The sequence below is a fragment of the Bubalus bubalis genome, chromosome 16 (genome assembly GCF_019923935.1).
Source record: "Bubalus bubalis isolate 160015118507 breed Murrah chromosome 16, NDDB_SH_1, whole genome shotgun sequence".
NCBI classification, from domain to species: Eukaryota; Metazoa; Chordata; class Mammalia; order Artiodactyla; family Bovidae; genus Bubalus; species Bubalus bubalis.
Genome location: NC_059172.1, coordinates 56,336,343 through 56,466,552, shown reverse-complemented (window position 1 = coordinate 56,466,552; position 130,210 = coordinate 56,336,343). Strand labels below are relative to the sequence as shown.

General features: G+C 41.9%; 6 protein-coding genes across 11 annotated transcripts; 4 read left to right on the top strand and 2 right to left on the bottom strand.

Moving 5' to 3' along the window:
* Positions 1-37,733: 37,733 nt before the first annotated feature.
* Positions 37,734-51,887, top strand: CD3E (CD3e molecule). Of its 3 annotated transcripts, XM_006044703.3 has the most exons (10): positions 37,735-37,887; positions 41,129-41,308; positions 41,421-41,529; positions 43,624-43,641; positions 48,397-48,414; positions 48,840-49,061; positions 49,912-50,079; positions 50,423-50,469; positions 51,217-51,304; positions 51,800-51,887. In XM_006044703.3, exons 3-9 carry the CDS (start codon positions 41,481-41,483, stop codon positions 51,271-51,273), a joined length of 579 nt encoding a protein of 192 aa, XP_006044765.1. In that variant the 5' UTR covers positions 37,735-37,887; positions 41,129-41,308; positions 41,421-41,480; the 3' UTR covers positions 51,274-51,304; positions 51,800-51,887. The 3 variants fall into 3 exon arrangements, with proteins under 3 accessions (XP_006044766.1, XP_006044765.1, XP_006044764.1); XM_006044704.4 differs by having other exon boundaries at positions 37,734-37,887; positions 41,424-41,529; positions 51,217-51,887; XM_006044702.4 differs by having other exon boundaries at positions 51,217-51,887.
* Positions 51,888-56,501: 4,614 nt separating this feature from the next.
* On the bottom strand, positions 56,502-60,503 carry CD3D (CD3d molecule). The gene is made up of 5 exons (XM_006044701.3): positions 60,346-60,503; positions 58,383-58,592; positions 57,831-57,962; positions 57,517-57,560; positions 56,502-57,257 (listed from the first exon to the last, which is right to left on the bottom strand). The coding sequence occupies exons 1-5, from the start codon at positions 60,398-60,400 to the stop codon at positions 57,192-57,194; spliced, it is 507 nt and encodes a 168-aa protein (XP_006044763.1). The 5' UTR covers positions 60,401-60,503; the 3' UTR covers positions 56,502-57,191.
* Positions 60,504-62,362: 1,859 nt separating this feature from the next.
* On the top strand, positions 62,363-74,409 carry CD3G (CD3g molecule). 3 transcript variants are annotated; one of them, XM_006044698.3, is made up of 7 exons: positions 62,363-62,522; positions 65,955-65,978; positions 66,709-66,924; positions 67,476-67,607; positions 68,724-68,767; positions 69,551-69,619; positions 70,474-71,135. In XM_006044698.3, the coding sequence occupies exons 1-6, from the start codon at positions 62,462-62,464 to the stop codon at positions 69,599-69,601; spliced, it is 528 nt and encodes a 175-aa protein (XP_006044760.1). In that variant the 5' UTR covers positions 62,363-62,461; the 3' UTR covers positions 69,602-69,619; positions 70,474-71,135. The 3 variants fall into 3 exon arrangements, with proteins under 3 accessions (XP_006044760.1, XP_006044759.1, XP_006044758.1); XM_006044697.4 differs by lacking the exon at positions 70,474-71,135 and adding an exon at positions 73,440-74,409 and having other exon boundaries at positions 62,364-62,522; positions 69,551-69,615; XM_006044696.4 differs by lacking the exon at positions 70,474-71,135 and adding an exon at positions 73,440-74,409 and having other exon boundaries at positions 62,364-62,522.
* A 2,154-nt stretch (positions 74,410-76,563) lies between these two features.
* Positions 76,564-119,174, top strand: UBE4A (ubiquitination factor E4A). 2 transcript variants are annotated; one of them, XM_025266809.3, is made up of 21 exons: positions 76,616-76,717; positions 84,246-84,411; positions 85,160-85,321; positions 89,640-89,813; positions 90,415-90,527; positions 91,978-92,130; positions 92,625-92,784; positions 93,004-93,206; positions 94,660-94,851; positions 95,785-96,118; positions 97,170-97,290; positions 99,065-99,369; positions 100,937-101,069; positions 102,397-102,584; positions 104,748-104,848; positions 104,958-105,071; positions 108,028-108,202; positions 112,493-112,673; positions 113,146-113,293; positions 114,373-114,530; positions 116,156-119,174. In XM_025266809.3, exons 3-21 carry the CDS (start codon positions 85,201-85,203, stop codon positions 116,283-116,285), a joined length of 3,204 nt encoding a protein of 1,067 aa, XP_025122594.1. In that variant the 5' UTR covers positions 76,616-76,717; positions 84,246-84,411; positions 85,160-85,200; the 3' UTR covers positions 116,286-119,174. The 2 variants fall into 2 exon arrangements, with proteins under 2 accessions (XP_006044757.1, XP_025122594.1); XM_006044695.4 differs by lacking the exon at positions 84,246-84,411 and having other exon boundaries at positions 76,564-76,717.
* LOC102415835 (histone acetyltransferase type B catalytic subunit-like) lies at positions 106,126-107,572 on the bottom strand. Its single transcript, XM_025266810.3, is given in 4 exon segments — positions 106,126-106,609; positions 106,612-107,184; positions 107,187-107,471; positions 107,525-107,572. Coding segments are annotated over 4 exon segments (1,242 nt in total). The 5' UTR covers positions 107,532-107,572; the 3' UTR covers positions 106,126-106,232.
* A 2,036-nt stretch (positions 119,175-121,210) lies between the features above and the next one.
* ATP5MG (ATP synthase membrane subunit g) lies at positions 121,211-129,216 on the top strand. Its single transcript, XM_025266812.2, has 3 exons — positions 121,211-121,366; positions 127,414-127,574; positions 129,014-129,216. The coding sequence occupies exons 1-3, from the start codon at positions 121,315-121,317 to the stop codon at positions 129,110-129,112; spliced, it is 312 nt and encodes a 103-aa protein (XP_025122597.1). The 5' UTR covers positions 121,211-121,314; the 3' UTR covers positions 129,113-129,216.
* Positions 129,217-130,210: the final 994 nt, after the last annotated feature.

Here is a 130,210-nt window from a genome sequence, read left to right as displayed (position 1 = left end):
GGGTTTTCTATGTAAAGGATCATGTCATCTGCAAACAGTGAGAGTTTTACTTCTTCTTTTCCAATTTGGATTCCTTTTATTTCTTTTTCTGCTCTGATTGCTGTGGCCAAAACTTCCAAAACTATGTTGAATAGTAGTGGTGAAAGTGGGCACCCTTGTCTTGTTCCTGACTTTAGGGGAAAAGCTTTCAATTTTTCACCATTGAAGATAATGTTTGCTGTGGGTTTGTCATATATAGCTTTTATTATGTTGAGGTATGTTCCTTCTATTCCTGCTTTCTGGAGAGTTTCTATCATAAATGGATGTTGAATTTTGTCAAAAGCTTTCTCTGCACCTATTGAGATAATCATATGGCTTTTATTTTTCAATTTGTTAATGTGGTGTATTACATTGATTGATTTGCAGATATTGAAGAATCCTTGCATCCCTGGGATAAAGCCCACTTGGTCATGGTGTATGATCTTTTTAATGTGTTGTTGGATTGTGATTGCTAGAATTTTGTTAAGGATTTTTGCATCTATGTTCATCAGTGATATTGGCCTGTAGTTTTCTTTTTGTGTGTGTGGCATCTTTGTCAGGTTTTGGTATTAGGGTGATGGTGGCCTCATAGAATGAGTTTGGAAGTTTACCTTCCTCTGCAATTTTCTGGAAGAGTTTGAGTAGGATAGGTGTTAGCTCTTCTCTAAATTTTTGGTAGAATTCAGCTGTGAAGCCATCTGGACCTGGGCTTTTGTTTGCTGGAAGATTTCTGATTACAGTTTCAATTTCTGTGCTTGTGATGGGTCTGTTAAGATTTTCTATTTCTTCCTGGTTCAGTTTTGGAAAGTTGCACTTTTCTAAGAATTTGTCCATTTATTCCACATTGTCCATTTTATTGGCATATAATTGCTCATAGTAGTCTCTTATGATCCTTTGTATTTCTGTGTTGTCTGTTGTGATCTCTCCATTTTCATTCTTAATTTTATTGATTTGATTTTTCTCCCTTTGTTTGTTGATGAGTCTGGCTAATGGTTTGTCAATTTTATTTATCCTTTCAAAGAATCAGCTTTTGGCTTTGTTGATTTTTTCTATGGTCTCTTTTGTTTCTTTTGCATTTATTTCTGCCCTAATTTTTAAGATTTCTTTCCTTCTACTAACCCTGGGGTTCTTCATTTCTTCCTTTTCCAGTTGCTTTAAGTGTAGAGTTAGGTTATTTATTTGACTTTTTTCTTGTTTCTTGAGGTATGCCTGTATTGCTATGAACTTTCCCCTTAGTGCTGCTTTTACAGTGTCCCACAGGTTTTGGGTTGTTGTGTTTTCATTTTCATTCATTTCTATACATATTTTGATTTATTTTTTGATTTCTTCTGTGATTTGTTGGTTATTCAGCAGCGTGTTGTTCAGCCTCCATATGTTGGCATTTTTAATAGTTTTTCTCCTGTAATTGAGATATAATCTTACTGCATTGTGGTCAGAAAAGATGTTTGGAATGATTTCAATTTTTTTGAATTTACCAAGGCTAGATTTATGGCCCAGGATGTGGTCTATCCTGGTGAAGGTTCCATGTGCACTTGAGAAAAAGGTGAAATTCATTGTTTTGGGGTGAAATGTCCTATAGATATCAATTAGGTCTAACTGGTCTATTGTATCATTTAAAGTTTGTGTTTCCTTTTTAATTTTCTGTTTAGTTGATCTATCCATAGGTGTGAGTGGGGTATTAAAGTCTCCCACTATTACTGTGTTATTGTTAATTTCCCCTTTCATACTTGTTAGCATTTGTCTTACATATTGCAGTGCTCCTATGTTGGGTGCATATATATTTATAATTGTTATCTCTTCTTCTTGGATTGATCCTTTGATCATTATGTAGTGTCCTTCTTTGTCTCTTTTCACAGCCTTTGTTTTAAAGTCTATTTGATCTGATATGAGTATTGCTACTCCTGCTTTCTTTTGGTCTCTATTTGCATGGAATATCTTTTTCCAGCTCTTCATTTTCAGTCTATATGTGTCCCCTGTTTTGAGGTGGGTCTCTTGTAGACAACATATGTAGGGGTCTTGTTTTTGTATCCATTCAGCCAGTCTTTGTCTTTTGGTTGGGACATTCAACCCATTTACATTTAAGGTAATTATTGATAAGTATGATCCCGTTGCCATTTACTTTATTGTTTTGGGTTCGAGTTTATACACCCTTTTTGTGTTTCCTGTCTAGGGAATCTCCTTTAGCATTTGTTGGAGAGCTGGTTTGGTGGTGCTGAATTCTCTCAGCTTTTGCTTGTCTGTAAACCTTTTGATTTCTCCTTCATATATGAATGAGATCCTTGCTGGGTACAATAATCTGGGCTGTAGGTTATTTTCTTTCATCACTTTGCATATGTCTTACCATTCCCTCCTGGCCTGAAGAGTTTCTATTGAAAGATCAGCTGTTATCCTTATGGGAATCCCCTTGTGTGTTATTTGTTGTTTTTCCCTTGCCGCTGTTAATATTTGTTCTTTGTGTTTGATCTTTGTTAATTTGATTAATATGTGTCTTGGGGTGTTTCGCCTTGGGTTTATCCTGTTTGGGACTCTCTGGGTTTATTGGACTTGGGTGATTATTTCCTTCCCCATTTTAGGGAAGTTTTCAATGATTATCTCCTCAAGTATTTTCTCATGGTCTTTCTTCTTGTCTTCTTCTGGGACTCCTGTGATTCGAATGCTGGGGCATTTACCATGTCCTGGAGGTCTCTGAGATTGTCCTTACTTCCTTTAATTCGTTTTTCTTTTTCCCTCTCTGATTCATTTATTTCTACCATTCTAGCTTCTAATTCACTAATCCTATCTTCTGCCTCTGTTATTCTACTATTTGTTGCCTCCAGAGTGTTTTTGATCTCATTTATTGCATTATTCATTATATATTGACTCTTTTTTATTTCTTTTGGTCCTTGTTAAACCTTTCTTGCATCTTCTCAATCCTTGTCTCCAGGCTATATATCTGTGATTCCATTTTGATTTCAGGATTTTGGGTCATTTTCACTGTCATTATTCGGAATTCTTTATCAGGTAGATTCCCTATCTCTTCCTCTTTTGTTTGGTTTGGTGGGTATTTATCCTGTTCCTTTACCTACTGGGTATTCCTCTGTCTCTTCATCTTGTTTATATTGCTGAGTTTGGGGTGTCCTTTCTGTATTCTGGCAGTTTGTGGATTTCTCTTTATTGTGGAGTTTCCTCGCTGTGGGTGGGGTTGTACAGGTGGCTTGTCAAGGTTTCTTGGTTAGGGAAGCTTGTGTCGGTGTTCTGGTGGGTGGAGCTGGATTTCTTCTCTCTGGAGTGCAATGAAGCGTCCAGTAATGAGTTATGAGATGTCAATGGTTTTGAAGTAACTTTGGGCAGCCTGTATACTGGATCTCAGGGCTGTGTTCCTGTGCTGCTGGAGAATTTGCATAGTATGTCTTGCTCTGGAACTTGTTGGCCCTTGGGTGGTGCTTGGTTTCAGTGTAGGTATGGAGGCGTTTGATGGGCTCCTGTCAATTAATGTTCCCTGGAGTCAGGAGTTCGCTGGTGTTCTCAGGGTTTGGACTTAAGCCTCCTGCTTCTGGTTTTTGGTCTTATTTTTACAGTAGTCTCAAGACTTCTCCTTCTATACAGCACCATTGATAAAACATCTAGGTTAAAGATGAAAAGTTTCTCCACAGTGAGGGACACCCAGAGAGGTTCACAGAGTTACATGGAGAAGAGAAGAGGGAGGAGGGAGTTAGAGGTGACCCGAATGAGATGAGGTGGAATCAGTAGAGAACAAGCTAGCCAGTAATCACTTCCTTATGTGCACTCCACAACTGGACCATTCAGAGATGTTCATGGAGTTATACAGAGAAGAGAAGAGGGAGGAAGGAGACAGAGGTGGCCAGGAGGATAAAAGGGGGGAATCAAAAGGAGAGAGACAGATCCAGCCAGTAATCAGTTCCCTAAGTGTACTTCACCGTCTGCAACACACAGAGATTCACAGAGGTGGGTAGAGAAGAGAGGGAGTAGGGAGGAGACAGAGGCGACCTGGTGGAGAAAAGGAGAGCCCCAAGGTGGAGAGAGCAGTCAAGCCAGTAATCTCTCTCCCAAGTAAAATTGGGTACTGAAGATTGGGTTCTTAAGGGTACAAAATTGATAAGAAATACCAAAAAGCACAGATTAAAAATCTAGAGTAGAGTTTGGAATTTCAAAAATACAATATTAAAGAAAAGAAGAAAAAAAAAAAAGAAAGAGGAAAAAAAAGTCACAAAAATTGTGTAAAATATGTATATATGAAGTTTGCTTTTAAAAAATAGGGTCTTTTTTTTTTTTGCAAAGTAATAGTAGGTTATAAAAGTGAAAATTAAAGGAGTAATAGAGGACTTAAAATTAAAAATTAAAAAAAGAATGATCGTAAAAATAGTAAAAATATATCTAGGACTTTCTCTGGTGGTGTTGTGGGTATTGTGGGGTCAGTTCATTTTCGGATAGTTCCTTGGTCCGGCTTATATTTCTCAAGATCTATAGGCCCCTTCCCATGTAGTCAGTACTAACGACAGGGTTTTAATCTATTGCACCTGTCACTTTCAAGGCGGTTCCCTCTGTTTTAGCTTCTTCTGTTTGCTGGTCTCTTCAGTGTCTGATTTCCACCCTGACACAAAGTGGGCTGTGGTGGACACTTTCTTTTAGGCTCACTTGTTCAGTGCTGCAAACAAATAACACTGGCATGTGCTTGCAATGCCTCAGCCACACTGGGCCTGCCCCCACTCACGGCACGTGTGCCCTCCCTGTCCACACTGCTCAGGCTCTAGGTTGCTCTGCTGGGAACCATCCGAGGCCGGCCCTGGGCTGCATGCACCTCCCAGGTCTAAGCTGCTCAGGTTCAGGCACTCGGGTAGTCCTCAGAGGTGCAGACTCGGTTGGGCCTGCGTTTTGTGCCCTTCCAGGTGCGAGCAGCTCAGGTGATGAGGTGTTTGGAGAGCGTGATCGCTGTGACTTATCGCCTCCCCCATCCCTGCCGCTCAGTTTTCTGGGTGTACAACCGGCGCAACTTCTCAGGTGGATGTTGACTGTCCAGAACCCCAAGAAGTCTTAGTTAGCAAAGAAGCCTGCTTGCAGTTTGGTAGATAATGTCTCTCTGGGGCTGCGATTGCCCCCTTCTGGCTCTGGCTGCATGTCACTGGAGGGGGATGGTCTGCAGCCAGCTATCTCTCTTTGTTCTGTGTGCGGGCCTGGCAGTGTCTTAGGTTAGGGCTGGCTTTGCTCGTGGTAGCTATCCAGCAGTCTGGTTTGCTGCTGCTGCTGCTCAGTCTGGTTTGGTAGCCCAAGTTAATTCCCTCAGATTGCCCTCGGGGCATTCAGGCCCAGTCCTTACTCTAAACAATGCAGCCCTTGCCTCCCTGCCCAGCCCCCGCTTGCTAGTGGAGGGTGCAGGCATCTGCACTGCTTCTCTGCTGGGGGAGTTACCGTTGGGCTTGTAATCTGTGGGGTTTAATTATTTATTTATTTTTCCTCCCTGTTATGTTGCCCTCTGTGCTTCCAAGGCTCACCACAGACTCGGCAGTGAGAGTGTTTCCTGGTGTTGGGAAACCTCTCTTTTTAAGACTCCCTTCCCGGGATGGAGCTCCGTCCCTACCTCTTTTGTCTCTATTTTTTGTCTTTTATATTTTTTCCTACCCCCTTTCAAAGACAAAGGGCTGCTTTTCTGGGTGCCTGATGTCCTCTGCCAGCATTCAAAAGTTGTTTTGTGGAATTTACTCAGCGTTTAAATGTTCTTTTGATGAATTTGTGGGGGAGAAAGTAGTCTCCCCGTCCTATTCCTCTGCCATCTTAGGACCACCTCTCTATGTTCTGCATCTTGATATGGGTTTGGGTTACACAGGCTTTGAATTTGCCAAAGTTATTTGAATGTATATGCTTAAGTCTTGTGTGTTACATTGTATTCAAATTTTATTTCAGTATATTCTTAAAAAGAATTGTAAACAAATATTGAACTCTCACTAATGCTGAAATATATAGGGAGATGTGTCTCTCTGTCTGCAATTTTATTTTTTTAATTAATTAATTAATTTTAATTGAAAGCTAACTACTTTACAATATTGTGGTGGTTTTTGCCATACATCGACATGTATCAGCCACTGGTGTACATGTGTCCCCCCAACCTGAACCCCTCTCCCACCTCCCTTGTCTGCAATTTTAAAATGCATCAAAAAAATAAATAAATAACATATTAATGGATAGGTGGATAAAAGGATGAAAAAAGGATTGAATAGATATATAATAAGCATGTACACAGTAAAATGTTAACTGAAGAACCTAGGTAGGGAATATAGGTGTTCATTATAAAGTTCTTCCAACTTTTCTGCATGTTTGAAAATTTTCATAATAAAATGTTGGCAAAAATCTGCTTCCTCATTTACCAAGTTTCCTTAGCATTAAGTATTGAATAGGGGTTTCTCTGGTGGCTCAGTGGTAAACCAGTCTTCTTGCTTTGTACCTCCTGCATAGCTCTCAGATCCTAACTTCTCTCCATTCCCTCTGCCACTGTTTCAGTTCCGGTCAAATCATCTGTCTGGATTACTGTTCCCAGAAGCAGCTTCTTGCTTCCGGCCTTGTTTCACTCCATTGTCTTTCTCCAAATTGTATTGTGTGCTCTTTTATTTATTATTATTTTTTAAAAATACTTATTTATTTTCTTTATCTGGTTGGGCTAGATCCTCTTTGTGGCCTGTGGGATCTCATTCCCTAACCAGGGATTGAACCTGGGCCCCCTGCATTGAAAGCATAGCATCTTAGCCACTGGAGCACCAGGGAAATCCCTGTGCTCTTTTAATTACATAAATCTGATCAGGTCCCTTTCCCCTGAAAAGTTTTCAATGTTGTCCCATTGCCCTCTAGATAAAGTCCACACTCTTTAACCCTTATCAAGGATCTTTAGGGTCTGGACCCTGATTAGAGTTTCAATCCCATCCCTGGTCATTCACTCTCCTTTTTCCCTTTTTCTCTCCACTAGGTATTAGAATGAATAGTCAATAGGTATTAGAATGAATGAGTTTCTTTGTGCCTCAATTTTCTCATCTATAAGATGGAGACATCTACTTCTCTTGCAATTATGATAATCAGAAATAATATCTGTGACATGCCTGCTGCATTGCTGGGTGCATAGTAGGCCCTTGATAAATGGTAATTTTTAAACTAATGGTAACTTTTGTTAAAATATGACCAATATTCTAAGAAATGATGTCTAAACTCAAGTGATGTAAAATAATGATTCAAACATTGTATTTCTAAGTTTGGTCCTGTCATTTATTGAATACTTTTTTTTCATATTTATTTATTTAGTTTGGCTGTGCTGGGTCCTCATTGCTGTGGGCAGGCTTTCTCTGGTTGCAGTGAGTCGGGGCTACTCTCTAGTTGCAGTATGTGGGCTCAGTAGTTGTGATGCACGGGCTTAGTTGTCCTGAGGCATGTGGGATCTTCCCTGACCAGTGATTGAACCCATGTTCCCTTTTCCCTGGGAAGCCCATAGTTGGAAGGGAGAAAGAAGTTTTTTAGTTTTGGGTTCATTTGTTGGTTTTAAGAAGGTAAAATATTAGTATGTTAAAATGAGCCAGTAAACAGGAAAAAGTGTACCTCCCTCATTATTAACAAGAGGTTAAGAATGTTTGGAATGCTCAGGACAGCCCTGGTTTATACCTGCTGTGCCATTTTAATGGTTAACAGTACCTCTTTCACACTTCACACTGTGACAATGTGGGAGATAACTTTTATGGTCAACCTAGACAAGGGGGAAGCCCAGGATGGGTCCAGATTTGGCTAATGTTGAAAGTGAAAGAGTTGGGCCCAAAAAATGAAAAAAGTTTTCATCTGTGTGTGTGTAGTTTTGTTTTTTTTTTTTACCCCTCCTGAGAGAGTTCTCATCTAGTGGTTTCTACTTCCTTTGTGTATTAGGGAAGGACTGTCCCAGTCCTAGGGAGATGTGAAATCATTTATCTCAGATAGGGACTCAAGCCCAGCCAAAACCCAGTTTAGGACTTGAACCCAGTAGCTGGGACTCAAACTCAGCCAAAACCCTGATTGGGACTTGAACCCAGCCAAAACCCATGGTACCTGGTTTTAGGGCCTAATAAAGCTCAGGTTCTTGATGTCTCATCACAGAAAGAATTCAGTAAGAGACAAAGTGGTAGGCAAGAAATTGATTTATTCAGACTTAGAGAGAAGCACACTCCACAGACAGAGTGTGGGCAATCACAGAGGGCAAGTGCAGCCATGTGGCCTGGTTAGTTTTTATAGGCTGGGTAATTTCATATGCTAATGAGTGGGAGGATTATTCCAACTGTTTTGGGGAAAAGGAGATTTCCAGGATTTGGGCCACTGCCCACCCCTTGGTCTTTTGACAGTTCGTGGAACTGTCAAGGCACCTCTGGGTCTGTCATTTCACTTGTTGATTGACGATCAAGGTCTGGTCTTGTCTGCCATCTTGGTCCCATTTGGTTCTAACTGGCCTATGTTGTGTCCTTCAGTTCACCCAGTTGTGTCCAACTCTTTGTGACCCAATGGACTGCAGCACCCCAGGCTTCCCTGTCCATCACCAACTTCTGGAGCTTGCTTAAACTCATGTCCATCGAGGTGCCATCCAACCATCTCATTCTCTGTCATCCCCTTCTCCTGCCCTCAATCTTTCCCAGCATCAGGGTCTTTTCTAATGAGTCAGTTCTTTGCATCAGGTGGTCAAAGTATTGGAGCTTCAGCTTCAGCGTCAGTCCTTCCAATGAATATTCAGGACTAATTTCCTTTAACACTGACTGGTTTTGACCACCTTGCAGTCCAAGGGACTCTCAAGAGTCTATTCCAACACTACAGTTCAAAAGCATCAATTCTTTGGCACTCAGCTTTCTTTATGGTCCAACTCTCATATCCATACATGACTACTGGAAAAACCATAGCTTTGACTAGATGGACCTTTGTCGGCAAAGTAATGTCTCTGCTTTTTAATATGCTGTCTAGGTTGGTTGTAGCTTTTCTTTCAAGGAACGTCTTTTAATTTCATGGCTGCAATCACCATCTGCAGTGATTTTGGAGCCCAAGAAAATAAAGTCTCTCACTGTTTCCATTGTTTCCCCATCTATTTACCATGAAGTGATGGACTATGTCATTCTTTCAAAAACTGTGCCCTGCCCCTTTCCCTGCTGTTACAGATGGAGAAGAAGCCAGAAAGAGAGACGGATTCGGACAGTTTATGACAGGAATGAGAGGAGAAACTGGCCAAAGTCAAGTGGCATCTCTAAGGTCACCAACCTGGTGGCATGGTCAGAATTCAAAACCAGGCCTGCCCAGCTCTCAAGTCAACTCCAGAGATAATTTGCACTCTTTCTACAATACCAGTCTCCCGTCCTCATTAGAATGTATCTATCGTGTCTACTGTCAGCCCTCTATTGTATGTTCAGGCCACTCTCTGAGCAGGGGTGCCTTTTTCCTCTCCCCATCACAACCATCACCACCATTCTGGAAGACTTTCCAAGCACAAGTAAATGAAATAAACGTTAGGCATCTCCTTGGCGTCTCTCCTAAAAGAAAAGATTTGGTGGGAAATTACTTGGAAATTTTGTCGAAAATGCAGTTTGGATTATGCCAAAATATCACCATGTTGTTCGTTCTGTGTCTTGTTACTCATTTGTTTGTTGTTGGTGTTTTCTTTTTATTCTTCTTCTTTTTTTTTTTTTTTTTAATAGTTTTGAGCAACTACCAGGTGTCAGGCACTGTCCTCAGGAACTCAGGAACAAAAAAAAAGATAAGATCCTAGCCCTCAAGGCATGATCAGGCTAATAACAACAAAAAAGGTAATCACAATACAGGCTGAGAAGCAATGCAGAAGTACATACCAGATACCAGTGATAACACAAGAATAAGGATAAACTCTGCTTGGGAGCACTAGGGAACCTTCTCTGAAAGGGTTAAATATACAAGGCATCCTGAAAAAGGAAGACCAGTTGACAAACGAGGAGGGCACTCTGGGCCAAGGCCTTGAGTTAGGGGTGGACCAGCATGGCTTGTGTAGGAACTCCAAGTAGGATGCTGGAGCTTGCTCATAGTACTAATAATAACCACCATCTGTTACATAACTTAGTATATTCACATCCACAACAACCCTAGAAAGTACTTCATTAATCTCCCCATTATACAGATGAAGAAAATGAGTCTGGGAGATTAGTAAGTTGCCCAAAATCATGTAGCTAGGAAACAGTATCAGCTGGCCTTGAACTCTGGACTCTAGTATTGTTCCTCTATAAAACAAGTTCAGAAAAATAAGAGGGAGAATAGCGGGAAAGGAGCTATTTGAAGATGAGATTCTTTCATCTGCATTGCATTACAAGGGTTTTCAGTTAAACTCTAATAAAGTAAGGGAAATTCTAATGAGTAATGAAACTTTTAAAAGAGTAAGGCAATGGCAACGTGACAGTATGCTAAAGAGGTTTTACTTTTTTCTAAAGGTAAAGATATTAAAGGGTTTTACACACATTTATGGAGAAAGCAATGGCACCCCACTCCAGTACTTTTGCCTGGAAAATCCCACGGATGGAGGAGCCTGGGGGGCTGCAGTCCATGGGGTCACAAAGAGTCACACACGACTGAGCGACTTCACTTTCACGTTTCACTTTCATGCATTGGAGAAGGAAATGGCAACCCACTCCAGTGTTCTTGCCTGGAGAATCCCAGGGACAGGGGAGCCTGGTGGGCGGCCGTCTATGGGGTCGTACAGAGTCAGACACGACTAAAGTGACTTAGCGATTAGCGACACACATTTAAGGATTTAAGCATAAATAATCAAAAGTAATGGACTTCCCTGGTGATCCAGTGGACAAGAATCTGCCTGCCAATGCAGAAGAAGTCAATGCAGGGAACACGGGTTCTATCCTTGGTCCAGGATGATTCCACATACAGTGGAGCAACTAAGCCCGTGTGCCACAACTACTGAAGCCTGTTCACTCTAAAGCCTCTGCTCTACAATAAAAGAAGCCACCACAATGAGAAGCCCATACACCACAATGAAGAGTAGCACCTTCCCGCCACAAAAGAAAGAGAAAGCCCTTGCTCAGCAAGGAAGACCCAGCACCACCATAATAAAGTAGTTGCATCAAGCATTCCATGAAGTATAACAGTAAGTGGGAGGGAGAATAATATGTTAGTTAATGAAAAGATGGAGAGAATGTAGAGAAAAGGGAACCCTCTTGCACTGTTTTTGGGAATGTAAATTGACAGAGCCACTATGGAAAACAGTATGGAGATTCCTTTAAAAACTAGGAATAAAACCACCATATGACCCAAGAATCCCACTACTGGGCATATACCCTGAGGAAACCACAGTTGAAAAGGACATATGTACCCCCAGTGTTCATTGCAGCACTATTTACAATAGCTAGAACATGGAAGCAGCCTAGATTTCCATTGACAGATTGAATGGATAAAGAAGTTGTGGTACATATACACAATGGGATATGACTCAGCCATAAAAAGGAACATATTTGAGTCAGTTCTATTGCGGTGGATGAACCTAGAGCCTACTTACTTCACAGAGTGAAGTAAGTCAGAAAGAGAAAAACAAATATCATATACTAAAACATATATATGGAACCTAGAAAGATGGTACTGATGAAATTATTTGCAGGGAGACACAGACATAGAGAACAGACTTATGGACACAGCAGTGGGGAAAAGGAAGGAGAGGGTGGGATGTATGGAGAGAGTAACATGGAAATTTACATTACCCTATGTAAAATAGATAGCCAATAGAAATTTGCTGTATGACTCAGGGAACTCAAACTGGGGCTCTGTAGCAACCTAGAGGGGTGGGAGGTGGGAGGGAGGTTCAAGGAGGGGACATATACATACTATGGCTGACTCATGTTGATGCTTGGCAGAAACCAACACAATTCTGTAAAACATTTATCCTTCAATTAAAAATTAATTAATTTTTTTAAAGTAGTTGCATCAAGCATTCAGTGAATTATAACAGTAAGAGAATAATCTGTTAGTTCACTAAAAGATGGAGTCTCCACATGTGCAACACTGTGCCAGGTAGGATGGGAAAAAGCTTCACCTTTTCCAACACCTTCATATATTTTGCTCCATAACTATCACTGAGACTGTGCACTTACCTTTAGAGAGACTTAGCTTCTTGGAGGAAGCTGACCTTGCAATTACCCTGCTTACAGAATAACAGCAAGTAGAAGCTGACTAAAGAAACATGCAACTTTTGATTTTAAGTGACTTATAATCCAAATCATCAATTCTGTTCCCTAGTCTCAGTATCAATAACTTTTTTTTTCCTCTCTAGGGTTTTTGGTTGTTGTTTTTTTAATTGAAATATAGTTGATATACGGGCTTCCCTGGTGGCTCAGTGATAAAAAATCCACCTGCCAATGCAGGAGATGCGAGTTGGATCCCTGGGTGGGTCAGAAAGATCCCCTAGAGAAGGAGATGGCAACCCATTGCAGTATTATTGCCTGGGAAATCCCATGGGCAGAGGAGCCTAGTGGATTACAGTCCATGGGGTCTCAAAGAGTCGGATACAACTTAGCGACTGAAAAAAAAAAGTTGATTGTTTTTAAAATAGTGTTGTGTTAGTTTCTGCTGTACAGCAAAGTGATTCAGTTATACATACATATATATATATATATATTTATATATATACATACACACACACACACATTCTTTTTTATATTCTTTGCCATTATGGTTTATCATAGGATTTTGATTATAGTTTTCTGTGCTATATAGTAGGACCTTATTGTTTAGCGCTAGCAATTTTCTGTCCAGAGTCCTTGATATATTGTAACACCACCTCTTGCTCTTTACTCTTTTTACAGCAAACATCTCAGAGAAAAAGAGGAGTTGCAGTCACACTAGGTTTGTGGTGATGTCATAAGCAGGAAAAGTTTGGAATCTGTAACTGAGGCAATAGGAAGGAGTGGTCTGATCCTAGGGTTAAAGGTAGAGGAGAAGAGAGCACAGGATCAAAGGTCAAATTCTAAGCACTGCAAGAAGTCTGGAGACCTGTTACACTATGCACACATGCATGTAGTCACTCTGTCGTGTCTGACTCTTTGTGACCCCATGGACTGTAGCCTTCCAGGCTCCTCTATTCACGGAGTTTTCCAGGCAAAAGTGCTGGAGTGGGTTGCCATTTCCTTCTGTACAGTATCTTCCCAACCCAGGAATCGAACCCACGTCTCCCACATCTCCCTCATTGGCAGGTTGATTCTTTACCACTGAGCCACATGCCCCTTAACTGGCATTCAGACAAAGACCACTCCCCAAGATACTGAGTAGGTACTGAATGAAAAGATTCTGTACTCATGGGGAAATGCTCAGTTAAACTAAACAGATACTGGTTTATTTTTGTTTTTCGCTACAATATTTCTCAGGGCTTTTAAAATGCTAGCATGAAGCCAGTTTTCTTACACATCATCTGTTAATCTTTCTAGAACTCTGTTCACTGAAAAACTTGGGGACAGTGCTTCTCAAACTGCAATCTGCAGAATCGCCTAAACTCTCACAGATCCTCCAGGAGATAAACAAGCAAACAAACAAAAACCAGAGACAACGTTCAAAGCTATTATAAGTAATCTGATTGCCACAATATCCAAGGCCATGATCAGAGGGCTTGTTGTATAGGGTACAGAACAATGTGGGTGTTGCAGGTTGCAGGGCAGGAGGCATAGGGTGTTAGCCTTGTCCTAGTCACGTGCAGCAGAATCACATATAGATTGCACAGCAGAGTTTGCTGATCACTGGTTTAAGAAACACTGATGAGCCCAATCTCTGTTGTACACACTGGGTGTTGACGCCCAGAGACTTTAATAAAGTGACTTGTTCAAGGTCATGAAGGTCAGTAGCAAAGGGCTGACTCTAAAGATTGCCCACCAGGGGAGCCAGATGGAAGGAAAAATTAAAAATAGAAGAAAAATGTCACTTGAAAATGATTTCATGACAATGGTTCTGATTTTTAAGTGGCATTTATCTAGCAGGTCTCCATGCAGCCCCTCCCAGGATCCCTACAAAGAAAATGAAAATTCAGTCAGCTAGACAAAGCTGAAATCTGCTAAGAACCTCCATGATAAGCAGGACTGAGGAAATTCAGTCTTGAAATAGTTCATACCTGGAAACAGTGGGAGAACAGGGTGTAGCTCCTTCCTTTGTCTGGCATTGACCCAGACTCAGGAGTAGGCAGGTAACAAATGAGTGGAGCTGGCCAAGCGAGAGGTAGGAGGCAGTGAGCAGGGACTGCGGCCAACCAGAGAGAAGGTGACCTTGTCCACAGGCACCCCTGCTCCTCAGCTCTAGCCAGCTGCCACCATGAGAAATGCAGGCCTAGCATTGTTACATCTTTTTTAATATATTATTTTCACCTTTGACTTTTTGTTTTGAGATACTTACAGATGCACAGGTAGCTGTAAGAAGTGTTACCCACCAGGGTTCTTGGCCTCCTTGATCAATAGAAATTGATAGGAGGCCAGATAAGAAATTCAGACAAGGCTTTACAGGGACCCCTGCTCAGCAGGAGGGAGCCAAAACAAATAACTGTTTTCCTTGTTCACTCCCTAAGGAGGGGCAAGCTGGTTCCTTATATGGGTAAGGGTAAGGGTGGGTCCAGGGGTGGGGCCTGAGGGGGTGGCTCAGGTCAGGTGGTTTGCCTTGGTGGTGTTATGTGGGTTTTGGGTCTTTTTGTATCTTGTTCATAATTTGCCCCAACTGCACATGCAGTTGTTTTTAATCCCTTATAGTTTCTTTGTATTCTGTTGTTGAGATGTTTGTCCAGGTGCAAAGCACTGCAGCAAAGGGTCCCAGGTCCCAGTCTGTCTCAGAAGCAATACACATAGCTGTAGCAGCACTGTTTGCAATAGCCACTGCTTGGAAGCAACCTAAGTCCATCGATAGATGCATGTTCTATATAGATGTTATGAAAGAAAATGTAACTTAGGAGAATAAATAAAAAGAACTCTGCTGTACCAGATTCATTCCTATGTTCATCTTTATACCTTTTCCAAACTGTTTCTTTCCTCTAACATTCCTTCTTCATTGCTTCTCACCTATTCACACCCTTTCTTCTCTTTTAGGGTGGATATGAGTGATCATATAATTTATTGTCCAAACTGGAACCGTTTTGAGAGTGAAACTGGCATGGTTGATATTTTTGCTGGAAAAACAGGCATAAAACAGGACTTTTCCAGGGACACTGAAACATGGTATTACCCTGTTTTACACTCCCATGTCCTCAGTTTCCACCTTAATAAAATGAGGGTTTTGGAACAAGTGACTTTTAAGGACTCTTCCAGTCTCCTCTTCCTTTTCTTGGCTGCCTCAGGTCTTAGTTGCAGCATTCAGGATCTCGTTTCCTGACCAGGGGTTAAACCCCAGCCCCCTGCATTGGAAGTCTAGAGTCTTGGCCACTAGACCACCAGGGAAGTCCTGACCCTTCCAGTCTTAACCTTCGAAGAGTCTACTGTTCTGATTTAAAGTGCTTCATCCATGAAATTCAGTCTTACTCAGAAAACCTCAGATGTCACAAGGTCTCAGAACCACTCTTTCCCTTCACAGATCCGCTGAATGCTGAGAAGCGGCCAAGGTGCTGAGTTAGCGAAGGCAGTTCAGCCTCTCTGCCCTCCCCTCCACTTCCCATGGAGGTCTGATGCCTGCAAGGGAACGGACAGGTTGGACTCGTCTGCTCAGAAGCATTTCTGGGTAAAAAGGGCAGACCCGCTGCTTGTCCAGGCAAACAGGATATGAGTCTTTCCTGCTAAGTAAGAGACTAAGAGAGAAAGCATACCTGCCCAGTGCCTTGGGGGACTCCCCGGCCCCCATCCCAACCCCAGCTTCCCTCAGAAGACTGGAGAAAAGTCTCAGCAACGTTGATGTTTTTTTCTTCCCCAAAGCCCCTGTGTTTATAGTCTCTCAGTGTCAGTTGGAGAAGGAAATGACAACCCACTCTTGCCCGGAAAACCCCATGGACAGAGGAGCCTAATAGGGTACAGTCCATGGGGTCGCAAAGAGTCGGACACGACTGAGCGACTAAACTAAACCAGTGTGAGCGCCTGCTGAGTTATTGTAGCAGGAACCAGAGGAAACGAGATTTTCAAAGAAAAACAGCAAAAAATTACCGTTTAAAACTGTCAAGTGCAAGCTCTTACTCTAAGGATGCTAACATTATTCCAAACCTTTCTAGAATGATTCTTAGCATCTTAAACCACAATTTTTTTAGATCCTTAATAATGGCAAATCATCACACTTTTGAGAGCTAGTTTGATTCTCTGACACATGAATCAAATCTTAAAATCATGAGAAAGTGAGCAACCAAATGCCGCTAATTATAAAACTGGGAGAATGAAGATCCTGTGAAGTGTATGTGCTCCCTAAGGATGCTTTCAAAGACAAAAAACTCTGGAACCATTTTGTGCAGAACTATGATGAGGAGATAATCTCTCCTAGAGTTTAACATTGCCCCTACAGTTACTGAGCTGAACAAAGACCATAAGGGGGAGGACTTTCCTGGCGGTGCAGTGGTTAGAACTCCACCCTTCAAATAGAGGCGCTGCAGGTTTGATCCCTGGTTGGGCAATTAGGATCCCACATGCTGCATGCACAAGGCCTAAAAATTAAAAAAAAAAATGCCAAGGGGCGCTTCCCTTTTCACAGAATAAGGCCTTTTATGATCTGGCCCCACCAACTATCCAGCCCCACCTCCCCACTTTCCAGGTTCCTTGAAACTTATTCTTGGCCATGGCAAACTAATTATATGTGTGTTCTTACCTTCATGTGTATATATCTGTGGGCTTCCCTGGTGGCTCAGGCAGTAAAGAATCTGCAATGCAAGAGACAGAAGTTCAATCTCTGGGTAGAGAAGATCTCCTGAAGAAGGAAATGGCAACCCACTCCAGTGTTCTTGCTTGGAAAACCCCATGAACAGAGGAGCCTGGCTATTCCCCCGCTGGGATATAGTCTATGGGGTTGCAAAGAGTTGGACACACTAAGCGACTAACACACGCACACACATGTATCTGTACTTGCTATTCTGTCTACTTTGTCCACCTGATGAATTCTTACTTGCCTTTCAAATTTAATCTCACATTCTATGAAGCCTTCCCTAACTTCTGGAGCCAGAATTAATAGTTCCTTACACCTTGTAATATCTTTATTATAGCCCTTGCTGCACTGTGCCATCATTTCTTGTTTACATGTCCGTCTCCACTCTAGTCTGAGTCCCTTGAGGACAGGTCCAGGTCTTTTCACCTCTGTATCCTCAGCACCTACAACTTCTAGGCACATGGTAGAAGCTGAATGTACATTTGCTAAAGGGGTGACTGCATACTTACAGGATAGGTTCCTGTGGGCTCCACATCTCAGCAAAGGCATGCAGTATGGAGCGCCCTCTGGTGGAACCCAAAGAAGTTCCAGGGTAAAGACCTAAAACTGAGTTCCAGTTTTAATTTTGCTTATTTTTGTATCTCAGTCAAGATCCCAGGTGGCGCTAAAGAACCCGACTGTCAATGCAGGAGATGCAAGAGATGCGGTTCAATCCCTGGATCGGGAAGATCCCCTGGAGAAGTAAATAGCAACCCACTCCAGTATTCTTGCCTGGAGAATCCCATGGACAGAGGAACCTGGTGGGCTACAGTCCATAGGGTCTCAAAGAGTCAGACACCACTGAAGCGACTTAGCACACAAAGATCCCTGGATCGGGAAGATCCCCTGGAGAAGTGGCAACCCGCTCCAGTTTTCTTGCCTGGAAAATCTCATAGACAGAGGAGCCTGATGGGCTACAGGCCATAGAGTCCAAAGAGTGGAACACAGCTGAGCACACATCCACACAAAGATCGTTCATGACTGAACGCTACACACTGATCAGCAGTTTTCCTCCTTACACTGTTTTCAGCCTAGGAGCGATCATGAAAGGAGGGGAGCAAATATAGTCTATAATATATAGTAGATTCTATTTGAAAATGGATAATGTAATATATTAAATTATAATTGTCAGGATATGTCTCCTACTTTTATTCAGTCATTCTAGGTCTTAATTATTGAATGAATGATTCAACCTAGAGTTCTGAAACAGAATCTGGAACATACTCTTTCACTCATTTATTTAATAAATAATGATTTGATTAAAGAAATTGAGTCTACGCTTAAGGATCACCTGATATATGTCCCACACTGTGCTGAAGAAACATTAGAAGATGCCTTAGCCGGCTTTAAGAAATTCACAGATAGTTGATACTAGAACCTTCCATCTGCAAAGCACTGTGCAAAGCATTTGAAGACATTGCATCCTTTAATTCTCAATATTCTTTTTAACAGAAGAAAATGAGAACGGTGATATGAAGTGATTTGCCTCACTATCCAGCTCAGTCCCCCTATAAAGTATGTGGAAGAATCAGGGCCCAGTCTGGGAATTCTGTATTTAAATCCAAAACTTTTCCCATGGGTTTTTCACAAAGCACCACACAGTCAAAGGCAATTTCTTGTCTAGCTTTTTACTATAGAGAATTTCAAACACATACAACAGTATACAAAATGGTATAATGACCCCTAAGTACCTATCACCCAGCTCCAATTATAAGCAACCCTCAGTCAACTTTTTCACATTTATACCTTGACCTACCCATCCAATCTTATTATGAACAAATTGAAGAAATCATACAATTTCACCCATAAATGTAATTTCAATGCCACTGTCACACATAAAAAAATGAACATTTCCTAAATATTAAATATCTAGTGTTAAAATTTCCAATTATATCATAAATGTTTTAAATGTTTTTACAACTTATCATTTTTTTTTTGGCTGTGCCACACGGTTTGTGGGATCTTAATTCCCCATCCCGGGATCGAACCTGCCCCTCAAGTGAAAGTGCAGAGTCTTAACCACCAGGGGAGTCCCTTCAGTTTATATATTTGAATTAGGATCCAAATAATGTGCAAAATTTGCAATTGATCTATATATTTCCTAAGTCTGTTTTAATCTATATGTTCCTCTTCATCCCTTTTTTTATTTCCTTGAAAATTACATTTAAAGAAACTGGGTCACTTGTCTCTGGATTTTTCCACAGTCTGAATTTTTGGCTTGCGTTGCTAGGATGCTATATAATATATTCCTCTGTATTTCCTATAAATTGCTATCGGATTTAGAGCAATGATTCTCAGTCTTTAGTGGGCATCAGAGTCTCTTCTGAATGGTTTGTCAAAACAGCTTGCTGGACCTCACCTTGAGAGTTTCTGTTTCTGGTCTGAGGCAAGTCCTGAAATTTTACATTTCTAACAGGTTGTCAGCTGATGCTGACTACACCTAAGAGTCATGCTGTAGACTTGACCAAGCCTCAGTCAGATTCAGAGTTGATTATACCTTGTAGGTGATATGGTGTTCTTCCTGTCTTTTTTTGGTGATGTTAGCAGTCTTTGATACTCAGAACTACTCCTTCATTAGGTGTTACAAAACAATGAGTTCTAATTCTATCATTCCTGCTTCATTTACTAGCCTGGCTACTTCTAGGAAGAGAATGTCCCTCATCTACAAAATGGTTACGCAGCTAGTTCACTGCTGCTGCTAAGTCGCTTCAGTCGTGTCCAACTCTGTGCGACCCCACAGATGGCAGCCCACCAGGCTCCCCCGTCCCTGGGATTCTCCAGGCAAGACCACCGGAGTGGGTTGCCATTTCCTTCTCCAATGCATGAAAGTGAAAAGTGAAAGTGAAGTCGTTCACTCCTGCCCGACCCCTAGCGACCCCATGGACTGCAGCCCACCAGGCTCCTCCGTCCATGGGATTCTCCAGGCAAGAGTAATGGAGTGGGTTGCCATTGCCTTCTCCACAGCTAGTTCACTAGTATCATCCAATGGTTACCACTTAGAGATTTTTTGTGTATGTGTTTGTTTGTAGGTCATTATAAATTCATGGCGTTAAACGTATTCGGTGCATTGCAAACATCATTCCCAGGTGGCACTAGTGATAAAGAACCCGCCAGCCAGTGCAGGAGACATAAGAGACAGGGGTTTGATCCCTGGGTCAGGAAGATCCCCTGGAGGCAGGCACAGAAACCCACTCCGGTATTCTTGTCTGGAGAATCCCATGGACAGAGGAGACTGACGAGCTACAGTCCATAGGGTCACAAAGAGTCAGAAATGACCCAAGCGACTTAGCATGGACGTACAAACATCAACAACCTCAGAAATGCAGATGATACCACTCCAATGGCAGAAAGTGAAGAGGAACTAAAGAACCTCTTGATGAGGGTGAAAGAGCAGAGTGAAAAGATATGCAGGTAGAACCCATAGCTGCCTATTATGGTAACTGGCACACTACAGCTGCAGCCTGGAATTCTTGCACTTATGTTCCTGCAACAGAGTGTGTCTGCGTGTGAGTGTGCGTGTGTGTGTGTGTGTGTGTGTGTGTGTGAAGTTGCTTCAGTCATGTCCAACTCTTTGCGACCTTATGGACTGCAACTTGCCAGGCTCCTCTGTCCATGGGACTCCAGGCAAGAATCCTGGACTGGGTCGTCATGCCCTTCTCCAGGGGATCTTCCCAACCCAGGGATAGAACCCATCTCTTATGTCTCTTGCATTGACAGCGGGTGCTTTAGCTCTACTGCCACCTGGGAATCCTCCAGAGGAATATAGGAGAGGGAAAAGTCTTCCTTGAAGAACAAGCTGGAATCAGGATTGCAGGGAGAAATATCAGTTACCTCAGATATGCAGATGATACCACTCTAATGACAGAAAGTAAATAGGAATTAAAGAGCCTCTTGATGAAAATGAAAGAAGAGAGTGAAAAAGCTGGCTTACAACTCAACATTCATAAAACTATGATCATGGCATCTGGTCCCATCACTTCATGGCAAATAGATTGGAAAACAATGGAAACAGTGATGGACTTTATTTTCTTGGGCTCCAAAATCACTGTTGATGGTGACTGCAGTCATGAAATTAAAAGATGCTTACTCTTTGGAAGAAAAACTATGACAAACCTCAATTCAGTCCAGTCGCTCAGTTGTGTCCGACTCTTTGCAACCCCATGGACTGTAGCACACCAGGCCTCCCTGTCCATCACCAACTCCTGGAGTTTACTCAAACTTATGTCCATTGAGTTGGTGATGCCATCCAACCATCTCATCCTCTGTCGTCCCCTTCTCCTCCTGCCTTCAACCTTTCCCAGCATCAGGGTCTTTTCAAATGAGTCAGTTCTTCACATCAGGTGGCCAAAGTACTGGAGTTTCAGCTTCAGCATCAGTCCTTCCAGTGAACACCCAGGACTCATCTCCTTTAGGATGGACTGGTTGGATCCCCTTGCAGTCCAAGGGACTCTCAAGAGTCTTCTCCAACACCACATTTCAAAAGCATCAATTCTTCAGTGCTCAGCTTTCTTCACAGTCCAACTCTCACATTCATACATGACTACCGGAAAAACCATAGCCTTGACTAGATGGACCTTTGTTGGCAAAGTAATGTCTCTGCTTTTGAATATGCTGTCTAGGTTGGTCATAACTTTTCTTCCAAAGAGCAAGTGTCTTTTAATTTCATGGCTGCAATCACCATCTGCAGTGATTTTGGAGCCCAAAAAAATAAAATTTGTCACTCTTTCCACTGTTTCCCCATCTATTTTCCATGAAGTGATGGGTCCAGATGCCATGATCTTAGTTTTCTGAATGTTGAGCTTTAAGCCAACTTTTTCACTCTCCTCATTCACTTTCATCAAGAGGCTCTTTAGTTCTTCTTCACTTTCTGCCATAAGGGTGGTGTCATCTGCCTATCTGAGGTGATTGATATTTCTCCCAGCAATCTTGATTCCAGCTTGTGCTTCCTCCAGCCCAGCATTTCTCATGATGTACTCTGCATATAAGTTAAATAACCAGGGTGACAATATACAGCCTTGACGTACTCCCGATTTGGAACCAGTCCATTGTTCTATGTCCAGTTCTAACTGTTGCTTCTTGACCTGCATACAGATTTCTCAGGAGCAGGTCGGGGTGTCTGGTATTCCCATCTCTGGAAGAATTTTCCACAGTTTGTTGTGATCCACGTAGTCAAAGGCTTTGGCATAGTCAATAAAGCAGAAGTAGATGTTTTTCTAGAACTCTTGCTTTTTTGATGATCCAGCGGATGTTGGCAATTTGACCTCTGGTTCCTCTGCCTTTTATAAATCCACTTTGAACATCTGAAAATTCACGATTCACATACTGTTGAAGCCTGGCTTGGAGAATTTTGAGCATTGCTTTGCTAGCGTGTGAGATGAGTGCAGTTGTGCAGTAGTTTGAGTATTCTTTGGCATATTGCCTTTCTTTGGTATTGAAATGAAAACTGACCTTTTCCAGTCCTGTGGCCACTGCTGAGTTTTCCAGATTTGCTGGCATATTGAGTGCAGTACTTTCACAGCATCATCTTTCAGGATTTGAAATAGCTCAACTGGAATTCCATCACCTCCACTAGCTTTGTTCATAGTGATGCTTCCTAAGGCCCACTTGACTTCCCATTCCAGGATGTCTGGCTCTAGGTGAGTGATCACACCATAATGATTATCTGGGTCATGAAGATCTTTTTTGTACAGTTCTGTGTATTCTTGCCACCTCTTCTTAACATCTTCTGCTTCTGTTAGGTCCATACCATTTCTGTCCTTTATTGTGCCCATCTTTGCTGAAACATTCCCTTGGTATCTCTAATTATCTTGAAGAGATCTCTAGTCTTTCCCATTCTATTGTTTTCCTGTATTTCTTTCCATTGATCACTAAGGAAGGCTTTCTTATCTCTCCTTGTTCTTTGGAACTCTGCATTCAAATGGGTATATCTTTCCTTTTTTCCTTTGCCTTTCACTTCTCTTTTCATAGCTGTTTGTAAGGCCTCCTCAGACAACCATTTTGCCTTTTGCATTTCTTTTTCTTGGCGATGATCTTGATCCCTGCCTCCTGTACAATGTCATGAACCTCCATCCATAGTTCTTCAGGCACTCTATCAGATCTAATCCCTTGAATCTATTTGTCACTTTCACTGTATAGTCATAAGGGATTTGATTTAGGTCATACCTGAATGGTCTAGTGGTTTTTCCATAAGTAAGTGTAAGTGAAGTCGCTCAGTCGTGTCCGACTCTTTGCGACCCCATGGACTGTAGCCTACCAGGCTCCTCTGTCCATGGGATTTTCCAGGCAATAGTACTGGAGTGGATTGCCATTTCCTTCTCCAGCGGATCTTCCTGACCCAGGGATCAAACCTGGGTCTCCCGCATTGTAGACAGATGCTTTACCATCTGAGCCAGGTTTTTCCATACTTTCTTCAATTTAAGTCTGAATTTGGCAATAAGGAGTTCATGATCTGAGCCACAGTCAGCTCCCAGTCTTGTTTTTGCTGACTGTATAAACAGTCGACCTTTGGCTGCAAAGAATATAATCAATCTGATTTCGGTATTGACCATCTGGTGATGTCCATGTGTAGAGTCTTCTCTTGTGTTGTTGGAAGAGAGTATTTGCTATAACCAGTGCATTCTCTTGGCAAAACTCTATTAGCTTTTGCCCTGCTTCATTCTGTACTCCAAGGCCAAATTTGCCTGTTACTCCAGGTATTTCTTGACTTCCTACTTTTGCATTCCAGTCCCCTATAATGAAAATGACATATTTTTTGGGTGTTAGTTCTAGAAGGTCTTGCAGGTCTTCATAGAACCATTCAACCTCAGCTTCTTCAGCATTATTGGTTGGGGCATAGACTTGGATTACTGTGATATTGAATGGTTTGCCTTGGAAAGGAACAAACTTAGTGTATTAAAAAGCAGAGACATTACTTTGCCAACAAAGGTCTGTATAGTCAAAGCTATGGTTTTTCTAGTATTCATATGGGAATGTGAAAGCTGGACAATAAAAAAAGCTGAGCACCAAAGAACTGACACCTTCAAACTGTGGTGCTGGAAAAGACTCTTTAGAGTCACTTGGACAGCTAGGAGATCAATCCAGTCAATCCTGAAAGAAATCAACCCGGAATATTCATGGGAAGGACTGATGCTGAAGCTGAAACTCCAATATTTTGGCCACCTGATGTGAAGAACTGACTCATTGGAAAAGACCCTGATGCTGGGAAAGATTGAAGGCAGGAGGAGAAGGGGACAAAAGGGGACAAGATGGTTGGGTGGCATCATCAATTCAATGGACATGAATTTGAGCAAACTCTGGGAGATGATAAAGGACAGGGAAGATTGGCATGCTGCAGTCCATGGGGTCACACAGTCGGACAGGACTGAGTGACTGAACAACAACAACGAAAAGTCTTCCCTGATACTCCTAGGTTCCCTGGCTAGGTCTCAAAATTAAACTAACAAAGATTCATAGGAGGAAAACCTACATATTGATTTAATGCAACTTTTGCACTACATGGGAGATTTCATAAGGAAATGAAGACTCAAAGAAATAGACCTGAGTAATTTTTGCTCAGTTTGATGAAGAGTGGCCCACTGTGGGGACTTCGCTACTGGTTCAGTGGTTAGGAAACCACCTTGTAGTGCAAGGGACGTGGGTTCAATCTGTGATTGGAAATCTAAGCTCTCATATGCTACAGAGCAACTAAGCCTGCACCCCACAATTAGAGCGTTCACATGCCTCAGTGAAAGATCTCTCATGCCACAACTAAGACTCGAGGCAGCTAAATGAGTAAAGTTTTTAATACTAAAGGAAAGGGTGGACCATTGTGGGGGAATAATATTTTGAGGAGTATAAGGTCATTGTATACTACACTGGGGGAAACTTTCTGGATCTTTGGAGATAAGAAAGTTCCTTTCCTCCAGGCAGTGGGCGGGCACCCAGAAAGAGCCCACAAGTGTTCCACCTTAATATCTAGGTTTCTGAGATAGAATTCTGTTTTATATCATTTTTAATAGCCTCTTTAAAGTGTTCAGAAAATCTGGAGCTCATAAATGCATTCTGCCACATTGATGCTTTAGTAAATTGGGAACACTGACATAGCTACTGGGCCACCTAACATGTTACACACGGTAGCAGCTCTGATTTGATTCAAGTTATTACCGGGTACATTTGCACCACATAACCATTGTGCTGGGTTGGATATGTGCACTTTCTACCCTGGAATGAGATTAATAAACTTTTCTTCTTGGTTTTGTATCATGCTCTAAGGGATGTTTTTGGGTTGGCTGAACATCCTACAAAAGAGGAGAAAGCCTTTTGGTTTGGCAGATGCCTCAGAAGGAAAAGGGCTGAAAATTGATGACAGATACCTGGTGGGAGGGGTCAGAAGATAACCTTGCTGAAGTGCCATTTTCCTTTTGTTTACCCCAGACTAACCTTGGGCTTCTCCATTCATTGACTTGTTGACCCTCTTCTTATTCCACCTGAAGATTTAAGTTCAACCATAGTCTGTCAACTCTTCAGTTTCAGTAGAATCTTTTGTTTCTGATTCATTATAACAAGAAATTGTTCTCTCAAATCTAAAAAAAAAAAGTATTAGTTTCTGCTGTACAGCAAAGTGAATCAGTTATACATGTATGTATATCTACTCTTTTTTAGATTCTTTTCCATGAAATGTTTTTAATTGATTTAATACACCAAATGAATCAAGGGTATTCATTTTATCTGTAAGCCATTCTGCTCTGTGATCTCTGGGATTGTTTGTATATAGTATATTAGGACTTCCTAGGTAACGCTCATGGTAAAGAATCTGCCTGCCAATGCAGGAGACACAGGAGATGCAGGTTCGATCCCTGGGTCCAGAAGATCTCCTGGAGGAGGAAATGGTAACCCACTCCAGTATTCTTGCCTGGAGAAGCCCATGGACAGAGGAGCCTGGCCAGCTACAGTCCAAGGAGTTGCAGAGTCAGACACAACTGAGAGACAGAGCATGCATGTATCAGGAGGCCATGATAACATTAGGGTAATTTCTTACATGACAGTCTTTTTGACACATATGACAAGATGTTCCAGCCTCATCTTGTCTATTTCCTGCCCAAATCTGAAATCATCCACAAATCTTCCAGTATCCTTGATTACTTCTAGTGGGAAATCATTTTTTAGGCCTATACACTAGTAAAGTAATGCTCAAAATTCTCCAAGCCAGGCTTCAGCAATATGTTAACCTTGAAGTTCCAGATGTTCAAGCTGGTTTTAGAAAGGCAGAGGAACCAGAGATCAAATTGCCAACATCTGCTGGATCATCAAAAAAGCAAGAGAGTTCCAGAAAAACATCTATTTCTGCTTTATTGACTATGCCAAAGCCTTTGACTGTGTGGATTGCAATAAACTGTGGAAAATTCTGAAAAAGATGGGAATACCAGGTCACCTGACCTGCCTCTTGAGAAACCTGTATGCAGGTCAGGAAGCAACAGTTAGAACTGGACATGGAACAATGGACTGGTTCCAAATAGGAAAAGGAGTACATCAAGGCTGTATATTGTCACCCTGCTTATTTAACTTATATGCAGAGTACATCATGAGAAACGCTGGGCTGGAGGAAGCACAAGCTGGAATCAAGATTGCCAGGAGAAATATCAATCACTCCAGATATGCAGATGACACCACCCTTATGGCAGAAAGTGAAGAAGAACTAAATGAAAGGTTGTTGTTGAATCACGCGAATACACCGGGATTCTTGGCCCCCAGAGGAGAAGAATTCAATCCGGGGCCAGAGACGAGGCTTGATCGCTCAGAGCTTTTGTGTAATAAAGTTTTATTAAAGTATAAAGGAGATAGAGAAAGCTTCTGACATAGGCATCAGAAGGGGGCAGAAAGAGTACCCTCCTGCTAGTCTTCAGCTGGATGTTATATAGTCTCTAGCAGTCTGTTAATGAAAGAAAGGAATGTCCTATAATTCAGAATAGCACCAGGCCCCTCGCCCATAAGATGCATTTTGGGATAATCTTGGGCCATAAAATAATTAACTTGAATCTTAAAGAAGGGCAGACCACCATACAAATAGTTTCATTTACATAGATTAGGGGAACAATATCTGAGTATAACATACTCGTTTGTCAAGTAGGTTTTGGGCCCAGAGGCGGAACCGACTTGGAGACCGAGTTTGGGGTAAAGGCGTGGTACATTAGCATAGCTTAAGACAAACATTTTCATAAGAAAAAGGCATTGGTTATCTCTAGGCTCAAGAATAGCTAACTTCAGGTGAAACCACGTGTCATTATGGCAACACAGTATTTTAAGAGAAACCTCTCTTTAAATTTGTATAGAGAAGGAAAAAAATATTGCTAGTTTGTTTCCTCCTGCTGCTTAAGAGAGATAAAAATGTCTGACACTTGCAGGCTATTTCCTCCATTTGGAGACCCCTGGCCTTCCTGCCTGTTACCCTCTCATAAAGAGCCTCTTGATGAAAGTGAAAGAGGAGAGTGAAAAAGTTGGCTTAAAGCTCAACATTCAGAAAACAAAGATCATGGCATCTGGACCCATCACTTCATGGGAAATAGATGGGGAAACAGTGGAAACAGCGTCAGACTTTATTTTTTTGGGCTCCGAAATCACTGCAGATGGTGATTGCAGCCAAGAACTTAAAAGACGCTTACTCCTTGGAAGGAAAGTTATGACCAACCTAGATAGCATATTCAAAAGCAGAGACATTACTTTGCCAACAGAGGTCCATCTAGTCAAGGCTATGGTTTTTCCTGTGGTCATGTATGGATGTGAGAGTTGGACTGTGAAGAAAGATGAGTGCTGAAGAATTGATGCTTTTGAACTGTGGTGTTGGAGAAGACTCTTGAGAGTCCCTTGGACTGCAAGGAGATCCAACCAGTCCATCCTAAAGGAGATGAGTCCTGGGTGTTCATTGGAAGGACTGATGCTGAAGCTGAAACTCCAATACTTTGGCCACCTCATGTGAGGAGTTGGTTCATTGGAAAAGACCCTGATGCTGGGAGGGATTAGGGGCAGGAGGAGAAGGAGACGACAGAGGATGAGATGGCTGGATGGCATCACCGACTCGATGGACATGAGTTTTGGTAAACTCTGGGAGTTGGTATGGACAGGGAGGCCTGGCGTGCTGTGATTCATGGGGTAGCAAAGAGTCGGACACAACTGAGCGACTGAACTGAAGTGAACTGAACCTAGGCATTAAGGGTACTTATTGCTACTGGATTGGTAAATTGTTATGAATTATGTACTGTTTTATGTTATATAGGCTTCTCAGTCCTTCCATTAAAATGAAAAATTTGAAGTTAAATATGCAAGCTCAGATCTGAATCTACTTTTTATACTATCAACTCTCAATTAGTTCAGTTTTACAAATAAATGGGGTTAAACATGACAAACTTAACACACATGTGGTACTTATCCCCTTTAACTTATGAAACCCTGCTAAAATGGCATATACCCATAAGAGACAAGGAGAATATGAAGATAACAGCAGATAGGAAGTGGAACAAAAGTTTAGAAGCTGAAAAACCAGTAAATGGGTGGAAAATCACTTATCATGCCCCCCAAAATTAAATTTCTTCCGGAGTATTGAAGAAATAAAATTCTACTTAAGTCATTCATTGAGGCCAGCATAACCCCCATACAAAAATCAAAGACACTACAACAAAGAAACTTCAAGCCTAATTCAATAATGAAAATAGAGGGAAAATCCTAAACAAAATATTAGCAAATTGAATCCAACCAAGTTTAAAGAAAGAAGAAGAGAGAGAAAGAGGGAGGGAGGAAGGAGGGAATCACTACAAAATAGGATTTATCTAGTCATATGCGCAGACCATTCAAGATGGCTATTCTCTCGCTCTCTGTCCATCTGTTCGACCAGTCCCTGATTCACTGTCATGACTATCCAATCCTCTTAATTATAGGGCTTAATTAGTCCCTGGTAACTGAGCCCACCTAGTGTCAGTTTCCCTATAAATGGTAGCCTCCTTCTCCCACTACTCCCCTCACCCCTGCAAGAAGTAAAAACTGCTGTGTTCTCACCACTTGCTGCAGATGGTGGGATGTGGCTCCAAGTCTGTTTTCATAAGATCCCCTGTCCAATAAACCCCTGATGTCTCTGTCACTGTCTCCACGCTTTCTTCGGTCTCAAGGCCAGGCAACTACAAGGTTTGCCAGCCTGTGGGGTACAGCCCAACATGAGTTATATAACAATGGCTTAATGTTAGAAAATCTATGAATGTAATTCACCACATAAACAGGTTAAGAGAAAAACCACATGAGCAGCCCAGTAGAAGCAGAAAAAGTATGAATAAAATCCCATGCCTATGCAGGATAAAAACTCTTCGTAAATTGGAACAAAATAGGAATTCCTTAACCTGATAAACAGTAACTACTAAAATCCTTCAGCAAATATTATCCTAACAGCAGATTCATTTCCAAATTAAGACCTGAGAAGAATGCCCAGTGTCCCTATTTTTATTTCATGTTGTATCAGAGACCCTACCCAGCACAGTACAACAAGGAAAACAAATTAAAAGCTTACAGAGCAAAAAAAAAGAACTAAGCTGTAATTGTTTGAAGATGACACAATTTTCCATAATACCAAAACAGAATATAAACAAATGATTAGGAATAGCAGAATTTAGCAATGAAATAGATATAAGATTAATATACATACTATTAGGAAACACTTCTATACCCCAACAAAATAATGAAAAACAGCTTAAAAAAGACTTTAGAGTATAATCTTTAAAAATATTGAATTGAATACTATACTGTATACCTGAAACTATTATTTTAAATCAACTACACTTCAATTTAAAAAAAGATACCACCTACCATAGTCTCAGAGTATATTCAACAAAAAGCTAACTCCCAAAAAAATATAACCTAGATAGAGAAAATTATAAAACATTCTTAAGAGGCATTTTGGGGCTTCCCTGGTGGCTCAGCAGTAAAGAATATGCCTGCAACACAGGAGACATGGGTTTGATCCCTAGGTTGGGAAGAATCCCTAGAGAAGGAAATGTATTCACTCATCCACTTCAGTATTCCTGCCTGGGAAATCCCATGGACAAGTGAGACTGGTGGGCTACAGTCTATGGGGTTGTAAGAGTTGGACATGCCTTAGCGACTAAACCACCACCACCAAGAGACATTTCAAAATAAATAAATGGAAAGCTATACCATGTTCATGTATTCAAAGACTTAATATTATAAAAATACCAATTCTCCCCAAATTGATCTACAAATCTATTTCATTTTCTAACAAAATTCTGGATGGGTTTTTCATGAAACTATTAATGACTCCAAATTTATATGAAAAAGTAAAAGGCCCCAAACAGGACACTTATGAAAAGAACAGAGCTTAGAGCTTACTCTATCAGATGCCAGGATTTATAACAAGGTTATAAAAAGTAAGATAACGTGGTTGGAGAAATGTCAAAACCACAATGAGATATCACCTCACATCCGTCAGGATGGCTATCATCAGAAAGACCACAGGTGACAAATGTCAGAGAGGATGTGGAGAAAAAAGAACTCTTTTACACCGTTGGTGGGAATATATATTGGTGCAGCCACTGTGGGGAAACGTATGGAGGTTCCTCAAAAAACTAAAAATAAAACTACAATATAATCCAGAAATTCCACTCCTGGGTATATATTGAAGAAAATTAAAGCATTAATTTGAAAAGATACATACACCCCAGTGTTCATAGCAGCGTTATTTACAATAGCCAAGATAAGGAAGCAACCTAAGTGTCCATCAATGGATGAGTGGATAAAAAAGACGTAACATATGTATGCAATGGAATACTATGCTAAGTCACTTCAGTCGTGTCTGACTCTGTGCGACCTCATAGACGGAAGCCTACCAGGCTCCCCCATCCCTGGGATTCTCCAGGCAAGAACACTGGAGTGGGTTGCCATTTCCTTCTCCAATGTGTGAAAGTGAAAAGTGAAAGGGAAGTCGCTCAGTCGTGTCCGACTCTCAGCGACCCCGTGGACTGCAGCCCACCAGGCTCCTCCGTCCATGGGATTTTCCAGGCAAGAGTACTGGAGTGGGGTGCCATTGTCTTCTCCAAATGGAATACTACTCAGACATAAAAAAGGATGAAATTTTGCCATTTGCAACAACATGGATGGACATGGAGGGTATTATGCTCAGTGAAAAAGTCAGAGAGAGACGAATAATGTATGTTATCACTTATATGTGGAATCTAAAAACTGAAACAAACTAGTGAATATAACAAACAAGGAACAGGCTCATAGATATAGAAAACAAACTAGTGGCTACTAGTGAGGAAGGGGAAGGGTAGAGAGGCATGAAACGGATAGGGGATAAAGAAGTATAAACTACTATGTGTAAAGTATGTAAGCCACCAGGATATACCACAGAACGTAGGGCATACAGCCAGTATTTTATAATAACTGTGAATGGAGTATAACCTTTAAAAATTGTGAATCACTATGTTGCACACCTAAAATTTATGTAATATTGTTAGTCAACTCTACCTCAATTTTTAAAAAGAGAGAAAACAATAAAGATGATGTGGTATTCATGTAGGGATGGAAAAATTAACTGGTGAAACAATCATAGCCCATTAGTTAGACCTTTACACATATGAAACTTTGGTATATAATACAGGTAACATGTCAAAAAAGCAGGGAAAGGACACACTATTAAAAATGTGGAGCTTGGGCGTCTCTGGTGGTCCAGTGGTTAAGAATCTGCCTTTCAATCCAAGGGAGACCAGTTCAATCCCTGGTCTGGGAAGATCTCACACTGACGCAGGGCAACTAAGCCCATGCACCACAACTACTGAGCCTGTGGGCCCTAGAACCTGTACTCTGCAATAAGAGAAGCCACCACATTGAGAAGCCTGAGCACCGCACCTAGAGAGTAGTCCCCACTCACCACAACTAGAGAAAGCCTGCATGAAGCAATGACAACCCAGCACAGCCAAAATAAATCAATAAAGACATTTTTTTAAAAATATGGAGCTTGGGACTTCACTGGTGGTCCAGTGCTAAGACTTGGTAATTCTAATGCAGAGGACTGGGGTTCAATCAGAGAAGTCAGAGTATTCAGAAATAAAGGAAAACAGTCAAGCAAAACAATGATAGTTTAGCCATTAAACAAAGTCAAGGACCTTTAGCTCCTCTTCAAGGGCTATAGATAATATTCTGTACCGTATCCTTTGAGCTGTTTTGCAGATACTGAAACCCCCACCAGGTGGAAAGAGTTAACCGTATGTTAACCACAGCACGTAGACCCCAGACTGGTTGAAACCAGAAGGTTGATGATGTTGACTCCTAGTAACCTCACCACCAGCAAAACAGAAGAATGTCTACAACCTGATCACATACCCCACAATCTCCCTCCCTCACCTTGTCTTTTAAAACCTTTCCCTGAAAGCCATCAGGGAGTTCAGGTCTTTTAAGCATTAGCTGCCTGACTTCTTGCTTGACCCTGTACAATAAACAGTGTACTTTACTTCACTACAACTCAGTGTCAATAGGCTGGCTTCACTCAGCATGGGCGAGCAGACACAAGTTTGATTCAGTAACACTAAGACCTTTGTTACACCAGCTGCCTACCTATTCCTTCAGCAAAGTGTTGGACAGGGAAACACTATTTTACAGGACACAGTATTTTACAGTGGTCTAGAAGAGAGAAGAAAAGTAAATGGCGATTATAATGAGTGCTGTGTTGAGGAGTATTGCCTAACCTAATTTTTTGTTTGGGGTTCAGGGCACGCTTCCCAGAGGCTGAGGCATCTTGTTGAAATCTGAAGCCTGAGTATGAGCTGACCTAGATGAGGGTGAATTTCCTAGGCAGAAAACCCAAGAGTACATAGTGGCTTGGAAGTAAGAAAAATAAAAAGCATGAAGTGGTTAGGCATCTATTAATAATTTAGTACAGCAAAAGCATGAAAAAGGAGAAAGAAATAGAAAGCTAGATAAAGCTGGAAAGAGAATCAGGGACAAAATTCCTTCCCCACTCTCACTACCATCCCTGGGCTTTATAATTATCCTGAGAATGATGGGTGTTTCAAACTTCAAGAAGCAGTGTGACAAAATCACACTTTTTAGTATGTTTTAACTTCACTCTCACTGTCTTACAGAGAATGGATTGGTGGGATCAAGCATGGAGGCAGAAAGACCACCATTGCAATAACTGAGTGAGACTCAAAAGATTAATCCAATCCTTCTCCTCCTGTTCCCCAGCCTGAAGGGTTCTCTAGACTGGCAATGAAAGGGGGCCACTGCATGACTTCAAAAACATAGACAATAAAAGTAAAACAGATAAATTGGACTATATCAAAATTTAAAGCTGTGGATCCAGTTTCACAATAGCACAAAAAGGCAGCGTATGGAATGGGAGAAAATATTTGTAAATCCTATGTCTGATAAGGGATTAACATCTAGAATATATAAACGACTATAGCTTTTTTAAAAAGCACAATTAAAAACTGAGCAAACAGACTTCCCTGGTGGTCCATTGGTTAAGAATTGCCTGGCAATGCAGGGAACACAATTTCAATCCCTGGTCCGGGAAGATCCCACATGTCGCAGAGCAACTAAGCCCGTGCACCACAACTATTGAGCTTGGGCTCTAGAGCCCGGGAGCCACAACTGCTGAGCCCATGTGTCACAGCTACTGAGGCCCGCATGCCCTACAGCCGGTGCTCTGCAGCAAGAGAACCCACAGCAATGAGAAGCCGGAGCACCAAAACTACAGAGTAGCTCCCACTTGCCACAGCTAGAGAAAGCCTGCACAGCAACAGACCCAGCACAGCCAAAAATAAATAAATAAAATTTATAATAAAATAGCTTTTTAAAAATGAGCAAAGGACTTGAATGGACATTTTTCCCAAGAAGATATAAAATGGCCAACAAGCCCATGAAAAAATACTCAACATCACTAATTATCAAGGAAAGGTAAATCAAAACTACAATGAGATACCACTTCATACCCTATTGCCTTAATGGTCTGGGAGCAAGTGACGAGAATGAAGACAGAACATGAAATCTGGTGCAATGATTCAGGGGACCTGCAGCCTCTCTTGGACAGAGGTGCAGAGCCCACTCTGAGTTCAGCTTTTATTCCTAAATGCAGACTACAAGAATTTCTTTAATCTTATCTTTCTCAAGACATACGCTGTTTTAATCATGTACTCCTTAATGTCATGGATTACACTGACATAGTCCAGATCTCCTTGGTTTTTACCCCAGGCTGCTCCCTTCCGGGCTAGTCTCAGGAGCAATCACCAAGTGTGTAGGCAGCATTCATGCCTGGCGCTGACCTGGTGTTCCAAAGTCCATACTTTGATGATTCCAGTCATACTCCCTTCTGGATCTGGTCTTGAGGTTTGTAACAAGGCTATTATTCTAAGAAAAACATGAAAGATAATCATTAGCATAGTTTCTTAATGGATGCTGTTTTTCCAGATTCTACTTCTATGGAATTTCTCAAGGCTGGGAAAGTACATTATTAGGAATTCCCACTACAATAGACATTAGGTTGACTATTATCAAAAGAACAGAAAGCAAGTGCTGATAAGGATGTGGAGAAATTGGAACCTTATGCACTGTTGGAGAGAATGTAAAATGGTGCAACTGCTGGGGAAAGTAATATATGAGGTCTTCAAAAATATTAAATATATAATTACCATATGATCCATCGATTCCACCTCTAGATACAGACACAAAAGAATTGAAAGCAGTGTCTTGAAGAGAGATTTGAATACCCATGTTAATAGCAGCATTACTCGTAGAAGCCAAAAGGGTGAAAGCAACCTAAGAGACCATCAGCAGATGAATAGATACACAAAACATGGTATATACATAGAATAATTATTCAGTCTAAATCTTGAGGACATTATGCTAATGAATTAAGCTAGTTCCAAAGAAGCAAATACTATGTGATTTCACCTAAATGAGAAAGTCAAATTCATAGAGACAGACAACAGAATGGTGGTTGTCATGGGCTGACGAGAGGAGGAAATGGGGAGTTGTTGTTTAATGAATATAGAGTTTCTGTTTAGCAAGATGAAAAGACTTTGGGGACTGGTTGTACAATACAAATGTACTTAACACTACCGAACTGTTCACTTAAAAGTAGCTAAGATGGGGACTTCCCTGGTAGTCCAGTAGGTTACAACTGCATTTCAGTGCTTCCACTGAAAGGGGTATGGATTCAATCTCTGGTCAGGGAACTAAGATCCCGCATGCCTCATCCCCAACCCCCCAAAAAAGTTAAGATGGTAAATTTTATGTTATGTATGTTTACCATAAATTTTTAAATTAATCCTCAAAAATAAAAAATGAGAACACTGCTTAGGCACTGCAAATTTGCTAGAACAGAGATGGAGACCATTTGGGAAGCCAGAGGGAAGAACAGACCTAAGAGACTCCCAGGAAACAGAGTGGAGTCCTAGGCCGGTCTAGTGGCTGTAGTGCAGGCTGAGTGAGGGCAAAGTTCAGAAAAGTAGAGACATTTCATGCCGAGCATTCAGTTCAGTTCAGTCGCTCAGTCGTGCCCGACTCTTTGCTACCCCATGAATCACAGCACGCCAGGCCTCCCCGTCCATACCAACTCCCAGAGTTTACCAAAACTCATGTCCATCGAGTCGGTGATGCCATCCAGCCATCTCAACTTCTGTCGTCTCCTTCTCCTCCTGCCCCTAATCCTTCCCAGCATCAGGGTCTTTTCCAATGAACCAACTCCTCACATGAGGTGGCCAAAGTATTGGAGTTTCAGCTTCAGCATCAGTCCTTCCAATGAATATTCAGGACTGATCTCCTTTAGGATGGACTGGTTGGATCTCCTTGCAGTCCAAGGGACTCTCAAGAGTCTTCTCCAACACCACAGTTCAAAAGTATCCATTCTTCGGCACTCAGCTTTCTTTATAGTCCAACTCTCAAACCCATACATTACTACTGGAAAAATAATAGCCTTGACTAGACAGACCTTTGTTGGCAAAGTAATGCCTCTGCTTTTAATATGCTGTCTAAGTTGGTCATAACTTTTCTTCCAAGGAGTAAGTGTCTTTTAATTTCATGGCTGCAGTCACCATCTGCAGTGATTTTGAAGCATTCATGTGACCACATTGCTGACTTCCTAGTCAACTGCTGCCTCCTTCTGTTCAGTTTGAGAGGGAACTGGAGACTGGGTTCTATAAACACAGATGGAAGAAAGCTCTTAAATGGTAATTCTCAATTAAGATGGTACTGTTCTCTAGAGGGTATTTTGGAAATGTGTGTGGTTGTTTGTGTGGGAAACTGGAGGCCTTTAGCCAACCAAATGCTGGCATCTTATCGTGCAGAGAACAGGTCAGCAAAACAAAAAAACTGTCCTACATATGACTTTCCAATGGCCCAAGGGATGTAGCAGTTGGCAATAGGCAAAAAAATAATTCACTCTCCCAGCAGGATGAATTTCTCCTTACCATCAGGAGGAGTCAGGGCTGCAGGGAGCAGGGAGAATACATGTAGAAACCTAGGGCTCACAGCCTGAGAAGGCCATGCCAACAAGGGGCCCAGGCTCCCCAAGCTATGTCTTCCCTTAGATCAGCAAAAGTGCTATTAACATCTAAGGCCAGGAGCAGTCTAGAATGAGTAACAAAGAAGGGAGATTATGATGATCAGATGGGGCCCCCAGAACAGCTGTAGTGGGGACATAACTCTTCTTTCACAAGCTTCTCCAGAAAAAAGGATCAACCAGAATCCTGAAAATGATTAAAGAATGGTGTGAAGTTATTATACAGCAAGTGGATAAGCAGACCAAGGGGTGACCTGCATGGATGCCACCTGATGCTGCCCATGTTCCCCCGTGAGGACCACTTACTCACCCATCTGCTGGGATTGTGTCCTCTGAGAGCTCACAGCAGAGCCCTCTCACAGGCCTTGTTCTCAGCAGAAGCAGCTGCAACACCCGAGTTCACACCTCTCTGGAAATAGTTCATACTGAAAACTAGATGATATGCCTATGGCCTCAATTCAGGACTGCTCTGATGGGTCACCCTGTTAACAAGTCCAAGCTTGTACCGCTCATTGCATGCATGCTAAGTCACTTCCAACTCTCTGCAACCCTATGGACTGTAGGTTTCTCTGTCCGTGGGCTTCTCCAGGCAAGAATATGGATTGGGTTGCCATGCCTTCCTCCAAGGGATCTTCCTGACCCAGGGATTGAACCCCCATCTCTTAAGTCTCCTACATTGGCAAGCGGGTTCTTTACCACTAGTGCCACCTCATGTGTGTGTGTGTTAGTTGCTTAGTTGTGTCCGACTCTTTGCAACTCCATGGACTGTAGCTGCCAGGTTCCTCTGTCCATGAAATTCTCCAGGCAAGACTACTGGAGTGGGTTGCCATTTCTTTCTCCAAGGGAACTTCCTGACTCAGGGATTGAACCTGGTTCTCCTGCATTGCACACAGATTCTTTACCATCTGAGCCACCACAGAAATACCAGAAAGCCACCTCATGACAGACCAATAAATCAAGACAGGAGTTATGGAGGCAAGGAATAGCTATTTCATTGGAAAAGCCATAAGACTGAGAAGATGGCGGGTTAGCATCCCAAAGAACCATCTTCCCAAAGGGGAGGGTGTAAAGTCCTGGTTCCAGCCAGAGTCAGGAGAGATTGTGTTAATTTCTTCCTTCCTGCAGTCATTCACAGGTGAACCTGGTCAGGATGTTTCCTATGAGCTGAACAAAGGTATTTCATGTTAACTCTCATTACCTGGGAGCCAGGGTTCCCAGCGATGAGCCATTATGTATAATTTAACTTATAGGTAACATTCCTTTAGTGATTAACTCATTATAGAATATGAAGCTCTTCCCTATTACAACACAATCCTAGCCTGGTATCTCCCCTTGGTTTGGCTGAACTCTCACTGTAGCTCCCCTTCTCCCTTGGCCAACCCCACTTCCTTCCCTGACCAGAGCTGTTCCTGTTCTTCCCTCTGTGAGCCACCTGCACACAAATCTCCATCTCAGTTTGTTTCCCAGAGAACCCAAATGATGACAACTCACATTTAGAGGTAAGAAGGTAACCACCAGAAAAACAGTTTACAAAGTTGAAAGTGGTTTTCTCTAGGGAGAGGAATAGGGCCAAGGCAAGGTGAGTCAGGAGACGGTTGTATGTACTCTTCTGTGCTCTTCCTTTGTCCGTAACATGCATATATTACTTCCACAATTAATTTTTTCATTTAAAAATTTTTAAAGAATTTGATGCTGTCATCCTCCTGTTTTAAACTCTTTGATCACTTCCTATTACCCTTAAAATAATCCTTAAGAATCTTTCGGGATGAATTGGGAGAGTAGCATTGATATATATACACTATTGTATGTAAAATAGATAGCTAGTGGGAAGCTGCTGTAGAGCACAGGGCAGCCTGGCACTCTGTGATGACCTAGAGGGGTGGGATGGGAGGTGGGAGGGAGGTCCCAGAGGGAGTGGATGTATGTATACATATAGCTGATTCACTTCATTGTACGGCAGAAACTAACACAACATTGTAAGCGGTCATCCTCCAGTTAAAAATTTTTTTAAAAAGAATCTTTAACAAGGCTTGCAAATCCCTCTCCATCTGGCCCCTGCCGAGTTTCCAGTTCCATTTCTTACCTCTGCTACTTGCCTTTCTGAGTTTCCGGTTTCTTAAATGGGTCTCTCTTCCTCATCCCCAGGCCCCAAACATGCTGCTCCCTCTTGTCTGGAATACTTTCCTTGTCCTCCCCCACTCCTGGTTCACTCCAGGCCTCCAGCAGGTTTCAGCTTAGATGCCACCCTCAGAAGGGAGACCTTCCCTACCCCCAGACTACATTAGGCCTTCCTTCTATCACTCCCACAGCCCCTGTATTTCCTCTTTCTCAGCATCAATCTCCTGAAATAATCAGCTTACGTCCACATTTCTTTCATCCTCCATGAGGCCTATCTATCTTGTGACTGTTCTATTACTGCACCCAGCACATACTACAGCCAGGTAGATATCAAATATTTACTAATTCAATGAATTTCACCAAAATATTTTTGAGGACCCCAGCTCTGTAATCTGTGACAACTTAGATAACCTACCTGAGCCTCAGTTTACTCAAGCATAAAATGAGGGTGAAAATAATACCTGTCTTAGAGGGTCATTTTTTGCTTGTGTTGAGGCCACACCCTAACCCTAATGTCTACCTTGTTGTTGTTCAGTTGATAAGTCACATCCGACCCTTGGCGACCCCATGGACTATAGCTGGCCAGGCTCCTCTGTTCATGGGAATTCCCAGGCAAGAATACCAGAATGGGTTGCCAATTCTTCCTTCAAGAGTTCTTTCCGACCCAGGGATGGAACCCACATCTTCTGTATTGGCAAGCAGATCCTTTACCACTGAGCCATCAGAGAAACCCTAATATCTACTCTAGAAGTTTGTTTTTTGTTTGTTTGTGTTTGTTTGCTTTGGGGCCATGCCACTCAGGATGTGGAATCTTAGCTCCTGACCAGGGATCTATCCTGTGCCCCTGTATTGGGAGTACAGAGTCTTAACCACTGGACTGCCAAGGAAGTCCTTAGAGAACTGTTGGTTAGAGCCCTCAGCACAGTGCCTGGCACTGTAACCATTTGATTGATGCATACTCAAAAATTAAGAAAGACCATAACCAATCCCAAAGAAAGGCAATGCCAAAGAATGCTCAAACTACCGCACAATTGCACTCATCTCACACGCTAGGAAAGTAATGCTCAAAATTCTCCAAGCCAGGCTTCAGCAGTACGTGAACTGTGAACTTCCTGATGTTCAAGCTGGTTTTAGAAAAGGCAGAGGAACCAGAGATCAAATTGCCAATATCCGCTGGATCATGGAAAAAGCAAGACAGTTCCAGAAAAACATCTATTTCTGCTTTATTGACTATGCCAAAGCCTTTGACTGTGTGGATCACAATAAACTGTGGGAAATCCTGAAAGAGATGGGAATTCCAGACCACCTGACCTGCCTCTTGAGAAATTTGTATGCAGGTCAGGAAGCAACAGTTAGAACTGGACATGGAACAACAGACTGGTTCCAAATAGGAAAAGGAGTACATCAAGGCTGTATATTGTCACCCTGTTTATTTAACTTATATGCAGAGTACATCATGAGAAACACTGGACTGGAAGAAACACAAACTGGAATCAAGATTGCCAAGTGAAATATCAATAACCTCAGATATGCAGATGACACCACCCTTATGGCAGAAAGTGAAGAGGAACTAAAAAGCCTCTTGATGAAAGTGAAAGAGGAGAGTGAAAAACTTGGCTTAAAGCTCAACATTCAGAAAACGAAGATCATGGCATCTGGACCCATCACTTTATGGGAAATAGATGGGGAAACAGTGGAAACAGCATCAGACTTTATTTTTCTGGGCTCCAAAATCACTGCAGATGGTGACTGCAGCCATGAAATGAAAAGACGCTTACTCCTTGGAAGGAAAGTTATGACCAACCTAGATAGCATATTCAAAAGCAGAGACATTACTTTGCCAACAAAGGTCCATCTAGTCAAGGCTATGGTTTTTCCAGTGGTCATGTATGGATGTGAGAGTTGGACTGTGAAGAAGGCTGAGCGCCGAAGAATTGATGCTTTTGAACTGTGGTGTTGGAGAAGACTCTTGAGAGTCCCTTGGACTGTAAGGAGATCCAACCAGCCCATTCTGAAGGAGATCAGCCCTGGGATTTCTTTGGAAGGACTGATATTGAAGCTGAAACTCCAGTACTTTCGCCACCTCATGCGAAGAGTTGACTCATTGGAAAAGACTCTGATGCTGGGAGGGATTGGGGGCAGGAGGAGAAGGGGTGACAGAGGATGAGATGGCTGGATGGCATCACTGACTTGATGGACGTGAGTCTCAGTGAACTCCGGGAGTTGGTGCTGGACAGGGAGGCCTGGCATGCTGCAATTCATGGGGTTGCAAAGAGTCAGACACGACTGAGCGACTGATCTGATCTGATCTGATAACCGTTTATACTCACATCAGCAGATTCTAAGACTGTCACTCTTTACCCTTTCCAATGCTGAATATTACAATTAAAAAATATTTTTGTAAATATTATAGGCAAAAAAAGAATGGCATCTCATGGTTTTAAATCAACATATATTTTCAAACCAACACCTTGGCCCAAGCCACGTATGCCATAAAGAAAGCACCTCTTTGGTGCTCCTCTCTCTTCCTGTCACAGCTTGTGTGGTGAGGAGGGGTATCTGAGAAGGGAGCCCCCAATGTGCCAAGGCCTGGGCAGCTAAGTTGCAGGTATTTTTTCACAGCACCTCAGGTCTACCTCATCCAATGGGAGGACACGGGGCCCAACTCTCCCCAGCCAACCCAGGTGGCTGCCTCCGTCTCAAACGTAGAACCCTTCAGGCCCAGAGGCCCCTTCACACTTCCTGTGTGGGGTTCAGAAACCCGCCTCCCCTCCCAGCTGTAGGTGCCTGCTTCGGAAAATGGTGAGTCTCTCTCTTACAAAGCCCCCTTTTTCATCCCAGCATTGGGAGCAATGGCCCCAGGGTCCTCAAGTCCAGCAGGGGTTTTGAAAAAGTCCTCTGGTTTCTTTTTCAGAAGTTGTGAGCCAACTGGCCTCCGCCATCTTAGGTAGAGTGAGCGTCCAGTGAGGGAAGGATGCAGTCGGGGAATCTCTGGCGAGCTCTGGGACTCTGCCTCTTATTAGGTGAGTAGGATGGAATGAAAAGATGGGTGTTTCTCCAGACCATGGAAGGCTCACTGCCTAACCTGGTACTGCCCAGGGTATCAAGGAGCCTCATTTTCTAGAAGATGTAAGGAAGTGTTTGTGTGGTGTTAGCACAGGGAACGAGGGATAGGCTAGCGTGTTCCCAGAAGACCTTTCAGAGAACAGCTAAAGGAAAGCAGTTGAGGTGATCATATCTACCGAAAGCAAGGAGATCTTTGTGCCTCCAAGAAAAACCTCGTTCTGTCAGAACAGCCCAGCCCTTGTGAACTAACACAAAGGGGATTAGAGGAGTTAACCTTCACTGTTTATTGCAAGGAGAGTAGATGGTTGATCCCAAACTCTGCACCAACTATACAGCAAGCTTAGTATCTGAGACAATGAAGCACTTCCTAATTTCCAGTCCTTTTCAGTTGACCAAGTGCTTTCGATTACTTTAGTCCTGTTGGAAGGAAGGTGGAATATAAATTGATAAGTAACTAAGAGGCTTTCCATAGCTCATATTGGACAAAGATTTTTTTTTTTTAAGGTTGCTGTAGTAAACAGCACTCAGTAAGAGTGCCAGATACCGTGCTACAAAAAGGTCTTTACCTGTGTTAACTAATTTAATCCTTACCTCCACCTTGGAAGGTAAACGTTATATGTATCCCGTTTCAGTGGTCCCCAGCCTTTTTGGCACCAGGGACCAGTCTCGTAGAAGACGATTTTGCCACAGACTGGGGTGGGGGGTTCATTTCAGGATGTTTCAAGCACATCCCATTTATTGTGCACTTTGCTTCTAATCTAATGCTGCCACTGATCTGACGAAGGTACCCATCTGTGGCCCAGAGGTTGGGGACCTCCGCCCTATTTTACAGATGGTGAAAAACTAGTACTCACAGAAGTTCAATAGCTTGTTTAAAACCACAGTTAGTAAGTGCTGAAGCTGATCTGGGAACTCAGAACTGCCTACAGCCTGCGCTCTTAATGATGGCACGATGTGAGGCCAAATAGCTCATGAGGGTTTTATTTTAGAAATCTAGAAAACACTATCACAGCTGCGGCTTGCATCTCAGAGCTACAGCCATGGCGTCTCCACTTCCTGCTTCATCTTGGGTTTCTCTAGCTTGAGAGTGCACACGAGTCACCGGGGAATCTTGTTAAATTTCAACTTCTGCTTCAGTGGGTCCGGAGTGGGACTGCCCTTCTGCCTTTATAATGAGCTCTCTGGCTCATTTGTCTCCTACCAGGGAACATGTTTGGAGTGTCAAGGTGCAGAGTGTGATTTCTCAAGGCACTGGGTTACAGCCCCATAGTATATACTGTGCTCTGCAAAGGGAGAGAGAGGGAATACCAAAGACCCAACCACCCCTAGAGGTTTGGCCTCATGAGAATGTGCCCAGGCTGCTCTGGTTATGGTGAGTGGGAGGGGTGTCTCATCCAATATAGAGGCTGTTGATGAAACAGGTACACATGAAACTTGAAGGCGATGTCAGGGAAACTGGTCATTACAGAGAATCCGGATTACTGCTGAGTGCAGGGACTCTGGAGGACCCAGTGGAAATATGATCGGACTCTTCAATGCACAGGCTCTAGCTAATGAGTAATTGGTTTCAAGTATTCTCATCTCTGTCTCAAGAAGAAAACAAATGGAAAAACCGAACCATCAGACCAGCAGGAGTCAGAGACGGAACAAGAATCTCAATCTTTGCACTTAACCCAGAGCTTGTTTTTCTTCCACAGTCAAGAGATTTCTGTTTAAAATGGAGGCTGGGCTGCAAAACTCTCCCACTATTTCTCCATCTCCCCAGAAGCACCCCTCAATATTTTCTAACGTCTGTTTGTCAAATGCTGTGTGTTCATGTTTAACGCTAGATGCTTCCTTCTTCTGTCTCATCCCAAATGGACCAGAAACCCCGGGTCAGTACCCAGAAGTCCATATCACTCACTGGGTATAGGGTTAACTGTGATCCAGAAATGGGTGGGAAGGACCGCAGATGCTCAGAAATGGTCAGACTAGACTATAGAACTTTCTCTGCTTGGAATTTCAGTCACTCACAACATTTACTAACTCTTTTCTTCTTATTTATTTTCTAGTTGGTGCTTGGGCACAAGGTGAGTTATGCTTTTTCTTTCCTTGTTATCAAATCAGCCCATCTGTTTTATATTTATGAATGTTTTCACTAGACCTCCTACAGAGACCAATAAAAGGGGTTTCTCTCATCTTCTCCTTTGCCTTTCGCCGTAAGTCTAGGGATAGTTCTAGCCAAGAAGAGGAATGCAATAGAGATCATAGGAAATAATGAGTGTTAACTATTCAGAAGAAAAGAATTGAGCCAACTAAAACAATGCCAAGTTTTCATTTCCTATTTGATGTGAGTTTTTTTGTGGAGGATTTGTGGCTTGAATGCATGCCTAGAGATGCACTAAATAGGCCTCTGGGGCAGCATTTGAGTCCACATTCAGTATTACATGTCCAGGGACTTCCCAGTGGTCCAATGGTTAAGACTCTGCACTTCCAATGTGTGGGGGCATAGGTTCCATTCCTGGTCAGGGCAATAAGATTCCACATGCTGTGGGGTATGACCAAAAAGTAAAAAAAAAAAAAAAGAAGAAGAATGACATGTCCAAATACTCTGAAAGTGTGTGTGTGTGTGCATGTGTGTTCATGTGTGCACGTGCATATGAGTGTGCCTGGCCTGGACTTACCTCCTCAGTCATAGCAGAGAGGCAGGACTATCCCAGTATTGGAAGGCTTTCTCTTCAGTCAGCTCCTCCAAATTGAGTGAACCAATTTTGTGTTAAAAGGCAGGCACTGGGCCAGTCTTCATTACGTAGCCTTAATCTGCCTAAATTGTAGTGTCCTTAGAATCCTTTTTAAAAAATATATCATGGAGAATGTGTTAATGTTACCTTGCTAACAGATGGGATATGTTGAGAGCCCTGATAAACTCGAGAAAAACTAATCTGTTCTGCATGCTATTGGTCATTTGGGGTTGGTTTTTGTTTATTGTTTAATTTATGCCCAATACAGATCTTCCTTTTTTGCTAGCTTTATTGGAATACAGTTGACATATAACATGGTATAAGTTTAAGGGGTACAATGTAATAATTTTATGCCTGCCTGCTAAGTCACTTCAGTCATGTCCAACTCTTTGCAATGCCATGGACTGTAGCCTGCCAGGCTCCTCTATCCATGGGATTCTCCAGGCAAGAATACTGGAGTGGGTTGCCATTTCCTCCTCAAGGGGATCTTCCTGACCCAAGAACGGAACCCATATCTCTATGTCTTCTGTATTGGCAGGCGGGTTCTTTACCACTAGTGCCAATTGTATTTTTAATTTTATAAATATATTTTTATATTTATGTATTGAATAAACATTATATTCAAAATGATTACTTAGGACCCTTTTTTATAACTAATTAGCCACCAGTTTTTTTAATGTAGAATATGAATGAGTTTTTCCATATGCAGCCATGGGAAATTTAAATATCCATTGTTTTCTGAAGATTGAGGGAAGAGTCCTAATCCAGGGTGGAAGGGTCTGATCTTATTAGCTGATAGAAGTGTTTCGAATAGTTTCTTTTTCAGATACAGAAGAAACTGGTAAGAGGATTTTCCCTCTGTACGACTTCCTTTCAAATGTGGATCAAAATGATCATGACATATCACAGTAATAAATACTAAGAGCCAGAACCATTAGAGAGAAAATATAATTATCTTTCAATAGAATCTGTATGAGATGTGCCTATGTTTGTTGCTAACTGTCAGGTCCGATTACAGCTGAGTGATGTGTATTCCTGAGTATCCATTCAGGAAAGAATATATATGTGGGTGTGGGTTGGAATTTTTGTGTATATCATGAATTCATTGAAGGCCAAAACAACACCTTATTTACTTGGCCAAATACACATGGGCTTCCCAGGTGGCTCAAACGGTAAAGAAACCACCTGCAATGCAGGAGACCTGGTTTTGATCCCTGGGTCAGGAAGATTCCCCTGGAGAAGGGCATGGTAACCCACTCCAGTATTCTTGCCTGGAGAATCCCATGGACAGAGGAGCCCAGTGGGCTACAGTCCATGGGATCACAGAGTCGGACACGACTGAGCCACTAACACTTTACTTTTACTTCTAATACACATGGTAGGTGCTCAATATGTGTGTGTGTGTGTGTGTGTGTGTGTGAGCAGGTGCTCAACACCTGTTTTTTAAATGAATAAATGATCATGCATATGACTGCATCACTAGTTCCTTCCCCCTCAAGAAGCTGAAGGTCTTCAGAATTCCCTGGAAGTCCAGCTGTTAGAACTTCTTACTTTCACTGTTGAGGCCCTGGGTTCAATCCCTGGTCAAGGAACTAAGATCCCACAAGCCACATGGTTCGGCAAAAAAAAAAAAAAAAAAAAGCTGATGGTCTTATTTGAAAGACAAATAATTGATAATGTAGTCTGTTTCCTGCTATGAGTAAAGAGTAAAATAAAATATAAAGAGAAGAGCGGCCAACTCTACAAAGGATATAGTTGGGGAAAGCTCCCCAGGGGAGGTGATTCTTGCGTTGAGTTTTAAAGAGTAACCTTATAAGGAACAATATCTCAGTCAGTGAAGAAGGTTGTGGAGTGTGAGGCTAAGAGTCTAACTCTGAAACTAGACCATCATATCCTGGCTCAACTTCTTACTTGCTGAGTGTCTGAATAATTTTCTTAACTTCTCTGTGCCATAGCATTATTACATGTGAAATATAAATAATAATGATACCTAGCTTGTAGAGTTGTTATGAGGATTGATTGATTTACTTCGAATATCATCTGATGGGTGGAAAGCAGTTGGTAGAGTTTAGCTATCATTATACGGGAAATATGCAGACTAAATAATAAGCATTATAGTTCACTAGGCATACATGTTCTAGGTATTGCCCTTAATATTCTACCTGAATTTTGTCACATAACTCTCTGAACATCCCCACCCTACAGATAAGAAAACCAAGACTTAGAAAATAAATATATTGTCCAATCAGAGATATAAATATAAATGCATATTTATCTGATGCTGAAATTCATTTTTTAAAAAATATTTATTTGGCTACACCAGGTCTTAGTTGTGGTTTGTGGGATCTAGTTCCCTGATCAGGGGTCTAACCCAGCCCCCTGCACAGGGAGCACAGAGTCTTAGCCACTGGACCACCAGGAAAGTCCCTGAAACTCATTCTTTTAATCATTATGAACATGTACAAAATTTTTGTGAGCATATGTCCTGTTTCTAAGTATAGACATCTAAGGGAATTTCCTGGTGGTCCAGTGGTTAAGACTCTGTGCTTCCACTGCAGGGACCATGGGTTCGATCCCTGGTTGAGAAACTGAAATCCCACATGCCATGGAGCACAGCCAAATAATAATAATAAAACAAGTGCTTCTAAGCATAGACATCTACGCCCTCATATGAGATTGTATTGGTCTGCGCTTCACTACTGAATTTATGCCAAAAAGAGTTGTGAGCAATTTCTTTCACATTGCTTTTCCAAACAAACATACCATGCAGAGTGAAACTTCTATTTACTTCTAAATTATTTTATGATTTCTAGTTTAATATTTCTAAGAAATATCAATGCTGAAAAATTATTTCCAAGTCAAAATATTACAGATGATCTACTGTCATTATACTCAACTCCCCATTATTACTAGATAGGTAAACCTGCAGAACGACTTTACATTCCATATGATCTCAGCTGGAGTGCTGACTAAGCAACTGAGTCAGTACTCTGCTCTGTTCTCCATTAGCAGGACTCCCAGAAGGAAAGAAAGAAAGTAAAAAACACTTTTCTTGAGCATCTGCAATGCACCATCCATTTTCAGTTTCATAATACATTTAGTTCTCACAAATACCTTGTGAGGTGGATGTTTTATCTGTTTCCCAGATGAAGAAACTGAAGCTCAGAGAAGTTAAATGATTTTCCCTTGGTCACACAGCCTAAAGCAGATCTGGGATTCAAACATAGGGTTTCTGATTCAGTCCAGCGTTCTGTCCCCATAGCACACTGCAGCAAAACACCCCCAACAGAGAGAGCGGTAACTCTGAGCGTCACGCTCTGCTCTTCCAACTGTTATATATTCAGGCTCAAGCATAGCCCAGTGCTGTCTAGGGTCCCAGCCACAGGTCTTCCGGGAAACCAGGGTGCTCTCCATCCCTATTTCCTAGGGCAAAATTACCTACTCTGGGGAATTTGGCTGGATCCCCAAATTTTATTAGTGGATTTCAGTTGTCCACACCAATAGTTCCAACATATATAACTAAGAGTTGATTGCACTGAGATATAATTTAAAATACTGTCACTTTTTATTAGAAGAATTATTCTTTAAAATGTATATAGAACTTCACATAGTTTAAGGGTAATAACATGAAAGTGGCATGGAATAAGAAGAAAGATATTTGATCTCTACTATGAGGGTTTCTGTTAGTTATAAGAAAGAACTTCTGAATAATGAAAAACAGATGAGTATAAGAATCAGTGATTCAAAGAAATGAAGGTCTTTATCTCTGAGAAGGATATGATATCCTTTTCATATCTATCTGGAATATGGCCCTTGCTAATGCAAGGGAATAAGTTTGAAGACGTCTAGAATTTTTCAGCTTTAGGATTCTAAGACTTTTTGAGCTTTACATGCTGATACATTCTCTGTTTGATACACCTGAGTTGTGTCTATGAGCATATTTCTTAGGCCAGGTACATAACTCATCTTCAAGACATGGGGCTCCCAAAAAATTCTCTGGGAATTCTTAGAGACAGTGTCTAGCCCCACTCAAAATTTTTTACCTACAATTTAAACTTCAACCAAGGTTATTTTCTTACCATTCTTTCCTTTTTTCATTTTCAGATAATGATGAACAGAAACGTAAGTTTTTCAGTCTTTTACACCTGCCCTATCAATGATGCAGATCTGTGGTTGGGAAGAAGCACCTGATTGAGGGAGATTAACCCCAAGAACTGAGGTCCTCCCAACATTTCTAACTCCCCATTTTAGAAACATTACAAATAAGGACTTCTATAGATTTTCTTTATTTTCACCCTCTCCTTCCAAGTCCCCATGTCCATGCCTAAACTCTGAAGTCATCTTCAGGAGGTTCTCTAGGGCCCCTTCTCCTGCATCTCTCCTCTTTCATACCCTTTAGCCAACAGAGTCGCCTTTTGACAAGAAAATCTGAGATCTAGGATGTCAGATGACTTTCTGCATTTGGTTGCTTCTTTGGCTACTAACTTGCCTTAAATCTTACTGGTTTCTCTTTTTAAATTTCCCTTCTCTTCTCTCCCATTCCCCAGCATATGAAGTCTCCATCTCTGGAAACACTGTTGAGCTGACGTGCCCTAGAGAGTCTGAAGGTGAAATACAATGGAAAAAAAATGATGAACAAATGAAAGGCTATACTGGGAAACAGCTGTTACTGAATAACTTTTCAGAAATGGACAACAGTGGTTATTATCAGTGCTACACGACCGAAGGGAACAAGGAGGCCGCACACACGCTGTACCTGAAAGCAAGAGGTAATACAGTCTTCAGAGCAAGCTCTACTAGACTCTTCAGGGAGGATATCTTAAAAGCACATTCTCAGGATTTCCCCTTACCCAACTTACAGTTCCCTGGCAGCTTTGTGCTTCTCCTACACTCAATCCAAGACTATCTGGGGCCACACATCATCAGTGTTTTCTGAAATACAGATTAAAGATCAATATAGGGCTGATAGGGTAACCTTAGCACTAGATCCAAAACAACTTCCCAAGAGACGGGACTGGGTATCCTGTCTGCATTATATCCTGTCCAGAAAATATGGAACCCCAATATTAGTTTATCTGATGCTTTATCCAGACATGAATTCTTCAGGATTTGCAAAAAGGACTCAAAGCTACTCTATGAAAATGTCATAAACTAAGGCATAATCATAAACAATAATGACAGGTAACAATCAATGAATGCTTATTAAGTTTCAAGCAATAGTGCTTGAAACAAACACTTGCCCGGGCATTTCATATAATCCTCTTACCAAGTATATGGGTTCAGTGCTATCTTACTTTCATTTTATATATGAGGAAACAGAAGCTTTGCGGGTTCAACACACATTTCTGAATTCTCACAACTAGTGAGTCACGTAGCTGGGATTTGAACCCAGGACTGTCTGACTGACTCCAGAATCTCTACCCATGAACACCACACTTCGTTTGTTGTTATAAAGGTGCTGAAGCAGCCTGGGGGCAGAGGGAGGGGTGTCTGGCCATGGCAGGTACATGAGTACTAAAGGTCGAGAACGAGCTTCATTTGTTCCTTCCTCATCTCCGGTGTCCTGTGTCTTCCTTTCTGGGGGATTTCTCTTCTTCTCCCCCGACCCCTGCCTCACAGTGTGTGAGAACTGCATGGAGGTGAATCTGATGGAGGTGGCCACAATCATCGTGGTTGACATCTGTGTCACTCTGGGCTTGCTGCTGCTGGTGTATTACTGGAGCAAGAGCCGAAAGGCCAAGGCCTCGCCTATGACGAGAGGAGCGGGTGCTGGCGGCAGGCCCCGGGGTAAGATCATGGAGGAGATGCCCACCAAGGGGGGGATGTCTAGCCTGGACCAGGTCAAGACAGCTTCTCTAGAACAGTCATGGTATGGCCAAGATCTTGACACAGAATATCCCATCTCAGATTACTCAGAAACCATGGAAGGACCTTGAGCTGAGGTCACAAAATGGTAAGAACTGTGTAGGGTCATTAGAGATGGGATGAAAAAAAGGCAAAGAAAAATAGCAGCTGGAACAGAAAAAACTGAGAAGTAGAGGGGAGTTCGCCATCCTGGATTTGGGTCTCATTTTCACAAGATTGGTGTGTCCTCTTGGAAATGAATCATTTTCCCTTCCCTCCTTTGCAGGACAAAACAGGGAGAGGCCACCCCCTGTACCCAATCCAGACTATGAGGTAATGAGGGACACAGTGGGGGAGGGGTCTTTCTAGGGGAGAAAGGGACAGGTGGGACTGTCCACCTGGCCTGTCAGACACTTCAAAGCCCCTCCTTCAGGGCTCCAGGACAACCCACCATGTGCCCACCTCTGCATCTATCATGGTAGAACGCGGTCATCTCAAAGGCTGCAGGGTTCCCACAACCACAAGCAGTGGGGGTGGCGGTGTCACTCCTCTTTCTCTGGTTTATTCATTAATTAGCTCAGGAGCAGCCATGGGGAATATCATACACCCAAACTCAAACACCATAAACTCATAACTGCCATCCCACCAGCATGTACCTACCAGCTGATTTGGCAAGTAAAGAGTTACTGCCTGGCATGGCAGAGAATCACCAGGACTGTTCTAATTGATCAGTGTGTATGCACCACCAATGGTTAAATATTTTGCATGTCACGCCTGGAAAAACTCAACAAATACTTACTGAGCACCAGTCAAGCATGTGCCATTTACTTTTGCATGAGTGACTTCACTTAATTCTGACAAAAGCCCTAAGAAGTGGTCCTTTAGTTTCTCGTTTTTGAGATGGGAAAACTAAGGTTCACAGGAGGTGACCAGATCAATTCTCTTACCAGTTGAGCCCACCTCCTGCCTCCTAGCCTAGGATCTTCCCATTGCTCTGAAGCTAATTCTGCAGAAGCCCTTCTTTCTCAGGAATGACTTCCTCCCACCCTGCTGACCACCCGCTCTCTATTCCACCTCTAGCCCATCCGGAAAGGCCAGCGGGACCTGTATGCTGGCCTGAATCAGAGAGGCGTCTGACAACTCCTGACACCATCTCCCAATGACCCAGGTCTGCCTTCTCTCCAGGCCTGCCACTCCCTGTTTGTTCCCTGGGCAAATCTTGGACCCCACAGGAGAACTGTTCCTCTGCCTTGTGGGGAGCTTCCACCCTCTGCCTTGTCCCCACGGCCTCCTTCCTGCCTTCTCTGCTGGCGCCCAGTGCAAAGATATTGCTGCCTTATTATCCTTTGAAACATCACAGCTACTCACCCCTTCACACCTGGCTGGCCTTCTTGTCAGGATATTTATTTCCGTTCTTCACCCCGCCCTGCCCCAATTCGTTCCTTTCCCAGGGGATATTACTATTCCCCTTGGTTCCCTCTTTCTCTTGCAGAGAAATTGCCCCATCCCTAACTATTCCACCTACCTTTCTCTGTTTCTAGCTCTCTCTTTGGAAACCCTTGGTGGGAATGGACTGGGTAAATGCTGGCAGAGGTCCTGCCCTGTTCACAGACCCCAACCCAGAGCTCGTTCTGTGCCCCCTCCCTCCCTGTCTTCACTGCAGACTCCTAGACGGTCATTTGAAGCTCCATGAATGTGCTAAATTCCTTGTCAGCTGAGAAAGAAAAGAAATAAAGTGTATTTGGCTGAAAGAGTTGCTGTCCCTCTCTTCTGGGAAGCCCTCAGAGGCTGTCTTGTTTCCTGAACAACACAGGTCCTCCCTACCTTTGACTGTATTCCCAGCTATGACCTCAAATGCAAGTACTACCTGTTTCCACAACTGCAACAGGCCTTACCTGAAGCTCTCTTTGAAAAGGGCACCGGGGAATAAATCAAAGAGGGGCAGGGGGTGGGGGGTGGATATAGAGAAAGGGAAGGAGGGAGAGAGGAAAGAAATGAAGATGGAAAAGAAAAAGAAGGGAGGGAGGGAAGGGAAGGAGGGAAGAGAGAAAGAAAGAAAGACAGGGAGAAAAAGAATCATTTGACTTAACCCCTTTTGGAGAAAAACAGCAAGGATAACAAAGAGTGCCTGATGAATGCTCAGTTCAGAAAACGGGTGAGACAGAAATAAAGGTCTTAAAAGGCAGATGAAAGCAGCGGAAAGAAAAGAGGAGGTGAAGGGGTGTGTGTCAGCTGGGGTTGGGATGTGGGGGAGGGGAATACAGATTTCCACGCTGCCTCGAGAAGGAAGCCCCTCCGAGGAGAGGAGGAGCCGCGGGGGGGGGGGGGGGGGCTGGGGGAGGGGGGGCTGGGAGAGGAGGAGCCGCGGGGGGGGGGCTGGGGGGGGGGCTGGGGGAGGGGGGGCTGGGGGAGGGGGGGCTGGGGGAGGGGAGGGAGGAGGTGGAGATGCGGCAGAGCAGGGATCTCTGCCTCCGCTGCGAGAGGTAGCGCAAGGCAGCCAGAAGCCGGCTGTGGTCTAGCCGCCCGGATGTGGGCTGCGCTCTGAGTGAGGGTGATGGGCGCAGAGCAGCAGGGCCCATGTGGGAGGGCTTCCTTTTCGGCCTCCCAGGGCATATGCTCAGCTTGCAGAAAGCCTTCACAGGAGCACTGAGGCTCTCTCAGCCCAGTTCAAATCAGCCGGCTCTCTGCACTCAGAAAACCCTGCTGACCACAGGACTATTTAAGAGTGTGACCATGACTCAGAAAAGTCCTCTGTGGTTTGCAGCCCCCCATATACTGTACACATTCAGCCTCGGTCTTGTGGCTGCTGTTTATGTTTACTGGCCTGCGTTGAAGTTACATCTGTCCCTGTAAGCAGCACTTAGGCTCAAAAGGAATCTCCATGACGTTGACCATGACTAGCTGCTGATCAGCAGGCTGGTCCAAGGGTGGTAGTTCTGTCCCAGGTGTATATGATGGTGCCCAGGCAAGGGAGGTGTGGCTCAGCATAATGAATGCAATAATAGCGAACATTTAGGAAGCATTTACTCTGTTCTAGGAGAAGGCAATGGCACACCACTCCAGTACTCTTGCCTGGAAAATCCCATGGACGGAGGAGGCTGGTAGGCTGCAGTCCATGAGGTCGCAAAGAGTTGAACAGGACTGAGCGACTTCACTTTCACTTTTCACTTTCATGTATTGGAGAAGGTAATGGCAACCCACTCCAGTGTTCTTGCCTGGAGAATCCCAGGGACAGGGGAGCCTGGTAGGCTGCCGTCTAGGCGGTCGCACAGAGTCAGACACGACTGAACTGACTTAGCAGCAGCAGCAGTAGAAATTGTGCTTGAGGGCTTCTCTGGTGTCTCAGTGGAAAAGAATCCACCTGCCAATGTGGGAGACCTAGGTTCAATCCCTGGGTCAGGAAGATCCCCTGGAGAAGGAAATGGCAACCCACTCAGGTATTCTTGCCTGGAAAATCCCATGGACAGAAGAGCTTGACAGGCTACAGTCCATGGAGTCACAAAAGAGTTGGGCACGACTTAGTGACGAAACAACAACAACAGAAATCGTGCTTAGCACTTTATAAGAGTTACCTTGTTTCATCCTGTGACAACTGAGAAGATAGATGTTGTCTTTATTTTACAGATGAGGATATGGGGCTCAAAGAGGTGAAGTTACTCACCCAAAGTGCATAGTTAGTCAGGGACAGAGCTGGAATTAGCAACCCAGGCTGTCCAACCTCTATGCTCCCAACAGGTACCCAGTGCTGACTGTGATCATTAGAAACACTCTCCATTTTCCTGACTTAAAAATTCTGTATTGAATTGCTTAGGTATTCCTCCTATGAGCGCTTTTCTAATCATTCATGTGACAGACCAGCACTCTGCTAAGTACTAAAAGGAAACAAATGGAGTCTGTTTTTAGGGAGTTTACAATTATGTAAGAGAGGCCAACTATGCAAAAAACAACAGAACAAATGTGAGTATGCATAGGAGTACTATAGATGGTATTATCAGTGTTCCTAAGAGGTACTGGGAGAATTGAGGTGGTTGGCGAAAGCTCCACAGAGAAGGGGAGACTTGAGCTGGGTCTTGAAGGGAAGGATAGATAGAATCTGAAGACAAAAGAGAAGGCATTCCACCCACTGAGGATGAAATAGAGAACCGAAATGGCCCTTTAGCTAATAAATAAATTGAATTTAGATTAAAACACTTAGGGATAAATCTGACCCAAAAAATGTGTTCACAGGGGCTTCCCTTGTGGCTCAGTGGTAAAGAATCAGCCTGCCAATGCAGGAGACAGGGCTTCGATCCCTGATCCAGGAAGATTCCGTGTGCCTCGGAGCAACAAAACCCGTCCACCACAACTCTTGAGCCTGTGCTTTAGAGCCCAGGAGCCGCGGCTCCAGAGCCCACGCGCTGCAGCTGCTGATCTTCACGCCCTGCAGCCTGTGCTCCTCAACGAGACAAGCCGCTGCAGCTGGAGTAGCCCCTGCTCAACGTAGCTAGAGAACTAGAGAAAAGCCCCTGCAGCAACAAACCCAGGTCAGCCAAAAAAAATAAAATTATTTTTAAAAAGGAGATCTGCCTTCTAATTTATAAAAAAGATGTGTTCATGGATTGGAAGACTCCATATCACTAGGATATCTGTTCGCACCAAACTGATCAATAAATTTGAACCAATCCCGATCAAATTCTCAGTAGGCATTTTGTAGTAACTGAAGCCAATTCATATGGGACTGAAAAGAGAAGAGTTAGACTACTTTCTTTAAAAATTTTATCCCAGCCATTCCACTCCTGAGTACTTATCCAATAGAAATAAGAGTGTATGTCCTTGTATGTATGACCTATATAATGACTTATATATGAATGTTCATAAAAAATTGTAAGAGCCAAAACAAAGAACCACTCAAAAGACAATCAAGGGGTGAATGGATAAACAGCTTGTGATATATCCATTCAATGGAATACTACTAACATTAGAAAGGAATGAGCTATTAATAGATGCAACAAGATGATGAACCTCAAAATAATTATGCTGAATGTAAGGAGCCAGACCAAAAAGGGGTATATATTATATTATTTCACTTAACATAAAACTCTAGAAAATTGGAAACTGATCTATAATGACAGAAAGCTATTCAGTAGTTGCCTGGAGGATAAACGGCTAAGGGAAAATCTGCATGCAAAAGGTCACAAGAAAACTGTCTGGAGTGTTGAGTAGGTTCATACTTACCAAGCATGATGATGTTTCACAAATGTATTTCACACTTTAAATATATGTAGTTTATTCATCACACTTTACTTCAATAAAGCTATGTTTTAAAAGCACACAAAAAGGGAGGGAGCTGAAGGGACCCAAGTTTCCAGAAGGGCTCAGGTGAAGGTCAGTGTTTCTCAACCCTATCTTCACATTTGAATCACCTGAGGCACAATACAATCAGACTCTCTGAGGGTGGCACACAGGCATCAGGACTTCGAAAGCTCCCCAGGAGATCCAATGTCCAGCAAATGTTGAGAACTGGTGAGTAATAGACGGGGATGTAAGGGTCTATGAGGCGCATAGGGTCAAAGGAGGTGTGCGGTGCGTGGGAAGGACATGAGCATCGGTGCAGTGCAAGCCGTGGAAGCCTTGCCCAGGGAGGACGGACCCTGTGTAAAAGAGGGATCTAGGGCTAGGACTGCAGCAGAGGGTATAAAGGGAAGGAATAACTCATAACCATGAATGAAGCATGTGTAAATTGGAAGTTCATTCAGTCTCTAACAAAGTCAGAGTCTGTATGTATGTCAAGGAGATAGGAAAGAATTATCCAGATCTCTGGCTATGTGGTTGTTAATAATTTTCTCTTTTGGGAACCCTGGCCTAAGAAACCCCCACTCTCATTAAACTGCCCTGAAGTTCCTTGAATTACTCTTATACAGAGAATAAGACATGCCCATGGTAGACAGGAACGGGCATAAAGGACACAAAAGAAGAAGTGGCTTCAGTTCTTCCCTAAACCAGAGAGTCTTTGAATTGGAGCTGCTTCAGAATTACCTGGGGACCCAAGCATGTTCCCAAGTGGGACCCAAGTGTGTATTTTTGATTTTTTTTCAAGTTGTGCTTACATTTTTTTTTTTTTTTTTTTTTTTTTTGGCGTTGCAGTATGCAGGATCTTAGTTCCCAACCAGGGATTGAACCCAGGCCCCCTGCATTGGAAGTGCAGAATCTTAACCACTGGAGTGCCAGGGAAGTCACTGTATTTTTTAAATAAATCCCAAAGTTTCAGAACAACTACTAACCCAATGGCTAAAGATGACATCTATTGAAAATATCCCAATTTCCCACCCAGTCTCAGACTCCAGCTTTCCAAGTGGGTGGAAGAAGATCATATGTTTTAACTGATGAAGAGTTTCTGATGCCAGTTTATTATGCAGAAGGCAAGGTGGAGCAGGGACAGGTTCTGGGGAAAGAAAACAGAATGGTATCTTCTATACAGGGAAATGGGTACTAAAGAGGCCTTGACTGAAACTTCCTCATAGTTGGTAGCTACCAGTCCACAGGGGTCATAAAGCCAGGGCCAGCCCCTTAACAGAAGTGGAACTTTGTCATACACATTCTCAGAGCCTGATTAGGAGTGATTCCCCAGGGCCTTCAATGTCTCTGCTACCTCTGCTTGTGATGTCATGGAAACTTCTATGTGGCCTGTGTACATAAAGACAGCAGCCCCTCCTCGCCTGTGGTGAGGAAGTCAAAGCTGTAGAAGGATTGTAACAGGGGACTGGAGCCAAGAGAGTGCAGCAGGGCCGGTCCTGCATCCAGGGAGCCCACCAGTGGGAAACACCAGTGGGCCAGGATATGGTGAGAGGTCACCCATCACACAGTCCATGGGGGGCAGAGGATGCAAGTCATGAAGGAAGGACACAGGTGGGCAGTGAGGGCAAGGGCCCAGCAAGGTCAGGGCCACTCCCACAGCATGCCCAGGAACCTTCAAAAATCCAGGCGCCTGCTAAGCAGAGGAGGACATCTTTCTTGGCTGAGCAAGGAGAGAAGGTCCAGTTGATAACTGATGGGCCTAGAAGCCACCAGCATCAGGTTCATTTGTTCCGAGCCCACTTATCACCAAGACGACTGTACTGAGCATCATTGCGCTCTCGAAGGGGCTAAGAGATGAGAAGGGGGAACAGGGAGGCAGGGTCAGAACTCTCCCATGGGGAACCCCAGTAGACCCCAGAGATGAGAACTCATGGGACTCCCCAGTGATGAATTCCCCACTAGGACCTTCTCTCTCTCTCTCTCTCTCTCTCTCTCTCTCTCTCTCACACACACACACACACACACACACACACTAAACTTAGTGTCAGGCTCTCCATCCCCACTCGCTCCTCCCCCCATTCTCATCTTTCTCCCCTCAGGGCTCACCTGATAGAGCTGGTCATTCCCCATCAGAGCTTGAGTGTCAGCAGCTAGAAGAACCAGAGAAAAACGGTCAGCAAAAGCCAAAGAGGTGGCACAGGGAGGCCCATGAATGCTGCCGGGGGACTGCAGCTACAAACACGCTCAGAAGTCTGCATGAGCTTTGTGGGCACCCAAGTGCTGTCAGTCACCAGTTGTAGGAGTCCTTAGGAGATTGCAATGGTGACGCCCAGATGAGGCACAACCCAATGCCAGCCCCATTCCTTAGCAGGTATACACACACAGCCACAACATATACATGCTCGGTCCCTTCCACCTACCCCTGGAGAATCTTCCAGTCTCATGTCCAGCAAAGCAGTAGACACCCAAAGCAAGGAGCACAGTGGCAATGATGTCGGTGATGATCATGCCTGCCAGGGTGGCTGTGTCCAGCTCCACACAGTTCTGGCACACTGTTGGGGAAGGGAGGCCGGAAGAGAAAGGGAGGGTCTTCAAGATCAGGGAACCATGCCTCTTAAGGCAGCCCTAGGAGCTCTCATGTCAAGACCCAAACTTGGAAAAAGAGCCTTGCTACATCCACCTTTAACCTTCAGTCCAAGAAGTAGTCTCAGGTTTGTAGGAACTTTAAAAAGGCAGTAGGCCAACCACGCTCCAGACCAAGCCCCTACTGCTTGGGTCACAAGACTAGTATTGTTCTTTTACCATTAAGCTCTTTCCCACTCAAGGCTTCAAAATCTGGTTCATATCCTTACAAGAGCAAGCCAGTTTGTCGAGAGCACTGATTGGTACACTGGCGCTCCCTCCAGCAAGGAAGTTCTCATGTCCAGAAGCCCCCACCTATTCCACCCCCAAAGGATCCTGGAAGCACATACTTCGATAGTATACTTGCAGAATAAGTTGTTGGGCTTTTTCACCACACTGATACATTCCTCTTGGGTCCTGGATACGTTTTCCTAAGTCCAGAGTTTTATTATTGCCTGACACCTCTTGTCCTTCTGTTCCTTGTAGCAATGTGATGCTGGAATTGCATTCCAACATTACTTTGTCCTCAGGTTCCAGCACTTTTAGAATGCGGGAATTCACTAAGGAAACAAAAAAAAAAAAAAATACCATGACTGGAGCCAACTCTTTAGTCTGCACCAGACCACTGTTCTGCTGAGGCTCATTACTTAAGAAGGACCACTATCCAAGTCTAGAACAGTTCGAGGTTTCTGCTGAGAGAGACGGAAGTCACAAGAGAAAGGCTTCAGCAGGCACCCCACAAACTGCAGAGGCCAAGAAGGACACAGAGGGGGGTGGTAGGGAGGTCCAAGAGGGAGGGGACATATATATGCATATAGCTGATTCTCTTCATCATACAACAGAAACTAAGACAGCATTGTAAAGAAATTATACTCCATTTAAAAAAAGAGAGAAGGACATGATGTAATCCAAACAGAGGACAGGCCCTGATGAACACAGAGCAAAAAAGGAAATCATGGAGTTGGGTTAATCCAAAACCTTCATGGAAATGTGTTCAGATCATTGAATAGAAGTAGCAAGGGAGCCCAGAATGCTAAAACACCCAAGAGATATTGAAAGGCAGAAGAATGGTTCTCAATTGAAGATGTCCACATTTTTTTTCTCTAAGAAAACTTCTAATTCTACTTCCCAGTCACCTGCCACACTCCAACATCAACTTCTCATACTCTTTCCCTCTTCCTCACTCATGGTCAACCACTGCCCAGAGAATGGTACTACCAAAGCCTTTCCCAGGGCCAGTGATGGCTGGGGATAGGAGCGAAGCTAATATGAATTACCATTCCAGTGGTCCAAAAGGGGACCTAAGGCAAATCCCATGTAAAGATTTTTAGTTGTTCTACCCATGCTTGGGGGAGAGGGTCAGGAAAAAAAATTTTTTTTTATTAAATCCTTTCTTGGGGCTCCACACAAGTCAAGTCTTATGGGGAGTTTAAGGGCTGGATGTATGCACAGCATCTTTTTAGGACCACTGAATTGCTATGACTGAGAATATCTCCACAGCCCACAGAGGCACTGGAATGTGTATCTCCAATCCCAGGGAAAAGTGGAATCTACATCATCCCTGAGATTCATAGTCAGTTACCAATTTGGATAGAAGAGCATCTTTTAGAAAATCCCCCACAGAGCCATTCCTTGTGCCTGTCAAGAAAGCATGCATATATTCTCAGGGAGACACACAAACATCAGATGTTCCGCATCATACACTCATGTCTTCCTTGGGGATCCATTTCCAGTGGAAACCCTGGATCTCCCAAAGAAGCTGACTACTAGGGTAACCACTCATCCCGGTTTGCCTGGAACTGAGGGAATTCCTGGAACATCAGACTATCAGTTTTAAAACCATGCAAACTGGGCTGAGTGCGTCATGCTATCACCCCAAATCCGCCCTCACCCCTGCTCAGCCGCAATTAAACTTCTCTCTTAAAGCATTCCCCTGAGTGCTGGGCTATGGCCCCAGGTGGTGATGTATGGTGTCCACATGACTTGGAGTCCTGGACCCCGGAGGCTATCTACCCTAGACGGAACAAAGCTCCCAGTACCAGCCCTAGGCTCAGGTGCACATCTACTACAAAACTTCCTATAGATCTCTGGCCTGAGGTCTTCAGAGAGACATTGAAGGCCAAGATGCCGCCCTAGTTAGTCAGTCAAAGCCAAAAGAGCCTGTGCCTCCCAGATCCTGTGCTACATCCCAACACAGCCCTCCATGACAACACCGGTGTACTGAGGCGCTTTCGAATGGACCTCATTCCAGGTGGTAATGTCCCTCTCAGGCCCCTTCCCCACGATGCCCCAGTGCACTCAGAGAAGCCTTACCTTGGGAGAGAAGGGCAGCCAGTATCAGGCAAGAGAGAAACCTGCTGTGCTCCATCTCCCAGCAGAATTCATCCAGGAGACAGACACAGGTCACAGACTATCAACCGGGGTTAAAGCCGCCTTTCCCCAACTGACTCATGGGTACCCGGAAAAAGTCAAGGGTGGGGGAGGAACTAGAAAACGCCTATTTCTCTGTCTGCTCTTGGTGACAGGAGCGGCTGGGGTAGAGGTAGGCTGGGGGTGGGGTAGGAAAGAAGCAGCTGCAAATCACTCTCTCACAGAGTACGGAGTGTGGGGGTGGGGTAGAAGCTGGAAGTGGAGGCTATGGAAAAGGATGCTGGGACTTCTAGGAAGTAGAAGGAGATTCAGGGTGTCCTTTCTTGAGTTGCTGATGAAAAATACGAAACTAAGTTCCTGCCGTCTATGGGGTCGCACAGAGTTGGACGCGACTGAAGCGACTTAGCAGCAGCAGCAGCAGCAGCAAGTTCCTGTCAGCAACATCATTACATTTACTCACCATCTGAAAACTGCCACTTCTCAAAACCCTTGGTAGAAGCTGTGAATCCCATTCTATAAGCCAGACCAGCTAGGTTTCTTCCTTTTCTGGTCTTTCTTGGGACCCTGCCCAAGCTCCTTCTTGGGCCTCCTGGGGTACCAGACTAAGTAGCTTCTTATTAGCAGGAGGTTGGCCTTTGGGGACCCCCTAATGAGAGAGGTGCATCCTGGCTCCAATACCATCTACCTGCTGCATCTGCGCCAGTCACAGAATTCTCCAGAGACTAATTCCCTCAGTATCATGAAAAGAATTCAAACAGAATGTTTGTATTGTGCCTGACACTTCATAGGACTTCCCTGTAGCTCAAACGGTAATCTGCCTGCAATGCAGGAGACCTGGGTTCGATCCCTGGGTCGGGAAGATCCTCCGGAAAAGGGAATGGCAATCCATTCCAGTATTCTTGCTTGGAGAACCTCACAGACAGAGAAGCATGGAGGACAACAGTTCGTGGGGTTGCAAACAGTCAGACATGACTGAGCAACTAACACTTAATACTGACACTTCACATGTGCTAAGTAAGAGTTATTAATAACAATATGATTGGGACTTCCCTTATGGTCCAGTGGCTAAGACTCCCAATGCAGGGGCCCTGGGTTCGGTCCCTGGTGAGGAAACTAAATCCCACACACCACAGCTAAGAGTTCACATGCCACAAAGAAGACCAAAGATTCCACGTGCTGCAACTAAGACCTGCACAACCAAATAAATAAATAAATATTAAAAATAATAATAGCAATATGATTAACTCACAGGCACAACTGAGCTTCCCCAGGAGACAAATGGACTTTTTCCCTTTGGGATATGGAGATCCAAAACTGCTGCAGTTAGACCATACTTTACCCAAGGGTAGAGATTGTACATGCCTTGCTGGCTTCTGTTTTCCAAACACCTGACAAGAGCTCTGTATGTTTTCCTTGATTCACTGACTAACTGGCTGAGGGGCCTGAGATCCTGGGAATTCAGCTGAGGCCCCTGTCCCTGGAAATGCATTTCCTGTCCTGGAGGAATAATCCTACCTATTCCTTTCCAGGCAGGCACCACTTTGATGATCTCATCTTCAAAGAGCAGTGAAAAAAAATCCCTGGACTGAGGTGGCTCTCTGTTCAGAGCTCCAGCCCTAAGCACCTAAGGGTTCCCAGCTAAGTTCATCAGTTCTAACAACAACAGCTAACAACAGGCAACAACTGGCTGAGCTCCGAGTAACAGATGATGGCGGAAGTGTTTATCCTCCTCATGAAGAAAGCGGCCCAGGCCACCTTCCACCCCGCACCCAAGGGCGCTTTCTGTATAAGCTGAGCCTCTAAGATGGAAATCCAGCACTCTGTCCCGCTCCCTCCCCTCCACCTCCCACGCTCCTCTCCCCAACGGAAAGTCAGAGGCATCTGCACCTGCAGCCCTCCTGAGCCCTGCCCCCACCCACTGCCCACACTAGCAGCCCAGGGTGGAGGCTCACAGGGGCCCCAGCTCTAAGGATGCTGGGTGGGGCCAGGCTAGCTGCTAGCACAGGCTGGCTGGCTGCTGGCTGCTGCAGGCCGCTCAGTGCTTCTGCGGAGAACAGAGATGGATATGGAGCAGGGGAAGCGTCTGGCTGGCCTCATCCTGGCTGTCATTCTTCTTCAAGGTAAGGGCCCGCTAGGGGGTCTGACAGCCTGGAGAAGGGCTCAAGGGAAGAAGCCCATCACCAGGGGGACAAGAGTATTGGGATCCCCTAACCTTGAGATGTCACCCTAAAGTTCAAAGAAGGAAGGGCAAAAATGAAGTTTCTCTGCTAGAGAGAAGCAGTGTTCCAAGGGAGAGCTGGAGTGCTTGTCTCTTAAGAAATCAAAACAGAGGACTTTACTGACTTGAGAGAGGACCCGGATGCCACCATCTTAGGTTTGAATGTAGCCCAAAGGGCACAGGCCAGGAGCCTGAAGAGAAACAGTTTGTATTCCTTAACTCAGAGCTCCGGCTAGGAGTAGATTTACAGAGCATTCACTTACTCGGTTGGTCAGCTGGTCAACAAATATGTGTGAGGTCGATCCTAGTATGTATCAGGCTAGGAGAACATAAAGGTAAATAATAACCTTCTGCCCCCCATGAGCTCATAGTCTGATTGAAGTGATAAGTTTAAACATTTCCAGACTGAGTATAACACACAATATAGGGTACTTGTACGAATATTCATTTGGAAATACAGTAGGAAATGGATGAACTGGGTCGATGCCTGGAATATGGACTCTAGACATTGAAAGTTGGTGACATCATTCAAGTATTATTCGAGATGTGAGGAAGAGGAGGCTGAAGATGGAACTGTGAGGATATCACTGTTAAGGAAAGTTAGAGGAAAAAAATTTCAGGAAAGAGATAAAGGAATGATCAAAGAGGTGAAATAATCAGGTGAGTGAAATTCCATAGAAACAAAGGGAGTAGAGAACTTCCAGGAGAGAATCACCAAAAGTATGAAATGCTAAAGATACATCCACTGATAGAAGAATATATTTAAAAGTTTAAGTCTGTGGGATTTGGCAAAACAAAGGTCATGGATGACTTAAAAGAGTTTAAGTGAGGTAGTGTGAGTCGTACAGAGTCGGACACGACTGAAGCGACTTAGCAGCAGCAGTGTGAGTGGAAGCCAAATGGAAATGAGTAGAAAGTGGAGGGCAAGGGAGGGGAAGAGCAGCAAGTGTAAAATGTTCTTTAAAGAAGTTTGGATGAGAAGGCTGGAGAGGTTGAGTGGTAAGTGGAGAAGTAGCAGACTCTAAGAAGAAATGAGTGTGTGTGTGAAAGAAACATGAGCACATTTCCAAGCTAAAGGAGAAGACAGTGAGTAGAGGGAGGCCCTGGAACTGATACTGAAGGCTGCAGTCAAGAGTGGGATCAAGGGCACAGAGCACAAGGCAATCTCCCCCTCTGAGACTAGAAGAGAGGAAGCGCAGATGGCTCCAGCCTTAGAGACGCTTGTGGATGGAAAAGAAGCTGAAGAAGAAAGAGCCATTATGGCATCCATGTTTTCAGTGAACTAAGTGGGCAGCAGTGTAACCCGCTAAAATTGAGCTGGGTGATGACTGAGTGGGGGACTAGAAGAGATGTTGGAGTTTAGACTTATTTCTGAGAGGAATAGAGAAAGAGCCAACTGAAGACAACACAGAGTGAGGGGCAGTGCTGAAAGCTTGTGTAGCAGCTATTTCTGTAGAGCAAAAAAAAGGCTTGGACTGAGCCGTAGAAACCTGAGTTCTGTGTGCAGCTCAGTCACCAAAGAGCCAGGTGAACTTGGCGATGCCTCCTCCTCTGGGCTCAGTTCTCTCAGCCATCAACCTAGGAAATTTAGCTACATGAGTTCTCAAGTCCTAGAAGGAACTAGAATTCAGATAATCAAAATTTTAAATGTCAGCAATCAATCGTACTGTCTTTTCTATGGTATCAGGATTAGAATGAGAGGACTCTTTGTTTCTCTCACAGTGACCAGGCTGCTGGGGAGAAGAGCTAGTTAGAAATCTGATTAATTCTTTGCCTTGCCTTTTTTTTTTTTTTTTTTTTTATCCATTCATACTTTCATTCAAAACATATAATGCTCCTACCATGTTTCAGGCACTGTGCTAAGTGGTATTCAGAAACAGTTCAGTTCAACTCTGTGTGAAGTTCTAAGACTGCTATCTTCTCTGTCAAGCTTTCCCTGTCCCTCACCCTTGGCCAAAATCAATAGTTTCTACCCCTTTCCATATGCATTTATACAAGTACTAAATGATAATTTATAAGTACTACTACATTTATTACATTTGTGGGTTATTTTCCACTTCATTGTAAACTCTTCAGAAGCAACAACTAATATTTGTATCCCCACCCTTTTCCTCCATACTCCTTATTCATGTCAGGCACATAATAGTGATCGGTAAGTGTTTGGATTAAATCCAACTGAATTGAACTCCAGTGTTGGCTCTCTATAGTATGTCTAGCATGCAACTCTACTATTCTGAGTTTTGAGACAGATTTGAGGGCTATTTAGTGGCTAACTCCTTCGGGACATTCAGGATTTACACACACACACACAAAAAAATGGATCACCAAAGCTGAACATTATAGAAGTAATTCTGCTCTAAAAGACTTTAGCTAGTACACACCCAATGTTTTCCAAGGCTTTAGCTGCTAAAGGAGCAGAGCATTCAACACTGTACAGGCAATACCCTTACATATAGTGCAATACAATTGTGCAGTCCTAACCATCCAGAGTTGGGATCAGACCCCAAAGGTAAAGGGCACAGTCCCCAAAAAGACTACCTTCACTTTAAAAGGCAGGCACTGGTTCAGGGATCCTCAGACCACCCACACTTCTGATGAACTGCCTACAAATCTGGAGAATTCCCGAGAACCCCCTCAGAATTTGCTAGAACAGCTCACAGAACTCAGGAAAGCCCTATACTCACTAGTACAGTTTCATTATAAAAAAAAAAAAAAAAAAATTAGATCTAGACAAATGAAGAGACACATAGAGTGAAGTCTGGGGTTCCTGAACACAGAGGTTCCATGCTTTTTCCTTCCAGAATTAAAATACATCAACCTCCTGGCATGTTGATATGTTTACCAACTAGGAAGTGCCACTAAGTTTTTCTTGGGATTTCATCACATAGGCATGATTGATTGAATCATTGATCATGTGACTGAACTCAATATCCAGTCCCTCCTCCACCTCCTAGAGCTCAAAGTCCCAATTCTCTAAACACATGTTTGGTCTTGACCTGTTCCATCCTGAGTCATCTCTTTAACATAAATTCATGTGTGATCCAAGAGTCCACCAAGAATCACAAAGGCAATCCTATCATTCATAAAATTCCAAGGGTTGAGAAACTCCCTCCCAGAAGCCCAGAACAAAGACTAGACAAATTCCTTATTATACAACACCCTAAATTCAATTTAGTGGTTTAGGCTACCATCCAGGGAAATAAGTATAGATACTGTCACTCACATGGATTAGGCTCTCTCTCTTCATCTTGGCCTCAAATGACTGTGGAAATGATACATCAGAAGATCTGAAGGACTCCATGCCCAGCTGATCCTCTGTCTTCTTTCTCTACAGGTACTATGGCCCATGTGAAAGAAGGTAAGGGAAATGTCTTCTTTCTATCATCAAACTGGGGAAATTCATGGAAATATGGCCTCTCACAACAGCAGTCCTATAGGAGCAAGTGAACAGCTTAGAAAGGATGGGATGATAAAGGATAGAGAGCAAACCCTTCCATTGTTAACCAAATCAGTGGCCAGTCTTGACATCCCTGGGTTTCCTGGAGCTAAACAATTAATTGTCTGGTGCTTGGAGGAGAAACGGGTCCCTAGCAGCTAGGCATTACTCAAAGCACCACCTACAAATCAACAGCATTGGCTTCACCTGGGAGTGTGTTAGAAATGCCAACTCTCAGTGCTTCCCCCGGAGAAGGCAATGGCACCCCACTCCAGTACTCTTGCCTGGAAAATCCCATGGACGGAGGGGCCTGGTGGGCTGCAGTCCATGGGGTCGCTAGGAGTCGGACACGACTGAGCAACTTCACTTTCACTTTTCACTTTCATGCATTGGAGAAAGAAATGGCAACCCACTCCAGTGCTCTTGCCTGGAGAATCCCAGGGACAGGGGAGCCTGGTGGGCTGCTGTCTATGGGGTCGCACAGAGTCGGACACAACTGAAGCGACTTAGCAGCAGCCGCAGCAGCAGCAGTGCTTCCCCAGAACTATTGAATAGAACCTGGAATTCTAACCAGATTCCCATGTGAATCATGTGTGCCCCGAGACAAGGAGAATTTCAGAGGCAAGATCTTAACAGGCATTTCCTTTTTCAGTAAAAGTGGATGACAATCGAGAAGATGGTTCCGTAATTCTGATTTGTGTCACGAATGAAACAACGATCACATGGCTTAAAGATATGGAAAAAATAGGTTCTGGAGACACAAAGGAACATACTTGGAATCTTGGAAGTAGTACCAAAGACCCTCGAGGAATATATAAATGTGAAGGATCAAATAACCAATCAAAATCACTCCAAATATATTATAGAAGTACGTATCCCCTTTGGTTTGCTTATGTGAAATTAAGCAGTACTGGGTGCTCTGGTGAGCTTCTTGTCTGGGGTGGGTATAGACATAGATGCTAAACAGTAATGTAAGAATCAGCTTTCTTAATCTCAGCTTACTTTTAATTTAACAAAGCAGTTCCCCCAACATTTTGAAAAAGCATAGCCTGTCTTATAAAGCCTGGCTCACCTGTATGTAGGCCCCACTGCTTGGAGGAGTCAGCAGTTTATATAAACCAAGTTAAGATAGGTAAAGGAGACAGGGGAGATTACAAGTTGAGCGACTGTAGCATGGAGAATGGGATATGGTCTTCCTTTTATTTCAATAGTTGCTGGTAGTAAAACCACATGGATTTCCCCCGGACTCCTGCACAATAGAGGAACATGAAAAAGCATTGAGTTCTTAGTCCAAGGATCTTCCAGGCAATACCCTTGCCATACCACCCACAGAGAGGCCTGCTGCCCTGGACAGAAATATTATCTCAAGAGGAAAAAATCCAGAGTTGAAGGAATTCTTGTCCTTCCCTCTCCCCACAGTGTGTCAGAACTGCATTGAACTGAATCCATCTACTGTGGCTGGCTTTATCTTCACTGAAATCGTCAGCATTTTCCTCCTTGCTGTTGGGGTCTATTTCATTGCTGGACAGGAAGGAGTTCGCCAGTCAAGAGGTAAAAGAATGTTCTCAGGGACTTCCCTGGTGGTCCAGTAGCTAAGACTCTGAGCTCCCAGTGTAGGCAGCCAGAGTTTGATCCACAGTCAGGCAACTAGATCCCATATGCCACAAGTAAGACCTGGCACAGCCAAATACATCAAAAAACAAAACAAAGTAATGTTCTTAGATGAAAGCTGAGGCTATCTGGGACCCTCAGCCTCCTTCCTACCAAAAGAGACCCAATAGAAGGGGCTGGGTTGGCAAGTGTTGCTGATGAGCATGGTCCAGCGAGGCTCTGACTCTGAAGGCAGGAGGAAAAGGACACTTGGTGTTTTCATAGCCTATTTGCCTGTTTCAAGATACAACTCTATCTGATTTGTCCTCTGTACTTTTAAAAAAATTATTCATTGTTTACTTAATTTTATCTATTTATTTTTGGCTGTGGGTCTTCATTGCTGCATGCAGGCTTTTGGTAGTTGTGGCAAGCAGGGCTACTCCTCATTGCAGTGCGAGGGCTTCTCATTGCAGTGGCTTCTCTAGCTGCAGAGCATGGGCTCCGGGCACAGAGGCTCAGTAGTTGTGGCTCGCAGGCTTAGTTGCTCAGTGGCATGTGTGATCTTCCCAGACCAGGGATCAAAACTCTGTCCCCTGCACTTACAGATGGATTCTTAACCACTGGACGACCGACCAGGGAAGTCCCTGTCCTCTGTACTTTAAAAAAAAATCTCTTTATATAAGTAAAACCTGCATTCACAAAAGTGCATGAATCACATATATACAGCTCAAAAAAATTTTTTTAACAAAGCAAACACACACATGCATTCAGCACCCAGTTAAAGAAAGTAAATTAATCCTTGGGGTCACTTCCAGCCTCTACCTAGTCCCCAAAGCAACCATTCTCCTGACTTCTAACAACATTGATTCATTCTCCCTGGTTTTGATCCTTATGTAAATAGACTCACACATTAAGTACTCTTGTGTGCGGCTTCTTTCACTCAACAATATGCTTGTGAGATCCATCCATAATGTTGTGTGTAGATGTAGTTCACTAATTCTTGTTGCTATTCAGTACTCCAGTTTATTATTCATTCTGTCTTGTTTATGTGTACATTTTGTTTATTTTTTTGTGCAGCTTCAGACAAGCAAACGCTGTTGAACAATGACCAGCTCTACCAGGTATGTGAATATGAATGAAAGAGAGACTGCTAGTTAGTAGTGGTAAAATTTTGGAACGGGGGTGGGGTGGGCAAGTTATTTGGAAGTTACTATGTACACAAAAACTGCTTAGGACATAACAGACAATGGCATCGTTATCCCTTTGGGTAGAATGGACGAAACAAAGAGAATGGTCCAGAGAGACTGAGGTAAGGATCTAGTGAGAAAAGCTGAAGAACATACTGAGAGGGCCACACAGAGAAGCCAGATGCAGCGCCTTCCTCCATCCGTGTCCTCTTCTGCCCCCAGGACCAGGCAGAAACCACTCCAAAACCTTGAACATAAAAAGCACTCAATAAGTATGCATCAGTAGAAAACAAAGTTATGGTTACCAGGGAGTAAAGTGGGGAGGAATAAACTGGAATATTGGGATTGACATTTACACACTGCCATATCTAAAATAGACAACTAATAAGAACTTGCTGTATAGCACAGGGAACTCTACTCAGTATTCTGTGATGGCCAAATGGGAAAGAATCTTAAAAAAAGAGAAGTGGATATATGCATAACTGACTCACTTTGCTGATACCTGAAACTAACACAACATTGTAAATCAACTATATTCCAATAAAACTTAAATATTAAAAAATGACAAAAAGCACAAATATGTATACCTGAAGAACGGTGAAAAAAATTAAAGACATTGGAAGTAAAAGCTAAAAAATTTTATAAAATTTTTTAAATTAAAAAATAAATACATATGAAATTAATTCATAGAGGATGATGATAAAATGTCCTTTGTAGCCCCTTAAGGAACGGGAAGATGACCAATACAGCCACCTGAGGAAGAACTGAACCCAAGACTCAGAGTAGGTATGTCTTTCTACACTAATTCTAAGGAAGTGCCTTTGCGCTACCTGCCCTCCCAACTACTGCCAAGCCTATCTCCTTTCCCAAGCAGCTATAAGGACGGGAGGGTAGGGAGAGTTGACTGATCATTCGGAGAGGGAGGGGGATGACTCTCCTGTGCATTGTAGGATTTATAGCAGCATCCCTGGCCTCTCTCCACCAGATGCCAGTAGCACCCCCAAGTCCTGACAACAAAAATATCTCCACATACTGCAAATATCCTCTCAGGAACAAAGTCGCCCTTAGTTAAGAACCACTGATCTATAATTCTCAAGCCTTTACTAAGCATAGTAGAAAACTTTTGTATATATATATATAAATAATATGTTTGTGCTGTGTGTGCTTATTTGCTCAGTCGTGTCCAACTCTTTGTAACCCCATAGACTGTAGCCCACCTGGCTTCTCTGTCCACCGGGATTCTCCAGACAAGAATACTGGAGTGGGTTGCCATGCCCTCCTCCAGGGGATCTTCCCAACCCAGGGATTGAACCCAGGTCTCCCACATTGCAGGCAGATTCTTTACCATCTGAGCCACCAGGGAAGCCCAAGTAATAACCTATAACGGAAAATAATTTCAAAAGTAATATTTGTGTATGTGTATAACTGAATCACCTTGCTGTGCACCTGAAACGTTGTAAGGCAACTATACTTCAATAAAATATATATATATATATTAGGGGGAAAAAAGAATCACTGACCTATATTAATCTTCCAATCAATCAGAAGTTCTGATTCAATCAAACAGAAACTTCAATCAGGGAAACAGGGCCCAAGCAATATTTGATTTTCTGAACCAATTGCATTTTTTTTTAATCCAGGTGTTTTCCCTTCTATCCAGTTCTCAGAAGCAAAGCAATACATTTTGGAGCAATCCTAGCAGAGAAATTTTCAGCCCTAAATCTAGACTTCCCAAAGGTGACAAATGGAGAAGAAAGGCCATCAGAGCAAATTTGGGTTTCTCTCAAAATAAAAGCAAAACTTGTATTAACTGGGTAACTGGGTGCCTGGAGAAGGCAGCAGAGGATGAGACAGTTAGATAGCATCTCCAATTCAATGGACATGAACTTGAGCAAACTCTGGGAGATGGTGGAGGACAGGGAAGCCTGCCTTGCTGCAGTCCATAGGGTTGCAGAGTCAGACACAACTCAGCGACTGAACTCGTATGGTGTTTCAGGAGCGCCACCTATTGGAAGTCATTTTTCTAGAAAAGGAAAGTGAAAAGGGCAAACAACCTCCTTTATTTGAATATCTTTTTTTACACTTTTATTTACTTTCAGTGTAAGTCATAATTCACATAGTTTAAATACGCAGTTAAAGGTCTCCCTCTCACTCCCTACGCAGCCACCCAGTTGCCTTCTCCAGAGGCAAACAATAATACTAGTTTCCAGAAATTAGTGTGGACCTAACAGAAGCAGAAGATATTAAGAAGAGGTGGCAAGAATATGCAGAAGAACTATACAAAAAAGATCTTCATGATTCAGATAACCACGATGGTGTGATCACTCACCTAGAGCCAGACATCTTGGAATGTGAAGTCAAGTGGTCCTAAGGAAGCATCATTATGAACAAAGCTAGTGGAGGTGATGGAATTCCAGTTGAGCTATTTCAAATCCTAGAAGATGATGCTGTTAAAGTACTGCACTCAATATGCCAGAAAATATGGAAAACTCAGCAGTGGTCACAGGACTGGAAAAGATCAGTGTTCATTCCAATCCCAAAGAAAGGCAATGCCAAAGAATGTTCAAACTACCGCACAACTGCACTCATTTCATATGCTATTGAAGTAAAGTTCAAAATTCTCCAAGCAAGGCTTCAATTGTACATGAACTGAGAACTTCCAGATGTTCAAGCTGGATTTAGAAAAGGCAGAGGAAACAGAGATCAAATTGCCAGCTTCCAGTGGATCATAGAAAAAGCAAGAGAGTTCCAGAAAAAAAAAATCTACTTCTGCTTCATTGACTATGCTAAAGCCTTTGACTGTGTGGATCACAACAAACTGTGGAAAACTCTTCAAGAGATGGGAATACCAGACGACCTTACCTGCCTCCTGCAAAACCTGTATGCAGGTCAAGAAGCAACAGTTAGAACCAGATATGGAACAAAGGACTGGTTCAAAGTTGGGAAGGAGTTCATCAAGGCTGTATATTGTCACCCTGCTTATTTAACTTCTATGCAGAGTGCATCATATGAAAAGCTGGGCTGGATGAAGTACAAGCTGGAATCATGATTGCAAGGAGATATCAATAACCTCAGATATGCAGATGACACCACCCTTACGGCAGAAAGCAAAGAGGAATTGAAGAGCCTCTTGATGAAAGTGAAAGAGGAGAGCAAAAAAAACTGGCTTAGAACTCAACATTCAAAAAATTAAGATCATGGCATCCAATTCCATCACTTCATGGCAAATAGATGGAGAAACAATGGAAACAGTGATAGACTTTATTTTCTTGGGCTCCAAAATCACTGCAGATGGTGACTGCAGCCATGAAATTAAAAGACACTTGCTCCTTAGAAGGAAAGCTATGACAAACCTAGACAGCATATTAAAAAGCAGAGACAAAGCAAAGACCTTTACCAACAAAGGTCCAGCAAAGCTATGGTTTTTCCAGTAGTCAAGTATGGATGTGAGAGTTGGACCATAAAGAAGGCTGAGCACCAAAGAATTGATGCTTTTGAACTGGTGTTGGAGAGGACTCTTGAGAGTCCCTTGGACTGCAAGGAGATCAAACCAGTCAATCTTAAAGGAAATCAATCCTGAATATTCATTGGAAGGACTGAAGCTGAAGCTGAAGCTCCAGTACTTTGGCCACCTGATGCAGAGACGACTCATTAGAAAAAAAACCCTATTCTGGGAAAGATTGAAGGCAGGAGGAGGAGATGATAGAGGATGAGATGGTTAGATGGCATCATGGAATCAATAGACATGATTTTGAACAAGCTCTGAGAGATGGTGAAGGACAGGGAAGCCTGGCGTGCTGCAGTCCATGGAGTTGCAAAGAGTCAGACGTGACTGAGCGACTGAACAATAACAATACAGTCTTACAAGATATATAAAATACTCTATGTTGGAGATATTCTAGGCATATATAATCAAATTCCAAGTGCGCATTATTCTCCCCATATTTTTCACACAAATGTTGTCTTATACATCTTGCACTTCTCAAGATTTTATTCTACTCAATAAAATCTGAAGACTACTTCATACCAACATATAAAGGAGCTCCTTTTTAAAAAATATAGCTACTTTGTACAGATCCCCTATAATTTTCTCAACTAGTCCTCTACTGATGGACGTATAAGTTGGTTCTTTTGCTTTTACAATGCCACAATGACTGTAGAAATGTCATTTTTAAAAATTGTAGTAGTCATAGTTGCTCAGTCATGTCCAACTCATGATCCCATGGACTCTAGCCCTCCAGGCTCCTCTGTCCATGGAATTCTCCAGGCAAGAATACTGGAGTAGGTAGCCATTCCCTTCTCCAGGGTATCTTCCAGACCCAGGGATCAAATCGGGTCTCCTGCTTTGCAGGCAGACTACCATCTGAGCCACCAAGGAAGCTCTTAAAATTTGTATTGAGGTATAATTTGCATGCTATAAAATCACTCACCTTACATGATTTCACCTGTTCCCAGTAATTTTTAGCATATTTTCCCAGTTGTACAACCATTACCATAATCCAGATTTAGACCATTTCCATCAGTCTCTTAAGGTTTCTTGTGCTGTTTTTGTGGGCTTCCCTCACAGCTCAGTCAGCAATCACTAATCTCTTTTCTGTCTCTTTAGATTTGCCTTTTCTGGAAAAATGGAATCATACGATACACTGTTCTGGACATTCTTGTGCCAAGTCTTCATGTGGACATATGTTTTCATTTCTCTGGATTGCTACCTAGGAGTGAAGGATTGCTGGGTGGTATGGTAAATTTATCTATAACAGTTTAAGAAACTGCCAAAGTGTTTGCTAAACTGGCTGTTCCATTTTACATTCCCACCAGCGATAAGTGATTGGGGTTCCTCTTTCTCCTCACAAATGTTCATTACTATCTTTTTTAGTATAGCCATTCTAGGGGATGTAAAACAGTATCTTATTATGGCTTTAATTTGCATTCCCTAATGACTAACAATGTTGAACATCTTTTCATGTGCTTATTGGCTATTATCATATCTTTAGTGAAGCGTGTATTCAAAACTTTTAAAATTCAGTTATTTTTCTTCTTACTATTGAATTGTAAAAGTTTTTATATATTTTCAAATACAAGTCTTTTAACAGATATATGATTTGCAAATATATCTACCAGTCTATGACTCATCTTTTTGTTTTCTTAATGGTGTCTTTTGAAATGCAAAGGTTTTTAATTTTGCTGAAATCTGTTTTACCCTTTTTTTTTCTTTTATGGATTGTGCGCTTGGTGTCATGTCTAAGAAATCCTTGCCAAACCCAAGATCACAAAGATGTTTTTATAGTTTTAGTTCCAACAATAAATATTATGTTGAACATTAAGACTATTTGTAACAAATACAAATAAATGCAATTGTAGGACCATAATGTATTTTCACCTGTCATTTAATGAAATATTACCAAATTGCACTTCATAGAGCTTGGACCAATACATAATTCTGAAGAGTTCCTATTGTTTCATACACAATCCAAAAATGCACTACTAAGCTTTTTCAACTTTGTAAATAAGATGAGTTAAAATGGCATCTTGGCTTAATTTTAATTTGCATTTTTCTAATTAAAAATGGGAGTGAATCATTTGCTTTTCCTGCCCATGAAATATAGGCTCATATCCTTTGATCGTCTTATTGACTTGCAACAATCCTTTACCTATTTGGGAAACTAGACCTTTTGTTTACAATATTAGTTGCAAAAATTTTCACAGTGTTGTTATTTGGGTTTTGACTTTACATATGGTTGGTTTTCTACACACATTTTACAAACATTTGCATGTAGTAGAATTCACTGTTCTTTTATGGCTTCTAGGTTGTTTCATATTTTAAAATGCCTTCTCCCATTCTAAGATTATTCTTTTAAAACTTTTCTTCCATTAATTCCTCTAGCATTTTCCAGGTTTATATATTTAAATCTCTGATCCATCTTAGACTAATTTAATCCAAGGTGTAAAGGTCTAATATATTGGCTAACTTTTAAATCACACAGCTACCCACTTATTCTGGAACTATTTATTGAAAAATCCACCTTGTGCACATTGATTTTAAATGCTCCACTCTCACCAGATTGTAAGCTCCAAAAAGGAAGACTTGGGGTTTTTTTTTCCACTACTGTAGCTTGAGAAGCTAAAACAATGCTAGAACATAATAGGCACTCTAAGATTGCTCAACATTTGGTGTGTACATGTTCATGTCTGTGTGTAGGTGTTAAAATAAAGTAAAACATCATTTTAACCATTTTTAAGTGTACTATTCAGTGGCATTAAGTACATTCACAATGTTGTGCAGCCATCAGCACTCTCATTTTCATAACTTTTTCATTATACTAAAGAAACACTCTACCTATTAAAAGATAATTCCCTATTTCTCTCTCTCCCCAGTCCCTGATAACCTCTATTTAACTTTCTGTTTTTATGAATTTGCCTACTCTAGGTACCACATATAAGTAGAGGCATATAGTATTTGTCCTTTTGTGTCTGGCTTATTTCACTTAGCATGATGTTCTCAAGGTTCATTCATGTTGTAGCATGTATCAGAATTTCCTTCCCTTTTAAGGTTTAATAATAATCACGTGTATGTATGTGCCACATTCTGTATGTGCATTCCTCTGTCAGTGGAAATTTGGGTTGTTTCCACCTTCTGCCACCCACTCCAGTGTTCTTGCCTGGAGAATCCCAGGGACAGGGGAGCCTGGTGGGCTGCCGTCTATGGGGTCACACAGAGCTGGACACGACTGAAGCGACTTAGCAGCAGCAGCAGCACCTTCTGCCTAATACAAATGATGTTGCTATGAACAGTGCTGTACAAATAACTATTTGTTTGACGTATTTAGCCAGAAGTAGAATTGCAGCATCACATGATAATTCTGTTTAACTCTTTAAGGAACACCAAACTTTTTCTGAAGTACTCCAGTAGTTTACATTCACAAGGGTCCCTATCTCACCACGTCCTCACCAAGACTTATTTTCTTTTTATTTTTTCACAATCATCTTCCTAAGAGGGATAAGGTGGTACTTCATTGTAGTCTTGACTTGCACTTCTCTAATGATTAGTGACATTGAGCACCTCGTCATGGGCTTATTGGCTATTTGCATATCTTCTATATAATAATATGTATTCAAGCCCATTGTCCATTCTTTAATCAAGTTGTTTGAGGTTTTATTGTTGAGTTATAGACTTTTTAATATAACTGGATATAATTTTTTAAATCAGTAATGTGATTTACAGATACTTTCCATCACTCTAGGTATTGTCTTTTCACTTGAAAAGTATGCTCCATTTTTTTCCTCTGTAACTTCAGAGTACCCTTGAGGATCTGCATCCTCTTCACCTGACAAACAGGAAAACTGCAACTGAATCAAAGCATATTTGAACACGCTGCCTGGCACCTAATAAGAGCTCACAAGTTTCAGTTAATGCTACTGTTGCTTCACAGACAAAAATGATCTATGAAGAATCATAGAAGGTGTTTCAGTAAGGCATATCGGTGGGACAAATAGAAAGCAGAAGTCCGTAGAAGCCTTAGCAGCGCCAGGGTTCACCACCTCATAGCTATTGCCGATACATGGGTTTTCCAGGCCCGTTTACTCCCACCGACCTCCGAAACATCCCACTGCCAGCTCAACGCGACCCGCCCCCAACATAACCAACCCCAAGGCCGCTTCCGGCCACTTCCGCCCGGCCGCAGCCAGTTAGTGCATGCGCTGTGGGAATGTTTGCGCGCCCGCTCCCAGCACAGGGCGACACACCCAGCTTCCGGCGCCCGGATGAGATTGCACAAGGCTTGGCGCCTAATCATGACGTCAGCTCCGGTTGCCTTGCTGAATCGGAAGTGGGAGCTCTTCGGCCACTGAGACTCTGTCGTGTCGTTGCTGCTGGCCTTTCAGGCTCTGGTAAGAGAGGATATAGCTGGAGGGGAGGGGATCGTTGAGTCTGCAGTGGGATTTTTTTTTTCTCCTAGTCGGATGCCAGTCCAAATCTCTGCACGCTTACCTCCTCCAAATTCTCCTGTCCTTTACTGAACACTGGCTCTCCTTCATGAACTTCGACACTGTCTGGTTTGGGAACCCCTTACAGTGCTCCTGTTTCTGGCATTTCTGCCCCTTGTTGCCATTCCGCTCCTGGAAAAGGCCAGAATTCTGGCCTTGCATTATCTTTGGCTTTCTTTCTCTAGAACGTGCGCCTAATGGGTAGGTCTCCCTGTGCGCCGCGAATCCCTTATGGAACCTGGGGGGATAAAATATAAAGAGTAGACAACAGATACCCTGGTGCCAAAGAAGAGAAAATTAAACTTGGGTCCCTGTAGTCAAACCAGTTGAATCCATATGGCAAGGTGTTGACATTTGTTAAGGCAAGTGATCATTCACCCCTCAAAACTCTCCTGTTACTCTGCTTCTTGCTTCCTCAGCATTTGGGTTTAGAGGACACTGCTAAAATTAAGTAACCGACCTCAGAAGCTTATATTTGATGGGTATTCTCTTTGGAATCAGCTTTTCACTCCAAGAATAAGGATATGTATGCTTAGTCTCACTGCCATAGGCTGTTTTGGTCTCACATGGGAGCCCTCATATAAAATGGGACCCAGGAAGGAATGCTGTCTGCTTTGTGAGTTGATGAGATCCTTCTAGTTTCATGTAATGGAAGGATCTGTTGGCACGTAGAGGCCTGAAAGGATTATTGGGTGGAGCATGTAACGGTGAAATCATTTTTAAAATTTCTTCTTCAGTTTGATCTATGTATTACTCGGGGCTTCCCAAGTGGTGCTGTGGTAAAGAATCCACCTGCTAATGCAGGCAGGCTCAGGAGACTCGGGTTCCATCCGTGCCTTGGGAAGGTCCTCTGGGGTAGGAAATAGCAACCCACTCCAGTATTTTTGCCTGGAAAATTCCATGGACAGAGGATCTGGGTGGGCTACAGGCCACGGGGTCCCAGAGTGAGACACAGCTGGGCAGCCGTGCGGGTGCATACACACACAAGTATTACTCGCCAGGAAAGAAACCTTGTGGAGTATGATTTAATAAAGCTTGATTTTGACAGTCTCATTTTTGTGAAGTATTCCAAGTACTTCTGTTTAAAAGCAATACCAAATTTGATGTTAAAACATTTATGTGGTCATCTCTTTAAAGGCTGACAGTGCCCCCTTAAGAGGATTAGCCATATTCTTTGTAAACAAAAGATTAACTCAGGGGAGGGCAAGAAGATTATATAGGACTGGAGGTAGACAACTTTTATAAATGTAGAGCCTTGCAGCACATCTATCAGAGATGTGTTTTTAAAGGGGATGTATTGGGGGAATTCCCTGGCAGTCCCGTGGTTAGGACTCTGCACTTTCATTGCCAAGGGCCCAGATTCAATCCCTGGTTGGAGAATTAAGATCCTGCAAGCCTCACGGCCAAAAGTAAATAAATAAATAAAGAGGATGTATTTTTAAAATCAAATCCAAAAACGTCTAAGAATTGGTAGATGTGTCATGCCAAAGGCTGACGACAAGATAGTGCTTTATCTTTGTATGGTAGTTGAAAGGAGATTATAAATTCCCAGTGATATTGAATATTAAACAATATCAAGGTTCCATTTTATCAGACCTTCCTTTTGGAGTGGGTCACATCTGGGTGCTCTTTACATTTGTGAGATCCTTGACCAAATCTAAACTGACATCCCGACAAAGGTTCCATCAAATGATCAGTCCTCCCTTTTCGTGTAAAACTTTCCTGGTTGCACAGTTAGCTCTTTTTCCATGAAAATAGTTGTTGCACAGATTTGAAGTACATATGAGAAAGATGAGCTTAATGAGGTAGGCAAAGCCCTTTTTGTCTTTCATCATGGATGACAACAGAGATTTGTTTCCATTCTCTGTTCTACACATGCTGAGATAGCGAAGGGCCACGAGTGCCTGGCCTGATACCTTGACCTTTCACTGCAACCCAAGACAAACAGCAAAAGCCTTACCTTAAAGTAGGATTATGGGTGCTGCTATAGATTACAAGAGGGTCAGGAGTAATTACATGTAAGATTGACTCATTTGATGCATGTTTGGGATTTTGTGTTTATGGAATATACCAGACACAAGAAAAAAATAATTAGGTATGAGCCTGTACTCTGCTTGCTTACCTTCTAGTAAAAAAGAAGATCTACATTAGGAATACAGATAAGTCCTGTTGATGTAGATAAAATGTCATGGGAAGCTAACTTTTTGTGACCCATTTTAAGTCTTTATGGAATTTGTTGCAGTATTGCTTCTGTTTTATATTTTGTTTTTTACTATGAGGCATGTGGGATCTTAGCTCCCATACCAGGAAGGACAAGGAATTGAACCTACACCCCCTGCATTGGGAGGTGAAGTCCTAACCACTGGGTTACCAGGGAGTCTTAAGCTAGCTTTATGTAATGTGACAGTGTAGTATTGAGAAAGGAGGAAATAATGCCATTTATGATGATAAATCCTCTTTATGTCTCTTGATAGTCTTAGAGCCCATATGTGCCCTACATGCTAATTCTTGGCTTTTTATTTCCTTCCTTTCTGCATAGATGGTGCAGGTGATGCATCTCCTTTGTACTAATCTGAACTCTTTTCAGTTGTATTTTTAAAAACCCATTTGAACTGGCTCCCACAGTGTAGGGAAATCTCCTGGCTTTTTTATACCTGAGAAGGCTCTTTCCATCTCACATGTCTTTTCCTGCATGTTGGTTTAGTTTTGGGCTAGGCCTTCTCTAGATGGTGGAAAGACGGCAACTCCAGGTTCCTGTCTTACCAGCCTAGCAACCTAAGCAGGAAAAATAAAAAGAATTCCCTTTTCTGTTGATTTAGCCAAAGGCCTGAAGCTAGTGTTCACTGATTCTTTTAGGTTGGTGCAAAAGTAATTGCAGTTTCTACATTGTTGAAGTTTACCATTTGATATTGGAATACATTCTTAAATATGGTTATGTTATACATCATTTTAATGTGCATTTATCCCTTAATTTTTTTTGCTAATGACTTATTACTTGCTATTTATTTTATATTTATTTTAGACTATGTAAATGATGTTAGACAAAAGCAAATTCGAGCGATTTTCTTATGCGAGTTCAAAATGGGTCGTAAAGCAGTGGAGACAACTCGAAACATCAAACTCATTTGGCCCAGGAACTAATAAATGTACAGTGCAGTGGTGGTTCAAGTTTTGCAAAGGAGTTCAGAGCCTTGAAGATGAACGTAGTGGCCAGCCGTCGGAAGTTGACAGCGACCTATTGAGAGGATGATCAAAGCTGATCCTCTTACAACTACATGTTTTAAGAAGTTGCCACAGAGCTCAGTGCTGACCATTCTGTTGTCATTTGGCATTTGAAATGAATTGGAAAGTTGAAAAGTCTCGATAAGTAGGTGCCTCGTGAGCTGACCGCAAATCAAAAAAGTTGTCCTTTTGGAGTGTCGTCTTCTCTTATTCTGTGCAACAACAACGAACCATTTCTCGATCAGATTGTGACATGCTGGAGAAGGAAATGGCACCCCACTCCAGTATTCTTGCCTGGAGAATCCTGTGGATAGAGGAGCCTGGTGGGCTGCTGTCCATGGGGTCACACAGAAAAAAAAAATTATAAAAAAAAAAAAAAAAAAGATTGTGACATGCAACAAAAAGTGGATTTTATATGACAACCAGTGACATCCAACTCAGGGGTTGCACTGAGAAGAAGCACCAAAGCACTTCCCAAAGCCAAACCTGCACCCAAAAAAAGGTCATGGTCACTGTTTGGTGGTCTGCTGCCAGCCTGATCCACTACAGCTTTCTAAATTCCAGAGAAACCATTATATCTGAGAAGTATGCTCAGCAGATCGATGAGACACACCAAAACCTGCAATGCCTGCAGCTGGCATTGGTCAACAGAAAGGGCCCAGTTCTCCACAACAGCTCCCGACAACACATCACATAACCAACGATTCGAAAGTTAAATGAATTGGGCTATGAAGTTTTTGTTTTGTTTTTTTAATTGAAGGATAATTGCTTTACAGAATTTTGTTGTTTTCTGTCAAACCTTAACGTGAATCAGCCATAGGTATACATATGTCCCCTCCCTCTTGAACCTCCCTCCCATCTCCCTTCCCATCCCACCCCTCTACATTGATGCAGAGCCCCTGTTTGAGTTCCCTGAGACATACAGCAAATTTCCATTGGCTATCTATTTTACATATGGTAATGTAAGTTTCCATGTTACTCTCTCCTCCCCTCTCCCCATGTCCATAAGTCTGTTCTCTATGTCTGTTTCTCCATTGCTGACCTGCAAATAAATCTTCGATACCATCCTGCTGCTGCTGCTGCTGCTGCTAAGTCGCTTCAGTCGTGTCCAACTCTGTGCAACCCCATAGACAGCTTCCCACCAGGCTCCCCCGTCCCTGGGATTCTCCAGGCGAGAACACTGGAGTGGGTTGCCATTTTCTTTTCCAATGCATAAAACTGAAAAGTGAAAGTGAAGTCACTCAGTCATGTCCGACTCTTAGCAACCTCATGGACTGCAGCCTACCAGGCTCCTCCGTCCATGGGATTTTCCAGGCAAGAGTACTGGAGTGGGGTGCCATTGCCTTCTCCGACCATCCTTCTAGATTCCATATATATGTATTAGTATATAGTATTTATCTTTCTTTTTCTGATTTACTTCTCTCTGTAATAGGCTGTAGGTTCATTCACCTCGTTAGAACTGACTCAGATGTGTTCTGTTTTATGCCTGAGTAATAGTCCATTGTGTATATGTATCACAACTTCTTCATCCATTCATCTGTCAGTGGACATCTAGGTTGCTTCCATGTCCTAGCTATTGTAAATAGTGCTGCAGTGAACACTGGGGTACGTGTGTCTTTTTCAGTTTGGTTTCCTCAGGGTATATGCCTAGGAGTGGGATTGCTGGGTCATAGGGTGGTTTTATTCCTAGTTTTTTAAGGAATCTCCATACTGTCTTCTGTAGTAGCTGTATCAATTTACATTCCCACAACAGTGCAAGAAGTTTTGCCTCATGTACCATATTCACCTGACCTCACACCAACCTACTAGCACTTCTTCAAGCATCTCAACAACTTTTTGCAAGGAAAACATTTCCACAATCTGCAGGATGCAGAAAATGCTTTCCAAGAGTTCATTGAATCCTGAAGCATTTATGCCACAGGAACAAACATTTATTTCTTGTTGGCAAAAATGTGTTGATTGTAATGGTTCCTATTTTAATTAATAAAGATATATTAGAGCCTAGTTATAATGATACAAAATTCATGGTCTGAAACCGCAGTTAACGTTTGCACCAATCTAATAACAGGCCTTGCTAGAGAATCAGTGCCCACTCTGAATCAGTCCTTTGGCTAGAGACTGCTGTATTCTTTTTGGCCAAGCCAGATTCATATGCCCATTCCTAGAGCTAATGGGTGAGGTCATCCCTTCTGAACACATGGACTAGGAGCAGAGTGGATCCTCAAAGGAAAACTGGGGGTGTCATGTTGAAAAAAGAAATTGATATTTTGGAGGCAGAAAAATAAAAAGAGCTCACTACACTTTTTGCATTCCTTTGGGTACCTCAGGATAGAGGTAGGGTGGTGGTCAGCTAACAGTGACACAATTCTTGGTGCTTCTACATGAATTAAGGGAAATAAATAAGGGCAATGCCAAAGAATGTTCAAACTACCATACAGTTGCGCTCATTTCACATGCTAGCAAGGTAATGCTCAAATCCTTCAAGCTAGGCTTCCACAGTACGTGAGCCGAGAACTTCCAGAAGTACAAGCTGGATTTAGAAAAGGCAGAGGAAACACAGATCAAATTGCCGACTTCCTTTGGATCATAGAAGAAGCAAGGGAATTCCAGAAAAACATCTGTTTCATTGACTGTGCTAAAGCCTTTGACTGTGTGGATCACAACAAACTGTGGAAAACTTCAAGAGATGGGAATACCACACCACCTTACCTGTCTCATGCAAAACCTGTGTGCAGGTCAAGAAGCAACAGTTAGAACCGTCATGAAACAAAGGACTGGTTCAAAATTGGGAAAGGAGTACGTCAAAGCTGTATATTGTCACCCTGCTTATTTTACTGCTATAGAGTACATCATGGGAAACGCCAGGCTGGATGAAGCACAAGCTGGAATCAAGATTGCTGGGAGAAATATCAGGAATCTCAGATATGCAGATGACACCACCCTAATGGCAGAAAGCGAAGAAGAATTGAAGAGTATCTTGATTAAGGTGAACAAGGAGGGTAAAAAAGCTGGCTTAAAACTCAGCATTCAAAAAACGAAGATCATGGCATCTGATCCCATTACTTCATGGCAAATAGATGAGGGAAAATTGGAAACAGTGACAGATTTTATTTTTCTGGGCTTCAAAATCACTGCAGATGGTGACTGCAGCCATGAAATTAAAAGACACTTGCTCCTTGGAAGAAAAGCTATGACAAACATAGACAGCATATTAAAAAGCAGAGATATCAGTTTGCTGACAAAGGTCCATATATTCAAAGCTGTGATTATTCCAGTAGCAATGTATGGGTGTGAGAGTTAGACTGTAAAGAAGGCTGAGCGCCAAAGAATTGATGTTTTCAAACTGTGGTGCTGGAGAAGATTGAGAGTTCCTTGGATAGCAGGGAGATAAACCAGGCAATCTTAAAGGAGATCATCCCTGAATTTTCATTGGAAGGGCTGGTGCTGAAGCTGAAACTCCAATACTTTGGCCACCTGTTGGAAAAAATCAACTCATTGGAAAACACCCTGTTGCTGGGAAAGGTTAAGAACAGGAGGATAAGGGGGCAACAGAGGACGATCTGGATGGATGGCATCACGGAATGAATGGACATGAGTTTGAGCAAACACCGGGAGATAGTGATGAACAGGGAAGCCTGGTGTGCTGCAGTCCCTGGAGTCACCGAGTCAGACACAACCTAGCGACTGAACAACACTGCAGTGTTTAAAGGGAAGGAAAGACCTCGCAAGGATTGTTAATTCCAACTTTATGCTATCTTTCTTTTTTGCATGATTAAGCTCAACTAAACTATACCTAACAAAAAGTAAAATACATAGAGCAACATCTAACCTTTGAGTTCTTTGAAGTAGTCAAGGTCAGCAGCATGCTGAGACGAGACTAGACTGTCATTACAGCTCAGTAACCATTAGCTTTTAGGCAGAAAGCTCAACAGAGGAGCACGAAGCAACAGGTAGAGATGCCTCAGCACTGTCCAAAAAAAAAAGTGTTATAGTCTGTCTCCAAAAAAGAGTAACTTTTCAACTTGTATTAGCTTTCGTTAGTGTGATTCCGTAAGGAGTCTTACCTCAATTAAAGGTAAACCAAATGTTCTTTTTGCCTCCTGCCTTGTATCCCTGACCCCACTCCTTCTAAGAACCTCTGTCCTTGTAGCAGTTCAGCATCCTCGTAAGCAGAATATTCATACCCTTTGTCTCTTCTCACCCTTTTCAGGGTTGTATTTCTATGCTGTGGCCTTAAAATTTCAAAAGGGGAGAAAGCCTTTCAGGGAGCTCTGCTCATCCCATTATACCCCTGAGTCCCCTTGGCGCTTGGATGAGGAAATGTTATCAGAAGAGTGCAAATGCAGGCTCAGTCAGCTCCTCTAAATACCTTTGAGGTATATATCTATTTCATATTACACAGCAGGAATTGTGTCTCTTCAGTATTGTAAAAATCATATAAACAGGGAAGGTTAAATGTAGAATTAAGCAAAGACCATTTAGTTCTTGGAGGAAGAAACATCAGTAGTCATAAGCCAGGAAATAGAGATGGATTGCTTAATATAGATTTAAAACCCATGGTATGCTCCTAATCTGATTCCTATCCTGGTTTGCAATTCCACCTCTGACATATAGGCTTCCATTTAGTTTCTGTGTAGCTGAGGAGTTCCTGGCTCCAACCCTTAAGTCACAGAAGCCTGAGCAAGCACAAGCACCACTTTATGCTCATGCTGAATGAGAACTAGTCAACCAGCCTAGAGATTTATGGGAAATTTTTGTCATGTTCAAGTGCTACTTTGTTGTTACAACTAGTAGCTCAGTTTCCTCTTTGACTTTAATAATCCTCTCTAACCTATTTTTTTTAAAGGTATAGCAAATAGAACATGTCAACAGATAAATGCATCCCTGAGCATCTTTTAAGTTTCTTGGTTTTAGCCACCCCTAAATCAGGCCAGCTTGTCCAGTTGGTCGGTTTGTAACCTTTTTGCCAAAAATGCCTTGAATCTTGGAACAAAAGTTGGCAAGTCTTACCCAAAGCCTTTTAAAATGTACCATAGTCAAGGAATGGGAAAAGAAACAACAATGATTTTATCACAACTGTTGTGTTATCTGCCCTTCCACGTCTAATACCTGTCCTTTCTATAGCCCCTCCCCCTAGGTCTGGATGGAGGATACTTTAAAGTGAAATGACAGACCAGGAGAATAACAACAACATCTCAAGTAACCCCTTTGCTGCTCTTTTTGGCTCCTTGGCTGATGCCAAACAGTTTGCAGCAATCCAAAAAGAGCAGCTGAAGCAGCAATCTGGTAAGTGGAGGAGCCAATAGCAGCGGATGAGATGACCTAGAATGGGGTCTTCCCAAATTAAATATTCTTTGGGTCCTTAATTGCAACTGGAATTTATATTTCGGGCAGAAGTTGGTATTTTGTTCGTATTTGTTGTTTGTTTGGTTTGGGGGACTTCTTGTCCTATCCCTGGCTTAAAAAGACCAGAGAACGGGTGGTTCTGGAGTAACAGATGCCCGTCATGCTCCCAAAGCTGTCAAGCTTTCTTGTTTTACAAATCACCTAGGGAAAGATACTTAACAAAGGTGCTAATTTTTTTTTAACATAAGAAACAGGTTATAGTTGTAGGTGTGGGAAACAAGTCACATGCAGCTCTAGACAGCAGGTGTGTTAAAGGAAGACTTAGAGCCTTCTAGCCTATAGAGAAATGAGATTTGTTCTTAAGCCCAGTGCTTCAGAGTCTTCTCTCAAGCAAAATGCTTTTTCATTACACTTTCATAGCTTACTGCTTTTAGAACAGACTTCTAGGAAAATCTGATCCTTACCCTTCATGTGAAAAAAATTAGGACAATATCTCACTAATCAGAAAAGTGATTTTCCTCATCTGGGACCAAAGTAAAGATCAAGTCTAGCTTCCGCCCTATAGGTAATATATGAAGAATATATAGGTATATAAGAATATATAGGTATATATATAAGAATGTAGGTAATACAGAAGAATTGGGATGCTGTTTCCCAAATATATTAGTTTTCTTGAGCGTATGCACAAACTTTCAGGCCAGAAATTGCTCCCTTTCTCCTCCCTCCAAAAAAGATGTGTTTTTATTTTTAAGAAAGGAGAAACATTTATACTTTGCCTTTATTGTGTTTATTTCAGAAGTGTTCAGATATGTATACTACTGTGTACATATGGCCTTACTCTCTGATTAGGATTGAATAAAAAGGAAGTGAGAGCAAGACAGATGAGTAGTAGACAGAGACAGATGAAACAGAAGAAATACATGTAATGCTGACCTTTTAACATGATGGAAAGAGGCAGCTCTGAGTCTCAGTCTCTGAAAACTTTCCCGGACTTCTAAAATATAGGCTCAGAATGGGAACCCTTGGATTAGGAGATTGAAAAGTGTGGAATTGGAAAAATAAGGAAATGAGAAAAAAATTTTAAGTATGTGGTTGAGGGAAATTTTGCTAATCAGTACTTGTCACTCTAGGAATTCAGAGGAGACCTTAATGGTATAGGAATAGAGCAACTGAACACTCATCCTTCTGGCCATAAACAGACATAAGGCTGGCTAGAATTGGGAGCATTGCAGTGGGAACAAGTCAGGTGCATGCCCTTCTGTTACTATTTTGGCACCTCATTGTCTTAGTTTGTTTACACTGAGTTTGCCAGGCCACCAGGTCTAACCTGTTTTCCTCCAGCAGTTAGTACTCTAGCAAAACCTTTGACCTCCTGTATTGAGCTTCACTTCTGCTCAGTTCACCACACTGAAGCAACTCTTGCATCTGAGAATTTTGCCCAGACTTTGAGAGTAACCATTTTATCAGCAAAGGAAAATGCAGATACAGGCTTGCATGTGGCTTTTAGTGAGCAACACTACTTATACACCCCTTTAGCATCAGCACCATTCTGAGAAGCTCTAAGTTGCTTTATAAAAAAGTAAAAGGATTCTATCAATAAGAAAAAAATAACTAATTGAAAATGGGGACAATTTATATATACTCAAATTACTTTAAAAAATCCAATCTAGCTAATAATTAAAGAAATGCCCATTAAGACAACAATTAGATAGTTTTTAGTCTGTGCAGTTTGTGAAGCTTTAAACAGGCACTCTCTCATACACTGGTGCTGCTGTTGCCAAGTTGTGTCTGACTCTTTGTGACTCCGCCAGGGACTGTAGTCCACTAAGCTCCTCTGTCCAGGGATTTTCCAGGCAAGATTACTAGAGTGGGTTGCCATTTCGTTCTCCAGGAGAAGATCTCCAGGGGATCTTCCTGACCCAGGGATCAAACCCTAGTCTCATGCTTTGCAGGTGGATTTTTACCACTGAGTACTGGTGAAGCCCCATATACTCGTAGCCATGTAAATTGTAGTGGTTTTGGTTTTCTTTTTTGCTGCATGAGGTCCAGCTGCACAGGATCTTTAGCTGTGGCATGTGGGATCTCCTGGAGAAGGAAATGGCAACCTACTCCAGTATTCTTACCTGGGAAATCCCATGGACAGAGGAGCCTGACAGGCTACCATCCTTGGGGGTCACAAAGATCAGATGTGACTTAGGAACTAAACAAAAACAACAAATGTGGGATCTAGTTCACTAACCAGGGATTAAACCCTGGCCCCCTGCATTGGGAGCATCTCAGCCACTAGAGCACCCGGGAAATCCCAGAGTAGTCTTTCTTAGAGTAATTTGGTAATACATATATGTTAACTTTTAAATATTCAGGCTTTTTAATCCAGCAGTTCTGCTTCTGTGAATTTATCCTACAGAAGTACTCATACAGGTGCACAAAAATAATAAGTTATATGTGGTACAGTGTTGTTTGAAATCAGGGAAATTGGAAACAATACAAATGTCCATCAGTTGAGAAGTCGCTACATAGATCACATTGTGTGCATTCAGCGTAATACAGGGCAGCTATTGAAAAGAATGAGGTTGGCTTATAAATGACCTAACAGAGAGGTGTTGGTGCTGATTAAGTTTAAAAGGCAAGGGAATTTCCTGGCAGTCCAGTGGTTATGACTCTGTGCTTTCACTCTCAAGGACCTAGGTTTGATCCCTGGTGAGGGAACTAAGATCCCACAAGCCAAGCATCACAGCCAAAAATAAATAAATAAAAATTTAAAAATAAGAAAAATGTGTTCTCTTAAAATCAGGGAAAAGCCATATATTTAATATAAGTAAAGGCTTGGTGATCTATTAGATAATTCTTTGCTCACTAGGATTCTTTAGGGAAGGTAGTGTTGCTACTTTTGGCATTATGGAATACAATTAATTATGAGTAGAAAAAATAAAACTTAGTTTTTGAAATATGGTAGATTTTATAACCAGGGATTTCAGAATTCTGTACTTAAGATGTTTCCTGATACAACTCAATGGCAAAAACTGCCAAACAATCCAATTTAAAAATGGGCAGAGGATCTGAATGAACATTTTTCCAAAGATGACATATAGATGGTCAACATCCGCATGAAACAGTGCTCAACATCATTAATCGGGGCAATGTAAATCAAAACCACACATGCTTGTTAGAATGGTTATTATCAAAAAGACAAGAAATAATGTGTTGGCAAGGATGTGGAGAAAAGGGTACCCTTGTGCACTGTTGGTGGGATTTTAAGTTGGTTCAGCCACTGTGGAAAATATCAGCATGGAGCTTCCTAAAAAAATTAAATATAAAGCTACCATATGATCCAGCAATTCTATCTCTGGGTATTTATCCAAAGAAAACAGAAACACTAATTGGAGAAGATATATGCACCCCCATGTTCATTGCAGCATTATTCAGGTGGACAGTAGATGGGCCTTGAGGGCATTGTGCTGAGGCAAATAAGTCAGAGAAAGACAAATACCATATGATCTCACTTATATTGGAATATTTAAAAAGAAAAAAAAAAACAAGCAGACTAGATTTGGGGTTGCCAGAGGCAGGGGTTGGGGGTGACAAAATGGATGAAGAGTTCCAAAAGGTACAAACTTCCAGTAATAAAATAGTCATAAGGATGCAGTGAACAGCATGGTGACTGTAGTTAACAATACTGTATTACATGTGTGTTTGAACATTGCTAAGAAAGTAGATCTTAAAAGTTCTTACCACAAGAAAAAAAATTGTAGCTATTTATGGTGACATAGGGGCTTCCCAGGTGGCGCTAGTGTAAAAAATCTACCTGCCAACGCAGGAGACACAAGAGGACGTGGGTTCAGTCCCTGGGTTGGGAAGATCTCCTGAGGGAGGGCATGGCAACCCACTCCAGTACTCTTGTCTGCAGAATCGCATGGACAGAGGAGCCTGACGGGCTACACGGTCCATGGGGTCACAAAGAGTTGGACACAACTGAAGTGACTTAGCACACACGCACGTACCGTGACAGATGTTAACCTGATTTATTGTGGTGATCATTTTACAATATATACAAATATTGTAATGTTGTACAGCTGGAATGAATATATGTCAATGATACCTTAATTTAAAAAAAAACAAGATGTTGACTGACTTGAGATGTTCACTAATAAGTTAACATCCAAAATTAACCTCCCCCGCTTGGTGACGTTTATCATGTATACTTGGTTTTCTCTTAAAGAGAGGATTGTAACTGTTAATGACTTACATTTTCTGGCAGATGAACTCCCAGCCAGCCCAGATGACTCGGATAATAGTGTGTCAGAGAGCCTGGATGAATTTGATTACTCTGTGGCTGAGATCAGCCGCTCATTCCGTTCACAGCAGGAAATATGTGAGCAACTCAACATCAATCACATGATCCAAAGGATCTTCCTCATCACTCTGGACAACAGTGAGTTACAGATTTGCAGCCAATGGATTCACTACTCTGCCTTTCCTGCTTGGGCTAAGGATTCAGTCTTAGAAACTTACTGTATCTGATGGTTAAACAAACCCACCACACTCCCAGGAACACAGGGTTTATTTATATTTTCAAGGAAGCTTTTGTTAAAGCAGTATTTTGACACACATACAACTTTCATTTCTGATTCTGACTGGACCGTGTAGCTTCTGCTGCCTTTTCTACTTTAAAAAGGGCGATGGGAATGGTAGCCAAGTCTGTTTTCTTCTCAGAGGTGATCTAAACATTTTGATGCAAGCCCCAAGAAGATTTAGTGTTTCCCCTCTGTGCCCTGTCTGTAGTTAAACCCCCAAACTACTCCTGATGTCTGGGATTTACTCTTTAAATGTCATGATGTTAGGTTTATAACAAAGCACGTGCTCTTTGGGGTTGGGGTGGAGGGGTTAAATCTGTAGATACTGTTCTGTGTGTCAAGATCACTCTGATATTACCTGAGTCAAACTTCGGATTCGAGAGAAATGCTGTCAAGATCAGTTGTCTGTGTAAGGCAGAAGCATTATTCTTAACCTATCAGACTAAAACCATTTCTCAGGTGACCCAAGCCTGAAAAGTGGGAATGGCATCCCTAGCCGGTGTGTGTATTTGGAAGAAATGGCAGTAGACCTGGAAGATCAAGACTGGCTTGATATGAACAACGTAGAGCAGGTACCATTCTTCCATTCCTTACATGTGCCTTCAGTAAAAATCAGCCATGCAGCTGAATTCTGCTCTCCATTCTCCAACCATGGCTTTCTTAGCTCTGTCTCTTACACTGTCTGTGTTGTCCCTCTTTTGGATGTGCTCATCTACCCATGGTCCCATGTCCAAATCTACCCATCCTGCAAGACACAGTTAACAAGTCATCCCGTTTACAAAGTTTCACCAGGTATAAGTTGTTATTTTCTCTCTGGGCACTTACAGTAATCTCTTGCATCTCTTATAAGAATTGTCTCTTTCCATCCCAAGTTGTGGCTTTTCTATGTACCTCTCCTCTCTCTCCCATAGACACTTAACTTATTGAGGTCAAGGCCCCTCTCTTTCTTTATATCTTTTTCAAAATCAAAACTACATTCTACCTTACAAGTGCTTAATTAATATTAAATGGATGAAAGTTTAGTAGGGAAGACACTTGACAACTTGTAGTTTAACTTCATATGTTTAAACTGTCTATATAAAGTCTGAATGAAATCAGCAATCATGAAGAGTAGTAGATTTCACATATAAGTTTAATCTCTCGTTCTCCACACTATTCAACAAATATTCTTTTAATGCTTACTCTGTGCTTGGGGCTATGCTAGACACTTAAGCTTGCTTTAGGATAATGATATAAACAGTTAAATTTGTATACATAATTTCTTTTAATTGAGGGATAATTGCCTTACAATGTTGTGTTGGTTTCTGGTATACAACAGTATGAATCATCTGTAAGTATTATATACGTATATCCCCTTCCTCTTGAGCCTTCTCACCAACCCTCCGCATCCCACCTCCCTGAAACTGAGCTGAACTCCCTGTGTTACACAGCAGCTTCCACTAGCGTTTTATTTCACACATGGTAGTATTATGTCAGTGCTACTCTCTCAATTCACCCCACTTTCCCCTTCCCTCCTCTGTGTCCACAAGTTCATTCTCTATGTCTGCATCTATACTCCTGCCCTTTTTTCCCTTTTACATTCTGTGATTCTCATAATTACCTGTGTCAAAATTATCTTTTATGTCTTGATGTTCTAAAACTAACTTTGCAGTGGACAGGGATGGAGGCAGATAAATCAGGAATTTGCAATTAACAGATACACACTACTGTATACCAAATAGATAAACAACAGAGACCAACTGTATAGCACAGGGAACTACATTCAATATCTTATAATACCTATAATAGAAAAGAATCTGAAAAAGAATAGATATGTATGTGTGTGTGTGTAACTAAATCACTTTCCTGTACACCTGAAACTAACACAACATTGTAAATCAACTATACTTCAGTAAAAAAAATAAAATGTAAAAATAAATAAAAATTTAAAAATTATTTATGTAAAATAAATAAAAATGTAATGCAAAGTTACATTAACTTTGCAGTGATTTAGTATTCTCATTTATTTATTTTTCCTAATAGGCTGTCTTCACTCGCTTATTACTTCAAGATCCAGGCAACCACTTGATTAACATGACTTCTTCTACAACATTGAATCTCTCTGCTGATCGAGACGCAGGGGAGAAGCACATTTTTTGTTACCTTTATTCCTGCTTTCAAAGAGCCAAGGAAGAGGTAAAGGAATCATTGCCATTAAGTACTCTTGGGTATGATGTAACCCAGAGGATTGGATCAGTGTCTTTTATATTAATTTGTATACATCACAGTGTATCTGAAACTGGATATCAGAGGTCCTGTTAGTTTGTTTTCTGAAGTGTTAATCTCTCCTTTTCTGTGGCTTGGGGTCTTCCCCTTCCCCAGTTAACAAATGCCTCTTATTCTTTCTACAAACGTCTTTAAAATATCACACCTTTATAAAAAAAAAATTTGATAAATTCATTTCTACTGAGGTGTGTATAACAGAGTAGACTAAGCTTGATCACTTCCAGCAATAGAATTTCTAAGAGGTGATTCCTTAACCTAAGGAATGAACTCTCATGGCTTTTCAAGCATCCATAGCAAAGCCCTATTGTTTTGAGACGCAGTGTCTCTCCCCTTCTGTTTGCTGTACCTGCCTTAGTGCCAGGTCACAGAGCTAGCATCCTCCCTCTGTCTGTTGCTGTTTCCAGATTACCAAAGTCCCAGAGAACCTGCTGCCCTTTGCAGTGCAGTGCAGGAACCTCACTGTGTCCAATACCCGAACAGTCCTTCTCACCCCAGAGATCTACGTTGACCAAAACATCCACGAGCAGCTGGTAGATTTGATGGTGGAAGCCATCCTAGGAGGCCGTGAGTACATAAGCAAGATCTGTGAGCGTCTGCATTCGATTTCTGTAACATTCCTCTGATTGCATTAAAAAGCCTCAGAGCCACTATGGTTCCAGCATAAATGAATAAAATGGGTTTCTATACCAGTAGAATTATCAAAAGTTCAGCAAAGTAAAGAGCTGTGTGTAAAGGCATATAGAAATTCCTTTGGCCTCCTCTCTCTCGTTTGTTTTCCATCAGATTTTGAAAATGTAGCTGAGTTTCTGGATGAGGTCATCGAAGCTTTGATATTAGATGAGGAAGTTCGAACATTTCCAGAAGTCATGATTCCAGTGTTTGACATTTTATCGAGCCGAATCAAAGATCTAGAACTCTGCCAGATTCTACTGTACACGTATCTGGACATTCTTCTCTATTTCACTAAGCAGAAGGATATGGCCAAGGTAGGTCTGAAAGTTCACATGTGTTCAGTTGAGTTGGAAGCTTATGCTTCCCTGTCCTGAGGGCACTGTAATATTACCTATTATATAAGAAAGGTACATTGGTTGTTACATAGTCTTTTTTTGTTTTGTTTTGTTTTTGGCTATGCTATGTGGCTTGTGGGATCTTAGTTCCCCAATCAGGGATCGAACCCACGTCCTGCCGGGAGCCGGCATATTGCATATTGAGTGCATATTGCATATTGAGTGCAGCACTTTCCACAGCATCATCTTTCAGGATCTGGAATAGCTCAACTGGAATTCTGTCACTGCCGGGAGCCAGCGTGAGGAGCTCCACCCATGACAAAGGTCATGAGGAAGGAGGCTCGGCATACGCAAAGGCGGGATGGAGCCTCAGGAGTCCCCCTGGAAATTCTCGAGCATCTACCCCCCAAAACCAGAGTCTGCCTACTTTCTGCTTTGTGCTTTCACCTACACCTCTGACTTTACGGGGGCTGTCCCCCACTACCTCTCTCTGAAAAAAGAGTTAACTTACAGCTCCATGTTCTAAACTGTCTAAATACAGATTCCTTTGAGCAGTTAAAAGATTGATTAGAAATTGTATTGGTGAAGGGATTTTCACTTGTTGGGCCAATGTTTGCTGCTAAGTTTCCATATCCCTTACCTGCTGTGTCCCTGGCAGTGTATTGATTAATATAATTGGTGTAAGTAGTAGCTTTAATGTTTGTAACCTGGGACCCTTGAGTTAATTCTTTTTCTTGTTATAGCCCACCACACCTTTGCTCTGTAGGAATGCAACTTTATCTAATGCTTTTGGAGGGTGGCTCCTGACCAATCACCTTTAGAGAAAAATAAGCTTTCTGAAGAAAGGGTCTTAAAATGTTAACAGGCCTCCGGGCCAAAAGATGATGCAAATCAACTAAGCTTTTGCATATGATAAATTTGCAGGAAGAAAGCCTGGCTTGCTGCATGACTCTACCCCTTCCCCCATTATCCTCTATGCATAAGTTAAGGTATAAAAACTACTTTGGAAAATAAAGTGCGGGCCTTGTTCACCGAAACTTGGTCTCCCCATGTCGTTCTTTCTCTCACCTTCTGGCTGAATTATTCAGCCTCTTTTCTCCACTGAATTTCCTCACTGAGCTATCCTTATTTCAGCCTCTTTTCTCCACTGAATTTCCTCACTGAGCTATCCTTATTCTATGACTCTTTATATCCTTAATTAAAGTTTAATTAAGCAGTTGTTTCCTGATCCTCGCTGACGCCGTCCCCGCTTCGAATTCCTTGGATCCACCAGGGCTGGACCCCGGCAACGTCCCCTGCGTTGGCAGATCCTTAACCACTGGACCACCAGGGAAGTCCCGGTTGCTGTATAGTCCTAACTCTTTGAAGCTCTCTCACCCCATCACTTACCTCATCATACAGACAATTGATTAGGACTTGTCTTTTCCTACAGGTTTTTGTAGACTACATTCAGCCCAAGGATCCAAGTAATGGACAGATGTACCAGAAGACCTTGCTAGGAATAATCTTGAATATCTCCTGCTTATTAAAGACACCGGGAGTCATAGAAAATCATGGCTACTTCCTGAACCCATCTCGTTCCAGTCCCCAGGAGATCAAAGTACAGGAGGCCAACATTCATCAGGTGGAGCTGTTTCCTGGTGCATTCCGGTCCCCAATCTCTTAAGTATTGTTTCCTCAGGAAGCAAATGCAGACAAGGCTACTTGAGCCTTTTGGGAAAGCAGATTGATCTGGGTGACTCTCTACCGTAATCGTGTAAAGAAATGGTCCTCTTTTTAGCATGCGCTAAGAGCAGAGGACAGACCCTTGTTTGGTTCAGAATGAGCTGCTGCTATTCTTTGCCCTGTGTTGTAGCACAGTCACCTGCTCTCAATTCTCATTTTCCTCACCAAGGTATTTCTTAAAACTTCAGGTCCTAAAATCTTCTGAATGAACTCCGGCTTAAAAGCCAAATCGTTTTCCTTTTCCTCCTTTCCCCTGTGTCATCTCTGTTTGGGCTTCCTAGCATAAATTATATGGTATAAGTCTGGCCAACATACGGCAATCAATGGTTGAACTGGGGGCAGTTTAAATCTCCCATCATCACACCTTTCTAAAGCAGAGGTTGGCAAATTATAGCAGTGGTCAAATCCAGCCTGCCGCCTTTTTTTGTAAGTAGTTGTATTGAACCTAGACATACTTCTGTGTATTGTTTATGGCTTGACTTTATGCCGCAGTGGTAGAGTTGAATAGGTGCTACAGAGACTATATGGCATGCAAAGCCAAAAATAGTTATCATCTGGCCTTCGGAAGAGAAAGTTTACCAGCCCCTACTCTGCCCCTACTCTAAAGCTATGTAAATGCTAGCTGTAGTTTGGCAGCTCATCAGGAAGACTTACACGTGCCCAGAATTATTTTTTTTTTTTTTTAAATCAGAATGGGGGGGGCACAGGGAGAGTAAGGGAAAGATCAGGATTCATGTATTTTTGGAGATTGCCAGTGGCTAAGGTTTGAGAGTAACAAATATTAGGATTATGCAACTGGAATGTTCTGTGGTTGTGTTTTCTGGTTAAACAGTTCATGGCTCGGTACCATGAAAAGATCTACCAGATGCTGAAGAACCTACTCCAGCTCTCTCCAGAAACCAAACACTGTATCTTGTCCTGGCTCGGAAACTGTTTGCATGCAAACGCAGGCCGCACCAAGATTTGGGCCAATCAGATGCCAGAAATCTTCTTCCAAATGTATGCCTCGGATGCCTTCTTTCTGAATCTGGGTGCTGCTCTCCTGAAGCTATGCCAGCCATTTTGCAAACCCAGATCCTCTCGGCTCCTCACCTTTAATCCTACTTACTGTGCCCTGAAGGAGTTGAATGATGAAGAACGAAAAATAAAAAATGTACACATGAGAGGTAGGGGGGGAGCTGGTCATCTCAAAACTGTGTGTGTGTAACATAAGGCCTTCACTTCCATATCCTTTTCCACAAAGGTCCCTCTTTCTCAAAGAAGATAAGGCAAAAAGAAAAGCTATTATAAATTTTTAAAAGACAGACTTTTAAAAACGGATAGTTTTAGATGTTATGCTTTACTGAGACTTTCTCTCTGAATTTGGCAGACTTGGATATTCACTCATTCATTCATTCTTAGGAAAATGAATAAAGGACAGTCCCTGTCCTTTTTGAACTCAAAGGATCCAAAAGGAGGCAGATATGTTAACAGATCATCATAATACGGTCTAGGGCTAGGAATCCAGAGAAGGGAGTAAATGATGAATTCTGCAGAAGGTGGAGGTCTTCATAGTTGAGTCTTGAAAAATGTGTTGGGTTTATCAAGCAAAGGAATCCCTTTTATAGAGGAAATAACTGTGAAGGTACAGACTGTGAAACAACTAAGAACAGTAGGACGCTCCACATGGCTAGAACATGGGGTAGCTGGGGGAAGGGGTATGGAAACTGGCAGGAAATAAGCCTGGGGAGGAAGAATGTTGAAGCCAAATTGGAGAAAACTCAAATAATACAGAGAAGTGAAAAGAAGGAAATAAACCACTCTTAGTTCTACCACTCAGAATGAATCACTCTTAATTATTATGTACTTCCAGTTTTTTAGCTCTTCTAATTATAAAAGTAACACATGCTCAAAAGCAAATAATCTTATATACAGAAAAGCACAGAATAGTAACAAATGATTACCTATCTCCTGGAAAAATCTACAGTGCTATCTATCATTCCTTTTAATATTTGGTGATTTCATGACCAAGCTAAAAAGATTTAACTGCATTTCTATAGACAGAAGCTAAAAGACATTTTTAGACCAAGAGAGTAGGAATGTTACAAGATCTGTTTTTAAGAAGATATTACTCAGTTCACTGGAAGCAGGATGGAAGTTGAACTAGAATAAAGGGACACTGGAGCCAAGATAGATGTCTATGGCAAGACATTTACTCTTCCTTTTCATTTCTTTGAGGTTTGGACAAAGAGACCTGTTTGATTCCAGCTGTACAGGAGCCAAAGTTTCCCCAGAACTACAACCTTGTAACAGAGAACCTTGTCCTGACAGAGTACACCTTGTACTTGGGATTTCACAGGTAGCTCCTCTGATGTCATTAGGAAAGAACTGTTTGGTTGTGTTGATATCAGAAGGTTAAAAGTGAGTATTATAATAATCTCACTTTATTCTGAAGGCTTACATTAGGATCTAAAAGGAAAAGGCATTATACGCATTAATCTGTGTCTAGATCAACTGGCTTTATCCATGTACCTTGAATTTATTTTGCATTTTTGACCTGTTAAACTTTTTTATTAAAGATACAGTATATTAATAAATATAGTGTAAAGATACACTATATATTTCTTTTGATCTGCACATTTTTAAATCACTATCTTCCTTATGTCATCCACACAAGTGGAATTTTCCTTTAATATTTCACATTCTGCTCTTCAATTTTCATTACTTACTATGCCTGATGAAAAAAGAGAAAGCTTTATTCTATGGTATAGAGAGACAAAATTGACAAAAAGAAGTGTTTTAAGAGATTTCAGAACGATCATAAAAATCTGTGTATCAAAGAGGATTCTGGATGTGTGAAAATTTGAAAGCTAAGGTGTGTAACTTCCGAAAATGGTCTGGTTCTGGCTAACCACATGTCGTTCTATGATTTTCCCCCCCCTCTGATTTAGCTGATTGTGATGAACATTTTATAAATAAGGGGGAAAATAGCTACTCACTCATAGTTATAGCCTATAGGAAGGCATATTGAGGACAGCAATTTTTAATGCCTTTTTGGGAAACTTAAAATGACATAGCATTTTTCAAAGCTCATCAGATTTTTCAAAAAATGAAATTATATCTTCACTAGAGATTACTTTCTCTCTCTGTCATTGATATTTTAAATGAGACAGTAGATAACAACTTACCATGTATTTATTAACCTATTAAAACAGAAAGTAAAAGTCATCTAGTTTCTCATTATTGGCTAACTAACACTAGACATCGTCCACGGGACCAGAGAGAATGAGTTTGGACTGTACACGCAGACACAAGTCTCCATGACATTGAACTCTGGGTCTTCCTTTCATTAGAGAACATTTGGATGACCCTTTTTGAAGAATCATTTAATTTTTATTGACCATCCGAGGACTGGAAGCTACTGTTAGGTTGCATTCCAGGTGGCTTCTGGTTTATATGTGGTCATTGCTAATCTGGGAAGTGCCTGGTGGCTCAGTCTGTAAAGAATCTGCCTGCAGTGCAGGAGACCTGGGTTTGATCCCTGGGTCAGGAAGATCCCCCGGAGAAGGAAATGGTAACCCGCTCCAGTATTCTTGCCTGGGAAATCCCAAGGACAGAGAAGCCTTGCAGGCCTCATTCCATGGGGTTGCAGAAGTCGGACACAACTTAGTGACTAAACCACCACTACCATCACCACCACTGCTAATCTGGACTCCATTCTCACCAGCTTTAGTTCTCTACTAACCATGAAAAGACTGTCCATATACCCACATCCAAGTACAATCATTGCCCTTGGGTGGTGTCAAACTATCTTGTACTTTGCCTAATCATTACATATCGTACATAATAAAAGCCCAGTCTACACCCTGCTCAGCCAAGCCACGATTCTTTGGATAGTGCATTTAAGCCAAAGGCAACTAACTATATGTTGAATAACATTTGCCCCGTGCTCTACTCCCAGCCCGGTCCTGTCAGTAACGTGTGTGCTGTCTGTGTCCTCACAGCTGCAGCTCTACATCCTAAAAGGGGGTACTAGAATAAATACATGAGGATTTGTTTTTCAGAAACAGTCTGTACTCAGCCATCTGTGTGTGAGCCTTCTGACCCAGTCTCTTCTGCTTTCTTGAGGGCAGGTTGCATGATCAGATGGTAAAAATCAACCAGAATCTGCATCGGCTGCAGGTAGCCTGGCGGGATGCTCAGCAAAGTTCCAACCCTGCTGCTGACAACCTCCGGGAGCAGTTTGAACGACTGATGACCGTCTATCTTTCTACCAAGACGGCCATGACTGAGCCGCAGATGCTACAAAACTGCCTAAACTTGCAGGTGTCCATGGCTGTTCTCCTGGTTCAGCTGGCCATAGGCAACGAGGGCTCACAGCTGATGGAGTTGACTTTTCCTTTGCCAGATGGCTACAGTTCTTTGGCTTACGTGCCAGGTGAGCTGCTCTCCCTTGGGAACTTCCTATTTATAGCCATCTGAGTTTAACTGGGTCACTTTGAAAGTATAATACACAAAATATCCTACCTTAGCTATCATTCAGCTGTTTTTGGAGAAATAACTCAAACTCGTAGATAATGTCTGTTGGTCGGAGCCTGGGAGAACTGACAGCTGGTTCCTCAGTTATGTTGCCACTGCTCTGCAGATCAGAAAATAGTCTTCAGAGGGTGAAGTGCAGTCAGGGTTTTCTGAGCTGTTAGTTTCTATCATTAATATAGTTTGTCATTCAACTTATAAACTTATCTGTCTAACCCTCCCCCCTGTGCTAGTCTTTAGGGAAAAAAAGTCATCTCTTGGTTAACCCAGAACGGAGAGTGTGTATGTCTGTTATATTGGTTGAGAGGTCAGCAGATATTGTCCATCAAATTTAGGTTACATTTTTTTTCTTTAATTTTTATTATATCTTGGAATATAGTTGATTTACAATATTGTGTTGGTTCCAGGTGTACAGCAAAGTGATTCAGTTATATATATACATACATACATTCTTTTTCAGATTTTTTTTCCATATAATTGGAAAATTTGAGAAATTTCCTGTGCTATACAGTAGGTCCTTGTTGACTTACTGTATAGCACAGGACCTATACAGTAGGTCCTACATACATATAGTAGTATGTATGTGTTAATCCCAAACTCCTAATTTATCCCTCTGCACTTCTTTTCCCCTTGGTACAGGTTACATGCTCTTAATCCCTGTACTAGTCGTTGATTGCTGAGTAACAGATTACCCCAAACATAGCAACTTCAAACAACAAACATTATTACACACAGTTCCCTCAGGTCAGCAATCCAGGATCAGCTTAGCTGCATGGTCCAAGTTGCAGCCAGGCTATCCACCAGGGCCATAGGAATCTGAAGACTCGACCAGGGCTGGAGGATCTGCTTACAAGCCGTCATGTGGTTGCTGGCAGATCACAGTTGCTTGCTGGCTTCTTTTCCAGGCCACACAGGACTCTTTTTAGTAACTATTCATGGTATGGCAGCTGGCGTCTCTCAGATCAGGGGACAAAAATGGAAGCTGTAGGCTTTTATAGCCTAATTATGGAAATGACATGCCATCATCTCTGGAGTAGTGGAGGAGGAGATATACAAGGGCATAAATACAAGAAGGCTAGGGTCAGTGGAGCACCCCAGAGACTGATGACCATAGTCATCTAATGTTTTCATCTCTATTCAAGATTCTTCATCTGAAGGGTTATTTTAACTCACAGTTAATCTTGAGTGTGGAAATATATATCCATCAGTGTACTTTCTTAAACTGCACTGGTGTGTTAACAACGTTTTATATCTCTACTGTTCTTCCATTTACTTGGATAAAACTAAAAATTGCCTTACATTCAAAGGAGATCCTGCATTTTTTTAACTTATCATCCTTCCTAGTACCTGCAGAACATTTGGGGTTCTTGTAAACCTTCACTAAGTAGAGTAAAAGAGAAGAATTTAAATATTGCTTAATACAGAGAGTCAGATGTTTGGCTAATTCCAGTGAAAATTTTCTTTCTCAGAATTTTTTGCAGATAACTTGGGTGATTTCCTCATTTTTCTCCGTCGCTTTGCCGATGACATCTTGGAGACATCGGCAGATTCCTTGGAACATGTCCTTCATTTTATCACCATTTTCACTGGAAGCATAGAAAGGTGACGTGCTGAAAGCGTGGCTCTGTCACAGTGTAGAGCTGTGAAACATTCAGAAGACTTCTAAGCCAAGAAATAAACAAGCCTGAATCATAAGGGGTTGCCTTCAGAAGTTGTGTTAACATTAATGAATCACCTGACTATCCTTATGAGTAGCCCAAAATCCCATACTTGAGAGGCATAATAAACAAAGGACTTTGCCCACAGAGAATTTGAACCTGCATATAAGGTACCAGATGGGAATTCCCCTGCTAGTCCCTGGTTAAAATACTTAACCTTCATGCCAGAGAACTTGCCAGGCACTGATGATCTTCTAATGTCTGATAACAAAGTTTGCTCTACAGTCCTGAATTGGATGAGCAGTAAACTTGGGTAAATGCTCTCTGATCTCAAGACTTACATTCACAGCTTCTAGTCCTCTTTCCTGGAGAAGGCGATGGCACCCCACTCCAGTACTCTTGCCTGGAAAATCCCATGGACGGAGGAGCCTGGTAGGCTGCAGTCCATGGGGTCAACAAGACTCGGACACGACTGAGTGACTTCACTTTCACTTTTCACTTTCATGCATTGGAGAAGGAAATGGCAACCCACTCCAGTGTTCTTGCCTGGAGAATCCCAGGGACAGGGGAGCCTGGTGGGCTGCCATCTATGGGGTCACACAGAGTTGGACACGACTGAAGTGACTTAGCAGCAGCAGCAGCAGCAGTCCTCTTTCCCAGAAGAAGATGCTCACTGACCTGTAGAGTTGCTTCTCTGATTTCCTGGTGGTGGTAGACCAAAGGAAACAATGTGTACGTAAGTGAGAATTTTCTGCACAGAGCCACAGTCCCCTGAGCTGTGTAGGGGAGATGCAGATAGAACCCACTCCTCCACTGAACTGAACGGGCCTAGTGAGAAATTCTAAACCAACAAGTGTTAGGCACACCTGGTATGCATTGTAAATAATGTAGAATAATTAATTATATCCTGGTCCTTACCCCCAGAAAGCCTGGAAAGGCAAGTTTATCCCAGGTGAAGCTGTCAGAGAATAGTAAACAGTAAGTAATACATTATTAAAGAGAAATAAACAGAAAGGCAGAGCATTAAATAAAAACTTACATACTCACCCTCATTATTGGTAAGCTGTGATCTTAAGAACTGAATGGTGTACTCTGCATATCCCCAAGAAAGTGACAGACTCAAAACTGCTCAGTACTGTTTTCCCCTGTAACTCTCTGTACAGATATTATATGATGATATGATGTTTTGATTCCTCATGTGGAGAAAAACAGTTATAAATTTGGGAGTAAAGTTTTCTGCTTGCTCAGTTTGCTTTCTGCCCTATTCATAGGATGAAGAATCCCCACCTAAGGGCCAAACTGGCTGAGGTGTTGGAAGCAGTGATGCCCCACATGGATCAGACCCCAAATCCTTTAGTATCCAGTGTCTTCCATCGGAAACGTGTGTTCTGCAACTTTCCCTATGCATCCCACCTTGCAGAAGCTCTCATCAAGGTCTTTGTAGACATTGAGTTTACAGGTAAAGCAATCTAGAACCAAGAAACTAATGCATTGCTTAATCAGTTTTTAAATGGAAAATACCATAAGCCATCATTTACTGAATATCTACCATGTGCTACCTTGATGCTAAGTGCTTTTTTCACAGTGTTTCCTTGTCACCACCTTGTCAGAATTTCCTTGTCAAAAATACAGGAAAGTTTTACTGTATTATCCCTGTTTCCCTGTGAAGACATGGATACTCAAAAAAGATTATTTGTTTATGTCATACAACTAAGTGGTAGAATCAGATCTATCTCACTTTAAAAAAGAAAGACATATACTCTTAATAACTTTACTATATTTTTTGATGAACTTCCCTGGTGGCTCAGACAGTAAAGTGTCCGCCTACAATGTGGGAGACCAGGTTCAATCCCTGGGTTGGGAAGATTCCCCTGGAGAATTAAATGGCAACCCACTCCAGTACTCTTGCCTGGAAAATCCCATGGATGGAGAATTCTGGTAGTCTACAGTCCATGGGGTCGCAAAGAGTCAGACATGACTGATGGCTATCCAATTAAAACCTGAGTCTGTATATTTTTATTGCCTCAAAATTACAGAATGGTGAAGAGTAAGACAGTGTGCTGATTGACATACTCTTTTACCTTGTCCAGACAGTCTTAACTCTCCTACTTTGTTAGATTAAGAATAACAGCAGGAAACATTGCCTAATTTCTCTCATGGCCTTTTGAGCTCTAACCTTGAGATGCTGTGTTTGAGTTAAGCATTACCCCATCTCAACCAGTAAACAAGATAGCAAAGCAGTTATTTAAGACCCCTTTAAAGGGAATGTCCTACCATCCGGTGATAAATACAGTTAACATTAAAGAGATAATTTAGCATTTTACTGACTGCTTTTCTGTATTAGAATGCGGACTTTGTTACTTGCTCACCTCTGAGACTTCGTTTCCTCATTTATAAAATGGGGTTGAAGTGATGATTGAGATAGTGTATGTAAATTTTAATTATATATATATACATATATATATATAAGAAGTTGCACAATGAACACTGCAATTATTTTATGGCCACTACAACTCTTTGGTTGTAATACTAGAGGATGAATTATAAAATAATTATTTATTTGGCTGCTCAAGGTCTTAGTTGTGGCTTGCAGGATCTTCAGTCTTTGTTGTGGCGTGTGGAATCTTTAGTTGCAGCATGCAAACTCTTAATTGAGGCATGTGGGATCTAGTTCCCTGACCAAGGAATGAACCTGGGCCCCCTGCCTTGAGAATGCAGTCTTAGCAGTGGGCCACCAGGGAAATCCCAAGGGTGAATTATAATAACTTTTATTTTCTGAGAAAGTAGAAGTTGAAAAAGATTTAAGAGACTTGCATTAAGTGGACCCAGAAGGAAAACCGAAGTCTTCTGACTCCAAATCCCACACTCCTCCTTTATTATTATGACCCAGCCTGTAGAGCTCTAGTGGTACCTTTGGCATGTCAAAAGCTGTACAAGCCTCAGATTTTCAGCTCCTGGCCTGATTTTTCAGAGTAATCAGGACCCAGTTGGCCCCAGAGCTGGGATGTTATCCATGAAGAATGTGGGGATTACTTTAGTGGCCCATACTGCACGTGGCTGTCACTGCCACAATGGCTAGCTCAGAGGCCTCATTCAGAGTCAGATAAGCACTCTATGTTTGGATGTGAAAGCATTTGTTTCCCTTGGCTTTTATTTTGCAGCGCAGTCCTCATCCTTTTCTGAGGTCTATATCCTTTATATCTGTCTCCCTCTTGTTCTATCGATAAGGAAATAAGTAAACACTTGGCTACAACTCTAGATCTTTCTAAACTCCCAGGACTGGCTTTACCAGTATCCTTAACACATTCAGAATTTTCTAAAAATGGCTACACATAGACATAGTGCTTCCCCAGTGGCTCAGAGATAAAGAATCCACCTGCCAGTGCAGGAGACACAGGTTCAGACCCTGGGTCAGGAAGATCCCTTGGAGAGAGAAATGTCAACCCACTCCATCTTTCTTGCCTGGGAAATCCTATGGACAGAAGAGCCTGGTGGGCTACAGTCTGTGGGGTCACAAAGAGTTAGATAGGATTGATATCCGTCTGTCTGCACATAGACATAAGCTCGTATTCTTTCTCTAATGGCACTGGCTTTGCTGATGTTTTGCTCTACCTTACTCCAGGAGACCCCCATCAGTTTGAGCAGAAGTTTAATTACCGCCGCCCCATGTATCCCATCCTCAAGTACATGTGGGGAACAGATATCTATCGAGAGAGCATTAAGGTGAGAGTGTTTTTGGTGAAAACAAAACTGAGTTATCTTCACTGCAGATAAGCCCCATTGGGTTGTGATTCAAGACTAAACTGGTTTTCTCTTGGGCTGGGTCTTACAGGATTTGGCTGACTATGCCTCTAAGAATTTAGAAGCCATGAATCCCCCACTTTTCCTCCGCTTTCTTAACCTGCTAATGAATGATGCCATCTTCCTTCTGGATGAAGCCATACAGGTAAAACAAACAGATTTAACTGCTCTTATACCATCATACATACTTTTTACCTCTTAGTCATAACAGAGCAATCCTCATGCCCCAAGTACCTGTCTTGGACACCAAAATTTTGAAAGTAGTAATGTACTGCCAACCTTGCCGTTTTAATTTGATAGATATTCTTCCATTAGAGACCAAGATCAAGGGTCATCGAAGCCTTACGAGCTAGGATGAGATTTTGGCAGAGTGGAAAAGAAAGTGTGAAAGAAAGGCCAGACTGGCCCAACTAATCAGTCCAGCACTACAGAAAGAAATCAGAGAATCTTCATTCAGTTAGTGACTTTCAGCTTTCTTCCATTGCAGGACATTGGTAACAGTGACCAACTAAAGCAATGATCCTTACCCCTCTTTCCTAAAAGACTCTGACTTTTATGCCACTATTTGAAAAAAGTCTCTGGTTTGGGTAAATTTTTTCACATAGAGACTCCAAATCATCAGTATTTTTCGTTTGTGCACTGCTTCCCAAATCTTTAGCTCTATCTGAAACATGAGTTTTACTACATACACCAGAGGCCACTCAGCTCCTTCAGCTTAACCATCTCTTATGGAGCTGCTACTTGCTCCTATAAAAATTCCCTTTATCTGCAACAGATGTAAGACAGGGCAGTGACCCAGAGGGAGACAGAGCAGGTAAGTCATGAGGGTAGCCTGTCAGATAGATAGCCCACACTGGCCTCATGTTGATTAGTGGTCTCCCAGTAACTTGTATTTAAATTGTGAAAAAATGCTCCTGCTTTGATCATAATCCCATACTTGAAGATTTTTAGATCTGTTGCCTTAGAAAACAAGTCCTATAATAAATAGACCTTTCTCGGCAAAAGCTGTATAACAGAACAGATGACACAGATGGCATCTCCATGGGACTATAAGCATAACATGCTTGCTGCAACAGCAAGAGTGATGAGAAATAGAGGGTTTTAAATATTTATGGTTCTCCTTCCAGACATCTTGCATATTTGATAGAGCTTTGTTTTTTCTTTTCTTTTTTTTTTTTCAACTAAAGATAGATAACTTTTAATGTAAGCAAAATGTTACAAAATTTTTTAAAATTAAAGTCATCATCTGATTTTCACAACACATGTACAGAAATTTGCAAACTTTCTGTACAGAGAAGTATAACCTCTACTCTTGAGCGAGGCGTTCAATGACACGTCGATAATCTTCCACGAGTTCCTGAAAGCTTTCTTCCAGCTGTTCATGTTGCATGCTTATTTCTATCTGGTTCATCTGGTTTGTCCGTTCTTCCGGTCTGAGACATTTTCTCATTTTAGCAAGATCTCTCTGTTTTTTCTTGTATGGGCTAATTAGTCTTCTTTTAATATCCAGTCTATAGCTTCTGTATTGTTCAGCATCACTCATGTCAGTTACCAGTAGTCGAAGAATTTCATAAACCCGTCTAGCATGTTGCTTATTTATTTTGAACTTCTGTTGAGCCTCTATTGCCATATCTTCACTGAATCCTAACTTTTCCCGGGAAAAACAGGGCAAATCTTGACAAACTTCACAAGCACCAAGTCTCTCAATTTCACATAGCTTTTGGATGGATCTTCCGCTGTAATATCAAGAACAGAAGGAGATGCAATGTAGTATCTATGAACTGTTTCAAGTAGTTGAGCACCATGGCCTTGACCTTGAAATGGAGTCAATATCAGCATTTGACTTACACGTGGCCGGGTTTTGTCTGGGTACACATAGTAATTATAGACTGTCATGTAGCCTACGGTCGCAAAGAGTGTAGCTCCATCCTTATACTTCTCAAATACTAGAAAGTAGTGCCATCTTTCATCATCCACGTCAATAAAGCTAGCAGTTTCAATAAACCACATCAAAAAGGTCTGAAGCCTTTCATGATATTCTCGAAAGCCTCTACATGTCATGTCAGCCTTATAAATCTGAAAGGTAAAGTTTTCTCCTCCTGTTGGACTGAGAACAGAGTATGTGTGAAGTAAGGTTCCAAATGGCTTGAAATCAGCTTCTTTTTCCAGCAACGAAAGAAAATCATTCGTGTTTGTGCAAAATCCAGGTGGAATGATTTGTCTAATTTTCCCCTCAACATCATCTGCCTCTACACAAAGTTCTCATCAACTTTAGATGCATATTCCACACGGAACATTGTTGATAGGCTATCAGCAATATAATATAACAAGATCTTCAGACCCTTGTAACCAAAAGCAGTTTCATCATCCCCAAAGAGTTGATGGGTATACTCAGGAAAGAAAGTTCTAATGTCATTCTCAAGATCTTCAGGAAAACGAACTAATTTCAGTTCAATTGCTGTGTTGGTGTTACATTTGTACTCAGCCAGTTTCTTCTCAACTGCACTCTTGTATTCAACCAAAAACTTCTCCATAGCACCAAATCCTAAGAAACAGGATTTTAAAAAGACTAGTTGGAAGTGATTTAATTAATCAAACCCGCCATTTCCGAGCTGCGAGCACCCCGAGCTTTGTTTTTTCATAAGCAGTTTTGGGGGGTGGTTTTGTTTTCCTTCTTTCAGGACGGGGTCAGCCTTTTTTCCCTGTAGCCTGTTTGCTTTTATCAATGTTTCATATACTGTTTATCCTCCTTTCTGTTTCATAGACTATAATATTTCCAGGGGAATAACCCATTACTCTCCCCAGACTGAAACAATGTTTCCACAGTTTCTTTTTAAAAAAATTTTTTAAAGGCTGTGCCATGCGGCATGTAGGATCTTAGTTTCCAAACCAGGAACCCATGGAAGCACAGAACCTTAAACAATGGACCACCAGGGAAATCTCTCCACAATTTCTTTTTAAACTTAATAAAGCCTCCTGTCTCTTCTGTAGTCCTTGGTTTTCCCAGCTTAGTGGACTAGATTTTAAATAGGACCTCTTACATATCATCTTCCTTTCAATACGCTTTGTCCTCTGATCCATTCCACCTCTGCTTTCTGTAGTATTTGAGCAAGATAAAGATTCAGCAAATTGAGAAGGACCGAGGTGAATGGGACAATCTGACTCCAGAAGCCCGAAGAGAGAAGGAGGCTGGCCTACAGATGTTTGGACAGTTAGCACGTTTCCATAACATCATGTCCAATGAAACAATCGGTACCCTCGCGTTTCTGACATCAGGTAAAGACACAACACACTGCTTTCCCCAAAAATGCAGTGGTTAAGATCTGCTTCAGTTGAGGGATCAGCCCCACTGAGGCTCTGGTGACCATATCCTCCTCCACAGTCTGAGAGGAAGTGAATCACTAGAGAAGCTTCAGAAAGAATGTTGCCCATTGTTGACATGGAAATGAGGAAATGGTCACCCTCACACAGCTGCCAGAAAGCATAAGTTAGTGTCATTTTTCTTGAGGACAACATAGCCATATAAATATATCTGGGGGTGTTTGTGTTAACTTGAAAAAATATCCTTGAACTCTGGTTAAATGTGGTAGATCAGAGACATAAAATTTATCTCCACTCCCTCTGTAGCTCCACTATTCAGTTCAGTAGCCACTCACAACATGAGTCTGTCAAGCATTTAAACTGCAGCTAATCAGAAATGAGCTGTGCTGTAAGTAGAAAATACACACTGCAAAACTTTGTATCTAAAAGTAAAAACTTCCATTAATAATTTATATTGGTTATATATGAAATGGGGGCATCCCTGATGGCTCTGATGGTAAAGAATCGCCCTGCAATGCAGGAGACCTGCGTTGGGAATATCCCCTGGAGAATCCCACTCCAGTATTCTTGCCTGGAAAATTGTGGACAGAGGAGCCTGGCGGGCTACAATCCATGAGGTCACAGAGTTAGACATAACTGAGTGACTAAGCACACACACACACACGAAATGACAACCAAGGATCACCAGGCATTTGAGAAAATCCTCTTAACACAAATAATAGCTGAAAACACCTTCAGATATCTTTAGAAGTCTCAGAGGGATGAAAGAAGATACAGCATACCTAAGACAAGGACAAAGAGGCAATACCAGAGATTATCCAAAGAACAAGTTGAAGAAATACAACTTAAGAAATTTTGAAAAGTCAGTAGGACAGTTAGAAAATAAATTCAAGGAACTCTTCAATGAAAGCAGAACAGGAAAAAAAAAAAAAGGTGGAAATTAGAAGAGAAAGAAGAAAATATCAATCTAGAAAGTCTCAAAAGAGAAAAATGAAAGGGAGTGAAGAAATAATACCCTCCAAATTCCCCAAAACTAAGAGGTTCTAAATCAAAAGGAGCCCCCAAGTGCCCAACACAGGGAATCTTTAAGACCCCCACACTAAGGTATATCATTGAGGTATTTTAGAAAATCAGGGTAAAGAGATCTTAAAAGGTCCCCGAGAAAAATCAGGTAATGTGCAATGGTTTAAGCGTCAAAATGTCTTCGAATATCACAACAGTGACATTTGAAGCTGTAACACAGTTCTGATGGAAAATTATCTTTTCAGCCTAGAATTCTATAGCCAGCAAACCGTCAGTCCTGTTTGAGGGTAAATGTAAGGAAATTTTCAGAGGTGACGATATCAAATTTACTTCAGTGTACCCTTTCTTGAGAAGCTACAGAGAGATAAACATACTCCGTCAAAATGAAGGAGGAAAGTGGAATCTCATAAGAGAGATGCAAAGGAAGTTCCCAGGCTGATGGTGGAGGTAGCTTGTGTGACCACCACACTATAGGCCTATAAAATTGGAGTCCAGATTGGAGTGATGAATGGAAACTTCGAAAAAACATCTCTAAAAACTGTTTTTTAGAATTCTGCATTTCTGGTGGAGAATTTAGAAAGATTTAATGATAGGTACTCTGAAAGTAAGCAAAAAAATGATTAAAATTTTTATTAAAAGTATACCCACTCAGCTCACTAGAGAGGAAATGGCAACCCACTCCAATATTCTTGCCTAGAGAATCCTGTGGACAGAGGAGCCTGGTGGGCTGCTGTCCATAGGCTTGCACAGAGTCGGACATGACTGAAGCAACTCAGCATGCATGCCTGCCTTGGAGAAGGAAATGGCAACCCACTCCAGTATTCTTGCCTGGAGAATCCCAGGGACAGAGGAGCCTGGTGGGCTGCCGTCTATGGGGTCGCACAGAGTCAGACACCACCCCAGTGACTTAGCAGTAGCAGCACTGTCCGCTGAAACAAGTTACAGAACAAAGAGGCCTCTACCCCAGTTCCCAAGAAGTATCTTGAGTGTGAAGTCTCTGAGTTGGGAGTTGTTAGGGGAAACACATTGACTGAACTGCCTACCCTGGCCAGGCACCATAGTAGCGATTAGCGTGAGTTATTTTATGACAGGAGGTCCTGGTAAGGAGCATGGAACTAAACGACCACCAACCGGAAGAATTTGAGAAAGGTCAAAAGGAGATGCCACGTGCCCTACCCCCTCCAAGAATCCTTCTCCCTGGCATCCATCTTGGCTAAGCAATGCATGTGCCACCAGGAAGGACCCTGAGTCAGAATGATGGGCCAGAGAAAACCCAGGAACTAATCTCATCACCATAAAACCTGAGACTGTGAGCCACATGGCAGAGCAGCCGTCCTGGGTTCCCTTACCCTCCTGCTCTCCGCCCATGCACCCCTTTCCAAGTATCTTGCTAGATCAGCAAAAAAAAAGGTATGTATGTATATATGTGTGTGTATATATATATATATATTTATTATTATTATTATTACTTTATATAATTTTTAGAATACTGTGTGGCTCTGTTGTAAGTGATATTTTCACACTCTTAATGAAAAATCTAAATTATTTCTCCAAAGATCTGTTTATATATTAGGGAAATTTATATTAGGAGAAGAGGGACAAGAATATGAACTAAACTCTCACCAGTAGTAGAGTCAGTATATAATGACTAAAATGGAAAAATTAAGAACCAGCAATACTAAACAAGCTGTACTCTACTTGGCTTGTTGCACTTGGCATGTATGTAATTATTTTGGAATTAGTGACCTAGCAGTCAGTTTCTTACAAATTCGTTATAGGATATAATAAGTCTAAAAGGTGTATGTATACACACTGAAGTTCATTAATTAGTATAATACTTTTAGCAGGAAAATATTTAAAACAATCATAATATCCAGCAACAAAGACAGAGTAAATAAATAATTCATGGTGCAATCATATTGGTGGTTGTTGCTGCTGCTGCTGCTAAGTCGCTTCAGTCGTGTCCGACTCTGTGCGACCCCACAGCCCACCAGGCTCCCCCATCCCTGGGACTCTCCAGGCAAGAAGACTGGAGTGGGTTGCCATTTTCTTCTTCAATGCATGAAAGTGAAACGTGAAAGTGAAGTCGCTCAGTTGTGTCCGACTCTTCGTGACCCCATGGGCTGCAGCCCACCAGGCTCCTCCATCCATGGGATTTTCCAGGCAAGAGTACTGGAGTGGGGTGCCATTAAGGGTATAAATCATCACTGTCCTGTAGCACCTTATATGATTGTTGTTTATTTGCTATGTCATGTCCAACTCTTTACTGCCAATGTAGCCAACAAGGCTCCTCTGTCCATGGAATTTCCCAGCCAAGAATACTAGAGTAGGTTGCCATTTCCTTTTCCAGGGGATCTTCCCAACCCAGGGATCAAACTCACCTCTCCTGCTTAGGAGGCAGATTCTTTTCCACTGAGCCACCTGGGAAGCCGACTTTATGTGATAGAAATGTGTAACTCTGTACTGTCCAATACCACCGCTACTGGCCACACGTGACCATTGAACACTTGCTATGTGGCTAGTGTACCTGAGAAACTGGAGTGTTCTACTTAGTTGTGGTTAATTTAAATAGCCACATGTGGCTCGTGGCTGCCATGTTGGACAGCACAGGAACCTATAAATGTAAGATATTTATGATACTGTTAATGAAAAAAGAGTATATATAACATGATAATCACTTTGTTTTAAAAATGTATATGTGTGTAAATATGGACAGAAAAGCTAGGACATATTAGCAAAATGTAACTAGTGTTTACTCTGAGTGGTTGTTTTTGTATTTTGTTTGCTTTGCTTATCTAATATTTTCTAATATTACTGCAGTGAAAATGTATTTCAAAAAAAGCAGTCCCCAGAGGTCTCTAAGTAAAACTCTATGCCATGCTATGCTAAGTCACTTCAGTCGTGTCCGACTCTGTGTGACCCCCTAGATGGCAGCCACCAGGCTCCCCTGTCCCTGGGATTCTCCAGGCCAGAACACTGGAGTGGGTTGCCATTTCCTTCTCCAATGCATGAAAGTGAAAAGTGAAAGCGAAGTCGCTCAGTCGTGTCCAACTCTTAGAGACCCCATGGACTGCAGCCTACCAGGCTCCTCCATCCATGGGATTTTCCAGGCAAAAGTACTTGAGTGGGGTGCCATTGCCTTCTCCGAGTAAAACTCTAGGACACAGTAAATTGAAGATTTCTAGTGGATTGGGTTTTCACAGGCTTTGGCTTTTTTTCCAGAGATCAAGTCCCTCTTTGTGCATCCTTTCCTGGCCGAGCGCATCATCTCCATGCTGAACTACTTCCTGCAGCACCTGGTTGGCCCCAAGATGGGGGCCTTAAAAGTCAAGGATTTCAGTGAATTTGACTTCAAACCCCAGCAGCTCGTTTCAGATATCTGCACCATCTACTTAAATCTTGGGTACCTAAAATTTAAATGGGGCAGGCCAGAGGGTTTGCTCATGTTTTAACTGGGGGTTTTACTAATAGAATGAAATAACTAGCTGGTAATTATGTGGAAGTAGAAAAGATTTGTTTCTAGTTGGCTGACTAAGTAGTCTTCTGCAGTTTTAAATCATGAGATTTCGTATGACCTGTGGGATGTTATTTAGAATTTCCAGTATTCTGCCTTGATCTGTTCAAAGATAAACTTTACTAATTGTTTCATTGTTTGGAAAAGCAGTACTTTTCTTTTTTTTTTTAAACCAGTATATTTTTATGGTCACCGGATACTTAATAAGACTTCCTTCCTAAAAATTAGAAGAGATCATTCTATAACAAAAGAACATTCATGATACCTAAGTGATGGGGAACTTTGTTCCTCAAGCCCTCCGTTATTGCCCTCTTTGATCTACCCTCTGATGCTTAGTTTCTTTCTGATTCTGACCTTCCAGGGATGAGGAGAATTTCTGTGCCACTGTGCCCAAGGATGGCCGTTCCTATTCCCCAACTCTCTTTGCACAGACAGTCCGAGTCCTGAAGAAAATAAATAAGCCTGGGAATATGATTGTAGCTTTCAGCAACTTAGCAGAGAGAATCAAGGTGAGGAGGATAATTTGCTTATTAACATGTTCAATAAAAATCATGTTGTCAACTCAGCTGTTTTGCTTTTTACCCAACTTTATGGGGGAAAAGCATTGTATTGAGAAAATATAAATGAATGAATCCTCCTGGCCAGTCGATAAGTAAAACGACCATATTCTTTAATAGTAATATTCTTTTCAATATGAAGGGGAGCACAGAAAAATAAGCTTCTGCTAAAAGAATTAACAGATTTTTAATAGGTTGTTTTTATGAAAACTTCTCTGTACAAGGTTACCAATAGATTTGAAAATCTGTGATATTAACGCAGAACTTTTTAGAATAGAATTCAAGATTAGTAGTTTCTAGTCATTGATTTTTATTGATTTTTCTCTGTTCTCTGTAAATGGCTTATATAGGAATAGCCATACATTTTAAACATTAAAATACTATATTGTACTCAGCTAATTCCTTTGGTGGAAGCAGCTTCATTAACAATTACGAAAAAGGAAAAATTATGGCAGAGTCTAATGGAAAACCTTCCTAATTGATAACAGTCTTCCCTTCATTGAGTTACTTTTTTATTGAATTGGGCTTCATCTTTGCCTAGAGCTTAGGTAGATGGATCCCTGAGGAGCTAGCGTCATGAAGGAATCAAATGCTGAAGGCACTTTTAAATTCCTACACCTGTTTGTACCTAAAACCAGAAACTGCTTTTCATACACACACTGCATGAATGGCTCTGTAATTATGCAAATAAGAACCCCTGCAACCTCGCATCCCCTTACAACAGAGCTGTTGTCGGAAGTATGGATGTTGTCTGTGGTGTTTTGTTTTGTTTTGTTCCCTGTTAACACTTAAACTCATTTCCAGTCATGACCACTAGCAGCTGAGCCAAACTGAAGATTCAGAGTTGGGGCTAAATGTTAAATTTGCTCCTATAATATCCATCTTGGCTTGTTTAGACCATAAAGTTAAAAATTATTCCTATCTCTGTACAGGGTTATTAATGACCCCTTAAGACTAGGGAATCATCACGGAGCATTTTGAACTCAGCTGCTTCTGTTAATTCCCCCTAACTGGCTGGTTCTTACGCTCAGTCCCTAGCAGACCTCCAACAGCAGGAAGAGGAGACCTATGCTGATGCCTGCGATGAGTTCCTGGACCCCATCATGAGCACACTGATGTCTGACCCTGTGGTGCTGCCGTCCTCCAGAGTGACTGTGGACAGATCCACCATTGCCAGACATTTGCTCAGGTGAGCCAGCCCCCAGAAGCAGCCTCAGGAGTACACATGTACCTTTGTCTGCTGTCATCTTTTTCTCCCACTGCAGTACTGTGCACCCAGTAGGTACCCCAGATTGTTTGTTTATTAACGTGCTGTGTGGAGGAGGCATTTTGGTGGAAGTATATCACTTGATTGTTAAGGATGTCAACATCTCCGATATAAGACACTCTGTTAAGAAATGCTGGTGCTAACCTTACCTCTTCTTCCTCAAGGAAATAATTCCTATCAATATTTATTAGAAAATATGTCAACCTGGAGTATAAGTTGATTTGAAATTGTGGCTCTGCTAGTAAAGAATCCACCTGCAGTGTGTGGGAGACCTGGGTTCAATCCCTGGATTGGGAAGATCCCCTGGAAAAGGGAAAGGCTACCCACTCCAGTATTCTGGCCTGGAGAATTCCATGGACTGTATAGTCCATGGGATCGCAAAGAGTCAGGCACGACTGAGCAACCTTCACTTTCACTTTTAGTTGTAAAAATATAAAAGACAGGTTATTGGGTTTTTTTTTTTTTAATTCAGGTTTTACACTCATCATATGGGTGTACCGACATTCTGCTCCAGCTGTTAGACTCAGCCATGGTGACTTCAAGTTTTCCTCAGCCTATCTTCTCTAAGTACAACATTAGATAGAAATGGGTCCTGAGAGACTCTGCCTATTTAAAATGAAGTTATATAAGCTGACCAGATCTAGGGAAATAATATTTTTTAAATATTGGAAAAAAGGATGTTTTGCTTGATGGTTTGTGATTAAGCACTCACTATATGCATGATGCTGTGCTGGGCAGTATGTCTTTTCCAAAGTGTCACTGAGAATTTATATTTTTATTTTGGCTTCAGAATACAGAAAGAAGATATATTAGCCTTTAAAATATGTTATAAATCATCTTACCTGGGAGGAAGCCATAATCTGCATTAGTTGAAGAGCAGTCGGTTAACTAAATCAAGTGTCAGTCTACAAAGCTTTATCCTTTAACGTCTTATACTGTTTCAGGAGTCTGTCACTAAAACTCCAAACAGCTCTTTATGCTGACATGATTGTACAGGGTCTCTGTCTTAGGGAAATGGAATCAAATACCATCTGAAGAGTGGGGCTTCCCTGGTGGCTCAGATGGTAAAACATCTGCGTACAATGCAGGAGCCACAGGTTCGATCCCTGGGTCAGGAAGATCCCTTGGAGAAGGGAATGGCTACCCACTCCAGTATTCTTGCCTGGAGAATTCCATGGACAGAGGAGCCTGGCAAGCTACAGTTCATGGGGTCACAAAAAGTCAGACACAACTGAGCAGCTAACATACACACACACACACACACACACACACACACACACCCCCACCCACCCCATCTGAAGAGCATTGTTGAGATAATGTTTGTTAAGCAGAGAGACAAAGTAAATAAATAATCTGCAAAGAAACCTCTTCCGAATCACTCTCTCTCTTATCTCATTCTTTCTAACCTCAAGCTGGCACTTGATTCAGAATCAGAGTAATACCCTCTAGCTTCAGTCTCAGGGTGAGATGCCCAGGTGTTCTGTTTTTGGCTGAGGATGTGAGAACTTACAGAAATAACCCCGTCTCCCTTTTTCTCTTTGTCCCAGTGACCAAACAGATCCCTTTAACCGTAGTCCCCTCACCATGGACCAGATCCGGCCAAACACAGAACTAAAAGAAAAAATCCAACGGTGGCTCGCAGAGAGGAAACAACAACAGAAGGAGCAACTTGAATAAATGCTATGACCTAAGCAAACCAAAAACCAACCCCAGAGTGTAGATAAACAATTGTGGTTTCTCTCTTTCTGGTTCTGTTCCTTTCCTTTTTCTTGCCTTTTATTTTTATTTTTATTTTTTTTTCCTCTTTACTGAATTAGAGAACTGCTCTTGCTCAAATTATGATAATTAAAATTCCTAAGAACTTTACAATGCACCTGGCTTACAGGAAATTATACTTCTTATAGCATCACCACATTTAGAAATCACTAATTTTTACCTTTTGTTATCTCTTCCTGTTCCTTCTCCCTTTTCCTTCCTTAAATTATATTAACTTCAGCTATTAAAACCTCCCACCTCCTTACTATTTCTTCTCCAAGAACTGCTCAAACATCTTTGGTGAGCACTGCTTTTAAGTATATGATATCACATATTTCAGTGACAGCTGGTATCAGAAAGTCCTGTGTTATCAAGGTACTTACTAGTCTTCATGACCCAGACTTCAGCCCCTTTCCTTGTTACAGCTCTACACTGTTACGGAATAACTTTTTATATAAAAGCAGATACCTTGATGTTTGAGTAGATTTTTTTAATAAGATGACAGATGAGATGAAAATAGGAATCTTACGCAACTTCGGTGTGTAGCTCTCAGTTTTGTGTTCTCTTCTAACTCAGAGATACCTCGGAGGGCAAACACTCCTCCATGGAGTTGTCATTACACAGGAAACTTAGCCCTATAATATTTTTAGGAGGATTGGGAGAACAAATTTGCAGTTTTGACACTTTATTCAGAAAACTCCAAGGTGAAAAAAGAAGGCTGTTGGGGCCCTTTTTGTTTACTGGAAATTAAGGACCAGGCTTGTGTAGAAAAGTTAGGCAACAATTATTATAACCATGAGACATGTCATTTCAAGACACTAATATCAGCAGTGTATCTCAGTGTGTGTGTATATATAGCTACACACACACACCATGTACTTTTTTATATTGGCCTAGTGTAATACAGAGAACCACTTTATATTGTCTCTTCCGTGGTAAGATGTATGCAGTATGTGGCCGTGTTTACTAACATTTACTCTAGACAGAATTCTGAGACTGTAAAATGTATATAGTTCATGTTCGGTTGGACTTATGACCTGATAAGAGCTGCTTCTAACTCAGCCTTAGGTCATCAATTAACAGAATAGGAATTTGAGCACAACCGTGTCCACAAGCCATTTTAAATATCCACTTAGCCCTAAACAGTTATTTAGCAGGTGGATGGGCCCCTCACTTTACAAGTTGAGCTTGAGCTCCCTACTAAATCATGCAGCTTAACATGCCGAGTAAGTCTCATTCCCCTATGGACTGTCTATACCAGTATCCCTCTAAACCCGAAAATACAACTAACAAGAGTGATATGATCTAGAAGTAGAGGTCATTGCTTCACTTCAAGGACATTATTGTTAACCATAGCCTCTTTCAAATAAGATGGTAGTTTTATGGTAATCCAATACAAGTTGTTATAAGCAGTCCTTGATGTGTTTTTGATGGTTCCAGCAGGAAACTCTGAAGTTAGAGGGCATCCCACACTAGATAAAAAGTGGATGTTGCCTGTCACTGTGCTTATAAATGAAAAAGGCAGTCCAGGACTCTCACAAATACTAGAACGTATGATAGTAAATCAGTGTGTTCCCTGGGCCTCTAAGGCACAGGTTGACAGGATTTGTTTATTTTCTGAAAATGAGCTTCATTTCCTATTTATTATCTTCTACTTCTCTGAGAATGAACTGTATAAAATAAGCTTCAATCTACTTGCATTTATCTTCTAAACCCAATAAAATAGGATATTTTTACTTTTAAAAGAAGTGAGGAAAAGACCAGAGTTTTATAGGAGAAAGGAAGGAAAAAACGGGCACAAAACCTCAGAAGGCAGCTGTTCCCAGCAGCTTTCTAGTTAACAACCTTATGCTGCCTCTTGTATCTGTGTCTGTATTCCACTTCTGTATTAAGTCTTCAGATTGTAAGTCTTTTCTGGCAATTTTTTTTTTAAAGCTCTTTTCCTAAAACTTTTTATGAGTGGCTATGGCACCATGAATGCTGCTGAATATCTTTAAACTCATCACAAAGGCAAGTGCATAGCTTAAGGCCACTATGGGTAAGGAAACCAAGTGTCCTCTGTGCCTTTTTCCTTTCCTTGACATAATTCAAGAACATCCCAAAAATGAGACTAAAACATTCTCATCTTGGTACAACATGGTGCATATGGACACTTGGAAGCTTAAAGAGGGGTGGTGTTGTCTAGAACTCAGAAGCAAGCTCTAAGTCTATTAGAGCAGACTTTCTGACATACCTAGCTTTATGTGTTGACTTTGCTAGAGTATGATAGAAAAATGAAGACTCTTTAATCAGCTCTAGTATTGCTTACTAAGAGGGTAATACTAAACTTGGAAAATTATTTAAGTAGGCTTTATCAAGCAATCTGGATTTGTTTGTTTTTAATATAGTTTTTAATGGATATGTGAAAACCGAAAGAAACTTCAAAGGTTTTTTTTTTTTAATGGTGCAGGTGAAGGTGCCAGTTGCTATTTGGTATCACACTCTACAAAAGCTTCATTACTTTATTTGATGCTGGTTGCTAAGCAGCCATTGCACAGAGCATAAGTCTACTGGGTGCCTTTACAAGCCAGAGGCTGATGCTGCACTGTTGATGTCATGTGAGGAAATAATGCACATGCTCTAACTGGTAAACAGGAAAAGAAAAAGAACCTGGAGACAAAGAAAATGAACAAAATGACAAAAAGATTGATTGAAATAAAACTTGATCAACGTAACTATTTTGAAACATTCCAGGAAGGTTACTTCTTGTCAAACTTGCCTGGGGGTGTTTGTTCAAAGCCTGTATTTAATAAATGAACATCTAACTTAAAACCTTTGTTATCATTTCCTTTATTACAGTATTAAAAATCTAGGAGCAGTTTCAGAAATCCCTCTGAAAACTTACACGGCTCTGAACATTACTTTTTTAAAAAAGTGGTAACAAATGTCTGGCCTGGCTGACCTAACCTGACTTACCAGGCCTCGGGACCCTGGAGTTATCTTCAGATGAGTCTCGGGGCATGTTTTTTCCTCCTAAGCAGATCACTTTTGGCTTCACTTTTTTTCATCTGGCCTAAAACCCAGGTCTTTTTTTTTTTTTTTTTTTTTTTTTTGCCTTGGCCACACTGCAGCATGTGGGATCTTGATTTGCTAACCAGGGATTGAACCCTTGCCCCTTGCATTGGAAGCTCAGAGTCTTAACCACTGGACTACCAGGGAAGTTCCCCAGGTCCTTCATTCTAATCATTCACTATCAAGTTCCACTTTCTTGCCCCTTGTTTCGGTACCCCTGCTATGCAAAACCTCAGCCCAGATTAACCCAAGCATTCCCCTCTGCTCCAGTATCCCAGCCAGACTACTGTTGGAGATAAATAACACCATCTTTAGAGTGGTACAACCCCAGACTTCTCCCTAATGTTCCCTAACGACCCTTCTGTGTGTCCTTAACTTCAACAGCTAGTCCAAATTTCAACCTCTTAAATTTTCTCCCACCCTCCCACTTGCCCTTCACACTTGGATGACCTTGCCTTCTACTTCATAGCCTGCAGAATTTCCACTTTCAAACTTCATCATCCCATCTGTGGAAAAGGCCCCAAGACTCCAAGGCTAATCACTCCAACTTTACTTCCGGTCTCATTCAGAATCTTGTCAATCCCACTTCTCCATCTTCAATCTCCATTGATTTCCTATCACTCATATTTGGTTTTCTGACCATTATCCCTTTATAGCCATATTTCTTCGCTCATTCACTCTGGCTTCTATCCTAATTGTTTGAACCTGCTCTAGTTAATGTTTCTATATAGCTACGTTAATTTTCTAATTCTTAATTTTACCTCTCTGGAGTACCAGGCAACTGAATCACTCCTTTGCTGAAGCACTGTCCTGACTCCTTGATAGCACTCTGATTTTTCATTTCACCTCTAACTATTCCATCAATCAGAGTTTTACTTCTATTTACGCTTCCCCGGGTACATTACTTATTCTATTTTCTTCATCGAAGGTCACATCCCTACGTGCATCTTTTCTTCCAGTCATATTAACCGCAAAGTTCAGCTCTGTAGTACATAGCTATTGCATTGTATATCAACCCAAGGATCCCCTTCTCTAAGAAACCTTCCCACATCAGCACCACACATAATCCTGTACTAATGCCTCTTCTGTTTCCATTGCCACCTTTTCAAATCCCAACGCTGCCACTCAATAGCTCTGTAGCCATTTATTTACCAATGCCGGTCTTAAGTGAGGCCTACCTAACACACAGGCTTTCTTTAAATTCCAAAAAGGCTGACAGACTGGAGGCCCTAGGTAAATGTGATTTTGTCCCTTGTATCTGCACAGTTCCTTGCGGCTGGTTAGGGAATTAGGGGAACTGGATTCCAATCCTGATACAGGAGTCAAGGGAGACCGGGATTACAAAAGGTCAACTAAAGGCAATGGGCTGAGTCAAGTGACAAGTTGTGGCGCCTGCTCCGCCCCTAACTTTACGGGTCTGGTCTAGGACCCTCTCTGCCTTTGTAAGACGAGTACGTTGGCCTAGAAAAAACTGCAGCGATGCCTTCCGGCCCTAACGCGTCTCGTTCTCTCAAAAAAGCTGCAGACCCACCCCAAACACCCGAGGTCTGCGCCTCGGGCTGCCCGGGAGGCGCACGGCGCATGCGCATTCCCTCCTCGCGCCGGCCTTCCGGACCTCTGCGAGCGGCTGCCCAGAGAAATGCCTGCTTCTCCGCGGAACTCCGTTGTATTTTACGTGCTCTCTGATCGCATCTTCTCGTACCCACTTTCTCCTCTGTGACTAAAGAAAAGAAACTGGCCCACTGGATGCCGGAAAGACAGTGGGACACCTAAATATCTCGTACCGGCGCGGAAAGGGGAGGCCTGACCTTGGAAGCGGACCGGGGTCCTGAGGCAGGTCCTTCCAGGCGGGTGACATTCAGCCGGCCAGTCGGGGTGACGGGCTCTCCGTCCTAGGATCATGGCCCAGTTTGTCCGTAACCTCGCGGAAAAGGCCCCGGCGCTGGTCAACGGTGAGCGGGGCGTCAGCCAGCCGGCGCGGGTAGCCGGGGAGGCCTGCGAGGGCCGGAGGAGAGGACTCGAGCGGCTGGAGGGAGCCGCCGCTGGCCGGGCCTGAAGGTGGGGGGGGGGGGGGGGGGGTGAGGGAGAAGACAGATTTACGGTTCTTTTCTACCTTTCCGCTGGCCAGGCCTGCGGCTTGGGTTCTCTCTGCTACCCAGAGGTTCTGAACTCTGACCGCGACCGTGAGGGGAGGGAATGTGTAGACAGCCGGGGTTGCCCATCTGCAGCCGCCATGACGCCCTTCGACCTCCAGGAGGAGGAATACGGAAGGGATGGCTTTTTTGCGAGAGCGAGGGAGACGGCGGACAGAAACACGTGAAAGCGTGGAAATACGGTCCCATCCTCTTGTCTGCTTCTCATTGGAGCATTTGGAAGGCTGCAGAATTTCTAAGGATGGATGACCTTCGAAACATTGCCTTTGCTTTTTATTTTGACCAGATACTGAAATGCTTCCCCTTTAAGGAAATTTTTAGGTGGAACTGAGCATTACGGTCGAGTATTCCTGCTCCGGTAAACACAGAAGGGATATGTGTAAACAGTAATGTTTATTATCACTGCTTAGCGTTCGTGGGGATACTCTGAAAAAGCTGAATGCGTCCTTCACGGGTGGAACGCTGTATTGGAGAACAACCCTGAATAGTCACACCCCAGAATGGTAGTCTTCTCAGTAAATATTTCATTTGTCTGCAAGGTATTCATTTTATCCCCCAAATGAGATCACTTAAGTAGACGGAAGCTTCTTCGCTAGATGTGCTGTATGTGCTGTATTCTAGTAAGTGCTTGAAACACAGGTCTCTGAATGGCTTTCGCTCAGATTTGATTATGAAAGTAAATAGAATGAATTTTTTAATACGTGTAAATTTTTGAACCTATTTTACTGCGGTCGGTATTTTCTTATTCATTGTCTCCTCCCTTTTCTTCATCAGCAGTGGAACAATGAGTTACTGAAGGCCTGACAGTGTCAGATACTATAAATACTTGATCCTCTCCTACAGAAACCCATGGTCCACTACTATTACTATCAGTTTACACACTTTACCAAAGAACTTACATTTGCAACTTGACTAAGATAAAGCTCTACTTTTTTACATAATACAAGGAGAAGTAGTAGTGGCTTCATTATTTGGACTTTATGGATGATTTGAGGCTAATATTTATAATCACAAATTTCAGATGGATTTTTTACCCTCCTTCCATGGCTTTCACCGGAGAAGGCAATGGCAACCCACTCCAGTATTTTTGCCTGGAGAATCCCATAGACGGAGGAGCCTGGTGAGCTACAGTCCACTGGGTCGCAAAGAATCAGACACGACTGAGCGACTTCACTTTCACTTTCCATGGCTTTCACATCTTTTTGGTGGAGCATCTTGGGGAATTGCAAACTAATTTTAATAATAATTTACAAAAATAAAAGTAATGTGAAGATAATTTTAATTGTGAGCTATATCAACCATTTCCTCTATTATTATGAATAATTTAAAGATAAACATTGTTATCCTTTCAGAAGTACTCAGGAGAACTCAGCTGGGCCAGAATGTTAAAGTGGAGCTGCATTTTGCTTTGTCACTTAACTCTGTGGTATTAATGTTAAATGTCTAAAAAAATTACTGATTTTATACGTTAATTCTCCTGGAGGACAAAGAAGCTTACAAAAATAAGTAATTTTTTTGATCAGACTTCCCCAAAAAAGATCATAGAGTCTGGGATTTTTGTTTTTATTTTTTTTCCTACTTAACTAAACTCGAGACTTTATTTGGATTTCACCAGCTTTACCAGTTAATCTCTTTATGTTCCAGGAGCCAATCCAGGGTACTGCAGTGCAATGAGTTGTCAGTCTCCCTAGTCTCCTGTGTATGTGACAGTTTCCCAGTCTTTCCTTACCTTTCATGACCTTGACAGTCTCAAGGTATTTATGTAGGTCTCTGTCTAGGTATCTATCCTATAAGGATGTTCCACGATTTGGATTTGTCTGGTGTTTTTGTCATGATGAGTCTGGAGCTATGGATTTTTTTTCTTTTTTCTCTTTTTCTTTTTTTGGCTGTACCTGGTGGCTTGGGGGAATCTTAGTTCCGAGACCAGGGAGACCTGCACCCCCTGCAGAGGAAACGTGGCATCTTGATCACTGAGCCCCCAGGGAAGCTCCATGGAGCTATGGATTTTGAGAAAGAATACCACAGACGTGAAGCCCCCCTAATCACATGTCAGGATGCATCAACAAGTGATATCTGTACGGGCTCACTAGTGCCGTTAGCTCTCACCACTTGGTTAAGGCAGTTTCACTAGGTTTCTCCTAAAGGTACTATTTTTTCCTTTCCATACTCTGTTCTTTAGAAGAAAGTAACTAAATTGGGGGAGGCAGAGTCAGGATTCTATCTCCTATAGGAGGGAATATCTACATATATTTAAATAGAATTTCTTCTATGAGAAAGATATGTCTGTTCCCCATTAGTTAATATTTGTTCAGTCCATACTGTATGGACTCAGGTACATTTATTTCATACCTTGTACCTCCAGTAGTACCTTATTTATTTTGTTGCTCAGGTTGTTCCAGCTTTGGCCATTGAGAACCCTGTCAGTTTGGCACTTCTGCCCCTTTGACATCCCCCTGTACTTTCCAGTACTGTGAGATAATTGTGGCTTTTTCTCCTGCCATGCCAAATGACCTGCAGGATCTTAATTACCCTACAGGGATTGAACCTGGGCCCCATCAAGCACTGAGTCCTGACATCTGGACCGCCACGAAATTTCCCAGACTCATGTATTTCCTGCCCCAGCCTTAGAATTTGCCCTTTCTCCAAGGACCCCTAGTTCCTTTTATTGGACAATTGCATTTTGAAGCTAAGATCTAGATACTGGGTATGTTCCTTGCTACTCGACTGTGTTAATCACAGAATATAAGTTCTAAGACCTCCGACAGATGTCTAAAACTACAGATAGTACTGAATGTTAGTTTTTTCCTATAATACCTATGATAAATTTTAATCTATAAATTAGGCAAAGTAAGAGATTAACAACAATAATAAACTAGAACAATTATAATAAAATACTGTGATAAAGGGCTTCAGGGCTTCAAGCCACAGGAATTCACTTGTGGCTCAGGAGGTAAAGAATCCACCTACAGTGTGGGATACCTGGGTTCGATCCCTAGATCAGGATTATCCCCTGGAGAAGGAAATGGCAACTCATTCCAGTATTGCTGGGAAATACCATGGACAGAGGAGCACGGCAGGCTACAGTGCATGGGGTCACAAAAGAGTCAAACACGACTGAGCGACTAACACTGCAATAAAAGTTATGTGGACATGGGCTGTCTCTCTCAAAATATCTTTTTGTACTGTACTCACCCTTCTTGTGAGTGAGATCTTATAATGTGTATGTGATGGGATGAGGTGGGGAGCATGATGTAGGCGTTGTGATGTCACATTAGAATGGAGCAGGGACAGCATGAGATTCCATCATACTACTAAGGCATACAATTTAAAACTTGGAGATTATTTCTGATATTTTCCATGTAATATTTATAGACAGTAAAACTAGAAAGCAAAATCACAGATAAGGGGGGATGGCTGTACTAGAATATCATTGCCTGTAGGCCCTGACAGTGGACAAGGCAGTATCTGTATATAGGTATTTCTCTACTAATAAGAAAATTACATGCCAGTAAAATTATCACAGGTTGAGAATATTGTAAGTTGAAAATGCATGTGTTACACCTATTCCGCCAAACATTGTAACTTAGCCTGCTGCGGCTGCTAAGTCGCTTCAGTCGTGTCCGACTCTGTGCGACCCCATAGACGGCAGCCCATCAGGCTCCCCTGTCCCTGGGAGTCTCCAGGCAAGAACACTGGAGTGGGTTGCCATTTCCTTCTCCAGTGCATGAAAGTGAAAGTGAAGTCGCTCAGGCGTATCCAACTCTTAGCGACCCCACGGACAGCAGCCCACCGGGCTCCTCCGTCCATGGGATTTTCCAGGCAAGAGTACTGGAGTGGGGTGCCATTGCCTTCTCCGGTACCTTAGCCTAGCCTACCTTAATCTCAGAATACTTAGATTAGCCTACAGTTCAGCAGAATCCCCTACCATAAGGCCTGTTTTTATTAAAAAAAAAAAAAAAATCTGATTATCTTATGTAATTTATTGAGTACTGTATTGAAAGTGAAAAAACAGAATGACTGTGTGCTGGTTGTTTACCCTCATAACACATGACTGACTGTCAACTGCAGCTTGCTGCCAGTACCCAGCATTGAAATAGCATTACAAGAAAGTATGGTACCCACTGTGGCTAGCCTGGGAAATGATCAAAATTCAAGATTCATTTTTACTGATTGTGTATCACTTTCACATTGTAAATTGAACCATGGGAAATTGGGGACCATCTGTATACTCACCCATGGGTGTGTAGACACGCACATTTGATCATTGAACAATGGGGGTTAGGGACACTGACCCCCATGCAATTGAAAATCCTAATATAACTTTACAGTTGGCCCTCCATATCCACAGTTGCACATCCATTCATTCAACTAACCTCAGATTATGAAGTACCATATTACATATTTATTGAAAAACATCCACATATAAGTGGACCCACACAGTTCTAACACATGTTGTTGAAGGGTCAACTGTAATTGTTTCTATATCGATCCACCTGTATGTTAACTAAACATGAATTCATACTGAATGTCTCCAACTCTAATCCAGTACCACTGGATATGTTTTTCCCTCATCTAAAACTCCTCTATTTTAGTAAGAAACCTAGCTGCCATCATCCACCATTCGTTGACTTATTTTTGTTCATCCCTTGTATACATGTAAAAGCAGTCTCAAACTTTTTAACCTATGCTCCCTGAGAAGCAAATTTACTAACTTAAGTACAGCGTTTGTATACATTGTACTGATTTGTTTGTATTTTTTAAGAGTATTATATCTGTGTGTTGAAGATAATTTTAAAGACAGTTTGTTGACTGTTAAGACTTTGTTCTCCTTGATAACACCATCTTACAGGCATTGGCAGTTCTATTTAGAATTCTCTCTTAGAGCTTTGTGTCTGCTTGAAGATTTACCCATGGCCCTAAGCCAGAGGATGATGGAAATAGTAATTTTAAGAGTAGCGAAATACCTAAATACAGGCAGTTAATAATAGGGGAAGTGCCAGGAGCTTTGGATTATCAGTCTTTGAACAGCAGACACTTGATGGATGCTTATGTATTTGTGCAGTTTTTATTATGCTGTCTTGTAATTTTTTATATGAAATACCTTTCTCCTGCTGAATCACTACCATAGTCTCCCATCTAACCTCATTAAAAATCTTTTTTTTTCCTGCAATAGTAAATACTGTTTACTATTACTGAGGAATTTCAGCTTAATAACAGATTCAAGTTTTGGCTGTTCCTAACAATACATGTAGGTTTTATTTTTATTACTTGTGGTATTTTGAAGGAAGAGCAGCTGTGCTTTTGTTAATCCAGCACATATTGATGAGGATACCCAAAATGGGTACTAATTGGTATAGTTCCATCTGGATTTGTGGCCAATATTGTGACAAGTTTTAATCTTATTCCTAAGGGTGCCATTCTACTTAGTTTCTTCCTTCCCCTTCACCACTTCCCCCCAATTTTTTGTCTCGACAGGAAAATATGGTTGCATTGCTGCTCTTTTCTTGTTTTTGAATCCAACTTCTAGTAACTTTGTAGTTAACTAGATTTGCCATTAATAAATGAAGTACCAGTACTCTGGTACTGGCCACTGGTGAGGTCCTGGCATAATTGGATGTGCTTATAGATGCCTGCCTGACTGAACTGGCTTGTGACACAGGTGTTCTGTATCTTTAAAAGCCTCTGGTTACCAGGGAGCAGCTTTGACTTTTCACACCGGGTGCACATTTGGTATAAGCAGTGAATGAATGTGATGCATGAATAAATATTTGTGTCCAGCCCACACATCTGCTTCTTTCGGTCTCTAGTGAGTTCATCCTGGTTTTTTGTTTTGTTTTGTTTTTCAGCTGCTGTGACTTACTCGAAGCCTCGATTGGCCACGTTTTGGTACTATGCCAAGGTTGAGCTGGTTCCTCCAACCCCTGCTGAGATCCCTACAGCAATTCAGAGCTTGAAAAAAATTATCAACAGTGCTAAAACCGGTAGCTTCAAACAGCTCACTGTTAAGGTAACTATGGGCTAAATGAAAACGTATGTGCATACAGAAAATGTCTTCCCTTGGGATTTCTCTGATTGTTTTGATTAATATATGTATTTTTCAGTGAGGCTGGGACCAGCATAATGAGAGATGATCTCTTTTTTGACTGCAGAGAAAGATATTTACCTTTCTAACTTTGTCGTCTGGGTTGAAATAATTGGACTGTTTTATGTCTTATATTCTTAATAATTTTATAATGAAGAAGTGTTTTTTTTACTGGGTAGCTTTTTTTTGTTTCCTATTTGGGGTTAGTGCATTAAAATAGGATGACTTGCTTTGTTGATTCTGTACTTTTTTGTCTGTAGTCCTAAAACTTTCCCCAATTTGGCCAAAAGATTTCTTGGACTAGATCACAATCAGGTAACTAACACTCATGGGACATAAAAATACCAAAACCTAGAAGCATATGATATGATATGAAAAGTGGAGATGAAATCTAAAGACCATAAAATTAGAATTGGCAGGCTTCCCTGGCAGACTGGTGGTTAAAACTCCATACTCCCAGTGTCGGATGCACAGGTCCGATTCCTGATCAGGAAACTAAGATCCCATATGCCTCTTGGCACACTCCCCCCACCACCATCCCCCCAAAAAAGAGAGAATTGGAACTGGGATTTTATGTTTGCTTGATCTAAGCACAGGATACAAAAAGCCTAAATAAATTATTGCTGGCTTTAGAACCTGCATTCTAGAAAATATATTTGTTTTTCAAGAGATTTCCAGTATTTCTGGTTTCATTTGAAGGGGAAAATTCACTTCCAGGTGCTAAAAGAAAAAGGCCCAATTTTGTTGTGGAAAGGTTTTGTTTTTCAACTTGAGTTTCAAGATCATATTTTTGCTTGTATGAAACACTGTTTTCTGTAACTGTGTACATTTTCTCTTAGGGCAATAAAACACTCATCTGTGAAACTGAGTAACTGCTGAATACTTGGAAAGAATTAAACCAAATAATAAATGAATAAAAATGATGTCTAAAGGGAAAGAGAGAATACTTCATCTTGCAACAGATTTTCTTTGGCCAGACAGAAATGTCTGTTCAGAGACTTGCCTTCCTATAGCCATCCTTTCATATGAATGCCCTTTCTAAATGTGGCAGCTGTTTCCAGGATGTGGGTTGTTTCAGGGCTCATAAAGTGTCTCATAAACTAATAATGAAAGGGTTAAGTCAGTTCAGGTCTTCAAAGAATGCTTTGAAAGAATTTATAAGCTCTGGACTACTTACCTTACATAATTGAAAGTTCAAGGGTTCTCAGCAGTTAAAGTTAACATCAGTAATTCTTGACTTTGACTAAAACTGCCCTCTAATTTGAATAGCAACCTTATATTCTCTGTCACTTAATCCTGGAAAATAATAGTTTTAAATATATAAGAAAAAAAATGTACATTAAAATTTGTACTTCTTTTTTCAGGAAGCTCTACTGAATGGTTTGGTGGCCACTGAGGTGTGGATGTGGTTTTATGTTGGCGAGATCATAGGCAAGCGTGGCATCATTGGCTATGATGTTTGAAGACCAGTTTTTAACATGTGATTATATTTGCTTTATTATTCAAGTGTTCTTGGACCATGTGTGAGCAGACTGCTATTTGAATAAAATAAGACAATGTGTCAGAATCAGTGTTTCTCTATCAAACACTACATGGAAGGTCACAATTTCTCTTGATATTAAGTCGGTTTGTCTTTCGCTTTAATATATTAATACAGTTCTAAATGCATGCCTTTGCTTAGCCTGCAGTTGGAAAAGATATATATGAGTACACCAACCTGGTACCTGTATAAATGAGGTTAACTTTATTCTGAAAGCTTAAAATAAATGATATTTAAGCTTTATTTCTAGAAAAGCTGGGGGGAAGGCCTTGAGAAAATGAGAACTTGCTCCAGTAGGAGAAATAGTACCATGTGCCAAGCATGATACAGTTAAATCATGTAGCATTAAGAATACAATTTGGGCTGTTTTTCTTTGCAAAAATCAGAGAATGATCCCTTTGACAACACCTTATTGTCAGCTTGAATATAGGCTCCCAAAAGAACAGCATGATGATAATCTGTATATCTTTGTAACATCTTTAACATTAGGACAGAGTGAATGAGAGCAATAATGTATTTTTCATCTGGTTTTGATATTTGTTATATTATTAATCTGTCCAGTTTTTAAGGACCTATCTTTGCAAAAATAAAATATCCTGTAGGTATTTAACAGGGTTATGATTTAGTACTGTCCTTGGGTCTAAATAGTATATTATGTCCTGAAATAAATGTAAGTGATTGGTATAAGTCTGTCATCTTGAGCCATTTTATTGAGGATTGGGAATAAGTTAATCATTCATTGGCATTTCCTGGGGTTCTTACCATCTATGAATAGCTCACTGGTACATTTCTGAATCTGTGGTGACTCTCTTGCAGCCACTGCACAATGTGGAATAGCAGCTGTTGATAACCAAAAGATGATTGCCTGTTGGAAAAGCATGGCTCACAGTATAGTATTAATCCTTTAACAGTATTGAACCTTTATCCAGTCAATCCCAAATTCACCAGCTGGTTCAGAACGCTGCTGCTTCAGCCAGTAAAGGGCACAGCTTTTCTTCATGATAGGCAAGAACTCTACACG

What these genes read in the sequence shown, in the direction of transcription:
- UBE4A (XM_006044695.4), top strand. Translation starts at nt 85,201, where the DNA reads ATGACAGACCAGGAGAATAACAACAACATCTCAAGTAACCCCTTTGCT. An exon ending in ATATGAACAACGTAGAGCAG is followed by an intron (nt 90,528 to 91,977) that starts GTACCATTCTTC and finishes TTTTCCTAATAG; the next exon opens with GCTGTCTTCACTCGCTTATT. An exon ending in AAAAAATGTACACATGAGAG is followed by an intron (nt 96,119 to 97,169) that starts GTAGGGGGGGAG and finishes CATTTCTTTGAG; the next exon opens with GTTTGGACAAAGAGACCTGT.
- CD3E (XM_006044704.4), top strand. Translation starts at nt 41,481, where the DNA reads ATGCAGTCGGGGAATCTCTGGCGAGCTCTGGGACTCTGCCTCTTATTA. An exon ending in TGCTGGCGGCAGGCCCCGGG is followed by an intron (nt 50,080 to 50,422) that starts GTAAGATCATGG and finishes CCTCCTTTGCAG; the next exon opens with GACAAAACAGGGAGAGGCCA. An exon ending in TACCCAATCCAGACTATGAG is followed by an intron (nt 50,470 to 51,216) that starts GTAATGAGGGAC and finishes TTCCACCTCTAG; the next exon opens with CCCATCCGGAAAGGCCAGCG.
- CD3G (XM_006044697.4), top strand. Translation starts at nt 62,462, where the DNA reads ATGGATATGGAGCAGGGGAAGCGTCTGGCTGGCCTCATCCTGGCTGTC. An exon ending in ACTCCAAATATATTATAGAA is followed by an intron (nt 66,925 to 67,475) that starts GTACGTATCCCC and finishes CTCTCCCCACAG; the next exon opens with TGTGTCAGAACTGCATTGAA. An exon ending in ACAATGACCAGCTCTACCAG is followed by an intron (nt 68,768 to 69,550) that starts GTATGTGAATAT and finishes TGTCCTTTGTAG; the next exon opens with CCCCTTAAGGAACGGGAAGA.
- CD3D (XM_006044701.3), bottom strand. Translation starts at nt 60,400, where the DNA reads ATGGAGCACAGCAGGTTTCTCTCTTGCCTGATACTGGCTGCCCTTCTC. An exon ending in TCTGCAAGTATACTATCGAA is followed by an intron (nt 57,963 to 58,382) that starts GTATGTGCTTCC and finishes CTTCCCCAACAG; the next exon opens with TGTGCCAGAACTGTGTGGAG. An exon ending in GACTGGAAGATTCTCCAGGG is followed by an intron (nt 57,561 to 57,830) that starts GTAGGTGGAAGG and finishes TGGTTCTTCTAG; the next exon opens with CTGCTGACACTCAAGCTCTG.
- ATP5MG (XM_025266812.2), top strand. Translation starts at nt 121,315, where the DNA reads ATGGCCCAGTTTGTCCGTAACCTCGCGGAAAAGGCCCCGGCGCTGGTC. An exon ending in GGCCCCGGCGCTGGTCAACG is followed by an intron (nt 121,367 to 127,413) that starts GTGAGCGGGGCG and finishes TTTGTTTTTCAG; the next exon opens with CTGCTGTGACTTACTCGAAG. An exon ending in TCAAACAGCTCACTGTTAAG is followed by an intron (nt 127,575 to 129,013) that starts GTAACTATGGGC and finishes TTCTTTTTTCAG; the next exon opens with GAAGCTCTACTGAATGGTTT.